At 43.8% G+C, this 144179-nt stretch overlaps 3 protein-coding genes and 1 pseudogene across 8 annotated transcripts; 3 read left to right on the top strand and 1 right to left on the bottom strand.

Annotated features, from left to right (window-relative positions):
* The first annotated feature begins 17892 nt into the window (after positions 1–17892).
* Positions 17893–41582, top strand: PCF11 (PCF11 cleavage and polyadenylation factor subunit). Its single transcript, XM_061628946.1, has 16 exons — positions 17893–18634; positions 23374–23499; positions 25348–25536; positions 25854–26063; positions 27586–28649; positions 28821–29010; positions 29094–29544; positions 29766–31537; positions 32675–32783; positions 35713–35832; positions 36631–36745; positions 37590–37773; positions 38838–38993; positions 39959–40051; positions 40589–40624; positions 41066–41582. Exons 1-16 carry the CDS (start codon positions 18401–18403, stop codon positions 41279–41281), a joined length of 5265 nt encoding a protein of 1754 aa, XP_061484930.1. The 5' UTR covers positions 17893–18400; the 3' UTR covers positions 41282–41582.
* Positions 41583–47037: 5455 nt separating this feature from the next.
* On the top strand, positions 47038–73083 carry ANKRD42 (ankyrin repeat domain 42). 6 transcript variants are annotated; one of them, XM_061628952.1, is made up of 12 exons: positions 47038–47132; positions 48712–48875; positions 50376–50483; positions 52858–52977; positions 54354–54489; positions 56462–56662; positions 59776–59901; positions 61957–62062; positions 64009–64178; positions 67139–67265; positions 69351–69498; positions 72447–73083. In XM_061628952.1, exons 1-12 carry the CDS (start codon positions 47108–47110, stop codon positions 72573–72575), a joined length of 1560 nt encoding a protein of 519 aa, XP_061484936.1. In that variant the 5' UTR covers positions 47038–47107; the 3' UTR covers positions 72576–73083. The 6 variants fall into 6 exon arrangements, with proteins under 6 accessions (XP_061484936.1, XP_061484935.1, XP_061484937.1 ...); XM_061628951.1 differs by having other exon boundaries at positions 48709–48875; XM_061628953.1 differs by having other exon boundaries at positions 48709–48875; positions 67125–67265.
* CCDC90B (coiled-coil domain containing 90B) lies at positions 70307–109336 on the bottom strand. The gene is made up of 9 exons (XM_061628960.1): positions 109156–109336; positions 105406–105525; positions 102550–102653; positions 89386–89487; positions 87760–87801; positions 82882–82953; positions 82732–82785; positions 78596–78710; positions 70307–77836 (listed from the first exon to the last, which is right to left on the bottom strand). Exons 1-9 carry the CDS (start codon positions 109226–109228, stop codon positions 77781–77783), a joined length of 738 nt encoding a protein of 245 aa, XP_061484944.1. The 5' UTR covers positions 109229–109336; the 3' UTR covers positions 70307–77780.
* Positions 106134–106252, top strand: LOC133386313 (5S ribosomal RNA; annotated as a pseudogene).
* Positions 109337–144179: the final 34843 nt, after the last annotated feature.

Genomic DNA, 144179 nt, shown 5'->3' with positions numbered 1-144179 from the left:
GAGATTTCCTGGCAGACAGAGCAGGTGATCTATAGGATGGCTACTTGAGGATACAATGATGGCGGCAAAATGTTGTCAGTCATTGCCACATAGTAGGCATGATGATGTGCTTTTTCTTACATGTGTCCATCACACCTGCCCAGTTACTCCTCCCTGCTTTAGCTCATCCTTTTTCCAAGGAGCACAGGGCAGAATTCATATTTAACCTCTCATCCTTCCCACTTTCTCCTAACAACACCTCTGGAAGGCAGTTTAGGCTGCCCTGAAAGATCCATAGTCCTGGTTATACTGGAATTTTTCTGAGGATGATCCTTTTTATATGTCCATTTAGATCTTGCTTCAGGTCTGGCAAATGAATGTGGATAGGAACAGAGGAAGTTGCCTTCTACTGAGTCAGACCATTGGTCCATCTAGCTCAGTGTTGTTTACTCTGACTGGCAGAGGCTATCCAGGGTTTCAGACAGGGTTCTCTCCCTGCCCAAGATGGAGATACCAGGGATTGAACATGGGCCCTACTGACTGCAGCGCAGATGCTCTACCACTGGGCTATGGCCCTTCCTCAATAAAAACACCCTGCTTCAATATTCTACATAATCCTTCTCACCAGATCAGTTCAAAAGGCCAAATTGTCCATTGTGACTGTCCTCCATTATCCTTACTCTCTGCAGCTTGACTCAGGAACACATGCACCAGGGTTATTAGCCAATCTGACTCATCCTTCCTCTCAGTAAACAATCATTTTGAAAAGCCAGACGCTGACTCCCAAGAGAGCTTGCGTCTATGACAAATGAGACCTGGGCCTCTGGTTCACCACTTAGATTGCTTACTTCGCAAAGTTTACAATCCCTGAGAGAACAGGGACCAGATTAATTAATCACCTAGACCAAATAAGGATGATACTGAGAAGTTTACTTGTCGTCTGAAAGTGAATTGTGTCACATGGAAGCTGACAAAATAAAATCTGCACTACTCTGGAGAATTTTACAGAGATAAATTGGGATTGCACACTGAAAACCTTTGCACCAGTTAGATACTTTAAAAAATGTAAACACTTAAAAAGATAAACAGAGGTTTGGAGAAAGGGTCAGGTTTACCAGAGCCAGCCCTACCATTACGCTGAGTGAGACGGTTGCCTCAGGTGGCAGATGCCACCTTCTCTCCATTCTTCCAGAGTCCCCTAAGCTGGCCTGTAGAGCAGAGGATGTTGTCCCAACACTACTGTTGAAGTTAGGCCACATTCACACTATATAAGAACATAAGAAGAGCCTGCTGGATCAGGCCAGTGGCCCATCTAGTCCAGCATCCTGTTCTCACAGTGGCCAACCAGGTGCCTGGGGGAAGCCCGCAAGTAGGACCTGAGTGCAAGAACACTCTCCCCTCCTGAGGCTTCCGGCATCTGTTTTTCAGAAGCATGCTGCCTCTGACTAGGGTAGGAGAGCACAGCCATCATGGCTAGTAGCTATTAATAGCCTTGTCCTCCATCAATTTGTCTAATCTTCTTTTAAAGCCATCCAAGCTGGTGGCCATTACTGCATCTTGTGGGAGCAAATTCCATAGTTTAACTATGCACTGAGTAAAGAAGTACTTCCTTTTGTCTGTCCTGAATCTTCCAACATTCAGCTTCTTTGAATGTCCACGAGTTCTAGTATCATGAGAGAGGGAGAAAAACTTTTATCTATCCACCTTCTCAATGCCATGCATAATTTTATACCTTCTATCATGTCTCCTCTGACCCGCCTTTTCTCTAAACTAAAAAGCCCCAAATGCTGCAACCTTTCCTCATAAGGGAGTCACTCCATCCTCTTGATCATTCTGGTTGCCCTCTTCTGAACCTTTTCCAACTCTATAATATCCTTTTTGAGATGAGGCGACCAGAACTGTACACAGTATTCCAAATGCGGCCGCACCATAGATTTATACAACGGCATTATGATATCGGCTGTTTTATTTTCAATACCTTTCCTAATTATCGCTAGCATGGAATTTGCCTTTTTCACAGCTGCCGCACACTGGGTCGACATTTTCATCGTGCTGTCCACTACAACCCCGAAGTCTCTCTCCTGGTCGGTCACCGCCAGTTCAGACCCCATGAGCGTATATGTGAAATTCAGATTTTTTGCTCCAATATGCATAATTTTACACTTGTTTATATTGAATTGCATTTGCCATTTTTCTGCCCATTCACTCAGTTTGGAGAGGTCTTTTTGGAGCTCTTCGCAATCCCTTTTTGTTTTAACAACCCTGAACAATTTAGTGTCGTCAGCAAACTTGGCCACTTGACTGCTCACTCCTAATTCTAGGTCATTTAAAGCACTATTATTCCACTTTAAATAGTCATGGCTTCCCCCAAAGAATCCTGGGAACTGTAGTTTGTGAAGGGTGCTGTGATAGGTGTCCTTAATCTCGCAGAGCTGCGATTCCCACAGTTCCCCAGGAAGAGCGATTGATTGTTAAACCAGTCTGGGAATTATAGCTCTGTAAGGGGAATGGGAGTCTCCTCACAACTCTTCAACACCCTTAACCAACCACGGTTCCTAGGATTCATTGGAGAAAGCCATGACTGTTAAAGTGGAATGACAGTGATACAAATGTGTAGTGTGGATGGATGTGGCCTCTGAGTCAGTTTTTTGGGGTTTGGAACTTTGTAGGTGGAATGCAGGGAGCATTGTGGAGGCATCTTGCCTTTCATCTTGGGCAGCAAATGTCTTAAGCCAGCCATGTAAATGTCTCTAATTTAAGAAGCATAGATGTATTGGCCACAGCAGGATGACACAAGAGCAGAAGAAGAACCTTCAGGGTTTGGCCAGTGGCCCATCTAGTCCAGCCTCCTGTTCTCACTGGCCAACCAGATGCCTACGGAAAGCACTCAAGCAGGACATGAGTGCAAGAGCACTCTCTCCTCTCGTGGCTTCCAGCAACTGATTTTCAGAAGCATACTTCCTCCAACCATGGAGGGATTTTGGTTGGTCCTAATCAAGATACATTGTCCTACTGTGGATTTTCTAATTTAGGAAATGCATCTGCCACATTTTGGCAAACTAAACAAAAAAACACCAACAAAACCACGGTGACTAGCATTCCTGGATTAAAACAGAAATCCAGGACTGTATGCCAGGTTTAGAAAAAGAAATGCAGAAATGGAACAATTGTTCCAGTGTCTTGAAGCTTCAGAGCATCCGCAATAAACACATCAAGGATCTGTTGGGCAATTCAAAATCACATAGAATCTCGCCCTCTTGGTTCTCTAAAAGACAATGCTCCTTGCACAGTGTTCCTATGGCTTCTTTTTTCTGTGTTGGGCCCTGAGAATTTTATACTTCAGAGCTGGTTTCATGCTTGGCTGTCAGTGACAGCTCTTGAAGATGCAGGGTGCTCTCTTTGTGTCACTGTAGTGGGGTAGCCTGTGATGAGTTGCCGCTTGGGTGGGTTTTCCCTGAGCACATTATGCAGATGTAAGTATTTCTGAGAGTCTGTCTTGGGATGGCAAGATTTCAGACAAAGATCTGAGGATGAACAGTCGTGGGACAACTGTTCTAGGGATCAAATAATGGCTCAGGAGTAATGAAGGGTGTGTGGCTTTAGACATTTATTGTGGCATATAAGCTTGTCAGATGCATGAAATGTGGTCCACAGTGGACAACTCTCACGCACTTACTCACACACCTCTGTAAATAACAGTGTGTCCCAAATGACCTTGTGTCAGACACTTTAAACCTAACTTACCTCACAGGATTGTTGTGAGGATAAAATCGATATTTAGGTTCATGTTCCGGCTGTTCTACATTAACAAGCACGCGTGCACACATGTGGTGTAGGGCAGGAGTGGGGGGGAGTTCAGCCCAAGGACCACATTTACTTCTGGGAAATCATCTGGGGGTCACAGTGGTGGGCAGGCTCAAATGGCAACAGTAGGCAGAGGACTGTGAAAAAGACAAATAATTGGGTGTTGGAACAAATTAAACCAGAACTGTCACTAGAAGCCAAAATGATGAAACTGGGGTTATCATAGTTTGGACACATCATGAGAAGACAGGATTCACTAGAAAAGACAATAATGCTGGGGAAAACAGAAGAGAGTAGGAAAAGAGGAAGGCCAAACAAGAGATGGATTGACTCCATAAAGGAAGCCACAGGCCTGAACTTACAAGATCTGAACAGGGTGGTTTATAACAGATGCTCTTGGGGGTCACTGATTCATAGGGTCACCATAAGTTGTAATTGACTTGAATGCACATAACAACAACAAACATAGTAGGTTAGTTTCCATACACACTTGCACCTCCATCTAGGCAAGCAAGAGGCATTTTCAGACTTCAATGACCCATCCCAGCCAGGCAAAAAACACTCAAGGAGGGTGTGGCCTGGAGAGAGGGGTGTGGCTTAGAGAGAGGGGTGTGGCTTAGAGAGAGGGGTGTGGCCTGGGAAGAGACCATGGGGCTAGAGAGAGAACCCTAGACAGCTGCATTTGGCCCCTAGACCTGAGGTTCTCCATCCTGGTGTGGTGGTTATTTATCTATTGAATTTCTATCCTGTTCTTCCTCCAGAAGAAGCACAACAGTCAGCATGTTGGACTAGGACTGGGGAAACCCAGATTGAAATTGCCGCTCAGCAATGAAGCCCACGGGGGTCACCATCTCAGTCCAACCCGCCTCACAGAGTTGTTGTGAAGACAGAGTGGGGTGGGTGGGGAGCCATGTAGGAAGCAGGCGCTGGTGATTATGGAAATGGTCTGCAGACACATGCACCTGCTGAAGCTAAGAGGGCCTGATCCTGAGCAGGGCTTGGATGGAATACAGCCTGGGGACCTGATATTTCATTAGTGGCAGCTAATAAGAGAAAGTGGTCTCTTGATAGCTAGGGATCTCTCTCTAGCTTTTGGAATGTGATGCCCATCAGAGTTTGGAGAAAGTGACTCTCCTCCGGCTGAAGGAAGGAAAGAGGCTCTTCATTCACTGGAGGAAGAGCAGGGTGTAAATAGAACAAAATTAATAGATTAATGATAACACTTAGGATCATATAACACATTGTGGTTTACTTATTTATTTATGTATATACTGCACTTTCATAATAATATATCAAGGTGGAATACAACCTGAAGTGTTCAAATAGCTTCATGTTGAAGACCCTGATAAAAGTTCGTGTACTATCTTGGCCCCCTGTATACGGCAGGATGCATGTCTAAACAACTTTTTAAGTGAAGGCACATGAGAGAGGGAATGGACTTGTACTGAGAAATCATTTGTAAAAATGATTTCTTGCTAATAGTCTAAGATGGGAGCTAGACAGATGGTGGACTCCTGATAGCTGGGAATCTCTCTTCTGCGTTTGGATTATGATGCCCATTCGAGCTTGAAGAAGATGCCATTCCTCCAGCTGAGGGGAGGGAGTAGGAAACAGCTAAAAGCTACTCACAGTTTGTAATTAGGGAAAGAAGGGAAGAGCTGAGAGTTGAGTTCATACAGAGAACAATAAAGCACTGCACTTAAGAGCACAAAACAAAACCCACTTGGTATCCTTGGTGCTGAGTGGCTGACTGGTCTTCCACTGACTAGCCCTCCTTATGGAGGCTTGTGAAATACTCAAGCCCTCCTTCTACACACATTGGGGTTTATTCAACTAAGTCCTACGCAGAGTAGACCCATGGAAATGAATGAACCTCAGCTAGGCATGGCTATTCAATAGGTCTGCTCTGAGTAGGACCAGCAGTGAATGCCACCCTTTGCTTGTCGAAATAACAAGCGTGTAGCCAATTCAGAAAAATGTTCGGCTGCATGATGGTATTGCAGTAATATCCTCAGACTGAGTTGCTGAGATTCGAAATGTGTTGGGGTTGCCATGAAGTCCTCCTGAGCATGAGACCTGCATGTAGAATTGTTGCTTGATGCTTCATCTAATCTGTTAATGAAGGAATGTCACATATTTTTAGCAAGAGAGAGAGCGACAGAGTGTACTGACAAGGTAACAGGCCAGTTACACTCCCAGAAGAATTCAACTTGAGAAGGGAAAGCCAGGGGACCATCATTCAAAATAAAACACACCCAACCTGGTCTTTTGACTCCTGCTAATGTACTAAATGAAACCTTATGAAACCTAAGCCAAATCAAAAGACTTAAAGCAAGTAACTTTTTTTTTTTAAGTTCAGCAGGTATATATTGTATGTTCTTGTGTATATGTATGTGTGCATGTGCAATATCCAGCGTTTGAATAGTTTTGTTAGACAGAGGCAGTGGGCGTGTGCTAAATACGACATGTTCCTAATGCACACAAAACAAACATGCTCCCACTGTCTCTTTTTTGAGGGAGACAGATAACGCGGATGGCAACAGAAAGGTTCCTAGACAAGGCCTGCAGGTATGTTACAGAGAGGTCCCTTTCTTGTGAGGGGAGCCTTTGTATTGTTCTTGCTGCATAGGATGGGATTCTCAGAGCGCTTGATCCTGTGGATGCACTCTCTACTGATTTTTTTCTGAAACCCGACACTCTCCAGTGGGTATTAGCCATTTCACAATCCAGACAGCATGCGTACATTGGAACAACACAGAACGCAAGAACAATTCTGTTGCAGGTCACTCTGCTCCCAGGAACCTCACAATAGGTCTCGCATCTGGGCGCCAATTAAGAAATGCAAGCCAACCAAATTCACTTTTTAAAACCCACTTTTTCACAAGATAGGGCAGTATTCTCAACACAACTGTTACATCTACAGCAGTGGTTCTTAACATTTGGGGGGGGGTGACCCCTGTTAGAATGTGATTAAAGCTATGGACCCGCTAAATAAATAAATAAATAAATAAATATTATTTCATTGGGAATTTATTTTGGGAGGGGGCATGGTTCACAGACCCCCTGAAGCCTATCCATGGAGCCCTTAGGGGTCCATGGGTCCCAGGTTAAGAACCCCTGATCTAGATGGAGGAAATTGTAGTGTTAGGCCAGAGAAGCAGAATTTGCAGCTGCCCGTATATGTTGGACTTCAACTTTCATCAGCCTCTCATGGCCAACAGTCAGGGATGATGGGAGTGAAGAAGAGCCCTACTGGATCTGGCCAGTGGCTCATCTGTTCCAGCATTCTGTTCTCATAGTGGTCAACCAGGTATCTATGGGAAGCCAGCACACAAGACCTGAGTGCAACAGCAGTCTCCCCATTTGTGACTCTCAGCAACTGGCATCCTGAGGCATACTGCTCTGACATCTGAAGGACCACGGGTTCCCCATCCCTGCTTTAGACTATGGTTAGCACCAGAACTCAGCAAGGACTGGTGTTTCCTGTGTGTGATGTTCAAAGTCTCCCCCCAACCAACTACCATGCCAAAATGTTAAGTTCCCAAGGGGTCCCCAAATATACAAGAGACTTGCTGGACTAGGGGCATGATTTTTACTCTTAATGTGAGAGGTACTGAATTCTTAGTCCCTGCAAAAGGGGAAAAGAGGATGGTACGTTTTTTAAAAATAGGAAAAGGTTCATAGTTCAGTGGAAAAGCATTATCTTAGTGTATATATAGAGTCCTTAGTTAAATCCACAATTTTAAGAAGGATGATTCCAGATAGCAGAGCTGAGAATGACTGCTCCCTGTGATCTTGCAGAGCTACTGCCAGTCAGAGCAGGCATGTAAATTTTAGGTATATACTGAACCAGACCATTAGTCCATCCAGCTCAGTATTGTCTACAGTGATTTGCATCAACTCTTCTGTGTTTCAGGCAGGGAATCTTTCTCCAATACTGGATTAGATGAAACAACGGTCTGAACTCCACGTAATACGCAGCCCAGTCGGATCAGCTTGCAACTCCTACTTTTTAACTGGCGTACGCAGATTTAAATCAGTTCATTTCCCTTGAACTAATTTGGACCATAGCCATGTGCTGTACTTTCTTCTGGTTCAAAACAAAGGTTACATTTCCAAGGTGCTTGTTCTATGACATACTGTTTTATGGCACCACTTGTGCAATCAGTTCCTTAAACTTTCATGCAGTTCTTGTTCAGCCTGAAATCCTGGGTTTGTGGGGTGAAGGGGGGCAAGGCTCTCATATCATCATGATTGGATTAATGAGTACATCAGGGACTCTGAGACAAAGGCAACCTTCCACCAATGTGATCATGGCATCAAGAGATAATGTAATTACATGCAATGTTTTGCCACTTGCTTTGGTTACTACAGAATATTTGTAACAGTGAGCAAGGGTTTTGCATCATTTTTGAAATGTGTCATCCTGTGATCCAACCCTTCAAAATACTTTTAAACAAACATATGGAAGGAGAAAATGTTATACAAACAATTCACATTTCTTTCTTCCTTTTGATAATCACATTTTTTATTTATTTTAAAACAAACACTGCCTTTACCCACCAAGTGAACTCAAAAGAGGCTTACAAAATCCTGCCACATAACAACATAAAAATAATAGCATTAACAATTATTATTACTGTATCAGGTTGTGCCTGAGAAAGTCATGCACGGAATAGACCCATTGAAATCAATAGGTGAAAGCCAACATTAGTAACATTCAGAGTAGACCCATTGGCCTATTCTGAGTCTGACTATAACACCCAACAGACTTAAGTTAAAATATGACAGCAGGTTCCCTGTCAAAGATTGTGCCCCCCCCCCGCACCATATGGGGCAGGATCATCCATCACAGCTCTGCCCCACATGTTAGAATGTAAGAAATTAAGATACATTTTTCCTCTAGTTTTTTTTTATATTAGGCTATTATATTGTATGTTTTATTGTATGTTGTTATGTGCCTTAATATCCCATGCAAGTAAAGTAATGCTCAAGATTCTACAACAAAGGCTCTTACCATATACGGAGTGAGAAACGCCAGATGTCCTAGCTGGATTCAGAAAGGGAAGAGGCACCAGAGATCATATCGCAAACATATGTTGGAAAATGGAACAGAGGAAGGAATTTCAGAAAAAAATCATCCTGTGCTTTATAGATTACAGCAAAGCCCTTGATTGTGTAGATCATGGGAAACTATGGAATGCTTTAAAGGAAATGGGTGTACCACAGCATCTGATTGTCCTGATGTGCAACCTATACTCTTCACAAGAGGCTGCTGTGAGGACACACACAATATGGAGAAACCAATTGGTTCCCCATCGGAAAGGGTGTGAGATAAGGGTGTATTTTATCACCCTACTTGTTTAATCTATACGCAGAGTATATCATATGGAAAGCAGGATTGGAGCAAGATGAAGGAGGTGTGAAAATTGGAGGGATAACTATAAATAATTTAAGATATGCAGATGATACCATACTACTAGCAGAAACCAGTAATGATTTCAAACGAATGCTGATGAAAGTTAAAGAGGAAAGCACAAAAACAGGACTATAGCTGAACGTCAAGAAGACTAAAGTAATGACAACAGAAGACTTATACAACCTTAAAGTGGACAATGAGGACATTGAACTTGTCAAGGATTATCAATACCTTGGCACAGTCATTAAGCAAAATGGAGTCAATAGTCAAGAAATCAGAAGAAGGCTAGGACTGGGGAGGGCAGCTATGAGAGAACTAGAAAAGGTCCCCAAATACAAAGATGCATCACTGAACACGGGATCATTCAGACCATGGTATTCCCGATCTCTATATGTGGATGTGAAAGTTGGACAGTGAAAAGAGAGGATAAGAAAAAAACCAACTCATTTGAAATGTGGTGTTGGAAAAGACAAATAATTGGGTGTTAGAACAAGTTAAACCAGAACTATCACTAGAAGCTAAAATGAGGAAACTGAGGTTATCATACTTTGGACACATCATGAGAAGACATGATTCATTAGAAAAGATAATAATGCTGGGAAAAACAGAAGGGAATAGAAAAAGAGGAAGGCCAAACAAGACTTGCACTTACAAGATCTGAACAGGGTGGTTCATGACAGATGCTCTTGGATGTCACTGATTCATAGGGTCGCCATAAGTCGTCGACTTGAAGGCATATAACAACAACAACAAATTGTATGTTTTATATAAATAAATCTTCTGGGGGTGGTATTCAGTGCTAACACTACTCAGAAAATAAGTTAATAGAGATGATACATGACTTAATTTAGGTTCATTAATGGGCCTCCTCTGAGTAGGACTTAGTCAAGGTCATCCCTTAGGACTGTATGGAACTAAGTATTACTCAGAGTAGTTCCATTGAAACGAATGGGCCAAGTTAGTCATATCCAGTATTTTCAATGGGTCTCCTCTGAGTCAGACTAACATTGGATACAACAACCCTCAGCAAGTCCGGAAGAAAAAAAAAAGAATTGTTATGTCAGCAGCAGAGCATATTATATAGCTGAGCGGGTGCCTGTAAATTAGGCAATGTGGGAGGGTCGGACTTCCTTTGAACTTCTCAGTCCTGGTTGACAGGCAGAACCTGTTTTTGAAGTCTATCTTCAGAGGAGTGCCACCCAGCAATTGCCTAGCTCTGTCAGCGTTAGGGTGTGGGTGGCCGGGAGCACAGGAAGCTGGAGGTACAAGTCAGTGTCGGTTCTAGGTTTGTAGGGGGAAGGCTTGGGCGGGGGGAGGACGCCCTCCCTGAGTGTGGGTCCAGCTACTTGCCATAGCCATTGGCCTCTCTGCTTGCCATAGCCATTGCCCATGTGCTTGGCCTCCCCAACATGCCCCAGTTTGCACCACTGCACAGGAGAGGGCATGGCTAGGGGAGGATGCTTCTCCTCACCCTTCTTACTGCTCCTATGCTTGAAGCATTGGGCCAGGATGGGAAACCATTTTTTTTCAGCCCAAGGGCCGCATTCCCTTCTGGGCAACTTTCCAGGGGCCGTGTGTCAGTGCGGGGCGGGGCCAGATGCAAAAGTTGGCAGAGCAACAAACATTAATTTTATCTCTGTACTAACAAGTAGGCTAGTTTCTACACACACTTGCATACCCCTGTCTGTCCTTCATCCGGGGGAGCAAAAAGTATTGTCAGAGTTCAAGGATACTAGTGATGTGGCCTGGGGAGAGGGGGTGTGGCTAGGGAGGGGGTGTGGCTAGGGAGAATCCTGAGGGCCAGAGAAAAAAGCTGGAAGGGCAGCAGGCAGAAAGAGGAAGCCACCTCAGGCAGCAGATGCTGAGGGATAGGGAGCAGAGAGACCGGCCCTGCATGCCCTAAGCTAGTCAACTGCCCACTGGTGCAGTGCAGGATGCTGTCCCCTCACCAGAGATGAAGCAACTGCCAGTCAGGGCGGCTTTATTCATGCAATGGGGGAGACGCCATCTTACCTCAGGAGGCAAAATATCTCGAGCCAGCCCAGTGTAGAGGGCAGATGAACAGGTTGCAACAGAAAGGAGGAGAAGGAACAGGGCCAGGGATGTCTTGGGGGTCAGCAGTGGGGGTTCCTGCTCAGTTGTGGGCCTTGGCAGCTGCCCAGCAATAGATGCCTGACAAAGCCCCGCAGAGTCGTTATACAATGGAATGGGACCAGAATTTGTAAAACCAACCAACCAACCAAATGCTGTAGATGAATTGGCAGGATGCCTCAGCTGGATACAGCAGGCAAATGGACAGATTTTATTTATTTATCTATTAACACGAGAACACAAGAAGATCCGTGCTGGATCAGGCCAGTGGCCCATCTAGTCCAGCATCCTGTTCTCACAGTGGCCAACCAGGTGCCCCAACAGGAAGCCCACAAGCAGGACCCGAGCGCAACAGCACTCTCCCCTCCTGCAATTTCCAGCAACTGGTACTCAGAAGCGTCCTGCTCCCGACCGTGGAAAGAGAGCATAACCATCACGGCTAGTAGCCGTTGATAGCCTTATCCTCCATGAATTTGTCTAAACCTCTTTTAAAGCCACTGAGATTGGCAGCCAACACTGCTTCTTGTAGGAGTGAATCCCATAGTTTAACTAATAAAAGTTTATAATAAATAAATTACTTACTGCATTTATATCCCATATTTCCTTGAATGAGTGCAACGTGGTATCAATGTGGTTTCCCACTCCCTGGCAGGATCCACCACTCATACTTTCTCTGTCCCCCTGCCCCTACTTAAAAAAAACAAAAAGATAGCTGAGGACCGTCATTTTAACTTCCACAGTGTTCTGCATAGTATTGCTCCTGGGGCATTGTGGGAAATTTAAATGGTAGCCCACAGCCACCTGGTAGTCAGAGTGTTGCTGCTGTCCATAGCTGCCAAGAGCCATCAAGATAGGAGGGAATCCACGGGAAGGGGAGGCACTTTGCTAAGGACCCCTTCTAAACCTGGAGTCGGCTCTGATCTGGCTATTCTGGAAAGTAAAGGGCTCTGTGATCATCTTGACAGATGGAATATACCAGTTGTGCCCTGCAAGAAGTGTGTGCCTGTTTAGAGGCAACACGCAAGGAGCCCGAGGGTTGAAAGTGAGAATGTAAACCACTCTTCTTTCAAGGCCTACACTGAATTAAAACTCTGGATTCCTGCACTTCAAGACCGCATCACAGCAACACAAGCATGCACCCATTCATTCATTCATTGGCGATCACTTGTGGCCGAGTAAGATTGTCTTCCAGGGTAAGGTCCATTATACTACCGACCTTACTGTACGCCTGTGAAACATGGACCATCTATAAACGCCACTCCCATCTTCTTGAAAGATTCCACCAACGCTGCCTCCGGAAAATTCTGCAAATTACTTGGGAAGACAGGCGGACTGATGTTACCATATTGGAAGAAGCAAAGACCACCAGTGTTGCAACAATGATCGGCCATGTGAGGCTGGTGTTGGGTAAACATGTATATACATCAAGATTACAAAAAAGCATTTCAGTTCAGATTCAGAAACATTCTCATGTACAATTGGATATAAAGAAACACCTCTCTTAAGAGATCTGCAATGGCTGACATTTGTTACTAGGAGAAGTTCAAGATGTTACTATTAGTATATTAATATATTAACAGCTTTGAGACCAATTTATTTGTCTTATCCCATATATTGATTGCTTTGATCTGCAGAGCTGGCTCTGCTACGGGTGCAACATAATACTTCTCTTGCACTTGTAAGACATTGATCTTTTAATGTGTCAGCACCTACACTTTGGAACTCGCTGCCTATTGACATCAGGCAGGCACATTTCGCTGTATTCCTTTCGGCACCTACTTAAAACATTTTTGTTCAGGCAAAACTATCCAAACATTTAGAAAGTTCACACAGGCTTTAATCTCTTTTTAGCTTATTGTTGATTTTAAATGTCTTTTGAATGTTTTTAAAAACCTGTTTTTACCTGTCTTTTATTGATAATGTTAATGTTTTATTCTTTTAGTAAACCACTTACTGTACTGGTTTTATTTCAGTCAAGCAGTATATCAGTATTGTTAAAGAGTTCCAGATCCTCAGATTCAAAAACAGCTCTCCCCAACCTGATGCCATCCAGATGTTTTGGACTGCAGCTCCCATCATCCCCAAACATTGGCCATGTTGCCTAGTCTTATAGGAGCTGGAACCCGAAACATCTGGATGGCACCAGGTTGAGAAAGGCAACCTGTGCATTTTTGTACATTTTTTAAATAAACACCTGCACATTAACAGAAAATGTGGCTAATTATAATGAAACAGGGCCCAAGATGTAGGATGCTTTGCAATCTCTCAAAAGTATCCTGAGCTGAAAAAAACAAATTCAATAGCACTAAATTTATAAACAGACATTACAACACGGTGTGTCACTTTTTGTTCAATATTGTGGGTATGGCATCTAATCTAATCACACTGCTTTCCTTCAAGCTTTTAACCTCAGAGCAAATATCACAGGCCTGCAGAAAAAGTGAATTATTTATGGCCAGGCCTGTGCTCAAAGCATGAGGGATGCCAGAGAGGCCCAAGAGACTGGATGTATAGAGACAGTTTCCGTAACAACCTAGAATATCGCCTAGGAAAAAAGGTCGTGACAGGATTCAGCCTAGGGGTCACATTCCCTTCTGGACAATCTTTCACGGGCCACATGCCAGTGGTGGGTGGGGCCAGAGGTAACCGTAGGCGGAGCAACAGATGTAAAGTTTGCCTTTGTACAGTAGGCTAGTTTCTAAAAAAAATCTCTCTATCCTCCATCCAGGTGTTATCCAAGTTCAAGTATACATTCCAGACAGGCAAATTATTATTATTATTATTATTATCCCGCTCTTTTTTCCAAGGACTGGAACTCAAGGCAGCTTCCAAATATAAAAGTACATATAACTTACAAGCATACAAAGAAACTGCATTAGAATACAATTAAACTATGCACAATCATAAAACCATTTAAATATACAATTGGAGTAATTCAAACTCAGTTTAAAATAGTATAGATATAACAGTAAAACAGTACAACACCCTCTTCAAACCCCATCCTTAGGAACCAACAGTTCCAAAAGCCTTTCAGAATAAAAAAGTTTTCGCCTGCTGACAGAAGGACTGCAGGGAGGGAGCCATTCTTGCCTCCCTAGGAAGGGAATTCCAGAGCCTAGGGGCAGCCACTGAAAATGCCCTATCTCATGTCCCCACCAATCGTGCTTGTGAGGGTGTTGGGATTGAGAGAAGGGCCTCTCCTGCAGATCTCAAAGCCCGGGCAGGTTCATATAGGGAGATACGGTCGATAGCCTGGACCCAAGCCGTAACTCAAGGAGGGTGTAACTGGTCAGGGGTGTGGCCTGGGGAGAGTCCTGAGAGCCAGGTAGAGAGGCTTGGAAGCCCTGACCCCTGCATTGATTTTCAAATTGTGTTCCAGGGGGCTCCTCAAGCATCTCATCCCGAGTGGGCTTCCTATCAAAGGATGAGTCAGTGCTTGGGGACAAGAGGCAAAATGGAAGCTGCTTCCCTTTTTTGTTCCTGTTTCTGCTAAAAGGGACTGAGTGCAGGGGGTAGCAGCAACAGGGCGAGGGGCTCCCTTTTGACAGTGGGCCCCTTGCTGAGGCATGGGGCTTTACTGATGCCCAGTGATGCCAACCCGTAACATAGGGCCTGCCTATATCCTTGAAGAGCTGGGGTGTGCAACTAAGAGGCCGTGTTGTGGCGATGGGCCCTCTGACACTCGGTTCTCCAGCAAATGTCCAAGTACACTGACCTATAGTGTCTCGACTATGGATCTGTCAGTTTCAGTTCTCCCAGCGTCTCATTTTTCCAGTCTTAAATTCAGTTCTCCATATTTCTGCAACAATTTGCGATTTTTTTTTTATTCTAAAAAAATCCTCATGAAAATTCTTCCACTTTTTAGTGCAAATTTCTCTTAACAAACCACATTTTTGTCTGCAGTTTTGGTTAATTTACACATTTTTGCAAGCAATTTCTCTTAATAAAATACAATTTGTATATTATTTTCACTCATATATTCATTTTTATGCACATTTTCTGCTAATAAATGCAGGTCTTACAAGCATATAAACCCTTTAATAGCTTGAGACCAATTTACCTGAGGGACTGCCTTGCCCCCTGTATGCCTCCTTGACTGTTTTGATGTGCGGAATTTGCACTCTTGCAAGAGCCATATGTTTGCTCCACATCTGTGAGAAGTCATGTTTTCAGTGTGGCAGCACCTGTACTGTGAAATTCTCTGCCTATTAACGTTAAAGATGCTCTCATTGTGCTGTTCCAGGTGTCTGCTTAAATGTTTCTGTTTTGTCAAGCCTACTTGGACATGTTAACAAGTTATGTATACCTGTTTTTATATTTTGCACATTTTATTATTATATGTAATTATATAGATAATTGTTATACATTGTGTTATGTGCACCCCGTAGAATTATTTGAGTGGTTGAGAAATCATTCCAAATAATAACATTTTGGTAATGTGTGTGTCTCTCTCTTCTGCTCCTTTGAAAATGGAGATCAAGTTAGGGTTCCAGGTTATTTCCAAAGGTAGAGAAGGAACTGCAGATGGAATACATTATGTTACATACACACATTACAAAATGAGTATTATTTTAATCATCTTGAGGCAAGGTTTACATGGAACTAATTCTTTTGAAAAGACTGTCCTATCATAGGAGGCAAGATGGGTGGTGAACCAAGATAGGGCCTTATCTGTGGTGGCACTCTGTCTTTGTAATGCTTCCTGATAGAGGCTTGCGTGGTGCTAACTTTCTTATCTTTTCACTTCTTGATGAAGGCCTTTTTGATTGCTCAGGCTTTTTAGCTGCAGTTTTAATAAACAATCTGTACTCGGCAGTAGTTTACATATTTGAGTGTACTGTTATGCATTTTCATAACTATTTGTTGCATTGGGGATTTCCTGCATGTTTTTAATTTTCTGGATTTTTGAGCCACTCTGGTAAGCTCTCAGGGTTGAAGAATAGAAGAGAAATGCCTAAAATAAATACAATTTATTTTTACCTCTCCAGTCATCATCTTGGTGAGAAGGTTCACTCAATCCCCCTCATGCTTTGAAAGAACACCCTCCTATCCATGTTTGCTGGCCATGTGAATGTGCATACCAACATACACTTTGGCCTCTTTGAGACCTAGATGGTGAGAAGCAGGATATGCATCTTTAAAATAAATAATATATACTCTTCTACACTTTAGGGGAGATTCTGGATGTGATTCCCCACATCCTCACGTGTTCTTTGAATGCATGAGAGAGTTCAAGTAAAATCCCCCCCCCTTTAAAAACTCAGTCTTGTCAACTACGAGGTGACCAAGTTGCTAGAGCGGGGTGGGGGAGAATTGTAAAGATGAATTATAAATATGGATTGTCAAACTCTTTGCCCAGTAAAAAGCTCTATACAAATTAGAAAATAAAAAGATAGTAATAAATGGTTAATGATTATAAATACATGGCATTGAAAAAGTGAAGCACATTGACCTTTAACCCACACACTCAAAAGACCCCGGCTGTGTGTACACATTCAGAATAGTTCCCCTGTGAGTCTTCACCATGTCTCAGAAAAGTCATTAGTTTCTTTAGGTTTAATGTTAAAAAAGAGTGGTATGTCTAGCTGGATGTATTCCTGGAGGGTTCATCACATGACATGCCACAGGGACAAAATTATTATCCTTAGGGGAAAATAAGTGTGTGTAATTTCAAGGGATTTATAACATTACTAGGATGCATCAATGTAACGGAAAGGTGAGAGCATGAATCTAATTTGGAAATCAGTGTTAACTGAGATGATTTCCTGTTCTTCAAACTAAGCTCCCAGGATGCGTTATCAAAACTAATTTGAGTTTATGGGAAGTCTTTTTAGGCCTGTTTAAAATTGTTTTAATCCAAATGTCTGTTTTGGGTGTGTAATAGATTTATGTTAATTACCATTGACTAATGTAAATTACTGCCTTCAAGTCGATTCCGATTTATGGCGACCCTTGGAATGGGGTTTTCATGGTAAGCGGTAGAGGGGGTTTACCATTGCCTCCCTTGGAGGCTGAGAGGCAGTGACTAGCCCAAGGTAAGTAACCCAGTGAGCTTCGTGGCTGTGTGGGGATTCGAACCCTGGTCTCCCAGGTCGTTTTATTTTAAGTGTGCGTGTGTTGGATTAAATAGCAAAACCTCAACAGATGTCAACAACTGTTACTAGGGTTGTGTGTGGTTGCCATTGTGGTGGAAGTGGTTTCAGTTAGCTACACTATTAGAGTGGGATCTGTAATCGCGTGGAACTCCTTGTGACTTTCAGCTAGGCCTCAAAAGGCCCACATTCCCATAGCAACAGTTGAGCAACCGAACAGACCAATCGAAAACGTCGTATTCGTCATAGCGCTTGACGAGACAAGTTGAAGAGGCGCGGGAGGGGGGAGAGAGAGGGGAATAAATTTATATGGGAAGAACACACCATCCCCAAAGTCACACTACTACGAGGAGGCGGGATTATATTCGGAAAGCCCATCCAAGCATCAAAGAGATAAAAAGAGGGGGGACTGGAGGGCCGCAGCGAATAAAAAAACAGCGTTCCGAGTTAGCCAATCGCGGCGAGGAGCCACGCCGCTCAATCAAGCCACGAACGGAAGGAGGCAAGTCCAATCAAAAAACGAGAGACGGGGAACGAGGGGGAGGCGAGGCCGGTAGCCCAATCAGAATGGGCTTCAGGAGGCAGGCTAGCCAATGGCGGCGCGGCCAGCGAACAAAAGGCGCTTCCTAAGCGACCACCCCTTTCTCCCCCTCAGAACAGTTTTCGGATGACGCAACGGTTGGAGCTGGAGGAGGAAAGTGTTCGCGAGCCGCCGGAGCCGCCGCCATTTTGTGCGTGTGTTTCTGAGGCAAAAAAAGGAAAGAAAAAAGCGGCTCGGCGACTAAGCGGCGTCGGCGGCCAGCGAAGCTCCTGCTTAACGAGACATCGGCGGTGGCGGCGCGGAGAATGAGCTAGGAGAAGAGGCCGGCAAAGGAAGAGTAGCGGCGGCGGCGGCACCGACGACGGCGACAGCCAAGGGGCGGGAGGAGGAAAGGGTTGTCCTGTCTCTCCTTCTTTCTCTCCTCGGCGGGGGTCGGTCGTTCCCGCGGCCTTTCCCGCCCTGCGGAGGGGGAGAATGTCGGGCGGCTGTAGTAGTAGTAGCCCCAGCAGCGGCGGCACGTCGTCGTCGGAGGGGGCCGCTGCTGGCGGCGGCGGCAGCAGCGAGGACGCCTGCCGCGACTACCAGTCGTCGCTCGAGGACCTGACGTTCAACAGCAAGCCGCACATCAACATGCTGACCATCCTGGCCGAGGAGAACGTGCCCTTCGCCAAGGACATCGTCTCGCTGATCGAGGCGCAAATCGCCAAGGTTTTTATACACTCTACGCCGAATACGCTCTCTCTAACCCGCCCTCCCTTCCCAGACCCTTTCTTGAACTCTAAGGCCAGATCTCAGCCCCCCCCCCACTGTTTTTAGTGTAGGCAGGGAGAGGAGAGAGAGAGGGGGGGAAGGGACCATCGCGTGTATGTGTGCTGTGTATGAGAGGGACTCGATTTGGGGCTTTGTAGGTGGGGATAGAAGCAGAAAAAGACAGACAAAGGCACTCTGTGGGACAGATCTAAGATGAAAGTCAGGCGTGGGGGGTTATGGGGGGGCGAGTCAGGCAGGCAAAGGCCTGTGATGAGGTTAGACTCACTATACCCTTTAGAGGGAAAGGGCACTGGTCAGACGAGTGTTGGGGGAAACTGAAACAGACTGTTGACTCAACATACGCCCAGAGCATACGAAATAATCGCATGCTATGACTTTGGCGCAAATACTTCTAAAAAAAAAAGCTGCACTAAACAGCAACAAAAACACACCACCCCCAGAGTTAAAATAGGAAGTTATAATAATAATAAAACGCAAATGATTTCCTCCTCGATGTACTAGAAAGTCAAAGCATGTGGGGGGGGGAAGGCCCACGTCAGTATATAGCAGCACTGCTGATAGCCTGGATTAGAAGAGGCATAGGTTTGGGAACAGGGATTCGGTTTGATGAATAGGTTATGGTGGGGAGAGGTCTGGATCTAGTTGAGACTGGGGAAGAGGTGGATGGGGCTGCAAGGAAACGGTGGGTGCCAAAGGGGGTTGGAATTGAGCCCCACTGGAAGAGCGGGACCTTTATAATGAAGTTTAGGGATTAGGAACAGATAGGTAATGAGAGGTTTGGGTATTTTAAGATGGGAGGGGATACAGATGGACTTCGGTGAAGGCAGCCTAGAAGTCCTAGATAAAAATATAGGTGAAGTTGGATTAAAGAGAAAGGAATGCAGGTTGTATGATAAAGAGGGAGATTGGTAATTTTTTGGGAGGGGGGAGGCTTGGGATGCAAAAATATTTTTTTAAAAGCAAGATAGTGGAGCATAGAGGACACGTTGGCAGAATGTCAGGCAACAGTCTGGGAGGGCAGGATTAAGACAGATGTATGTTGGAGGATCAGCTGTTTCAAGGCAGTAACAGTTCCAGAATATAGGGAAAACAAGAACAACAGAACATTTGAAACTAGGGCCTGATTTCTCTCTTTCCTACCCACCCTCTCAAGCAATTTGATGGGCTTTTCAAGCCTGCATAAATGAGACATACAACATGGCGGCCTGGCAGTGACTGTGCAGCAAAAGCCGTGCTTTGCCCTGCAGTCTCGGGCTCCCCCAAGTAACATGCTTTGGCCTCAGATCAGTTAGATATACCATGACGCTTAGTCATTTTGATCTATAATTTTAAATAGGGGAAAGTTCTCGGAACAGTGATCAAACTAAAGGAGAAAAAGGGCTTTATAATTTATTATTCCTTTATATCACATAATCCAAGATACTAGTCTAGTCTTGCAAGACCTGGAAAGGTTTTTGTTTGCGAAGGGTTGAATGTCCTCCCTTATTCCTTTTTTTTTATTATTATTATTTGGAAATGAAGATTGGGGGGGGAGGATCTGTATACTCCTGGAATGCTAAAAGCAATAGAGATATGCCAAATTAAAAGGATGTGTGTGCCTGTGTGTATGATCGACTCCTTGTTAGAGCAGCCCATTCATTAAGGTAGGGAAATAAGTGTTCCACCCTGTCTGTAGGAACTGCAGCAGCCTGTACAATCCCAACATGGCGCCGGAGAGGCATATGATGAAAAAAGAAAGGGTAGACTCCCAATCTAGTTATTTTCTGACACAAGTCAGGTGACTGTATGCAGTTTAAGTTTTGTTACACCTTTTTGCCTCAGAGACTTAAAATCCATTTATTACTAAAATGGCAAAAGGGTAGCAACATCTCTATTCCAGTTAAGCATCTTAGCTCTTGCACTATTCCCTCCCCTTCTCCCACCTCCCTCTGCTTCTTCTAGGTTGTTGGGCTTTTTATGTGCTTTTTAATCAGGGCTAAAATGATGATAGTAAAATTTAAAGGTAGAATAGGGGGGGCTGCTAAAATGCAGGTTGATTAGCATAAGCATATTCTCCAGACACTTTCCCCTACTTATTCTTAATGTTTTACGTTTCTCTGTTCATGACTGGAAATACATAACATTATAAATTCCAGTAATGTTATTTGGGGGTGGGCGAGGGTGGTTACATACCCCTTAAGTGTATTTAAGGCTATCTACAACCTGTACTTCTAATTAGATTTGCCTAGTTGTCATTAACGACCACAATGAAACAAGATTTTGAGTTCTCTGAAAAGCACTTTTGAAGGAAAGTGTTGCCTGGGGATGGTTTTTATTTAGTGTAAAACAGAGTGGTTTTGATTACATTTTTAAATAAATGACTTTGAAATGTGTGACTGGTATTCAAAAAATGTAAATAAAATGTATGAAATATGTATTTGTCTTTTTATTTACCGGGTGTAGTGCAGATTCTGTTTCCAAAGTGTTAAATCATTCTATGGCTTGGGTTTACAGTAAAAGAGGTATGAGGAAGGCTCAACCTTTGCGGAATTCTGTCAGAAATACATAGACCCACACATTTTCGACACTCATTCACAACGTTTGACAGAGTGCAGCAAGCATTCTGTTGCAAACTCTGAACATGGTTTCACTGCAGATAAGCTTGAGGTTAATTTAACTTCAGTTTCTTGGTAGTTTGTGTTGCCTCCCTGCCTTCCACAGCTGCTGGGCAATCTAACTTTGGTTTGTCTCAACTTGAGGGGTGGACCTCCAATATATCCCAGTGTGTTTTCTTTTAGAGACTAATGGGGAAGTTTGGTAACTTAATCATGGTTCTCAAAAATGGCGCTCCAATCATTTAAAACTGGGGGTTGCTTCCTAATTCCTAGAAAAAGATATTCTATTATAGGCTTGCTTCCTTATTTCACAGTAACTTCTCATATAGTTTTTACAGCTCTGTGAGTGTATTAGGGGAACATAATTTATCAATGTAGCAGTTTTGCTGCTTAAAATTAAAAGAGGAAAACTAGAACTTCCTTAATGTTGGGGAATAAGATATTGAAAGTCAGCTGTATTTCCCTCCCAGCTGTCCTTGGCAAGCTGAGAATACCACATACGGGGTTTAAAAGCAGGGTAGAAGTGTCCATGTTTCTCCCCAAGCCCTATTGTAACAACTAAAATTGGATCTTGGCAGTTTGCCCACTTGTCAGTTTGTATCTAGTTCAGTTACTTTAATTTCCAAGATACAGGGAATTAATAGTATTATTTACATGTTATATATGCCTTGTCTGTGGTCTTTTTTTCATATGAAGGCATACTTTCCTCCACTTTAATTTCTCACTGTGTGCAATTTGATAAAAGCCCCACCTGGATGAAGACTTGTTGATATAATTCTCCCTTGAAGCAAATTTCAGATGATAGATAAAGAAATGGTTTGAGTATCTCATGCAGAACCCCCCCCACCACACATTTTAAGGGTGAAGATAAATCAAAGATTGTTCAGGTTTACTCACATTTAAAAAAATCTATTGCCAGACTACCTTCTGCAAATTTCTTCACAATTTACTTGAGCTGCGTAGTGGGGAAAACACTAGCTATAAGAAAAATCAAGAGCAATATTTCATCTGGACAGTGGAATTTTGACAATGATGTGGACCCTGTGAGCTGCCAGATGTTAAACCACATGGAAATACTAAGTTTTTTTAGAATTACTGGGTGGTAAATGGAAATTAAGTTACTCCTGTGCAAAAAGAGGACAGTTAATAAGTAATTGTCCTTCCCAACAAGTTTTTATACATGAGGATGATTTTTGGAAGCTTGCTGCCTTTTCCTGATATGGATGAGACGTTAACATTCATTTTGAACGGAATCAAGAAGGCTTCCATTTTCTTTGGAAGTGCAGTCACAACAACACAGTTTGCACTGCATGAACCTGGGGCCCATCTTATGTATGGAGAAAAAAATCGACTTGGCTCCTTGGTTGGGCATTGAAGAGTGTCCAGACTTGAAGGTTGTCTTCCGTGCCGTTCTTTGGTTCCAGTTATAAGCCTGTCTATTCAACACCATAACTCCATTGTGGATTTATGCTCTTTTTTTTGTTCCATTTATATGGCTTGTATATAGCTTTGAGAGAGTCTGAGTGGAATTACTTCAACTGGCCAGAGTTGGTGACACTTGCCTAGCATATGTTTGGATTGCAGCAAAATAACTTTATTCCAAGCGTGGCTCACTCAAAGACACTGGTATTCACCATTGGTCCATCCACTTAGAATTTTCCCCTTTATCTTACGGGATTTGCAAATTTTTAAGTTTGTCCACGTCCCATCTTCTAGAGTTCCCAGCAGAAGCTATTGTGTGTTTCATCTAAATATATTCTAATAACAGTATGAAGTGGTTGGTTTGGACACCCCTAACTAATCTTTTGTCATGGGCCAGTTCATTCTGCCATTGTAGAGGTTGAGTAGTCCGTTCTCTTAAAGAAAAACCACAATCTACCTGATGTAGCTAAACTTTTTTTTGTTGGTGGCATTGAGCCAATGAGCTTCTGAAAATAAATTATGTGCAGCATCCTTTTACATCATAATTGTTACAAAATAGAGGTATGGTCATCTTGGGAATGGTAACTCCTTAATTAAAAAAGAGAAATCAAAATGTTTTTGTTATCACTAAAAGTCTCAGTTTTCTTCTTATTACTCCAGGCACCTTCTAATGAGAAACTTCCTGTTATGTACCTTATGGACTCCATTGTCAAGAATGTTGGAAGAGAATATCTTGCTGCATTCAGTAAAAACCTAGTTGCAACATTTGTTAATGTGTTTGAAAAGGTATATATATATACACATATAGATGTGTTTCATAAATGTTTTCAAATTTGTTGTATAAATAAACACTTGGCACTCAGTCTTGGGTTTTCTTGGGCACTAAGTGCAAAGAATGCAGTAGAACCTTTTATATCTGGACTTCCATTTATCATGCTCCACTGATACTCAGAAAAAAAGGATTTAAAAAAGTGTATAGGTACATGGTATGAAATGTATAGCGCATACCTTATTTCAGAAGACCTGCATTAGAAAACTATGAATGAAATGCTGTTCAGTCTTAACTTTGCCATTCATTATATTATTGAACTTTAGCCTTGCAGAGAAATCAGAGTTTGTGTGTTTACATACTCTTATCCCTGTTCATTTTGATTATACAATAATTTGATATTTGTCATTGATAGTAGAACAATATGCAAACATTGGATATTTAATGGAGCCTGTTTGCCAAGTTCTCCAAAAGTTTATGTTTTGATCCCATGATCCTTTTTTGCCCTCTCATTTGTCTCCCAACCTTTTCAGTTTGCACTTCACGTTAAACTTTACAGCAATTGAGCATGGCTGGCATTTGTAGCATTAGGAAGCTGGCCGGAGGTTTTTTAAAAAAGATAAAAGATGAAATACATTTTAAAGATTCCTTTATAATTCGCTTTGATTTGGTTTGCTTAATTATGAAAGGAAATGGAAGGATGTCATTTGAATTCATTAGCATACCCCAGTGCTGTTGAGGCTGGAATTACTCAAATATCAAAACAATCGGATCAGTGCATGCCCCTTTTTATTAAGTTTTATGTAATCTTAAGCAACCTATTAATGATATTAATAAAATCGTTTAAGACAACCTTGGTGACACATATCTCAGTACAGTGATCTAAAATCCAAATAGTTATGCCTGTATAAAACCATAATTGCCTTTTCACTGGCAGTGTGAAACTAGTTGGAGGAAAAGACCTGACACATTTGAGAGAAGATTTTGAGACACCTTAAAATTGAGTTACTTTACACCCTAATCTTAGGCATATTTGCTTGGTAAGTCTCTAAGGTGTGCATAGGATTGCAGCAATAGCCAGTGGATTGGCTGTATTGGTTTTATACTTCTGCCAGGAATGCTACATGCAATATTAAAAACAACCAGGAGATGAAAATTATTACCAGTGAATATTATGATGCTGTTCTTATTTTGTGAACTGCTGTGATGGTCTAATTGGGACAATATGGTGTAATAAGATTTTTTTTAACAAAAGGATATCATGGCTGTACCTCTATAATCAAAATGTAGAAGATTAAAATTAAGAGGTTTTATTGTTTTCAAATATATGTGGTACTCCCTGCAAATCAATAGGTTGGATCCAGAGGTAAATACATCATGGTGTTGGCATAACCTGATTTCTCTGCCTCCTCGGCCCTCCTGGAAATGCTCCAATCAGAACCATCCTGAACGGGATAGGTAGCGCACAGGGTGACGAGAGGAAAGTGGAGGGGATACCTGGGAATAGGGTGGGGGGGTCAAAACAGCCTTCATTTGATATTTGGGGATTCCCCCAGTGCCCTAGCCTTCCCTATTCAGCATGATCCACCAACCATTGTAGCATTTGATGGGTGGGGGAGGGAAGTCTGCTTCTGCCATCTCTGTTACATGTGCTGATCTTGGGATCCAACCCATTATATGCAGGCCCCAGTCCTTCATTCAGCTTAGTGCATTTGAGTTCTGTTGACTTCAGTGGCACTTTTGTACAGACAAATGATCTGGAGTACAATTATAGAATACAATGTTTTATCTTGAGTTCTAGGAAGAAGCATAACAAATGTTTTATATTAACTTAACAAGCCATAGAATTGTTCTGTTGTTCTTAGGTGGATGAAAATACTAGGAAAAGTTTATTTAAATTACGTTCTACGTGGGATGAAATTTTCCCTTTGAAGAAACTCTATGCCCTTGATGTCCGGGTGAATTCAGTAGACCCTGCGTGGCCAATTAAACCGCTACCCCCTAATGTGAATACTTCTAGCATCCATGTGAATCCTAAGTTTTTAAATAAATCGGTAAGTTTCAACAACTAATACATGCTGCTTTAAACTGGTTGTTCTGAGTTTGTAGTCAGACCCTTGGACTTAGCATGCTTTGAGGTGACATGGAAGGACTTAAAGTTCTGGTGGATATTATACTTGGTACTTGACTGTCAAAACAAATGAGGTGAAAGCACCAAATTACATGAAATGTCTGGCATAGTGCTTGTACATTCTAGTTTATATGTAAGGTAACAATTTTAAATAAAACGGAAACGTTTTTAGGTTTGATTTAGCCAATGGTTGCTTCTCTCCATAAATAAGAATCATGTTCTTTACCATTTTCTTGGTAGCCTGAGGAACCACCTGCACCTAGCTCTACAATCTGTTCTCCTCCTGTGTCCTGTTCTGCTGTGTCCTCTACTCCAATTGTTCCTGAAATACAAAAGAATTTGACTCAAGAGCAGCTAATAAGACAACAGCTACTGGCAAAACAAAAACAGTTGTTAGAACTTCAACAGAAAAAATTAGAACTGGAACTAGAGCAGACTAAAGCACAACTGGTGAGTAGGATAGAAAGCTGCTGTAGCCTATCGGAAAGGATGGATGTTTTTTCGTCCTTGCAAAACCAAGTCCGCTTTTAGCCCTGCAGTGCTATTAGTCCATTTATTTCAGTAACTTCAGGTAGTGGACTAGTGGAGATTTTGTAGGTTGTATATAATATTTCTCCATTGGATTATTCAGCAAGTTAAAGACAGGCATAGGTTTTTCTACCATGTATTCAGCTTGTCTTTATTTGGTGTTTAGTGCAGGGATAGCCAATGTGGTGTCTTCCAGATGTTGAACACCGAACTCCCATCAGCCCCAGCCAACATAGCCAATTGCTAGTGATACTGGAAGTTGTAGTCCAACAATATATGGATGGCGCAATGCTGACTACCTCGGGTTTCTTGGTAGAGCCAACTCTTCTGCCTACATATTACACTTGCTCTGTGAATTACACTTGCCACTATGGCAGGTTCCACACCTGTGTTATTATATATTGAGTTTGTCCTGCCCTTCCTCCAGAAGGAGCCCAGGGTGGTAAACACAAACAAAGCAATTTAACAAAAAAAAATGCTAAAATAGTTTAAAACATTCCAAAACATAATTACAATTAAAAACATTGTAAAACAGTAAAAAATACTGTAACACAGTATTGTAAAATTGACTAGAACACAGTGCTTGAAATTGGAGGCATCGTGAGTTTTCTGACTTGCCAATGAAAACCACTGACATAGATTACACATTGTAAATCATGATCAAAAGGAAGAGAAGACTTTGCAAAGGGTTTTAATCACCATAGTAAGTGTAACACAGATTAGGTTATAAAAAAAGTTTTATTTTTTCCAGAACCGCTGTGCATGTGGGTGTTACGTCATATTTTGTGATGTGGTGGTATTAGCTCTTAAAAGTTGAAACATTTAGTTAATTTTTACTCAGTTTACTTATGGTGTGCACAGCCTTTGTTCTAAAGCCATGGATAAGGCCCTCCAGTTGTTGGACACAAACTTCCCTCAGCCCCAACCAGCATGGCCAATTGACAGGGATGATGGGAGTTGTAGTCCAACAACTTCTGGAGAGCCACGTTACTCACCAGTAGAGCATATTCTAATGTTTTCAGGAAGCTTCCATACCATGTTTATGTTGGCTACAGAAACTTGATTTGTCACTTAAATATAGTTTATTGAAATTATATTTTAGAAATAATATATAGCTTCCTGTCATCTGATGTAGGATATGATGAATGAATTCTTTGACATGTTCACAGATGTTGTGAATATTGTTAAAAAAATATGCTAAAATAGAGAGGGGCTTATCCAAAATAAGCTGATAGATTATATGCCTTTCATTATAACATATCTGCTAATAGGCAGGTGCATTGTTACATATTATTAGAACTCAGCAGTTACTTCATACAGAAAGCCATTTCCTTGTTTATTTTATATTTTTATAAAATTATATGTTGTAGACAAGGGAAACATGTTATTTTGGGAGTGCTTGTGTTATAAATATTTACTCTTTTTTTCTTGCCCCACATTTTAGGCAGTTTCTCTTAGTGTTCAGCAAAGTGGATCCAGTTTGGGTCAAGCATCTGTGAAACAACATGTTCCACAGCCTTCTCACATGCCAATTAAAGCTCCCCATCAGGTTTGTCTGCCACCTGAGAAAAACCGTCTATCTCCACTTCATGATGTCAAAATAGCCAACAGGGATCCTCGTCTTAATAGAACAAGTCAACATTCTTCTCATTCTAAAGATCAAAGTCATAGGAAAGATTTTATAATTAATCCAGTAAACCAGACTGATCCAAAGACTAGCAAAACTCTACAGGCTGAAAAACAAAGTTCATCAAAGCAAGAAAGACTAAAACAGAGTGAGAAATCACAAAAGAAAGACTTTGATCAATTAGATTCAAAATCAAAATCACCATCTCCCTTGCAGAACAAGCTGCTTCATTCTAAAGATAACAGAAACCAAGAAAGTGAAAACACCAGAGTGTCTGAAATAAGCAAGCGAGATCCAAGATTAAAAAAGCATCTTCTAGAGAAGCCAGATGGTAAAGACGATGATACAAAAGAAAAGAGAAGAAGCATGGAGAGAAAAGACAAAGAAGAACATAGATCACTGAGTGGTAGAAATAAAATAATTAATGGCATTGTCCAAAAACAAGACCCCAATACTGAAGAGTCAGAGAAACAGGTTGGAAAACCAGGAAGGTCAAGTACTAGAAAAAGGTCGCGTTCTCCTAGATCTCGGTCACCATCTTCCCATTCTCCAAAACGAAGAGAGAGGAGGTCACCCAAAAGACGGCTCAGAAGTCTGTCTCCTGGACCTAAAATTGGGAAGCCTCGGCAATTGGGACCAAAGCAATCCCACATAGAGGACTTTGGGCAGGGAATACGGGATGAAAGGAGCTGTAATAAAAGGAGCCTTAAGCAGGAAGGGAGAGATTCAAGAAGACTGAAGAAAACTCATGAAGACCGACCACAGGAAGCAATGAATCAGCATTCTTCAAAAGCAAATTCAGAACCTAAAGAAAATGTGGAGAACTGGCCAAATTCGAAGTCAAATAAAAGGTGGAAATCTGGTTGGGAAGAAAATAAAAAGTAAGTTGGTATTTATGAGGTACACCAATTAGCTATAGTGAGTGCAGATCTCAGGTTACTGCTAAAGAAATATGGTGTGCTGATAATGATGCTGAAGCAAAAGTGAAATAGTTTTTATCACACTATGTAGAGTAATTGTATAAAGTAACATTTTTTACCTCTGGATTTCAGCCCCCAACCAAATGAAGAACATCAAGGACTTTGTAAATCACCTCATCAGAGGCACAGGGACACCTGGGCAAGCAGTAAAGGAGTTCCATCATCTCGCACACCAAAGCAGCAACATAGATTAAGTGTGGATGCTAATTTGCAGATTCCCAAAGAACTGACCTTGGCAAACAAGAGAGAGATACTTAAGAAGGTAATACATTCACTTTTTCTTGATTTATAGATTCTTTCCTAAAGGCCTTCCAAATTAACTCTTAAAAATTTCTCTTGTCACAGGCAAATGAAAGCCTATCATCTGGTGAAATAACACAAGATGAGTTCCTTGTTCTGTGTCATAAGATTCGCCAGCTCTTCCAGTATCAGGAAGGAAAGCACAGATGTAATGTCTGGGATAGTCCCACAGGTGAAAAGGGAATTTCAAAGAAGAAGCCCCTGTTGTCTGATGCGGATTTAATATATCACGAACATAAAGCTAAGCTCAAAAGAACACAAGTTCAGCATTCGTTTCCAAGGCTCAACATGATGGATGCTGAAGAAATTTTACTTGAACGACACTTGAGCGATACATTTCTTTCTGGAATGGACTGTGAACAAACAAAAAACAAATCTGGGGGTCAGTTTGGTGAAAGATCAAGGCGTCATTCTCCTGTTGGTGGTAACAGACCATACTTGGATAATTCACCACATGATGGCCGGAGAAGACATGATGAGCCAAACTCTTCCAAAGGTACGAGGAGTTTGGGGGAAAATACCTCCGTTACCTATTATAGTTAGAGAGGATGAATAGGTTTTAAATATTTTCTTGGGGAACAAAATAGAAGTGCACAAAAAAAAATAAGTTTCCAGATTTGATAAACTTGAGGAAAGTTGTGTGGACTTCCTTTCAAATAGTAGGCTTTGTAATGAGTAAACTTCTTGTGATTATAACAATGCTGTTTGTTTTTTAAGGCATTCGAGAGGAGCAGAGGTCTTCATTCAGTGAACATTACAAGAGATCGAGATATGAAGATGCAGAAAAACAGTTTCCTGAGAATCCAGGCTCACGATTTGGAGTTGCAGATGGAAAGCAAAGATTTAGTTCATTGATGGAAGAAAGATCTCATTTTGAGGGTTCTCCCAGACATCCTGGCACAAGGGCAGGTGGAGATGGACAAGGAACTCATTTTGAAGGGCTGGCTAATGCAACTTCTAGAATTGAAGGACCACAAGCACAGACTAATTTAAGGTTTGAGGGGTCTCTAAGCAAGCCAGCATCTCAGTTTGATGGGCCTCTGGGACAATCTGGGGGAAAGAGTTCTCTGTTTGACGGACCACCAGCACAGATGGGTGGTGGTCCCTTGAGGTTTGAAGGGCCCTCAGGGCAAGTTGGTGTAGGGACTGCTATACGTTTTGAGGGTCCTGTGGCACAGCCAGGAGGAACTTTGAGGTTTGAGGGTCCCACAGGCCAATCTGTGAGTGGTATGAGATTTGAAGGGACCCATGGTCAGCCCTCAGGTGGGATAAGATTTGAGGGACCTCATGGCCAGCCATCTACTGGAATTAGGTTTGAGGGACCGCATGGTCAACCATCTGCTGGGATGAGGTTTGAGGGACCACATGATCAGCCTTCAGGTAGTATGAGGTTCGATGGCCAACCTTCTGGTGGTATGAGGTTTGAAGGCCCACACGGCCAACCTTCAAGTGGTATAAGGTTTGAAGGGCCCCTTGATCGTCCTGTGGGGCCTCACGGTCCCCCAGGAGGTGGAATGAGGTTTGAGGGTCCCCATGGTCAGCCCATAGGGCCTCATGGTCAACCAGGGAGTGGTATACGGTTTGAAGGGCCACATATGCAGCCAATGGGACTGCTTGGCCAGCCAGGAGGGAACTTGCGGTTTGAAGCTTCACATGGCCAGCCGATGGGTCCTCTTGGGCAGCCAGCAAGTGGTCTGAGATTTGAAGGGCCTCGCGGGCAACCTATAGGTCCACATGGGCAGCCTGTGGGGCCTCATGGCCAAGCTATTGGGTCACATGGTCAACCAGGTATTGGTCCTAGGTTTGAGGGGCTTCATGGGCAGCCTGTGGGGCCACATAGTCAGCCAGGGATTGGTCCCAGGTTTGAGGGACCTTCAGGCCAGTCTGGAGGTGGACTTAGGTTTGAAGGACCTATTAACCAAACGGGCCCAAGGTTTGATAGTTGTCAAACAAGATTTGATGGTCAACCTGGTCAGCCATCGCTTTTGCAAAGACTGGATGGATTGCATGTACAACAAGGTCCGAGGTTTGAAATAGGCCCTGCTCAGACACAACCGAGGTTTGAAGGTCCACCGGGTCAGCAAGTACCGCCACGATTCGATACACCAATACCTCAACGGTTTGAAGATAAACACCAGCAGGCAACGCGATTTGATATTCCTCTTGGTCCGAGAATTGAAAGTGTAGCTAATCATCCTGCCTCAAGACTGGAAACACCACCTTATGGACAAACTGGCCCTTACAATGAACCTCCCAATCAGCCCCCCTATAATACACCATCACAAGGAATGCAATTCCAGAGAACTGAGCAAATATTTGATACCCCTCAAGGACCAAATTTCAATGGGCCACCTGTTTCTGGTGCACAAGGCTTCCCTAATACAATTAACAGGGGATCTGGACCTTACTTTGATGATAAGAATCTTCAGGGCCCTCAATATGGAAGCTTTAGTAGTATGACGGTGGGAAATGTTCAGCAGCCACAGCAGGTAAGGGATTTACAGGGTTTCAAATTATTTAAAGATGAATCAGATACTTGTTCTGCTTTTCTGCATCCTCCATATCAGCAATATTTCTTTATAAAAAACTAGAAGCTTCTGGCAAGTAAGACTAAGTGGGTCTAAGAGTTTTAAGTGAAGCAGGCTGATGCTGCAAAAATACAAGTTTTGCATATGTGGTCTATATCTGTTGCACTCTAACCACAGTAATATGAAATATTCTGGCAATTTTCAGATAAAGGCTTTGCCATCTTGATTATGAAAAGCGCAATAAAAATCTGGCACTGAAAATGTGTGAGGAAATACATTTTGCTAGCAGAACCTTTTTAATGCAAATCTTGATCTTTACATTATCTAACCTGCATTGTTTAGTTTCTGTGTACTACGATAAATGAAACTGGTACAGTTCTGTCATAAGCTAAGTGAAGTTGAAATATAACTGCCTCAATGTCATTCAGCCTGTGAGAGGAAAAAACAATTAATGGGTAGTTGGCTTATTACATTTATATCCCACCTTTCCTCTAAGGAACTCAGTGTGGTGTACATGATTCTCCCCTCTGTTTTTCCTCACAACATTCCTCTGAGGTAGGTTAGGCTGAGAGAGAGTGACTGGACCAAGGACTCCTAGTGAGCTTCTAAGAGGAATTTTAAATTCTTCTTGGAAGCACAGCAGAAGTTAATATTTGGCTAATAACATTTTATATTAAGATTTATATACTGCTTAACAGAGCTTTAAGCAGTTTAAATAAAAAACATAAATTGTTCATAAGAAAATAATGATAAAATCAAACTTTAAAACAAGTAGATATACTAAAATTTATCAAATATCTATCAGCAGTTTTGAAAGTAATATATATAAATATAGATGGTGTACATTGTCCCAGAAAGTGGATTGATTTAATCTGGTTTTAATATTGGTGCTTAAAGTTTAATTTTATACTGTGCAATTTTATATTGGTGCTTAAAGTTTAATTTTATACTGTGCAATTTTATTGATGTTTTATTTCTGTAAGTGGAGCTCTACTGCGTTTTGTAGCTGAATGCAAAATCAAACTCCATTCATTGATTTGGAATTTACCAGTGAAATAACTGAATATTCAGATTAAAACAGCATTTGTTTTTTGGCAGGTTCCTGTTATGCCAGTAGCATCTACTCAACCTGTACCTTATAATCAAGGGCAGCCACTCTTACCAGTTCATGCACAAAATCCTGGAAGCTTTGTCCAAAGTCAACCAGGTAAATATATAAAGGGTTTTTTTTTGCCCTTTTACCAAAATGTTTGTTTACGAGAAGCCAATGAGTGCCCTGTATGTATTTTAAGGCTTTGTTATCTAAAGGTGCATTCAGCAGCATGGTCAGTGCAACATTGGAATTTCTAAAGTGCTTCATTTTAGTTGCTCAGCTCCTGGTATATGTTGGGGCATGAGGCTTAAGCCAATTTGTATATCCTATTTACAGGTAGTTCAACTAGTAAAAGAAAGGAGATAGGCATGAAATTCAGAGCTCAACTTCAGAAAACTATGCACCAGCTCTATTGTATCCATTCTGACCTCGAACTTACTGTTCTCAAACAGATCTTCACACCACACAGCAAACGGGGAGATTTTGTTTGGGATAAGATTGTTATTATTTATCAGATTTGTTAGTCACTGGTTCGTCAAAGGTCTCCAAGATGCAGCAGCTTTCATGCACCAGGGGGAAAAATTCCACATTACTGCTTTTGACATACAACTCTTTGAGGATGTCTTAAATTATTCTCTGGATTGTGACTCCTGCTTGCAGCAGCAGCTGTGGTTTTCTGCTTGGGGAGCTGCTGCTTTTGAAAGGCGGTAGGGAATAAGAACATAATACTGGATCAGGCCAATGGCCCATTTAGTCCAGCATCCTGTTCTCTCAGTGGCCATCTAGATGCCTGTGGGAAGCCCACAAGCCCAAGAGCATTCTCCCCTCCTCTGGTTTCCAGCAACTGGTATTCAGAAGCATGCCGCCTCCAGTTGTTGAGGCAGAGCATATCCATCATGGCCAGTAGCTATTGTACCCTATTCTTCATATATTTGATCCTCTTTCAACACCATCCAAGTTGGTGGCCATAACTGCTTCTTGTTGGAGTGAATTTCATAGTTTAACTATGTGCTGCATGAAGTACTTGCTTTTGTCCTGAATCTTCCAACGTTCAGCTTCATTGGATGTCCGCAAGTATTAGTGTTGTGAGAGAAGGAGAAAAACTTTTCTCTATCCACTTCATGCCATGCATAATTTTATACACTTCTATCATGTTACCTCTTACTTGCCTTTAATAAGTAGTGATTGAAGGCAGATGTGTGGAATGGGAGGTTGAAGGAATGAATGGACAGGTCTCCCAATGGAGGGCTGTAGAAAGTGGAGTCCCTCCAGGATCGGTATTGGGACCTGTCCTTTTCAACTTGTTCATTAACGACCTAGAATTAGGAGTGAGCAGTGAAGTGGCCAAGTTTGCTGACGACACTAAATTGTTCAGGGTTGTTAAAACAAAAAGGGATTGCGAAGAGCTCCAAAAAGACCTCTCCAAACTGAATGAATGGGCGGAAAAATGGCAAATGCAATTCAATATAAGCAAGTGTAAAATTATGCATAAAAATCTTAATTTCACATATACGCTCATGGGGTCTGAATTGGCAGTGACCGATCAGGAGAGAGACCTCGGAGTTGTGTAGTGGACAGCACGATGAAAATGTCGACCCAGTGTGCGGCAGCTGTGAAAAAGGCAAATTCCATGCTAGCGATAATTAGGAAAGGTATTGAAAATAAAACAGCCGATATCATAATGCCATTGTATAAATCTATGGTGCGGCCGCATTTGGAATACTGTGTACAGTTCTGGTCGCCTCATCTCAAAAAGGATATTATAGAGTTGGAAAAGGTTCAGAAGAGGGCAACCAGAACGATCAAGGGGATGGAGCGACTCCCTTACGAGGAAAGGTTGCAGCATTTGGGGCTTTTTAGTTTAGAGAAAAGGCGGGTCAGAGGAGACATGACAGAAGTGTATAAAATTAGGCATGGCATTGAGAAAGTGGATAGAGAAAAGTTTTTCTCCCTCTGTCATCATACTAGAACTCGTGGACATTCAAAGAAGCTGAATGTTGGAAGATTCAGGACAGACAAAAGCAAGTACTACTTTACTCAGCGCATAGTTAAACTATGGAATTTGCTCCCACAAGATGCAGTAATGGCCACCAGCTTGGATGGCTTTAAAAGAAGATTAGACAAATTCATGGAGGACAGGGCTATCAATGGCTACTAGCCATGATGGCTGTGCTGTGCCACCCTAGTCAGAGGCAGCATGCTTCTGAAGACCAGTTGCCGGAAGCCTCAGGAGGGAAGAGTGTTCTTGCACTTGGTCCTGCTTGCGGGCTTCCCCCAGGCACTTGGTTGGCCACTGTGAGAACAGGATGCTGGACTAGATGGGCCACTGGCCTGATCCAGCAGGCCCTTCTTATGTTCTTATGAAGGAGAAAACCTGTGGAGGGAGAAAAGAGGAAATGAGTTTGATGGGTAGGATACTAGTAGTTCAAAGGTTAGTTGGGATACTAGCTTGGAGACATTACAAGAGTGATAATAGTGGGATGTACATGGTGGCAGACCAAGATGGGATCAGAGCAGGGTTGAGGAGGAGCCAGATGCAGAATAGTTGCCATGTGGGCAGGGCCTGTTATCTGTTGTATGCCATGAGGTATACATTGAAATAATGATACACAAGTACAAATCTACATCTGAGTAACTACAGATCAGCATAGTTTCAAAAGAAAAAAACCCTTTTAGTTGCTGCTGTTAGACAGAAGTTAAAGAAACAAAGACATCTTGATCAACAAATTTATTGTGTTCTAAGCTTTTGTGGACAGGAGTTCATTTGGTCCCCAATGAAGCAGATTCTAGCCCATGTAAATGTATGTCACAGCATCTCCTCTGGTAATTGAGAATCCAAAACCCTTGCTGATGTCCTGCAAATCATCTCAGTGATGTACATTCCAGTAATTTGAGCTACCCAGATAGCGGCTGACATTGAAAAGGATGTTTAGAAGTGGAAGGTTGGGGAAAGGGAACGTAAAATATATCTGACCATAAACCACATGATCTTGTTTTAGTCTTAGAACTATTTGACGGTAATGACATTTTTGTCCATTTTTAGGGAACACTCCACTTTCCTATCCTGATAATCATCTTGGACAACTTGATGTAAATGAATTATACTCAAAACTACTTTCCACAGGAATTCTCAAAGTTTTACAGCCTGATTCAACTTCCACACGTAAGTATGACTTCTACTCTTTTATTCTCTAGGATGAATAGTTAAAAACATTAAGGTTTGTATGACACAAAGTTGGATAAATGATGTTACATATGTTTGTCTTAGAACCTTTTAGCAGTTAATGTGTTTAATAGTAGTCACCGTTCAAAATTAGCAGTATTGAATAATTTGACTTCCCTTTTTGCTAGGCAGAAATGAACATATTGAGAAATAGACCCTTAACTTCTGTATTTGATTTGTTATAATATAATCCGAGGAATACTTTTTGTACTTTGCTTTTTAAAGCCAGGAGATAAAGTTGGAGGAATTGAAAGAAGTTTGTCACAAGTATGTTAAAAAAAAAATAAGTTATTTTTAATCCAGGGATGGGGAGCCTCTGATCCATGGGTCAAATTAGGCCCGCCAGGCCTCCCCATTTGGCCTGCTAGGCCATTTCAGTCAAGTCACGCCCACCTGGCCTACACGTGACATCAGCAGATTGTTGGCTCATGTGAAGCAATTTGCCCAGGCACTTTGCAGGTTGTGCATTTGCAGGCAATAAAAGGGCCACTGGATGTCATTGTGATGTTAGGTGGTTGACATATGGGTGGCCCTGCCCGTGTGTCAAATGGGGCCTGAGGGGAGATAATGATCTGGCCCACTGGCCAAATCCAGTTCCCCACTTGTATATTAATACAGTGGCCACTGGGTCAGAGCTGGACTGTTGTATTCTAGATGTGCCTGCTTTAATTTGACAGTGATATAATTTTAAAAGCACACATTTTGGCCCAATGCTGACAACATACCTCATTTGTTTAGAAGTCAATGAAGTTTCTACCCAACCAGCACCAGAGGAGGAAGAGGAGGATCAAGACCAAAATGAGGATCAAGATGTCCCAGACCTAACGAACTTTGTGATAGAAGAATTAAAACAGTATGTATATTTATTGCGATGGGTGGGTAACACAGAATGCACCTAGACATCACATGTTAATTTAAGTAAGCAGTTGAATTGTTTGTGATCAAAGGTAACTTGATTTTAATTGTGAAAGTCGGGGAACTCCCTGCTTTAGGGGCAGGTGAGTGTTGTATTCCTGTGTGTAATAACTTAAATATTGCTTTGGGATTCCAAGTATAATCATTATAGAATTAGATGTGACCTACTGATCATCTTGAGAGGTCCTGAGATTTTTAGGCCTTTGATCTAGATGAAAAGGTCTCAAGGTTTATAGTGGGCCTCTTTAAAGAGGTGTGGCTGTGTATTGATCTCCTGTGCCAGGCTGGCCTGGTGTCATACAGCTTTGTTCCCTGGGCATGCTGACCTGTCTCTCCCTATCAGGTATTTGCTTTTTATTCATGGATACACGTAAGCCTTCCTTATTTTCTTGGCTGCCCTGCCATAGGTCTAGGTCAGCCTTTTCCACTTTGGGTCCCTAGATGTTGTTGGACTACAACTCCCATCAGTCCCAGCCAGCATGACCCAATGGTTGGGAATGATGTCGGTTGTAGTCTAGCAACATCTGGGAACCCAAAGGTTGGATTAGGTTAAGCCCCATGGACTGAACAAGTCCTGCAATCCTTCAAACTCCTAGAACAAGTTTATTAGGCTGTGAATTCTTGATTGGTGCTTACTATTAAATTAAATTAGAACTGATTGTAGCAACCTCCCAACATGAAACATATTTCATCTTTTATTTACTTAGCAGAATTCTTTGATGCTTATGTAGCTTTTTTCTCCCTAAACTGCCATAATCAGCTCGTTTCTGATTTATTTTCAGGCGTCACGATAGCGTTATAAACCGGCTCTATACTGGCATTCAGTGTTACTCTTGTGGAATGAGGTTCACGACTTCACAGACAGATGTATATGCAGACCATTTGGACTGGCACTATCGTCAGAATCGCACCGAGAAGGATGTTAGCAGGAAAGTCACTCACAGGAGATGGTACTACAGCTTAACGGTAAGTTGCCACTCAGTTTTTGTTGCCTGGGCATCAAGGATTAATATTAAACTTTATTAACTACCCTATTCCAAAGGTGGGCAACAGTAAAACAAGATACGAAGATAATACGCACTTAAAACAGCACAAGACTTCAAAAGCCATCTTAAATTACCTCCCTGCTTCTAAAAGCTTCTTACTTTTCTGGAGACATAGGGTTGCTAATCCCTGGCAAATTGTTGTCTCTGCCCTTTTTATAGACTCCTTGCATCCTTGAGGGCATTTGCTTACTATTTTTTAATGGCTCTCTGGCTGCTTGTCTGCCTCTGTAACTTCTGGGCTTGATACATTTTTCTGCCTTATATTAGCTAGTTTGAGACCGGTGTGCTCTACCCGGGAGCCTTTGTCACAACAGTGCCCCCTGGTGGTCAGCTCTAGTCAGTGTCTGTGTCATGTTGCTTACAGATGTGTTTTCAGGAATTTCTTTGCAGTTGCAAGAGTTAAATATTAAAGCAATCTGAAATCTGATATTCTTGCGACTAACAAACTAGACAGAGAAGAGGTAAATATATTTTCCCCTGCATGCCTAAATCAATTGTGCACAGGTGCTGTGCCACCAGCAGACTTTGCTTAAAATTTCTTTTAACAAACATAGATAGATTCTGACATCTGTGTTGCATATGAGATTTATGATGTTGTATCCTGGTATTAAGAAGTGCCTCTTGCTTTTCTGCTTTCTCTTTTCAGCTTGTGCAGGCAATGGCTGCCTGTCACTTAGTGTTATGGTGTCCCACTTGACAATTTGAATCACATCTATGTTTAATATACTGCTGGATAAGCTCTGATGGATTAAATATTTAAAAATGATGTAGGATCAGTGGGGTTTTTTTACCTCAGAAGAGTAACAGTTTGGAAGTCTGTGCCCAACTTTGTTTGATCCTGTTCCTAACTAACCGGACCATAGAGGATAATTAAAGATTCAGGCAGAGCTGTGTTATGAAATGCTGTGACAGCAGGTCAAAAGCAAACAACAACAAAACAGCGAAGAGGTTTTGAAATTTGCTTTGTGAAATGTTTTTCTTTAGGACTGGATAGAGTTTGAAGAAATAGCTGATTTAGAGGAGCGTGCAAAGAGTCAGTTCTTTGAAAAAGTGCATGAAGAAGTTGTGTTAAAAACACAAGAAGCTGCTAAAGAAAAGGAATTTCAGAGTGTTCCTGCAGGCCCAGCTGGAGCAGATGAGGTAACGGGAGCTCTCTAAGCTTACTTTAGGAGAATGCATTAACTCTGCAGAAATCCTTATGTTTGTTCCTATTCATATTTGCGAGTATCTGTATTAGGATAAAGATAGAGGTATATTTTACATCTGTTTAATATAAAAGCCTACTGCATGAATCTGGGTTTTGTAGGTGTGGATTTATGGTAGAAAGGATGACTGATAGCAAAACTCTATAAGTTTCACCAAACCAAATAAGACTTCACCATACTTTCTGTTTTTTTCAGAATCCTTTTTAAAGGAGTTGTATCCAAAGCAGCACCAGCAGAACTTCTGTTTTGTCTCCTCCCCCTGCGTGCCCCCACAATCTTTACCAGGGTTCGCTCTACCCTCCAGACCTTATTTTGAGGGGTGGGGACTGCAGGGAGAGGAGGAGAAAATTCTGTCCTGCTAGCACAAGTGTCTTGTGCTAGCAGAATGGGAACTTTTGAAACTCAAAGTTCCTAATCGTTCCTATTAATCCTCTTTTGGAAACTTCAGGAATTTTGTGGTTTTATAACACCATCCCTCCAAGGAGCTCATAGCTGTGTATATGGGTTTTCCCTCTACATGTTATCCTCACAATAAGCATGTGAGGTAAGTTAGGTTGAGAGATAGTGACTGGCCCAAGATCACTCATTGAGCTTCATGACTGAGTGGGGATTTGAACCCTGGTCTCCCAGGTCATAGCCCAACATTCTAACCACTACACTACACTGGCTGTCCTGATTGTAGCAGCAGTTTCAAACCATGACCACCATTTGTTGATATTAATACATTTAACAAGCAGAATTTCACAATCTTCATATATTTATAATAGAGTTCAGAATTGTTGTAATTTATTCTGTACCTGCCTTTTACTTAGCATGACTAAAAAGATTGCTTTAGTGATCTAAAAGTAAAAGCTGTATGCTGTTAATGTTAATGTTCTCTAACTGCTTTCTATATTTCAGAGCTGTGAAATCTGCCAGGAGCAATTTGAGCAATATTGGGATGAGGAAGAGGAGGAGTGGCACCTTAAAAATGCAATTCGAGTAGATGAAAAGGTAATGTTGAACATACCTTTGGTGGTACAATGGCTTTAGTGATCAGTTTTTGGCTAACAGTGATTGGTTATTTTTGTAATGGATTTTAGGAATGGTGTTCCTGAACAGATGCTTAAATTGCAAAAAATAAAGAAAGAAATTCTCATGCCACCGTAAAGACTTAATGAATTTTTTAAAGAATGAACATTCATGCATCTGATGAAGTAGACCAGTCCACACAAACCTAAGTGATAAATAAATTTGTTTGTCTTTAAGGTGTCCAAGACTCTTGTTTTTGTTGCAACAGGCTAGCCTGGCTACCCCTCTGGAAATAGTTAAATTACTGCGCTTTCAAAATAAGTTGTGCCAGACATAGTGAAATATTAGCAGAAGGTGTCTGAAGACCTTCATTTGCAAAAGAAACCTACAGCAGTCTATACAAAAAACTTCAATGAAAGTTGTGATTGCATGAAAATGGAAATTGCATTTCATTTGTATTGTACTCTTGTATGCCATTTAAGTATGTGGATACTAAGATTGGTTCTCTTCTCTCTCCAGATCTACCATCCATCATGCTATGATGATTATCAAAATGTAAGTGCACTCTTGGCTTAATTTTCTGTAGGTTTACATATTAAAACTGCAAAATGAATTGTCTGCGTTCATCCACAGATTGAAAGCGTAGCTCCTTGTATTTTAAAGAATCATTCATGTAAAGAGGGGATTTACAGATAGTCTCTTTTTCTCAAATTTACTACCAAATGTGGCAAATATAAACCAGCTTTTTAAGATATTACTGTGTTTATTTTTAAAAAATCACAAGAGTTCAATAACTGAATTTGGGTTTGCTGGGTTTCAGGTTGTTTTTTTAAAAGTCTTGCCTTCTTTGTTCAGTTAGATGTATCATCACGAAAAGCATGCAGATTGTGAAAGTGATATTTTTTGTTTCCCATCTTCAAATCCCATTTAAAATGCTAATGATGAAGTGTTTGAGTCGTCAAAACTCCAATGTGTGGTGTTAATCTTTACTTACAGACCTCATCGTTTGATTCAACACCATCTCCTAGCAAGACACCTGTAGAAAACCCGCTAAATATTATGTTGAACATTGTTAAGAAAGAAGTACAGGACTCCTGTAATAGTCCCAAGGTGGAAGAAGAATCTGAGGAAAAACCTGATGAACATATGGATGGGAGCACACCTGCACTGGCTGAAATTAAAGCAGAACCTGAAGAGGTTGAGTCAATTTAAACAAACTATTTTTTTTATTACAGAGAAGAGCTACTGTGTGTTCTAGCTGACTCTAAGAGGCAAATAATTTTTCTATGAATAAAGTGTTCACTTGGGGCAGGGCCCCAGCTGCTTATTTGGTTAATAAATACATTTTTGTATTTGAATTTCTTATTGCCTGCACAGTGTCAGGTGTCTATTGTGTGGAAGTTCTGTAGATGGCGTACAAATTTAACAGGAATAGACTGTATATGTAAGAAAAATTGTATGGATTTTTTCATTTGTGGAAATGTAAATTATAAATAAAAATATTTTTGCTATCTATGGAGTGTAATGTTTATGCACACCATCCAATAATAAAAGGAGTATTTCTGTTTTGGGAGTGTTTTAAATGGAACCAAACTCAGGCTTCAACGTAGGCCTTGTGGTTAAATTGGATTTTCTGCAGAAATTCCAGATGGACTTTTTTTTGGTGTTGGAAGATTGCTAAGGAGAAAATTGCTGTTCCAGAGGAAGTTCCAGCAAACACTGGATTGCTTTTCTTAACCTGCATTCACATCCAGATATTTTAAAAAAAGCTAGGAGGGTTATGTAACAAAATAATGTGCTTGGCTTTGAACACGTGCCAACAGTTTACAGCAAAACCCCAGGATCAACTTGGGAGAAAAAACAGATTCAGATTTTCAAAATTACTTTTACTTTTTTCAAGTAGTCAACTATACAAGAACTTAGTATAAACCAAACCAATTTTCTTTAAATTTTACAGAGGAAAAAAAATTAATGTAAGATTGCTCAGTTGCAATATGGTTAACATTTTTGTTAGTTTATAACTTGGGTCTAGATAGTAAAGAATTACCATGAGCTGTTAATATTTATTTCGTGTAATAAACTAGAATGAAGCATATACCAGTCTGAATCTCTTTATTTCGTGGGTTGCTTTGGGGAAGATTGTGAATATACTGTATACATGTAACTAGACACTGAATATGAACAGGGGTGTTCAAAATCCAGTGGATATAGTTTTATCCAGTGGATACATTTTAAAAGTATAAATGCTTCCACGTTTCAAAGGCTTAAGGCCAAAGACATGATGCAAAAGGTCCTGTGACAGAACACAAGTCCTGAGTTTACAAAAACAAAAAAACCCTGAAAGTAGCCTAGGGGAGAGGGGGCAGAATGTTGCTGGTGGGAGAAGGTGTTTAACCATTTCCTATAGTTTCAGCCAAATAACTTGGCCTTTATTTTGCAAGATCTAGTTAACTGATGTATCCAAGTGAGAGAAATTAAATTCCCATAGCTGTATGCACATAGTTTGGTTCGACTGTGTTACCAGTTACTTGGGTTTCTTTGAAACCTCTGTGCATGGGCAAAGCTAGTTAGTGCCTTGTGAAAACAGCCTTGATTGTAGGAGGTAGATACCCACCACATCTAGCAGCACAAGCCTTGTTTTGTCCAAACCACATATTAATACCCATTTCATGAAGGTTTGTAATGTAATGTTAAAATGTCAGAATAAATGCACAAGGTGTCTGTTTCCTGTGTAGACTGAGAAAAGGGCTGTAACGTTTAATCAATTGGTTAAATTTAATGTACTAAAGAGATGTACAGTATTACCTCAATTAATGAAATAGATGTATTCCTGGACATTATTTCTTTAACAGAAACGTTGGTGCCAGAGGTAGGGATAACATGGAAAGTTCCTAAACCACAAAAAAGAGTTCAACATTCTTCAGCAAACTTTTTATTCAAAACTAACAATATGCATGTCTGAAATGAAATAACCAGATCCGCTAAGCCTTGCATACAGACCATTTAAAGCCTTCTTACACTTGAGTAGACAGGCAAGGGACAGCCACCACCATCCCTGTGCTTAGTCTCTTTGCCATCCTCCCCTACATTCGAACAGACACATCTGCAGTAAACAGTGCTTCTAGGGCACCCAAAGCACTGTTTACTGTGGAGATGCCTGCGTTATGTGTCAAGGAGCGCCATTCCAGCTACACATGAGAACTGCCTGCAGCAGCTGCAATTCAGTAGACAAGGAGCCTCATTCTGACCCCACGCACCGACACCCAAAAAAGACTGTTTAAAGGAGCTTTTTTTCTGGACGATTTAACTGAGGTATTACTGTCAGAATAATATGGCAGTAGATCCTTAAGTATGTATTTTGGACATCACTACATATAAAAATGGCAAAGGGCAAACACTGTTAAAAGGGGCAATGCTTTTCTCGCATTGGAGAATGCTTCCAAGACAGGTGTTCCAACCTTATGGGGTGCATTGCAAACAGGAGAAACTGACAACATCACACACACCTTGCACACTGTAACCAAGCACACACTGCAGTCTATTGACTACAATGCAATGCTGCTCTGAAGCCTAATTTTATTGTGGGAGGCACCCTATGCATACCAGGGAAGGCACTCACGGGCACCAGGTTGTCAGCCTCTAAAAAATGGTGCTGGCTAGACCCCTAAAGACATGATTCACTAGAAAAGACAATAATGCTTGGAAAAACAAGGGAGTAGAAAAAGAGGTAGGCCAAGCAAGAGCTGGATTGATTCCACAAAGGAAGCCACAGACCTGAACAGGGTGGTTTATAACATGCTATTGGAGGTCGTTGATTCATAGGGTTGCCATAAGTCATAATCAACTTGAAGGAATATAAAAACAACATAATTCCCATATAATCTTGGATTGTTAAATAGATTTGCCCTAAAACAGATACATTTTGTTGATGCATCCCATTCTTTAGACTTCTAGTGCAAAGTTGCCTTCTTTTTCAGAAGGGCATGGGCTCTGTGTGTGAGACTCTATTCCCTGCTCTGCCTACAGCAGTAGTTGCACACACACACCACCTTATAAATGGAGTGTATTGTCCACAAATTCAGTGGGGATCCAACGGAAGACCCCAGTGAGGATCCATTGGTGCCACTTCTGAAATCAAAGGATGAACCACTGCAGTCTTCTGTTGAAAACATCAGTTAACAAGGGTGCTTGTGTAAGTTCCCCACAAGACCTTGGTGGCCCATGTGCAGATCATGACAGATCAGAGATTCCGCTTTTTTGTTCTTAAGTAACAATTCTGCATTGTGAATGGCCAAATTCTGTGACCTTGCTCAAAAGCATCAGTAAGCGAAAACAGGTTCTTGGTTTATTTTGTTGAGAATACATATATGTTACTTGATCCATTTCCCATGGGGAAGAAGCAAGCACTGAATTAGGTTCTGCCAGTGGCCTTTCGGAAACTGGAAATCCTCAGTTGCCCATTCAGCTTTGAGATTTCACCAGGTCTTTGCTGTGTGTGTTCAAAGTGATCTTCACAGCATTAACTATTTTAAAAAGCTGACATTGTTCAGGGTTACAGTTACGCAGCTCAGCACTTGAGAAGGCATTTGAATAGATGGCTCACTCAAGAGAAGGATCCTTGTGCCAAGAGACTAGATAACAATATTGGGGTACACTGCAGGGTTGTCATACACCCTCCCCGCACAATATTAGCGTACTATATTAGTCTTTTAAATCTCCACAACTGATACAATCTTGTGCTGTGAAAAATGGTTAAGAGTATTAAAGTAGGACTGGGGAAATCTGGTTCAGATCCCCACTCAGTCATGAAACTTGCTGGGTGACCTTGGGCCAATCACTGTCTCTCAGCCTAGCCTTCCTCACAGGTTTGTTGTGAAAATCAAATGCGGTTAGGAAAGGTGGGATACAAATAAAATAAATAAATACAATGGAGTGTTATATAACTCCCCAGGCTTTTATCATGGCTGTGAGATGCATTTTGTCACAAGGACTGGTTTTTTTTTGTTTTTTGTTTAAAAGTTCAAGCTAGATATATCAAGACCACTATGGAAAACTTTTATTTTTCAGCCCAGCTTAGCTGCTAGCCTAAATTTGAAAGCCAAGGATGTTTTACTGTTGTTAATTTATACATTTTCTACTTGTTGAATGGGATTTATTTTATTTATTACATTTTTATTCCACCTTGTTGTTATGTGCCTTCAAGTCGATCACAACTTATGGCGACCATATGAATCAGCAACCTCCAATAGCGTCTGTCGTGAACCACCCTGTTCAGATCTTGTAAGTTCAGGTCTGTGGCTTCCTTGTGGACAAGACTGGTTCATTCCCCACCTCACTGTATCCTCACAACAACCCTGTGAGGTAGGTTAGACTGTGAGTGAATGACTGGCCTAAGGTCACCCACTGACCCCTGGAGATTTTATGCAAATGATGGTGATGATGGCGGGACCCAAACTCAGTAGCAGAGCATGTGCTTTGCATGCAGAAGGTCTACAGTTTCAACCCACAGCATCACCAGTTGAAAATGATTAGGACAATTGTGGCTGGTGCCCATTAGGACTGGTAGGGCGGACGGCAGGGAGCCCAGCAGTAGGGGGAGCCAGAGCCAGTGACAGGCAGTGCCACCTAATTCTGCTTTTGTCCCGTATCCTTCTTCCTGCTGAATCCTACAAGGGGCAACACTGAGATTAAGGAGGGGGAAGCTGACAGCCAGGGCCAACCCCTGGACTGGTTGTTAAGAAAGGCAGGCAGGTGGGGCCTAGCTGAGGGCAGACTGAGGTTGGTGGGGCAGTGCCACATTTGCCCTACTGACCAGCCTCCACTGCTACCAGGCGATAGGAAAGACTCCGTGGAGCCGCTGCCAGACTAGTCAATAGTCTGAACGTGGACCTAGTATTGGGGAGATCCAAGATCAAATTTCTACTTAGCCAGGTTGGGCTAGTCACTTCCCCTCCAGACGAATGTGCCCCACAGGGATTGTTACAAGCTTAAAATGTTGGGACGGGACAGGCAAATATACGTCCTGGAGTTTCACAGAGGAAAAATAGGATGTACATGTAAAAAATACTTTCTGGTGTTGTTGTTATGCACCTTCAAGTTTTGATGAACACATAGTCTATCCTGATATAAGGTGCTACACGGTGGCTATGTGCGGGCGCTATCTTGTCTCCCTGTGTCAGCGGTGGGGAGCCAAATATGGCCCTCAAGGTCTCTTTATTGGGCCGTCAAGACTCCCCCCCCCAGGCAAAACCCCTCCCTCGCCACACACCCTTTCTCTAGGTCACACCTCAATCTGGCCCTACTCCATGCCTTTCTTAACTGCTTTTGCCTGGCTGGGATGTGGACTTGAACTCTGCTAATGCTTCATGATTGCCTGTCTGGAGGCCAGAGAAAGGTGTGTGTGTGTGTGTGAACAAGCCTACTGTACAAAGGTGAAATTCAGATTCACTGCTTTGTTTCTTTTGCCCCTGGCCCTGTCCATCACCCGCATGTGGCCCCTGAAAGATTGCCCAGAAGGGAATGTGGCCCGGAGGCTGAAAAAGTTCCCCCACTCCTGCCTTGTGCGGACTGGTGGTTTTTATAAAAACTAAGCATTAGCTAAATAAAATAAGACAACATAAAGCGACTCCAGAGCACAGTCCCTACAGGTGCAAACCCCATCTGTGGGAGGCACTGAGGGCCACTGGAGGAAGAACCCAGACGCAGGCGAGCCACCCCTTGTAACTGATGTCTTCCCCTGCAGGGTTTGAGGAGAGGAAATCTGTCTCCATTCCTCACCCGGCAAGAAAAAGCTGCAGGCAGTTTTGCTTCTGCCTGTGGCTGGCTGGCTGGCCCCATCAGATTCTCCTCCTCGCTCCCCACCTCTCTCCTCCCCACACACACACCCCACTCCACTGCCAGTTCCTCCCAGCTGAGGCAGAGGGCCAAGTGAGCATCACAGGAAGTGTACGCTGTCTCCATGGCAACCCTTCTGCCGCAGCCACAAAGGAGTCCGACGGTGGTGAGAATCGAAGGGGAGGCTGGCCCTGAAGAAGCACCATGCCTGCTGAGGTCACCCCAGCTGGTGAGACCAGGCTAAGCTTCCTAGATTTTGGGGGTGGGGTTGAGGTATGACCTCCACATTCTTCTTCTTCTTCTGTTTCCAAAAAAATTCTGGCACCTCCAGTCAAGCACCTCTGAGCATATTCGGAGTGCATTTCCCTCTCTGTGGAACAAATGCTTTATTATCTCCCCCCCCCCATACACTTAAAAACAACAACACTGCTTGTAATTACTGTCTCGTCATCTTTGTCTGGTTTTATTTGTTAACATTGGGCTGTATCCAACGTTTTTCCTACTCAAAGCAGACCCACTGAAACTGATGGGCCTAGGTTTGTTGCCTCCACTAATTTCAATGGATGTACCCTGGCTAGGACTAACCCTGGATACGACCCCTTGCGTTTAGTATTTTCTCTGTTCAGTGGCCCTAGGAATCCTAGATGCTGAGGGCCGGTAGAGAAATGAATTAATAAAATAAAAATAAATATGTTAGTAAACAATAATAAAAAAAATGGACCTATGGATAAAGTGCATCTAGGGATGTCTAGAACTTGTCTTCTAGCAACAAGCTGCAAGTGCCTTGAGCGTGTACAGAGTGCATGCAAAAGAGGGATAATGTTTTCTTTAAACCCTCTAGTGTTAAAAAGAATGAAAGAACAATTAGGGAAATAACCCAAACTGTTCTCCATGGAAACTAGTGTTAAATATCACCTCCCTTCCTTCCCTCAAAACTGCCTTTTTGCCTTTTTAACCCATAATTCACCTCTACCCTGTGCTGGCATTAGTATAGACTCTAACTTAAATCTTATTATTTCAATGTTGTTGTTGCTGTTATGTGCCTTCAAGTCGATTTCGACTTATGGCAATCCTATGAATCAGCTATCTCCAATAGCATCTGTTATGAACCACCCTGTTCAGATCTTATAAGTTCAGGTCTGTGGCTTCCTTTATGGAATCAATCCATCTCTTGTTTGGTCTTCCTCTTTTTCTACTTCCTTCTGTTTTTCCCAGCATTATTGTCTTTTCTAGTTAATCATGTCTTCTGATTATGTGTCCAAAGTACAATAACCTCAATTTCATTATTTTAGCTTCTAGTGATAGTTCTGGTTCAATTTGTTCTAACACCCAATTATTGGTCTTTTTTGCAGTCCATGGCATGCGCAAAGCTCTCATCCAACACCACATTTCAAATGAGTTTATTTTTCTCTTATCCACTTTTTTCACTCTCCAACTTTCACATCCATACATAGAGATTGGGAATACCATGGTCTGAATGATCCTGACTTTAATGTTCAGTGATACATCTTTGCATTTAAGGACCTTTTCTAGTTTTCTCATAGCTGTCCTCCCCAGTCCTAGCCTTCTTCTAATTTCTTGACTATTGTCTCCATTTTGGTTAATGACTGTGCCAAGGTACTGATAATGTTTTTAAAGTCTATTTTCTGGGAGGAAGGGCAGGATATAAATGCAGTCAATAAATCAATAGATGGAGCTTGTAACAGGTTGATGATGGCCACCATTCCACTTTGCCCTAGTATGCAGGCCATTTCCCATGTTCATCATGCTATGAGACAAATCGATGGCCCATTGTTCTTCTTCAGCAGCTCTGAAGAAGAAGCCAAAGTTCAAGAGCATTCACGCGGCAGTCAAAGCTGGGAATGTAGAAGAACTTCAGAAGATGGTGTCATTTGGAACCAGCATTAATGAGGTGGATCCAGTGTACAAGTTTACGCCCCTGCAGTGGGCAGCCCATTCTGGAAGCCTGGAGGTAAGAGGTTATCCAAGATGGAGGCAGGTTATTGTTAACTGAAGAAGGGAGTCCATTGTGCAGTCTCTACTCATCCTACTAAAGGCTTGTTTCTATAAGAAAGCAAGAAAGAGATTTATGGGTATGCTAGATTGAAGACTGGCACACTTAATGTGCGGCATGAACATTTTAAAGCAAGAGCACATTTAACTGCCTTCGTGAACTAGATCTACCTTCCCCAACCTGGTGCCCACCAGATGTTTTGACTTGCTGGCTTGGGTGGATGGGGGATGGGGTGCAAAACATCTGGAGGGCATCAGGTTGGGAAAAGCTGCAATAGGTTCTGGAGCTTGAGTGGTTGTGCGAAAGGCTTCGTGGAAAAGGTAGGCTCCAAGGAGGGATTTGAAGGGAGTACGAGAGGTGTTATCACATGGCTCAGGGACAAGGGCCGAATGCAGCCCTCCAAACCTCTCTCTTTTGCCCTCAAGACTCTTCTCAGCCACACCCCTACTCCTCAGGCCACAGACCTTCCCCGCCTTGCTCTGCAACCTGCTTGAGTGCTTGTGCCTCGTTGGAATGTTCCTTGCGCTGTGATAAAATCATGAAGCTCTCTCGGTGATCTTGGACCAGCCACTGTCTCTCAGCCTAACCTACCTCGCTGGGTTGTTGTGAGGATAAAAAGGAGAGGGCAGAACCATGCGCTCTTTGAGCTCCTTGGAGGGTAAAGGTGGTATATAAATGTAACAAATAAATAACCCCCCTTGCTTGCCTGTATAGAGGATGGAGAGGTATTTGTGGGGGTGTGGGGATGTGGAAATCTCTGACTTTTGCGTGGTCGGAATTTAGCCTGCAGTACAGAGGTAACAACTGTATCCACTGCTATACCCATTTATCCTTCTGGCCACCCACAGGCATGTGGCCCCCAGAAGCCTGCCCCTGAGGGAATGTGGCCCTTGGGTTGAAAAGTGGCTTCCCACTCCTGATGTAGGTGTCGCTGGAGGCAGTTCCAGAAAGCGTGTTGTTTCCCAACAGGCATGGACCTTCTTGTCAGGTGTATGAGAGGGATCCAAGGTTGAATCTTACTCGGGCTTATTATGTTTTATTGTTTTAATATTTTATAGCGCTGGTCTTCGACCATAATAAATGATTGATTGATACTCGTGCTTGTTGCTGGAAATGAGTATAGGGATATGAATATAGGAATATGAGATGAAAGTAGTGATGCTGTAGCAGGGTGTGTGTCCCCCACCTCTGCGGGCCAAGCTTGATGAGCAAGTGCCACTCACCAGTCAGTCGCCTGACATCACAATGACATCAGCTGGCCTGACAATCAGCTGGTCATTAGGGCTTACAAAGTGCTGGGCACTGTGCTTTGCAAGCCCCAACAGTCAGCTGATTATTGGGGCTTCTATGCACAGCACTGGAGATCAATGGTTACGCCCTGTTGCCAAGCAATGTATGAGGGAGCAGCCTATGAGACCCTGTGGATTGGGACTACAAATACATTGCTTGTGCTTGCAGTGCCTTCAGTGGCTGCTCTGGCACGGAGCTGATAAGACGGCAGTGACAGTCAGAGGCTGGACAGCAGCTCATCTTGCCGCCATCAAAGGCCAGGATGCCTGTATGCAGGTAAGAATTTGTAAGGGTTTTGTCAATCCCCTCTTATTTCATATTTATCACAGTTCTAAACTCTTGGATTTTGGTGTTGGGTGAGTGGATAAAGAGAAACGCGTCTCCCCTTCTCAAAAGGATGTGGATTCATCCAATCAAAGTGATTGGCTGTAGAGTCGGGACAGATTACAGAGAGAGGTCTTCACACAATTCACTTGTGGAATTCTCTGCTGCAGGATTTGCTGATGGCCCCTCGCTTTGACAACTTCAAAGGGGATTAGATGAGGGGTGGGGAATCTTGGAGTCAGGCCCGAGGGCTGAATGCCCCCAAGCCTCTCTATTTGGCCCTTGGGACTCTCTGTACCTGTTGCTACAGGGCCACAGCAGGGGATGACTACTGGTCCTCCATGTGGGGCCTCTGGTCAGACGTGGTGGGAGGCAAGATGCTAGGTTGGATGGACATTTGGAATAATTCAACATGTTATTGCATGGAAGGAAGTTCCAGGGATGTTCTTGCACACAAATGCCTTGACCAAGAGCCCCATCGGTGCTGCAATGTGTGTATGGAGCTCTTCCACCAACAAGTGTAGGGATAGATCTAGTGGGCTTAAGTTACAGGAGGATAGATTGTGGCTGAAGATTAGGACATCCTTTTCTAACTTTTGGGTCCCCAGATGCTGTTGGAATACAATTCCCATCATTCCTGAGCATTGGCCATGCTGGTTGGGGCTGATGGGAGTTGTAGTCCAACAACATCCTGGGACCCAAGGGTTGGGAAACGCTGCATTAGGAGAAATGTCTTGAAGGTAAGAACAGCTGAGCAATGGAACCAGTTACGTAGAGGGGTGTCAGGCTCTCATTGTAGGACCTAATAATATCATGTGATTGACAGGTGAGTTGTCCCACCCACCTGTCAAAGATGACCTGTGGGGCGGGGCCAGATAAAGATCCGCTCGCAAAACTGAAATGTTCCCGACCCTGCTGTAGGTCATCAAGCAGAGGCTGGCCTAGACCTGGACCTCTCTCTATCTTTGTACTTGCTAGATCAAGTAAGGGATTGGACTGGGTGGTCTAATCCACCTAGTCCCTCCAACTCAAGAAATCTCCATTTGCATCAGTAGAGAGGACAGCTTCTCATGTGCAAATAAATGATCTTACGGAACTTCCCTCTCTCATATAATGAAAGAAATGAAGGACCTCCATGTGTGTGTGAGAAGCCCAACACCCTCAAGGGATGACTGGTGAATGCATTTAGGATCGGAGTGTTTGGAAACAGAATCTGGGATGTGCCAACCCCTGACAAAGTAATTGCAATCTATTTTATAAAATATGCTACTCATGCAACTCCCAAACGAACACACACAGACTTTCCCAAGGATTAGCCAGTACCCTTTTTTGGACCAATTCAGCTGAACATGCTGGATCCAAACTGTGAATTACACAGGAATTTTTAAATCTAAATGTACATATTCATATTAAAAATAAATAAATCACCAGGTTATATTCCTATAGGCTGATGTCTACTAGTATGTCTATGGCATTTTAGAAGAAGATCAGGGGAACTTAATGTAGATGGTGGGTATAAATCTTCATTACATGTAATTTAAACTAGCTTCAAACCCATTTAGGTATCACAGCTTCTGTCCAAGAAACCTTGGAAAATTATTGCTTTCTGAGCAAGAGGCTAAAATCCTGCATGTTTGTGTCAGATCTGGCAACTGTGGCCTGACACATTCACTAATTGATCAAGTGTTTGGCCTTAAAAATACCCCTTATAAATGTTATCCCCAACCTGAGCAGATGTCATTGTGCACTAATTCATAATTTCTTTTCAATGCTAGATTGCATTGCAATTTTAACAGTTGTTGTCAAATTTAGAGAGTGCAGACAAGGAGACAACAGTATAATTGGGAAATGGTCAATTTTTTGATAATGTATAGGAATGTAGCTTACGAGGAGTGTTGTACAAATGCATAAAATATTAGAACATAAGCAGAGTTCTGCTGGATCAGGCCAAGGGCCCATCTAGCACAGCATTTTGTTCTCACAGTGGCCAACCAGATACCTCTGGCAGATGTGGGGAACCTTTGGCCTTCCAAATGTTGCTGAGCTACAACTCCCATCATCCCTGGCTATTGGCCATGCTTGCTAGGGCTGATGGGAGTTGTAGTTCAGCAACATCTGGTGGGCAAAAGTTTCCCACACTTGTCTATGGGAAGCCTACAAGAAGAGAATTTTTTGGGTATTGTACAATATCCAAATGTCTCTGCTAAATGCTATTTACCTATTTTAAGGGCTTTTGTATTTCCGCATCAGTAAAAAACAACACACACACATAAGAGTGGATAAATACCAAGTCTGAGACTAGGAATTTTGCTTTGTATACTCACAGGCCCTTCTTCTTAATGGTGTGCACCTCGGAGCTCAGGATGACCGAGGCTGTACTCCAGCGCATCTGTCAGCTACCCACGGACAGTCATACACTTTGCAAACCATTCTGCGGAGTGGGGTGGTAAGGAAATGTTCTTCTTTCTGTTTTCTTCCCCTGTTTTGAAAATGGTTACCTTTCAATTTGCTTTTAGTTATTTACTGAATGTTTAACCTGCCCTTTCTCTAACGGACCTCAACTTGGCACACCCTGCAAGGTGCATCTTCTCCCCCATGTTATCTTTACAACAACCCTGTGAGGTAGGTTAGGCTGAGAGATAAATGACTGGGCTAAGATCACCCCGTGAATTTCATGGCAGAGGACCCGACTTGATGGGATGCTAAATGTGTCACATGAAATTGCCATGGTTGTTTCAAAATTGTTAACAGCCACTGAAGGAGGACCTGGTTTTCATTTGAGGGGAGGAAAGAGTTAACTTTGTGGTCCCAATCAAAATTCCCCCTCTGGAATCAATACCTGCTATGGGGGATGTTCATTGGGACTGGGGGGAGGAGGAAAGAGTTAAGGCTGCTGCACATAAATTGCAGTCCTGACAAAAATTGGCCTCTCCTCAGTAATAAACCATCTTAAAATAATAATAATCCAGAAGATTTAGCACCATTTCTGGTTATTCTTTCTGAGCATCCTTCCAGAGGCCACATGCCAGTGGTGGGCAGGATCAATATATATATATATATAGGTTGAGAAAGGTTCTCTACCTCTAAGAACACAAGAAAAGCCTGCAGGATCAGGCAAGTGGCCCATTTAGTCCAGCATCCTGTTCTCACAGGGGCCAGCCAGATGCCCGTGGGTAGCTTGCAAACAGGACCTGAATGCAAGAACACTCTCCCTTCATGCGGGCACTGGCAATTGGTTTTCAGAAGCATATTGCATTTGATTATGGCGGCAGAGCACAGCCGTCATGGCTAGTAGCCATTGATAGCCCTGTCCTCCATGAATTTGTCTAATCCTCTTTTAAAGCCATCCAGGTTGGTGGCCATTACTGCCTCTTGTGGGAGTGAATTCCATAGTTTAACTACGCGCCGCATGAAGAAGTACTTTCTTTGGTCTGTCCTGAACCTTCCAACATTCAGCTTCGTTGGATGCCCACAACATTCAATGAATGTCCACGCCTGACTTAACAAATGCAGATTAATATGGAAACAGAATGGATGAAGTTTATGAATGAAGACATGCAAAGCTGACATGTACTAGAAACAGATTGATCTATCTGAGCCCTGCTTAGGGGCTTCTGGAGGCATTTGGCTGGCCACCATGGGAAGAATAGTGGCCTAGATGATAGCTTTAGACTGCTCTATCGAGGCTTTTAGGGACTTGTCATCTGGCCCAGGAAGGCTCTTTTATGGTCTCTTGTTCATTTCTTGATGATCTTCATATGGCTTCCACTGCAACTTAAAGTTTGGAGGAGTCACTCTGCCTCTTTTCTTCCTTTAATTGAGGATGCCAACGTTTCTGATAAGAACGATTGGAAACCTATTCACAACGCTGCCTTCCATGGCCGGCTGGGCTGCCTACAGCTTCTTGTTAGATGGGGAGCTACTTTAGACGATGTGGACAACAATGGCAATCTTCCAGGTACAACAGGGTGGGGGATCCATTTGTAAAATGACCTGGGGAATATTGGAAGAGGAAGATCTTTTTGTTAGAGAGAGAGAGTGAGAGAATGAGAGAGAGCGCCTTGGTTAAGTGAAGGTAGAGAGTGCAATGTGTTTCTGTGTGTTCTGGGTACAGATGCAATTATTATTATTACTATTATTATTGTTAATTACAACTTAATTAATTAATTAATTAAAACTATGGTTGTATCCAACACTGCCTTTCTACTCACACAACAGACTTCCACTTGCACAACTGCTGTTCCCCCTCTTTCCTTCTCCCCTGCAGCCCCCCCGTACCCTCAGAAACTGCTCCAGAGGGTTGGGGGATGCTCTGAAGCAGTTTTTTTTTAAGGGAGGGAGGGAGAGGAGGAGAGGAAAAAGTCCTATTGCGCAGCAGAACTCCATTTAGGAAGAGTGTACTGCTTTTCAGCTTGGTGAGATGGGTATTGGAGGAACTGTTTTACAGTGGTTCCAATCCTATCTCCAAGGTCCTTTTCAGAGAATAGCATTGGGTGATTGTCTTTCAGCCTCCTGGTGGTTGTGCTGTGGGGTGCCACAGGGTACCATCTTGTCCCCCATGCTGTGTAACATCTATATGAAGCTCTTGGGAGCGGTCATCAGGAGCTTTGGGGCGAGGTGTGAGCAGTATGCTGATGATACCCAGCTCTATTTCTCCATAACATCTGAATCGGGAGAGGCCATGCAAGCCCTGGACTGCTGCCTTGGCTTGGTGGTGGGCTGGATGAGGGCCAGTAATCTGACTCTGAATCCTAGCAAGACGGAGGTGCTGTGGGTTGGTGGTTCCCGAGTTCGGATAATTGGTCAGTTGCCTGCTTTGGATGGGGTCGTACTCCCTCTGAAAGAGCAGGTCCGTAGCCTGGGGGTGCTCCTAGATCCATCTATGTTGCTAGAGGCCCAGGTGACCTCAGTGGCTAGGAGTGCCTTTTACCAGCTTCAGCTGGTAAGACAGCTGCGGCCGTTTCTGGACCGGGATAGCCTGACCACTGTTGTTCATTTAATGGAAACCTCCAGGCTGGATTACTGTAATGCGTTTTATGTGGGGCTGCCCTTGAGGTTGGTCCGGAAGCTGCAGCTGGTGCAAAATGCAGCAGCGAGACTCCTCACTGGGGCAGGGTATTGCCAACATGTTGCCCTGCTGCAGAAAGAATTGCACTGGCTACCTGTTAGCTACTGGGCTAAGTTCAAGGTTCTAGTTTTGGTGTACAAAGCCCTATACAGCTTGGGTCTAGGATACCTGAAATATCATCTTACTCCTTATGTACCCAGTCGATCACTGTGCTCAGGATATACCATCTTATTTATTTATTTATTACATTTGTATACCTCCCCATAGCCAAAGCTCTCTGGGCGGTTTACAACAGGAGGTCTGTTCTGCGCAACATAGGAAAAGGACCTTTAATGTAGTGGCACCTACCTTTTGGAATTCCCTCCCCTTAAATATGACACAGGCGCCATCTCTGTTATATTTTTGGTGCCTACTGAAGACCTTCCTCTGTCAACAAGCCTTTTAAGTAGAGACTTTATCCCAGTCTGCATCTCTGTTGGAATTGCTTTTCAATATACTCTTAAAACTTTTTTAAAAGATAATTTTTAAAGCTTTTTTTTAAACAGATGTTTTGTTTTAATATGTTTTTAAGGATGTTTTGTTGTAATCTATTTTAAAGTCTGTTTTTATGATGTTTTGGAGTGTTTTTAGTACTTTTGTTCGCCACCTTAGGCCCTACTGGGAGGAAAGGAGGGATATAAATCGAATGAATGAACGAATAAATAAATATGATGGTTCTCCATGTCATTCACAACAATTAGGCCACTTCCAGACAGCCTGTTTATTGAGCATTCATCCTGATTTACTAGGACAAGATTTGGACAAAGTTGGACAAAAAATCTTTCGTATAAAATAAATAAAATAATTCTCCTTTTGATAACAGTTCACCTGGCGGCAATGGAGGGTCACTTGCACTGCTTTAAGTACTTGGTGAGCAAGATGCCCACACTGGTCCATTCCTTGAAAGCCAGAAATGACCATGGGGAGACCCCGAGGGACCTGGCAGAGAGGTTTTACAAGGACAGCATTACCAACTACATTGATGAACTGCAGAAGGAGAAAGGTCAACTGAAAAGGGAGGAAAGTAAGTCACTGGTGACAAGGGACGGGCCATAGCTCAGCGACAAAGCAACTGCTTTGAATGCAGAAGGTCCCAGGTTCAATCCCTGGCATCTCCAGGTAGGACTGAAAGAGTTCCTGGCCTGGAACCCTGGAGAGCTGCTGATAGTCAGGGTAGACTATACTGAGCTTGATGGACCAACGGTCTGACTCAGTATAAGTGAGCTTCCTCTGTCCCTAAGGTGATATTTATCTTCTTGGAGATGAATCTGTACAGTGGTCTAGACCAGCAGTCCTCTACCTTTTCAGGTGTGCTGCCCTTAAAAAAAATAAAAAATAAAATAAACCATACTTGTTGATTTATGTGGGAGATCTGCTGGTCTATGGCTTACTAGGCACATTGGCCAAAGCATCTCAAGTTCTGTTTTGAACCCCAAATTCCATCTGGAATAGGGTTGCAGGTTCTTGGCCTGAGACTGATCCTGTATCTTTAGGAGAAGAGAAAGTCAGCCAAGTGCAGGTGTTTGTGGAACCCTGTAATGAGAAAAGCCACAAGGTGGAATTCTCCCTTCCCCCTGCACAACTTTTAAAGATCCTCTTGGAGGCTGTGCCTGGCAACCAAGAGGTCTTCTGTATCTTTAAAAGTTGTGCAGAGGGAAGGGAGAATTCCACCTTGTGGTTTTTCTCATTACAGTGTTGCAAGAACACCTGCACTTGGCTGACTTTCTCTTCTAAAGATACAGGATCAGTCTCAGGCCAAGAACCTGCAACCCTAATCTGGAAGCGCCTGAAAAACTGGTTGCTAAAAAGGGTTGTTGTTGTTATTTATATTTATTGCCCGCTGTTCACCGATAGGTCCCAGGGTGGGTGGGTGGTTGTTATTATGTGCCTCCAAGTCGACTACGACTTATGGCAACCCTATGAATCAGCAACCTCCAAGAGCATCTGTCATGAACCACCCTGTTCAGATCTTGTAAGTTCAGGTCTGCGGCTTCCTTTATGGAATCAATCCATCTCTTGTTTGGCCTTCCTCCTTTTCTACTCCCGTCTGTTTTTCCCAGCATTATTATCTTTTCTAATGAATCATGTCTTCTCATTATGTGTCCAAAGTATAATAACCCCAGTTTCATCATTTTAGCTTCTAGTGACAGTTCTGGTTTAATTTATTCTAACACCCAATTATTCGTCTTTTTCACAGTCCATGGTATCCGCAAAGCTCTCCTCCAACACCACATTTCAAATGAGTTGATTTTTCTCTTATCTGCTTTTTTCACTGTCCAACTTTCACATCCATACATAGAGATCGGAAATACCCTGGTCTGAATGATTCTTACTTTAGTGTTAGAAAGAATTAAAATACATTTCAAGGATAAGAATAGGGTGGGTTCTGAAAACATACATCTCAGGAGCTGAAGGCCAGGCTAAAGAGGTGTGTCTTTAGCATTCGCCGAAAACTGGACAGTGAAGTTGCCAGACACATCTCTGTAGGGAGGGAATTCCACAGCTTAGGGGCTGCCACAAACAAAGCTCTCTCCTGGGCCACCATCCCCTGAGCCTCTGAGGGTGGCAGAATTACTAAGAAGGCCTCCTTTCTGATCTTAACACCCGAGAGGGTCTGTAGGGGTTGCAAGATCTCCAGCATCCATAAACTGGAAGCATTCAGTGCGGGGGCAGGGGGAATTGTTATTTATTTGTGTGGGGTTTTTTCCCCCATTGCAATATTTTCTCTTTCAAAATGAACAATTTATTTTTTAAAAGAAAGTAATTATTTGTATATTTAAAACATTCTTATTTTGCCTTTCCAAAAACATCAAGGTAGCTAATACCTACATACACACTACAATACCATGATAGTCAATATCGATAAAATCATAATGGCAGCAGTAAAAACTTGTCAGTCAAAGTTAACTGAAATCACAAGCAACAGAAGGCCTTCCTAAAAAGGAAGGTCTTTACACTGTGGCAGAAGACCATCAGGGGAGAGGCAAGGCAGACCTCTCTGGGCAGGGAATTCCAGAATCTGGTGCAGACACGGAAAAGTCTCTCTCTCTGGTTCTAGTCAACCATGATTTTGGAATCTAAAAGGGGATTAGCTGACAAGCCTTGAGGATGGACCCTCAGAGCATTAGCTCTTGTTATGATTCATGACTATGGTCTCCATTTTGGTTAATGACTGTGCCAAGGTATTGATAATCCTTGACAAGTTCAATGTCCTCATTGTCAACTTTAAAGTTACATAAATCTTCTTTTATTACTTTAGTCTTCTTGATGTTCAGCTGTAGTCCTGCTTTCCTCTTTAACTTTCATCAGCATTTGTTTCAAATCATTACTGGTTTCTGCTAGTAGTATGGTATCGTCTGCATATCTTAAATTATTGATATTTCTCCATCCAGTCTTCACCCCTCCTTCATCTTGGTCCAATCCCACTTTCTGTATGATATGTTCTGAGTATAGATTAAATAAATAGGGTGATAAAATACACCCCTGTCTCACACCCTTTCCAATGGGGAACCAATCGGTTTCTCCATATTCTGTCCTTATAGTAGCCTCTTGTCCAGAGTATAGGTTGCACATCAGGACAATCAGATGTTGTGGCACCCCCATTTCTTTTAAAGCATTCCATAGTTTTTCATGATCTACACAGTCAAAGGTTTTGGTGCAATCTATAAAGCACAGACTGATTTTCTTCTGAAATTCCTTGGTCCGTTCCATTATCCAACGTACGTTTGCGATATGATCTCTGGTGCCTCTTCCCTTTCTAAATCCAGCTTGGACATCTGGCATTTCTCGTTCCATATATGGTAAGAGCCTTTGTTGTAGAATCTTGAGCATTACTTTACTTGCATGGGATATTAAGGCAGTAGTTCGATAATTACTGCATTTCCTGGGATTCCTTCTTTGGAATTGGGATGTATATCGAACGCTTCCAGTCTGTGGCTATTGTTTAGTTTTCCATATTTCTTGACAAATTTTTGTCAAAATTTGGACAGATATAAGGCAACCTTTCATGCTTTACATAGGCTCCATCATCATCAGATGAAACATTTGGCTTCCTAAAATTCCTATTTCCAGCTCTTAAGCGACTAGTTGTGGGGTTATGGCAGTTAATGTATCTCCTTCTGTTTTCTCTCTGCATAGATTTTACATTTCCAGGCCACGATGCTGCTTTCAGAGGGGATGTGGACACAATAAGAACATTACTGGAAAATAGAATCATCAATATTAATGAGAGGGACGATAAGGGATCCACTCTCTTGCACAAAGGTGAGGGGGTGCGTGTGTTGTTGTCATATTGGTGTTTCTTTCCTACTGAAATCGTTTACACCTGTTTTCAGAGTGGCTGCAAGATTCATTTTGTTTCTTTATTACATACTCTGCCTCCAAGAAGCTCACAGCAGCATACACAACCCTCCAATTTTATCCCCAGAACCACCCTGCGAGGTAGGTTAGGGTGAGAAATGGTGACTGACCCAGGTTCACCCAGTGAGCTTCATGGCTAACAATGTGATCATGTACACGTCTACTCCAATTTAAGTCAATGGGCCCTACTCCCAGGAAAGCACAAATAGGGTTTGCAGGCTGACCCTGAGACCCAGGTTCAAATCTCCACTCAGGCACGAAGCTCAGTGGGCAGCCATAGGCCAGTCACTTCTTCTCAGGCTAACATATCTAACCAGGTGCTATGCAAATCTGTAAAAAGGGCATAATAAATTATGCAAATCTAAGAGAAACCATTTGGATAATTTGTGCAGAATATGCATATTTTGTTGTTTCTTGTCACAGAATTTGAACTACCAGGGTAAAGATTTTCTTCTTTTACTGGTGTATGTTTTAGCAAGCAGTGCATACAACTATGCTCTTAGGGCATAAAAAGCAAGACAGATTTAGGTTTCCTTGTCTGGTGCAGTTTGCCTAAATATCCTGCGAATCTGGACTATAACATTGCACTATTAACTTCAGTGGGTTAAGCACACCTAATTCTATGCGGTGCTGTGGCTTGTAATCTCTGATCATAATCAACTCTAACCAACCTAACTTTCAGTACCGTTCACATAGTTTACCTAGGACATTTGAACCATATTACTGTAACGAAATGTATTTTACAATTGTTATTTTTTGTTCTGATTTTGATGAAATGTATATTGTTTGAGATTTATTGTTCGGTTGATGTTTTATGTCATGTATGGTTTTCTTTTATTTTTGTTTAGATGTTTTTATAATTGTTATATTTTGGTTTTGAAGATATGCATATTGCTGTGATTTATTGTTCAGTTATGTTTATTTAAAATGTGATATATTCATTTTCTTTTACTATCAATTGTACCAAATGTGATGGTATATTCCTTTTATGTTGTAAACTGCCCAGAGAGCTTCGGCTGTGGGGTGGTATAAAAGTGTAATTAATAAGTAAATAAATTATAAATAATGTGAAGGGTCATGAGCTAATTTCCTTGGGGACGGGCTGTAGCCCAGTAGCAGAGCATCTGTTCTCCATGCAGGAGTCTCGGGTTCAATCCCCTGCTTCTCTAGGTAGGACTGGGAATATCCCTTTTTCTAAAACCCTGCAAAGCAGCTGCCAATCAGTGTAGACAGTACTGAGCTAGATGGACCAATGGCCCGACTCGCTATTAAGGCAGCTTCCTATGTTCCTAATTTTGAAGAAGAAAAACTTGCATGAGGCAATTTATTACAGCATAGGTTTTTGTGGAAAGCATGGTGGAGGGAGGGGGGAGGATGCAGGGGTATGAGGTTGTAGGGGAACTAACTGCAGAAGAAAAGAGAGCAACAATTGCTTACAAGCAAAATAATGACCGTGGCCAATTAACAAGGCAGCTTTAGTGAGAACGCAAACATCCTGGCATTGGTAAGCACATGTAGAGTGATACAAATCTGTAATCTCCATTCAAGTCACAGAAAACAAAATAATGTTCTGCTCAGTCACCTGTGGCTCCAATGGAGATTACAAGTTTTTCTCACACTGCATGTGCTAACTAGCTTACCAATGCCAAGATGTTTGCATTATCACCAGCACTGCCCTGTAAACTGGCCACTGTCATTATCCTGCTTTTAGGTAATTCTCGCTGTCTCTTCTTCTTGCGTATCATTTCCCTCTGATCTTGTTCCTCTACACACACACACAGCCGCCAATGTGTATGTATGCTTGCCAATGTACACTGCATGCCACTGGTGACTTGTGGTTCACGAAAGCTTATGCTGTAATAGATGTGTAGATTCTTAGTTGTCTTTACTGCAACACAGGCTAAAAGGGCTACCCCAATGGTAATGGCTACCTTTAATATTTTCTCTCTCTCCCTTTAGCTGCTGGACAAGGTCATTTACATGTCCTAGAGTGGCTGATCAACAGGGAAGCGAACTGCAACATTGCCAATGAAGCTGGAGAGACAGCAAAAGATGTTGCCAAGAGGTGTCAACTTATAATACTTGCCTGTGTTCTCTTGGGATGAGCTAACTCACGGGGATTCAGTTCTGACAAAAAACACCAGTGTGGATTTAATCCTGCCTACCACACATTGAAGATCCATTCAGAAAGCTTAAGATCACATTCACACCATGCATTTATTCCACGATTATTCCACTTTAAACAGACATGGCTTGCCCCAAAGAATTCTGGGAACTGTCATTTGTTAAAGGTGCTGACAGTTGTTAAGAGACCCCTATTCCCTTCACAGAGCTACAATTCCCAGAGTTCTCTGGGAAGAGGGGCTGACTGTTAAACCACTCTGGCCATTGGAGCTCTGTTAGGGGTATAGGAGTCTCCTAACAACTCTCAGCACCCTTCACAAACTACCCTTCCCAGGATTCTTTGGGGGAAGCCATGGCTGTTTAAAGTGGAATAATAGTGGAATAAATGCATGGTTGAATGTAGCCTGAGGCTGGTTCATGTGACTATAGAAATTGGCCTCTTTTTTTTAAATATGCAGAGACTTCATGTATAGAATGCACATGGGACAACGGTGATGTGAGCCAGCCACCAAACACATAATGCACGTGATGTGCACTGTGTGTCTATCCTCATATGACAATTGATGTGTGTTCGCCTTCAGTCTCAACAGTGTACGTGTGCATTCACTCCGCGCTGAAATTTGCCCCCAGTTCGCCAGGACTGAAACCATTTCCACATTGAATTGTCTGAGGCTGTGGAATTATTGAATTTTGCAGAGGATTCTGGGATGGATTCTGAAGGCACTCTGGCTTCATGAGGCACTGGTGAAATCTGCTGGGTCCAGCTGTTACAAACTGAGAATTACAAACCAGAATGTCCCCAATATTCCCTTATACCAGGGGTGGCAAACATTTGTCAGCCCAAGGGCCACATTCTTTTCTGAGCAACCTTCCGGGGGCCACATGCCAGTGGTGGGCGGGACCAGAGGCAAAAGTGGGTGGAGCAACAAATGGACATTTTACCTCCTACAGTTTCTATACACCTTCACACACCCCTCTCCACCCACCATCCAGGCAAGCAAGAATCATGATCAATGACATATTCCCGCCAGGCAAGGAGGGTACGAAGTAGGGCCAGTAAGGATATGGCCTGGGAAGAGTCCAAAGAGTCAGATAGAAAGGCCTGGACGGCTGCATTTGGCCCCTGTGCCGGAGGTTCCCGACCCCCCCCCCCAAAAAAAGCTTGCCTATTATTACAGACCTCATCAGGGAGAGGGTTGCTGCTCTCATGTCCTGCTTGTGGTCTTTTCATAGGCATTTGCTTGGCCATTGTGGAAACAGAATGCTGGATTACATGAGCTTTTGATCTGGTCTGGCACGGCTCTTCTTAACCCCCAATAAACCTATGAAGAAGCCCACATTCCCCAAGAACACAGTTCCTGAAATACACCAGTTTTGACAGAATTGACTGGAGCTTAGTGGTAGACCAAATGCTTTGCATCCAGAAAGTCCCAGATCCGGTCTCTGGTATTTCTGCGTAAAAGGATCAGGTCACAGGTTATGGGAAAGGACTTGCCGGAGACCCTGGATTGCTGCTGCCGGTCAGAATAGACTATACTGGGCTGGATGGACAGTCTGACCTGGTGTAAGATTGCTTCCTGTGTCTGGGGAATTGCTCAGTGGTACAGATTTTGCAGGCGGAAGTTTTCAGGCTAAATCCACAGCATCTCCAGGTAGGGCTGGGAAAGACCTGTGCCTTAAACCCTGGACAGCTGCTGCCAGCCGGTGTAGACAACAGTGAGGCAGAAGGACTAATGGTCCGACTCGGTATAAGGCAGCTTTTTCCAAATGCTGAATTGAGCCGTTCTGCCACTAAAATGGAGAGCACGTATTGCAATCAGCAGGGGAAACCCTGGTTGTCTTCTCACACTCTCCGGCGACCTCCTAACGGCTGTCTGAACTGTCCAGGTTTGCCCAGCTGGCTGCTGTGCAGTATTTAAGCAAAAGAATGGGGAACGACTCTGATGAGGAAATTGATGTCAACGACCCGCGATTCTTCGAAAGTCACAGAGTGGAAGGGAGCACAGACTGCAGGAGCGATGTGAGCGCCGGGAAAGAGGACAGAACGGACAGTCGTGGTGAGTTGCGGTCTTTTCTCTATATGTGGAGGTGGAAGAAAAGGGCTAGTGTCAAATGGATGTTGGGTCCAGCAGGTGGGAATTGTCCTGGCAAAGGCTGGCAAGTGGGCAGCTGTATTTGATGGGCTGATAGGTAGGTTTGTGACCTGTTTTGTAAACCGGTAAGTGTAATCAGTTTGAGGTCTATCGATGCAGTTCTAGCAAGTGGACTGAGGACTTGGGGTGGGGAGGTTAGGAGGTGTAGATCAGCAGAGAACCTTCGGCTTGGGGCTGAATATGCCCCTCCAGATCTCTATATCTGGCTCTCAAAACTCCTCAAGCCACTTTCTCCCCAGGCCACACCCCTCACCAGCACTGCTTCATGCCCAGAGCGTTATTGCCCAGCTGAAAGATGTCCGTGAACTCTGAACATGCCTCTGGCTGGCATAGATGAGGATAGAGAGGTGTGTGTGTGAGTGTGTGTAGAAACAAGCCTACTGTACAAAGGCAAAATTTACATTTGCTCCTCTGGCCGCTTTTGCCTCTGGCCCTGCTCACCACTGGCATGTGGCACTTGAACAGTTGCCCACAATGGAATGTAGCCCTCGGGCTGTGGAATTCCCTCCCTTTGAATATTAGGCAGGCGCCATCTCTGCTATCTTTTCGGCGCCTTTTGAAGACTTTCCTCTTTCAACAAGCCTTTTAAGTTGAGACCTAACCCAGTCTGCATCTGTGTTAGAATTGCAATATGTTTTTTTAATAATGTTTTTAACCCTTTTTTAAGGTTGTTTTAAAAAATGTTTTTAACGCTGTTTTGTCTTAATGTATTTTAAGATTTGTTTTTATGATGTTTTAAAGTTTTTTTGGTGCTTTGTTTGCCGCCCTGGGCTCCTGCTGGGAGGAAGGGCGGGATACAAATAAAATAAATAAATAAATGGTTCCCTGGTGTACTGTAGACATTTCCTCCAATGTGCTGCCTGTGTTATGTTTCAGAGACCTAGATGTCAATCAGGGGGTAGATCTCTGTTTGTGTCTTGGGCTGTAAGACTTCAGACTAAAGATACGCTCTCCTATGACTAAATGCTTTTCCATGCTAAGAAAAATAACAATCCTGGATGTAGAAACCTAGTATGTGAAGAAGAATGGTTCTAGTGTGGCCTTTAGAAACTCGAGAAGCTAGTTTTCTGCACATCAGAATGTCATATTTTTTTGGGGGGGAGGAAGAGAGCTTTCAGTCATGTGAGCCCCTGTGGTTTGAAATGGTGCAATCCAAACATGGGCATACCTCCTTAGCAAGAAGTGAACTAGGTCAAGGAGATAGGAGGAGTGGGTTGGCCCTGGTGATGGAAAACATGGTCCTGGTCTGTATCTGTAGGAAGGATGAGTTCCATTAAGCTGGGCTCTAGAAGTGGATGCACGGTAATGATTTAAGACCAGGATGGCAGCCTATGGCTTTCAAAACATTGCTGGACTATGACAGCTCTTCACTGAGACAGCAGTGTCGGTGGGGGTGCAGGCAGGGCTGGAGATTCCTTGGTAATTGCCAGGCTGTAAGTCCTCAGCCAGCAGCTTGGCTATAAATCTGCCAGGCTAGCAAGGAGGAAGCAAGATAAGGGCAGAGGCCATTCAAAGCTTACGTGCCAAGCCAGAAATCCAGAAGAGACGTCAGTGAAGGTCCGGGTCTAGTTTGCCGAGAGATCAGTCCAAGTCAAGGTTCAGGGGATAGGAAGACACACAGTGGTCACGCCTGACGTTGTAGTCAGCAACAAGCTGAAGCCAAGGTTTGACTTTTAAGGAGCAGGTTTGTCAGCAGGTGTGAGCCCTCAGCGTTTTGGCCTTAAGTGGACAGGCCTGCCCCTCTTCTGCCTGACCTTCTGTTGTCTACGTTCTGCAGGTGAGGGGGGAGTCTCCTGTTCACTGGCTGCGTCTGGCTGAAGGGCTTCAGCTGTGTCTGGGGTGCTCTGCAGCTGAGGGGGAGAAGGAGCTGGGTTCTCAGGAGTTTCCTCCGTTTCTCCTTCTGGGTCTGCTGCCCCTGGGTCTGCTGCTGTTACTCCCGAGTCATCCTCGTCTGATGAGTCCTCTGACAGGGCCATGACAGACTACAACTTTCATCATCCGCGGCTGTTGGCCATTTTGGCTTGTGGTGATGGGAGATGGCGCCTAACAACATCTGGATTTAAGATAATGCTTCAAGTGGTTGGTTGCATGAAGACTGAAGTTCTGGAGTCTCCCACCATAAGAATGTAGGAAGAAACCTGCTGGATCCTTCTGACATTGGCCACCCCATTGCTTCTAGGAAGCCCACAAGCAAGGCATGAATGCATTGGCCCTCATGCTGTTGCAGCTGAGCAACTGGCCTTTGATGGCATTGTGCTTTTGATCACGGAGATTCCCACATAGCCATCCTAACTCAGGATGCCTAATAGCCATTGATAGACCTCCCCTTGATGAAGTTGTCTAGCTCCCCATTGTTTAATAATCAGTCCCTTTGGGAGGTTGTTTTCCTAGTGATTGGGGGTGGGTGGATGGCTGAGTTGGGATCAGGAGTCTAGAAAGACTCCAAGGACTCACTAGAACTCATGGACATCCGGTGAAGTTGAATGTTGGAAGATTCAGGACAGACAAAAGAAAGTACTTCTTCACACCTCTCATAGTTAAACTATGGAATTCGCTCCCACAGGACGCAGTGATGGCCACCAACTTGGAGGGCTTTAAAAGAGGATTAGACACATTCATGGAGGAGAAGGCTATCAATGGCTACTAGCCCTGATGGCTATATTCTGCTTCCATAGGCGGAGGCAGTATACTTCTGAATACCAGTTTCTGGAAACCTCAGGAGGGGAGAGTGCTCTTGTGCTCAGGTCCTGTTTGCGGGCTTCCCCAGGGCATCTGGTTGGCCACTGTGAGAACAGGATACTGGACTTGATGGGTCACAGGCCTGATCCAGCAAGGCTCTTCTTATGCTAGGTTTTCCCTTGCAGAAAGAGCTTATCAGAAGATCAAAGAGCTGCAGGATCTCCTGGAAATCGCCACCAGCAATTACCAGCAGCTGGGAGGAATCCTGCCTGAGGAAAGGCAGAAGAAAATTGAAGAAAGGCAGCTTGTCAAGTAAGAGCACCAGAACACAGGAAGCTGCCTTATGCTGAGTCAGGCTATGGGCCCATCTAGCTCAGGACTGTCTATGCTGACTGGCAGTGGCTCTCCAGAGAGTCACACAGGGCGTCTCTTCCAGCCTCACCCAGGGATGCTGGGGATTGAACTCGGGACCTTCTGCTTGCAAGGCAGATGTTCTGCTGCTGAGCGATGGGCCTTCCCCCTTGTAAAATGGCCGCCATGTTTTGGGAAGTGCTCTGAATTCATGGCACCGTTGTATAGGCAGAGTTGCATCAGTGACTCAAGTGTGGTTTGGGGTCGTCAGCTGCCGTTTCGCGTTCCCACCATCGTCCCACTCAAAGAGTGGTGTGTGTGTGAGTGACTGGCCAGCGGAGTGGAAAGTGAAGCACCCCAGATGGGAGGTTGTAAAGAATTTCACTTAAATCTCTGGGGCTGCCCTCGGGACCCAAAGTTTCAAATGGTGCTGTCTGCAGCTGTTACAGGTGCTGGTGGGCAGGTACTGAGGCAATGAAAGATGTGCCTTCTTGGCCAGCACCTTGTCTCAGGGGAACCTCAGGCCTGTAGGCTGAATGCAGCCCCCAGGCCTCTCTATCTGGCCCTTGGTGAGCTCTTCAGGCCACACCCCTCACCGGCTCTGTTTCACACCCTCCATGGGTTTGCCTAGCTGGAAAGCCTTTTGCGTGCCTGGATGGAGGATAGAACGGGGTGTGTGAGGAGATGCTAGCCAACTGATCAAATGTTAAGAATTGCATTAGTCGCTCCACACACTTTTGCCTCTGACCCACCCATCTGCCGCTGGCATCTGGACGCCAGAAGGTCACCCACAAGGTAATGCAGCCCTTGGACAGAAAAAGGTTCCTTAGTCATAGAAGAGCCAGTGTGGCGTAGTGGTTAGAGTGTTGGACTACGGCCTGGGAGACCAGGGTTCGAATCCCCACACAGCCATGAAGCTCACTGGGTGACCTTGGGCCAGTCACTGCCTCTCAGCCTCATGAAAACCCTCTTCATAGGGTCGCCGTAAGTCGGAATCAACTTGAAGGCAGTACATTTACATTTTTTATCTCTGCACTACAGGGTGGGAAGTCTTATCTCTGCACTACAGGGTGGGAAATCTGAGTGCCACATTCCTGATCCCCCCCCCAAGTCTGGCATTCTCCTTTTGGGCAGCTATATTTTGCACAGGCAGGCAATTACAACACAAGGCTGTGAATGTGAGCTGTGGGTGGGGATGGCAGGACTTTGGAGGACCAATGCATAGAGAGTCCCAGGTTGTCAGATTACAGATATTTCTCCCTCGCCATCTTTCACAGCTTGTTGCAGACACAAATTTAACACATCCTGGTTAAAACCTTGCTGCTTTGCTGCCCTCTGCTGGCTGTTGTGAATGGCGAGGAGACTAACTTTACGCACACCTAATTCCTAAATTGCTTAGGCTTCATTAGACGACCAAAACTGGATTTAATTTGGTTCCAAGGTTTCTGGTGCATAGATTGCAAATCCAGTAAGATGCCTAGATGTCTTTGCAACCAGGGCAGTGGGTTGTAGTTGTCATTTGAGAGCTTGGTACTATGCCAGGGGTTGCCAACCTTTTTAGGCCCAGGGCATATTTGGTTTTTTAAGTGGGTCCCATTGGTGCCACCATCTCTGATCATTTCTTGCTGGCCTCCCTTGGATTAGTACCCCCCTGCAGACACCAGAGACAGAAAAAGAGAGTGTGTGCGCGTGCATACTCACTTTGCTTTTCCAGGGGATTTGGGTAAAAGTTGGATGAGATGAGAATTAAACTGAGCTGTGAAAAGCCCATCGAGCTCAAAGAGGAAGTAAGAAAGAGTGTCAGTCTTCCAACTTCCTACTTCACCTCTACATACTTTTCAACATTAAGAAAAGGCAACCACCCACAATACCCTGTGCCCAAGGAAGCAGTAAGGTGTGCATGCGTGAGAGAGCTCAGAGCCTTCGGGGAACTAGGGGAAAGCCTCAAGAGTGCTGCTGTGCCCACTAGCACCACCTTGGCAACCCCTGTACTATGCAATGGGTGGAGAGGCAGCAGCTTTTCAACTGCGGCTTGGCTTTCAACAGGTCCATTGATGAGCTGCAGGCCCAACTGGAATATGAGCGGATGCGACGGGAGAAGTTGGAGGCGCAGCTGGATGAACATCGGGAAGAGATCGGGAGACTCAGAGAGCAGCAAGAGAAACCTCAGATCAATGCAACCACCATCCCCGTGGTGGGTTTCCTGTGGCACTCACTGTTTCTTTGGGAAATGTGAAGCAATGCCAGCATCAGCAGTTAGCTGATACCTGCCCTAGGATTCCCTTTGGCAAAAAAGTTGCTCTGGCCTAGTGCTCCAAGGGGCTAGGTCTAGTTCCCATTTTAATTTCCCACAATGGCTTCCAATTGCTCTGGGAGACAGCAGGAAATAAAAATGGCAATTCCCCAGCCACCCAAAGCTGTCTGGAATGCTGTTGCTGCTCGCTACCGCAGGACCTTCAACAGAGGAGGGGGTGCACCAACAGGCACTTTGCCCAGGCCCCCTCACCTCAAACCTGGAGTCAGACCTGACATGAGGGGCGCTGTTGGAATCCACCTCTGCTGGATCCCACCCCACATTTTGAGGTTCTCTTTTCCCAGGACGTATACCGGAGCTGAACTCAAACTCTCCGGAATCCATTTTCTTCAGGTGTACATCAAGAATTTTGTGGGTCAGAAGAGAAGGGAAAGGGTTGTCCAACTCTCTGCCTTCTTGAAGCTTGAAGACTTGAAGCTCTGAGCATGCCAGAAGGAGAAGGGGGAGTAGAATAGCTCTCTTACCCCAAGGATCCTCACTGGGGGAGGGGCAAGTGCTTCCACCCATTAGGAATGTAAGAAGGCACAGTTTTTCTGTTCCACCCTGTATTTGCCACATGCAGCAGTGTTTCCATTCCCCTGCAGTTTATTTTCCACCAAAAACTGTGTTATTAGTCTCGCTGTTCGCGGGGGCAAAATTTCATAATTTATGTAATTAATTACATGAATTACAGTGTCATTACGTTCTACCACCCCATTTAATTTCAGTGCAAAGGAAATGCAATGCAAATAGGGGGGGAGTAATCAATTACATATCATGGAAGTAATAATAAGAACACTGCTTATATTCATTGGATTGATTTCCATTCTGGACATGGGATGAATAACTGAGCACCGACAATTTCAGCCCCTATTCCCATTTTCGTTGGAATTCTCCGACATGCCTACCTCCCATAAAGAGCTTTCCTGCCCACCCTTCAATTCAATATACAGACCAATCTAAAATCTAGGAACGACACATACACAGAATCCAGCCACCGACATTGGATTTCAAGCAGAGACAAGACAAAACTATGTCAGAATTGCCACAGTGAACTATGAGGGGGTGTCTGCTCATCTCTAGGAAGAGTCCAGTCCACAGAGTGCTCACTTAATAATGTATTTAAAGTGCACACAATCACTCACGTTTAAAACAGTTGCATCTCTCCTTTCCAAAGGCCAGCTTCTTCAAAAAAGTATAGAAAATGCCTTCTGCTCCAGAACTTGGTAGCTCTGACTGAAAGAATCCCTCAGGCCAGGGCTGGGGAACCTGTAGCCCTCCCGATGTGCCGGACCATTGGCCATGCTGTTGGGGGCCAAGGAAATTGGAGCACCTGGATGACCACAGGTTCCCCTTTGAAAGCACCAGGTCAATACATGGAAAGATTAAGGCTGCTGTTCCAAACGTCTAGGGAAGTAATTGATTTCCTATGTAAACTACTCTATATTTATGGGGAACTGGTAACCCTCCAGATGTTGTTCGTCTTCAAGCCTATCAGCCTGAGCCAGCATGGCCAAGGATGGTAGGAGCTATAGTTCAGCAACATATGGAGGGGAAAAATTCCCCCCTTCCGCTTCACAGTGTAAGTGTAGGGCAGCTTACATGGAAAAACGTAGCAATTACTGCCCTTGACATGAGTACTTTCACAGTAGCTGATGGCAGAGCTCGGAAAAGTTACTTTTTTAAACTACAGCTCCCATCAGCCCCAGCCAGCATGGCCACTGGATTGGGCTGATGGGAGTTGTAGTTCAAAAAAAGTAACTTTCTAAGCTCTGGCTGATGGTATATGTTAGTGAGGCCTCTTCCCTTAGACATGCTATCTTTCTGTGTGCAAGGCGCTTTTGATCTCTTTTGGCATGTCTGGCCCCTTGCAGATTACCTCCCAGTCCCAGCCTGAAGCTGTAGAGGTCAAGAAATGCTTTCTGACTTTACAATCCTGTTAAACTGGTGTGCAAAACTAAAATTAGAAGAGCAAGCAGTTATTTCTTCTCTGGAAACTATACCAAGGAGGCTTTAATCGCTGCAGCCTTAAGCCTTTACAATCCTAGTTCAACACCTAGCATTGCCCTGGATCACACACAGAACTAAGCCATGGTTAATATTCACTGTAGTTAAAAATGAGGCATCTGGCAGATCATGACATGGTTTATGACATCCCAGAATAGTTAAAAGCACCAGCAAGCAGCTGAGCCTTGAAAGCAATTTTTTTAACCATAGCCGAGGAGGTTTGAGTTTGCATGTAACACTAAGCTATGGTTTACATTAACTGAGGTTTATAAACTATCTACAAATCTTTGTTAAGGAGTGAGCGTTAACCATAGTTAACAAACTCAAGTTAAGTTGCCGGGCCGGGCTCTAAACCATGGTTTAGCGCACGGGTGAGGAAACCATTTGACATGGTGGGTCAGATTGTTATCTTCCTCCTCCAGTCTGGGCCAACTTTGACAGGTGGGTGGGACAACTCGCCTGTCAAAAGTTCCTTGTGCAGCACTTCCCAAGCACTCAACAGCCAGCTGGTTGTGAGGTGCTTGGGAACTGCAGTGGATGGGGCTTTGCCAGCACTGGGATTGGCTACACAATCAAGTTCCCAACTGAGCCAATCCAGCCGTGACTCTACCTGCCCCATACGTGATGCGACATACAGTATGATGTCAGATGTAGGGCAGGCGCCCTTGGTTTGGGGAAAACAGCCTTGTGGGCCAAACTTTGCCTGTGGGCTGGAGGCTCCCCTTCCTTGGTTTAGCATTATGTGCAAACCAGGCCAACGTTCGTGTTTTTACTGATATTTAATACCACCCCCTATCGATTAGCACATCAGTGGGCTAACATTTTCAATGTTGCTTCTGCAGGAGGATTCCGAATCTGGCAAAGGGGGCTCTGATTCCAGCAAAGCCGTCTCAGAAATTGGGAAAGAGAAAAAGAAACTGAAGAAAAAGCCTTTCTTCAGCCCCAGCGGAGTGTTTGTGAGAAGATACTAAAGGGGAAACAAAGGATCATCCAGGCATGTTGTGGATACGAGAGGGTGATGGATTCTGTTGGGGGGAAAAAGCAGTTGCTTCCCAGCAGATTCACAACATGAACGAGCCTCAATTAACAGTGCTGTAACCAGGCCCTCAGCTACTCAAAACTAATGAACGTGCTGCACTACAGTGGAAATTATATTCTCCATCAATTCATCCTGCGTGAATACCACTGTTTCATATTACCTTAGAGCAGGGATAGGAAGCCTGTGGCTCTCCAGAAGTTGCTAGATTCCAATTCCCACCAGTCCCAGTCAGGAATCTTTTAATCTTTTTCTCAGTCAACATTCCTGAACTGGCTTACAAACATAGAAACAAGTTCAGCATTAAACACAGTAATAAAGCGTACAAAACAACAACAGCAGCTAAACAGACTGAAATCAATAAAATAATCCATCATATCAACAAGCACTAGAACGCCAGCAGACTGTTATAAATTCTATAACTGGAATTAAACTAGAGATCCACCAGAGGTGTAGTGGTGAATTTTTGACAGGAAATAATCACAACAGTTCCCAAAGCCCCCCCGCCCCCCCAGGGAGCCCCAAAACACAGGCAGCTCTTTGGGTCCATCAGGGAAGAGTAACCCAGGGATGTTGCTGGACTAGAACTCCCATCATCCCTTAGCACTGGGACCAATGGAGGGAGGCTTTGCTTTAAAGACAGCAGATTGCAGAGAGGTGTTTTTTGTTGAGACCATCGAGTTAACACCTCCTCTCCAGCCTCTGAAGTCCAGAGGCTGCTGTTTACGTAACTCAACATCAAGTCAATTTGGCCCTTGTCATGCACCACTATGTGCCAAGCCTAGTTACCTTGCTTACGGCAGCTGGACACACCCCTGCACCACTCCACACAAATACCAGCAGAAAAGGAGCATTTTTATTTATTTATTCTTTTTAAAAAATGCAAGCATCCAACACTGGTCAAATTATAGCCAGGAAGTGATCCCGCCTGTGGCCTCTTGGGGACACCAGAACCCAAACACTGAAAACTTTTGAAAAATGGGAATGGACTGCTTTCAAGTCGATCCTGACTTATGATGACCCTATGAATAGGATTTTCATGGTAAGTGGTATTCAGAGGGGGTTTACCATTGCCTTCCTCTGAGAGGCAGTGACTGGCCCAAGGTCACCCAGTGAGCTTCATGGCTGTGTGGGGATTCGAACCCTGGTCTCCCAGGTCGTAGTCCAACACCTTAACCACTACACCACAATGGCACTCTGAAAACTTTTAAGGCGTTTCAAATCAAAACTACAATAGTTTGAAGCATTCAGGAGCTGAGGCCCAATAAAGAGCTGTTTCTCTAGAATTCCATGCTCCTGGTGCCATTGTATTTGATAATAAATTCAATAGCCTCCGTTTCACTGAAACACCCTTCTGTGAATATGCATTTATTTGTATTATTTAAAACTGCTGCTATATACAGGCCCTTCGTCCCCCAGCACCCAAAATGCATTTAAGGAATCTGCCATCTTGTCTGGAGAGGCTGTGATCACAGCAATATTTCACTTATGGACAGGTAAGATCTGTGAGTTACTGCAAGCTGGATGCCGCACACAGATGGGGAAAGCTGAGCTGAGGGGAAAAGGCACTGCCAAAAGAATGCCTTCTAGAAATATTTGGCTCCCCCACACCCACCCAAGAAAAATGGCAACAACCCCCTTCTTAAAATATGTATTACATCAGGGAGGGGGGGACCTTGTACCCCTCCAGATGTTCTTGGCCTAGAATTCCCATAAACCTTAGTTATTGATGATTATGGGTGAAGGCAGCCGAAAGGCATCTGGAGGGCCAAAGGATCCCCACTTTTGGTTAACAGTATAAATATACAGGGGAAGCTCAGCAAGACATTTCCCATTTATTGACCTGGTTCTTCTGAAGACATTTTCAAAGATAAATATGGCAAAAGCAGTCCCTCTACACCAGGGATTGCCTATCATTTTGAGCCCATGGACACATTTGCCAACCTGAACAACGGTTGTGGGCAACCACCTGCTGGCCCCTGCAACCAAGTACACCCTTACTATGAAATGCTTCTTTCAAGCCTCAGCAGCAGGCACCAGGGGAGATCTCTGTGGGTGCTTGTGTGCCCTTGGGCACCATGTTAGACACTCCTGCCCTCAGCACTACGATCCCATTCCAAGAGAAAGTTTCCCTTAAATGCTACAGGTTGGATAGGTTTTTCACAGCCTTGTAAATCATCCCAGAACTCACTAGCCTGGGGAAAAAAAGTTTGCTAGCTTGCTGGGGGCTGGCACAGGCAGCTGCATCCTACCTGCCGTTCACCCACTGCATCGCTACACTCGGCATGGAGGAAGGAGCTTCTCTCCTTGGAAGCTTCCCTGGTTATTGTGCTGGGCCCAGGAGAGCCTGATCACTCACCTGTATGAAACCCTGTCTCGCCTTTCATCTGGTTACGGGAGACTGCCTTAAATCTGACTATGAGCGAACAGTCCCTACACAAGAGAGCTTAATAAGCTTGTTTAGGACTGAAGCTGCACAGCCGTCCTTTCGGCACATTTGCTCAGAAGTAAGCCCCATGGTATTAAATGCAGCCTACTTCCAGAGAAGTTGAGCAGGCGTTGGAGCTCAATGGTAGAGTACATCCAGTTTGCATGCCAAAGGTTCCAGGTTCAATCCCTGCCATGTACAGTTAGAAAGGGAGGCCAGGTGATGAGAAATACCCCTGCCTGAGACCTTCAAGAGTAGACAGCTATAGGCGAGACAGACAAATAGTCCAACCAGGTATAAGGCAACTTCTTACATCCACAAATGGTGCACAGGATGACAGCCTTAGTGGGAAAGGCGAGGAGCCAACTGTGCAAAGCCCTTGTAGCACTTTTGCAACAATAAGAAGCTGACTGATAATGAGTCAGACCACTGGCTCAGTATTACCTACACTGACTGGCAGCAGCTGTCCAAAGCTTCAGGCAGGAGTCCTTTCCGAACCCTATCTGGAGATGCCAGGGACTGAACCTGGGACCTTCTGCTTGCAAGGCAGATGGCCTGCCACAGAGCTGGGGCCCTTCACTTGCGCAGCGGGGCAGAGGAAGAAACAGAGCTATTAAAGAGGCGCACTTGGTAGGTGGGCCTGGGACAGATGGCAGAACAAAAAGCCTGCTTCATGCAGAGGAAGCCACGTGGGGAAACACATCAAGGAGACTCAACACAGATCCTTCAACGCACTTTCACAGGGGTGTCTATGTGTGTCTTTTAAATACTTTATGAACAGAACACACAGGTAATATTACTGGAGGGGAGGATCATAACCTGAGCTGCGGTTTTTTCTTTACAATAAAAAAACCCCTAAACCAAGAACAGAAAAGGAGCCTTCATGGGTATATTTCGCCAGGACAAAAGACGGTAGCCGTCTTGAAACAGATGAAGGACCCTAGTTCAGTGGCAGAGCATCTGCCTTGCATGCAGAAGGTCCCAAGTTCAGCTCCTGGTTGGGAACGTCCACTGCCAGAAATCCCAAAGAGCTGCTGCCAAGCAGTGCAGACACTACTGAGCTAGATGGACCAATGGGATTAGGCAGCTTCCTATGAAGACGACCATTTTTCTCCGTTAGGGGTTTGTAAGGAGAGGATGGATATTGTAGTAGGGGACTCTCTGCACTGGCTGGGGATTGCGCTACATGACCTTTGTGGTACCTATTCACTCTATGATTAAGGCACTCCAGGTCTCAGAGAATCATTGCTCCAAAGACCAAGCGCCTCAGTTTAGTTACCATGCTCTGAAATTCTTTTCACTAGGCCTCGAGGAAACAGAGGGCAGCGGGGCACTGTGAAACCAATATGGTCCCCTTACTCTTGGTAACATGGCTATCGATCTGAAATTCCTTATGTGCAGATGCTTCCTTAGTCTGAAGCTAAGGCACATTTTTCTTTTTTACTTGAAAAAGAACGGAAGGCCCATAGCTCAGAGCAAACCCTTTGCAGGTAGGAAGGTCCCAGGTACAATCTCTGGCGTCTCAGAGTAAAAGGATCGCCTAGCCTGAGATCCTAGAGAGCTGCTGCCAGTCAGAGGAGGCAATACTAAACTAGATGGATGAATGGTATAAGGCAGCTTTCTATCCTTGTACCTGGAACCTGGGCCGCTCCAGCTATTGTTGAACTCTCATCTCCCATTAGCCCCAGCCAGCATGGCCAATGGTGAGAGATGACGGATGTTGTAGGCCAGCAACATCTGGCGGGGGTTTTCCAACTGGGCTCTACTGTATAGTAAAATTTATTTTATTTTATTTATTTATTACATTTATATACCGCCCCATAGCCGAAGCTCTCTGGGCGGTTTACAGCAATTAAAAGATACAATAATTCTGTTATGTTACACCAGGTGTGGGGCACCTGTGGCCCTTCATGTGTTGCTGGCCTAGAATTCCCATCAGCCCTGGCCATTGGCCATGCTGACAGGGGCTGATGGGAGTTGGCAGCCCAACAGCGTTTGGAGGGCCACCGGCTCCCTGTCCTTGTGTTTACACTTTGAGGGGAACACCTTGCGCTTGCACATCATCCATGTTTCTACCTCAGAGCTGAACGAGTGGTGGTGTTACACGCGTGCACAAATGACAACGCACACGTATTGGAGAGGGAGTGTCTAAGCAGGGATGGGGGAACCTGCGGCCTTTCAGTTGTTGTGGGACTCTCATCGGCGCCCCCCAGTCAGCATGGCCAATGGCCAGGGCTGATGGGAGTTGTCGTTCTCAGCAACATCTGGAGGGCAGCAGAGTTCTCCATCCATGGGCTATAAGGTCATTTCTCCATCAACGGTTCTCTCCACTGAATTGCAGATCACTCAGGCAGACACAAAGGAACTGGGGGGCTCCAGCTGGGAGTGTGTGTGTGTGTGTGTGCACGCTGTTGGAGGAAGAAAAGACACATACATCATGTTGATTCTAGCCATCAAGTAAGTTCTTTTCGGATTTTTTTTAAATGTCCCCTTGATCTTTTGGCTGTGAGTACAAGGGAACCCCACACTAGTTCTGAGCAACATGAATGAAGCCACCCTTGCTCAGTCTATTGTGCCTGGTTATTCGTTAAAAATCAATACCGAACACAAAAGGCTCTGAAAGCGTCTGCTGGAGGCGTGTTATCCAAGGGACGGTGTCAGTTGAATCAAAAAGTGTTTGTTCTGTTCTTGCTCCTGGAGGGTGGCCTTTTTTTATTTCCAGAACCGATAAAACCCCAGGGCGATTGCAAGGCAAGTGAAAACAGAGGCTGAAAATAAAATAAAAAACACACAAAAAGAATACATTTATGCCGCTCATCTCAAAAGGGTTTCAAGCTACTCGCAATGCTATTTTTTTTGCAACTCACCAAAATATTAAATGTTTGCTGCGTCCCCTATTTATTTATTTAGCCGATATATAAAATACTTACTGCAATAAAAAAAAATATCAAAGCCCCCAAAAGTGGTTAAGCAAAAGTTCCAGGTGGCCACAGATTTCTGACTGACTGCACGTGTGCGAGAAAGAGAACGGAAAACCACGGGGGAACGGCATGGCTGGAATCTGGAGCACTCCATACTGCAAGATTTGGTTGCAGCTCCCAGTTATTTGGTTGCATTTATGAATCGTTTCTCGAAGCAATTTCATGTAAAAACATCACCAATAAAAACAATTGTATATGTACAAACCATTACAAACAATTCCATATATCAAAAACAAAGTTCATATATGAAATCCATTTCAAATCCAATATAGATACCAACTGGGATAAAGATCTCCACTTAAAAGGCTTGTTGAAAAATGAAGGTCTTCGGTAGGTGCCACAAAGGTGCCAGTCTGATTTGTAATTGGAGGGGGTTCTAAAGGGTTATGGGCCACTACACTAAAGGACTGATTGCTCTATTGTAGGGAACAGATCTCCTAATAAGATGGTATTTATAGGAGGCCCTCTCCTGCAGAGAACAGTGCGGAGTGAGACAATTCTGGTTTTATGCTTCTGGAACATGATTTCAACATTCCAAATGCATACCTGCCAAATAACGTATAGTGTCCAGTTTATTCGATTCCATGAGTGTTTTCAGGGCAGCAATTTCGGCATCCATTTTATTGCTGACTCCAGTGACGGAACTGTTGGTGCTCGAATCCTAGAAGGAAGCAAGCCAAGCAACATTTTCCATTAGAGGTAAGGCAAAGGGTGACCAGAAAGTGAGACAATACTTTTTCAGTGTTGGCTCCATTTGTAGAAATTCCCTCCCCAAGGAAACCCACCTGGTGCCAACATTTGTTTTCCTTTGCCGGCCAGGCAAAATACATTCTTATTCTCCAAGGCTTTTAAATGTTGTTTTAAAACCATGATGCTATTTATTATATTTCATTTATGCATTTTATCTAGTTTTTTGTAACTGTTCTGGATGGTGTTTTGAAGGACTAAGCACATTTGCTGATTGGGAGCAGCAGATAAATCTGGCTGCCAAATTGAATCTCAGTGGGCTGTTCAATTATGGCCAGGTGTTTTTGCAAATGTGTGTTTTGCTTGCAGAATGCATTTCAATCCCAGACCAAATTTAAGAAAGGTTTTCTTACGAATAAGCCTCAGAGACCAGAGGGAAAAGGCAGAATGCTACTTTAAGAAAACATTCTTCAAATGTTCTTTAAAACGCACTTTAAGATAGATGCACACAAACTGGAACAGGTTCAGAGGAGGGCAACAAGGATGATCAGGGGACTGGAAACAAAGCCCTATGAGGAGAGACTGAAAGAACTGGACATGTTTAGCCTTGAGAAGAGAAGACTGAGGGGAGATAGGATAGCACTCTTGAAGTCTTCGAAAGGTTGCCACACAGAGGAGGGCCAGGATCTCTTCTCAATCATCCCAGAGTGCAGGACACGGAATAATGGGCTCAAGTTGCAGGAAGCCAAATTTCATCTGATCAGGAAAAACTTCCTAACCATTAGAGTGGTACGACAATGGAACCAATGATCTAGGGAGGTGATGGGCTCTCCAACACTGGAGGCATTCAAGAGGCAGTTGGACAGCCACCTGTCGGGTATGCTTTAAGTTGGATTTCTGCATCAAGTAGGGGGTTGGACTTGATCACCTTATAGGCTCCTTCCAGCTGCTGTTGTTGTTATGTGCCTTCAAGTCAACTATGACTTATGGCGACCCTATGAATCAGCGACCTCCGACTTCCGGGAAGGGTGACTTCGCTTGTGCCTGCTTTTCGAGATGAGCTCTCGTCTCAGAAGAAGTTTTTTCAGCGTAAATCAGTCAGAACATTCTTTTTGACTGATGAAGATTTTCTCTCGGGAAGGGAGAAACATAGAGATTAACCATAAAAGCCTGTTTTAGTTTGGGAGGACTGGATCTCATTCATTTATGAGAGAAGGTTCAGCCAGCAATGCCGGAGGACGTCCATCACGCTCTAGCTGAATAAACGACACGTTTATCTTTTCTTTAAAGAAGAACGGACTTAAACAAGCAAGCACCCTTCTTTCTACATTTTTTTTTTCATTTGGTTAATCGTTGCTGCAAAAAGAGATTTGTCAGTGAATCAGCTATAAAGATCTTCTGGGTGAGTTAAAAATTTTCTCCTTTATTCACGAAACTAAGGAGGAGAAAAATTGAAAAAAGCCTATCTTAGTGTCCAAAGTATGATAACTTCAGTTCCATCATTTTAGCTTCTAGTGATAGTTCTGGTTTAATTTGTTCTAACACCCAATTATTTGTCTTTTTCGCGGACCATGGTATCTGCAAAGCTCTCCTCCAGCACCACATTTCAAATGAGTTGATTTTTCTCCTATCCACTTTTTTCACTGCCCAACTTTCACATCCATAGATAGAGATCAGGAATACCATGGTCTGAATGATCCTGACTTTAGCGTTCAGTAATACATCTTTGCATTTGAGGACCTTTTCTAGTTCTCTCATAGCTGTCCTCCCCAGTCCTAGCCTTCTTCTGATTTCTTGACTATTGTCTCCATTTTGGTTAATGACTGTGCCAAGGTATTGATAATCCTTGACAAGTTCAGTGTCCTCATTGTCAACTTTAAAGTTACATAAATCTTGTTGTCATTACTTTAGTCTTTTTGACGTTCAGCTGTAGTCCAGCTTTTGTGCTTTCCTCTTTAACTTTCATCAGTTTTCGTTTTAAATCATTACTGTTTTCTGCTAGTAGTATGGTATCGTCTGCATATCTTAAATTATTGATATTTCTCCCTCCAATTTTGACACCTTCATCTTGATCCAATCCCGCTTTCCGTATGATATGTTCTGCGTACAGATTAAATAAATAGGGTGATAAAATACATCCCTGCCTCACACCCTTTCCAATTGGGAACCAATCGGTTTCTCCATATTCTGTCCTTACAGTAGCCTCTTGTCCAGAGTATAGGTTGTGCATCAGGACAATCAGATGCTGTGGCCCCATCCTAGAGGGGGCCTTCCAACGGTACTATTCCATAATCTATGATTTATGGATACCCATACTCACACAGGTCACCTGTCCCACATCTGATGTCATATGATGACAGATAACATGAGCCTGGCTAGGAAAAAATGGTTTTGTGGGCCAAATGAGGAACCCTCATGGGCCGGAGATCTCCCCCACCCCCAATGGTGTAGCATCTGTTGATGGTTCCAGGTGAGGGGCAAAGGAAAATAAAGGCAAGACATTCAATATTCTTGCTGTTTTGCCTCACAGTGGCTTTGAGTAACAGCTTGCCTGGAGCAGCCAAAAGCAAACACCTTAACATATTCTGAGGACCTGGGAGATGGGCAACAGGGGCACTAATTAACAGAGAAGCCGCTTGACTTCCGTGCTAGACAGCATTTCACAAAGCATTGCTCATTTGTGGATTGAAAAGTGGAGTGGAAGACAATCCCTCCCTGAGCCAGAGGAATAGGGATAGAGAAAAGTTGCATGTCTTAAAAGGAACATGCTGAGACAGAACATATCTTCATTACAACAAGCGATGGTGCTGCGACATTCAACCTGAATCCCAGTTTTTGCAAAGTTTAAGAATGAAGTTGAAAATGCAAGCTGGGAATCTCAAAAAAATAAAACGAACAAAAAATCAGTGGATGTATTAGGTATCTGTACCAACAATCACTTTTGGGAGGTGCAGGATATTTGCATTTGCGTATTTCAAGGCATCTTGCAGGAACTGCAGCCACGATATCTCCCTTGCTTCCGCCAAATCCAAATGCTGGGGCAAGAGTTATGCCAACATAAGGAACACATGATCGGTCAAATCCTTATGCTCCTACTCTCAGCTTTAAGGTCCAAACTACACATTACATTGGGGCAGATGTGGGGAACCTTGGGACCTCTAGATGTTGCTGAACTACAACTCCCATCAGTCCCAGCAAACACAGCCAACAGCCAGGGATGATGGGACTTGTAGTACAACAACATCTGGATGGCCAAAGCTTCCCCACACTTGCTTTGGGGCTCCAAATATGGAGCTCTAATGTGATTTTCCTTTACGGTGAAACCTTGATTTGGATCAGGGATACGGTGTGTATGTGTGTGTGGGGGTAGGGGGGACAGAAGAAAAGGAAAGAGCTCCTTCCTCTCCCTGTAATGTGGCCTTGATCCAAATTGCCCCTTGCAACTGCTCTTCCAAAAGAAAAAATTGTGCCAGGAGCTGCAAAAATGGAGCTCCAATCAGTGGTGCCTGATGCCGGCTGGGACTGGTAGGGCGGAAAGCAGGGAGGCCAACAGTAGGTGGAGCCAAAGCCTGATGACAGATGGAATCAACTGATTCTAGCTTTGTCCTCCATCCTCATCCTTGCTGAGTTCCACAGCAGCAACACTGAGACTAGGAAGGAGGAAGGTGATAGCCAGTGGTACACCCTGGACTGGATGTGTGTAAGAAGATAGGCAGGTGGGGACTAGCTGGCTGGCAGCAGACGATGGTGGGTGGGGCAGTGCCCCCTTTGCCCCAGTGGAGCAGCCTCCACTGGCTGCAATGTAATGTATGGCTGGGTTTTTAGATTGCTGCATGAATGGTCTGAAAGCGCTTGATGCTGACATTAAGTAGGGGTGGCTCAGTTCAGTGTCTGGGTTGGAGACCTCTGAAAACCTGAGAGGTATTAACGGAGGATACAGTTTAAGCGTGCGTGCGCATGTGTGCATGCACCCCTGTCCCAGCTCAAACACTTACTTTTTTATGAAACTCTGTTGTGGCTTCCATGAGCTTTTTCTCTTGATCCGTGAACTGAAAAGTTGAAACGGGATGTAAGAAATGGCAAAGTCTCAGAAAAGCTGGAATAAGGAGAGGAAGGAGGGGAGGGACAGATAAATAATTGCTCACCATGTCAGTTACCCTGCTTCTCTCCAAGTTTATGTCTAGCTTGTTTTCAGCTCGGATCTGATTGGTTTCATTCTTAAACAAAACAAAACAAAAACACCTTTAAAAAAAAAAAAAAAGGAAAAAAAGCCCCATATAGTTGTGCAACCAGGTTCTCAGAAATTGCATGCATCCCCCCCACAAAGCCTGCCCTGTTCCACATCTGTCTGCAGAGAAGGTGAGTGGCTGACTCAGGACAGGGCCTTTTCCGCAGTGGCACCCAGGATGCGGAATGGCCTCCTGAGATAGCTCTGCCTGGCCTCCTCACTGCCTTGGGGAAGGGATGTAGCTCAGCGGCAGAGCACCTGCTTTGCATGCAGAAGGTCCCAGTTTCATCCCCTGGCATCTCCAGGCAGGGCTGGGAAAGGCTGTCAAGTGTTCACAGCCCTCAACTAGATGGATCAACAGGCCTGTTTCAGTGCAAGGCAGCTTCCCCTGCTCTTACATTCCTAAGAATTAAGGCAGGCAGTGAAGGTGGCTTTTTATTTAACCAACCATTGTTATTTTTTTTTAGAGCTGTAATTTTTCTCATCTCTTCGGGTGCTGTTTAAACTGCTAATAGATCTGGTGTTTAGTTTTTGTTGATTGCCAACATGTGAATCAGAGCAGCCAAACTATCCCTGTCCAGGAAAGGATAGAGCTGTACCTTGTTGGACTCCAACTCCCATCAGCCCAAGCCAGCTTGGCCAATGATCAAGGATGATGGGAGTTGTAGCACAGCCAAAATAAACAGAATCATAGAATAGTAGAGTTGGAAGGGGCCTATAAGGCCATCAAGTCCAACCCCCTGCTCAATGCAGGAATCCAAATCAAAGCATTCCCGACAGAGAATCATAGAATAGTTTGTTGTTGTTGTTATATGCCTCCAAGTCGACTACGACTTATGGCAACCCTATGAATCAGCAACCTCCAAGAGCATCTGTCATGAACCACCCTGCTCAGATCTTGTAAGTTCAGGTCTGTGGCTTCCTTTATGGAATCAATCCATCCCTTGTTTGGCCTTCCTCTTTTTCTACTTCCTTCTGTTTTTCCAAGCATTATTATCTTTTCTAATGAATCATGTCTTCTCATTACGTGTCCAAAGTATGATAACCTCCGTTTCATCATTTTAGCTTCTAGTGATAGTTCTTTTTTAATTTGTTCTAACACCCAATTATTTGTCTTTTTTGCAGTCCATGGTATACGCAAAGCTCTTCTCCAACCCCATTTCAAATGCGTTGATTTTTCTCTTATCAGCTTTTTTCACTGTCCAACTTTCACATCCATACATAGAGATCGGAAATACCATGGTCTGAATGATCCTGACTTTATTCAGTGATAAATCTTTGCATCTGAGGACCTTTTCTAGTTCTCTCACAGCGGCCTTCCCCAGTCCTAGCCTTCTTCTGATTTCTTGACTATTGTCTCCATTTTGGTTAATGACTGTGCCAAGGTATTGATAATCCTTGACAAGTTCAGTGTCCTCATTCTCAACTCTTCAGGCAGGCTTTTGGGGTGGGTTAGGTTTTATTATTATTGTTGAATTTTTTAATGTTTTAATGTATTTGTATGTTTTTATTTTGTACGTCGCCCAGGGTGGCTGGACAGCCAGCCAGATGGGTGACTAATAAATTTAATAAATAAATAAACTGTAAAGTTGCATAAATCTTCTGTTGTCATTACTTTAGTCTTTTTGACATTCAGCTGTAGTCCTGCTTTTGTGATTTCCTCTTTAACTTTCATCAGCATTCATTTCAAATCATTACTGGTTTCTGCTAGTAGTATGGTATCGTCTGCATATCTTAAATTATTGATATTTCTCCCTCCAGTTTTCACACCTCCTTCATCTTGGTCCAATCCTGCTTTCCGTATGATATGTTCTGCGTACAGATTAAATAAATAGGGTGATAAAATACACCCCTGTCTCACACCCTTTCCGATGGGGAACCAATTGGTTTCTCCATATTCTGGCCTTACAGTAGCCTCTTGTGCAGAGTATAGGTTGCGCATCAGGACAATCAGATGCTGTGGCACCCCCATTTCTTTTAACGCATTCCATAGTTTTTCATGATCTATACAGTCAAAGGCTTTGCTGTACTGTAATCTATAAAGCAAAGGGTGATTTTCTTCTGAAATTCCTTGGTCCATTCCATTATCCAACGTATGTTTGCGGTATGATCTCTGGTACCTCTTCCCTTTCTAAATCCACCTTGGACGTCTGGCATTTCTCGCTCCATATGTGGCAAGAGCCTTTGTTGTAGAATCTTGAGCATTACTTTACTTGCATGGGATATTAAGGCAATAGTTTGATAATTACTGCATTCCCTGGGATCCCCTTTCTTTGGAATTGGGATGTATATGGAACGCTTCAAGTCTGTGGGCCATTGTTTAGTTTTCCATATTTCTTGACAGATTTTAGTCACATTTTGGACTGATTCAGTCCCAGTAGCTTGTAGCAACTCTATTGGTATGCCATCTGTTCCTGGTGATTTGTTTCTTCCAAGTATTTTAAGAGCAGCTTTCACCTCGCATTCTAAAATTTCTGGTTCTTCATCATATGGTTCCTCCGTGAATGAGTCTGCTATTCTGGCATCTCTTTTATAGAGTTCTTCAGTGTATTGCTTCCATCTTCCTTTTATTTCATCTTGGTCAGTCAGTGTGTTCCCCTGTGGATTATTCAACATCCCTACTCTTGGTTTAAATTTCCCTTTCATTTCTCTAATCTTCTGGAACAGGGCTCTTGTTCTACCCTTTTTGTTGTCCTCTTCTATTTCTATACAGTAACTATTGTAATAATTCTCTTTGTCCCTACTTACCAGTTGCTGTATTGTTGCATTTAGGGTTCTGAGTGTGTTTCTTTCTCCTTTTGTTTTTGCTTTCCTTCTCTCTTTAACCATTTGAAGAGTTTCTTCAGTCATCCGTTGGGGTCTTTCTCTCTTTTTAACTAGAGGTATTGTATTTTTGCATTCTTCTCTGATAACGTCTCTGACTTCATTCCATAGCTCTTCTGGTTCTCTGTCACCTAAGTTTAAAGCCTCAAACCTGTTCCTTATTTGATCTTTATATGCTTCTGGGATGTTATTTAAATTGTATTTTGGCGTTATGATTGCTTTGTTAGTCTTCTTTAGCTTTACTCTCATTTTCGATACGATCAGTTCATGATCTGTACCGCAGTCTGCTCCTGGTCTTGTTTTTGCAGAAAGTATGGAACTTCTCCACCTTCTGCTACCAATTATATAATCAATTTGATTCCTATATTGACCATTTGGTGATGTCCATGTGTACAGTCGTCTTTTCGGTTGTTCAAAAAATGTGTTCGCAAGAAACAAATTATTGGCTTCACAGAATTCAATAAGTCTTTCTCCTGCTTCGTTTCTGTCTCCTAGGCCCCATTTCCCCACAATTCCTAATTCTTCTCTGTTCCCTACTTTTGCATTCCAATCCTCCATGATTATCAGCACATCCTGTTTTGGTGTGTGATCAATTTCTTCCTGTACTTCTGCATAAAATCTCTCCAATTCCTCTTCTTCTGTGTTTGCCGTTGGAGCATAGACTTGGATGATGGTTATGTTGATAGGTTTCCTATTTAATCTCATTGATATCACTTGCTCAGTCCTTGCGTTGTAGCTCCTAATTGTTCTTGCTACATCACTTCTCACTATTAAAGCAACCCCATTTCTTCTTAATTTCTCATTTCCTGCATAAAATATTTTGTAGTTGCCTGATTGGAAATGTCCCATTCCCGTCCATTTTAGTTCGCTCACACCAAGTATTGTAATGTTGATGCGTTCCACTTCTTGCTTGACAATTTCTAACTTTCCCTGGTTCATGCTTCTCACATTCCATGTTCCTATTGCGTGTGTCGTACAACTCCGGACTCTCCTTTCGCATCTGTGCACATCAGCCTCTGGGCTTCCTTTTGGCTTTGACCCAGTTGCGTCATTATTTATTTATTTATTTATTAAATTTATTAGTCGCCCATCCGGCTGGTTGTCCAGCCACTCTGGGCGACGTACAAAGTAAAAACATACAAATACATTAAAACATTAAAATCTCACATTAGTCACAGCGCTACTCGTACTTGTCCTTTGTTCTTCCCCAGTAGCTCGTTGGGTGCCTTCTGACCTGGGGGTTTCATCTTCCAGCACTATCTCAGGTTGCATTCTGAATACTCTTTTCATGGGGTTTTCATAGTAAGAGGTATTCAGAGGTGGTTTACCATTGGCTTCCTCTGAGTTTGGATGCATCTTAGTCTGGTGTCTCAGCTTTGACCATTCCGCCTTGGGTGCCCCTGCTAGGAGTCTAGCCTCTTGGTCTACACTCCTGACGGCATTGCTCTCCGCTTCTTCAACACTCTCAAACTCCATCACCACGTTAAGGTGTGCATCTGAAGAGGAGGCATAGAATAGTATAAATAAATAACTGGAGGGCACCAGGCTCGAGAAGGCTGGTGTAGCTATCCTCGTAGACTACATACCCTGGGAGACTCCCCCCAAATCCCTGTCTTTGCCTTACCTTCCTGGCCTCTGTGAACCAAGAACAGCATCACCAGCACTCACTCTCTCGTCTCTGGAAGGACGACTGCAACCAATTTTTGAGCAGCTTTGGCTCTGCCCTAAAATGGTACAGATCAGCAGACTTTGGGGAACGTAGGAAGCTGACTTAAACTGAACCAGATCATTGGTCCATCTAGCTCAGTCCAATATTGTCCACCCTGACCAGCAGCAGCTTCTCCAAGGTTCCAGGCAGGGAACCCTTCTAGTCCTAGCTGGAGATGACGGGGATTGAACTTGGGACCTTCTGTATGCAAAGCGCGTGTTCTAAGAAAGAGCTATGGCCCTTCCCAAATTCTCAAACACTTACCATTAGCTGCTGTTTAACTTGATCCAATTCAATCTTCATTTTCTAGATACCGAGGGAGAGAACGGGGGAGGGGGGGCACAGAGATAAAGATCTTGAGTCAGCTGATGCTTAATTAAGAAAAACAAAAGTAAAATGCTTGTAGCAATGGGGGATCAACCTTCCATGCTGGGCGGAACGAAAGCATAACAGCAAACCTATGCATGTCAACCCAGAAGTCAGTCTCGCTGAATTCGATGGGACTTATTCCTAGGTACATGTGTATAGGATGGCAGGCTTCTTATGACAGGTGTGGGGAACCTTTCGTCCTCCATTGCTAAGCTACAACTCCCATCATCCCTGGCCATTGGCCATGCTTGCTGGGGCTGATGGGAGTTGCAGTTCAGCAACATCTGGAGGGCCAAAGGTTCCCCACAGCAGTCTTATGATCTTTAAGAGTATGGGGTAGCATCCAAATGATGGAAATGGTCTGCCTTCAAGTCGATTCTGATTTATGTTGACCCTATGAATAGTTTTCATGGCAGACAGTATTCAGAGGTGGTTTCCCATTGTCTTCCTCTGAGGCTGAGAGGCAGTGACTGGCCCAAGGTCACACAGTGAGGTTCATGGCTGTGTGGGGATTTGAACCCTGGTGCCCTAGGTCATAATTCAACACCTTAACCACTACACCACACTGGCTCTCTATCCAAATGATAAAACTAACTAATATAGTGAGGATAGTAGAAGGGACACAAATTGATGATCAATTTACAGAGGAATTCATGTGAAGCTGGCGGGAGGGGGGTCGGCGGAGGAGGAGCCGGTGGGAAACTCCGCGCATCCAGTTGCCGTTCAGGAGCCACCGGGCCGGCTGAGCATTGGCTTAGTTGGGAGCCATACATGGAGGGCTGAAGGTAAAGCCAGCTCCCGTGAATACCCCTACCGGGGAGTAAGGACCCCCCCATTGACAGGCACCGAAATAATTTTATTCCACTGGCCTATTGCCTGGTGGAAATATTGTCCAGATTAAGACACATGGGGGTGCTCCAAAGGGAAGATGGAAGCCGCAGAAGTCCACCCCCGCACCTCCTCCGCCAAGCCTCTGGAACGCCCTGTTTTCTGGCCTTCCACTGGCGTCTGCCGGCACTCCATCTGCTGGGCCGGCCGTCCTCGGCAGTCCTCTGGCTGAGTTGGCAGGGTCCCGGCGACACCATGGCTCAGCCGCGATGAGGGTCTTCTGCCAGCAGAGCTGGGAGCCCAACACATGCAACTCTCTCCAGCCCAGCGCAAATACAAGTTGGATTGCGCCCTTAGTAAGAAACGGATCCCATTTATTATGTACCGGTGTAATAAACCACAGGAAAATGCAGAACCACACATTTTATTGGGAATGTGGAAAAGCACAAGATCAGTCACTTCCTCAAAAAGAGCATAACTTGCAAAATAAATAAACAAGTCTGTCAACTGTTTCAGTATAAAAGGAATTTCTCTGCTTTCAATTACCTGTTTTGCTTTTTTTTTGTCTTAAAGACTAAATATAACAAGGCCAATTGCTACATTCTGTTTGCAAATGAGCAGCATTAGCTAAGTGAAAAGAAAAAAAACGGCTGCAGAGAAAATTATGCTTTGGGAATTTGTTTGGGGAAATACCTCATTCTCTGCTCTCAGGTTGGCAAATTCGCTCTTCTCAAGAATGACCATGTCCTTCCGAATGGAGTCCAAATGAGTCATTATCTGCTGCAATGTTATTTCCTAAATAGGAAAAAAGAAAAGGCACACAAATCAAATCAAATCCTTTATTTGCATTAGCTACAAGCCATTGCAATTAAAATGTATACAATAAAAGCAATGGAAAGCAAATATACAACTTAATCAGATTTCCTGCTCGGATTCTAACATTTCTATAAGATACCAATCAGTAAAACTGATAAATCCACAATCCAACATAAGAGAGATTGATAAGTAGAACTAACAACTAATAAAAAAGGAGTTGTAGGATTAAAACTCAAGGAAAAGGCACACATGTCCCAAGACTTTTTCTTTTGGTAGAAAATTAAAATGTTATTTGGGGACAGGGTTCTTTGGCCAGAGTTTTCTGGGTAAGTTAAGATATAAGCCTCTTCTGTTTTGTTTAACCTATACTGTGCAGCTTTTGTCTGGGATTATTTTACTTATTTTCGTAAACGGTATGATTCATATTGTTGCAACCTGCTCTGGCACCATATGGTGAAGGGCAGGTGAGAAATCTTACAAATAGTAACAGATAAAATGGAAAGGGGTCAGAAGGCGATTAACATTAAGCCAAGGCAGTCCTTCGCATTCTAGTACCTCTTCACACATAGATGGAGACTTGACCGTTGGTGCGAGATATACATCGAGAGCCTGCCCAGGTGGGGTGTTCAAATGCCCAGTGGACGGACCATAGCTTAAGGACTGAGACCGTCTTTTCCTGCAGAAGGCCTGAGGTTCAATCCCTTGCATCTCCAGGTAGAGCTAGGAGAGACCCCTGCCTGACACCCCAGAGAGGCATTGCTAGTGAGGGTAGACCAGGCCTAGCCAACTTGGTGCCCTCCAGATATTGTTGGGCTACAATTCCCATCAGCCCCAGCTGGCATGGCCTATACTTGGGGATGATGGGAGTTGTAGTCCAAAAAACATCTGGAGAGCACCACAATGGCTACTCTTGATGGAGATAATACTGAGCTTGATAGACCTGTGGTCTGACCGAGTATAGCGAAGCTTCCTATGTTTCTTCCTAGAAAGTGCTCTCAGAAACTGGGAGAACTGAACCAAGCAGCTGCCAATGGAGCTATTCTTACAGGGCGCTGGGCAGAGCAGCATGCATACAATTCTACACCTATGAGTAGTGGCTGGTGGTTTCATGGCAGTGGGGCAGTGGATTCCGCTCCGGGTTCTAGTCGGAACTTTCAAGGAGCTGTCCAAGGTGCTCCTTGAAAGTTCAGGCTAAAACCCGGCATGGATTCCACTCCCCCACTGCCATGGAGTCACCAGCCGCCGCTGACACCTATATACACTCAAAGGGACACTTTACATTTCAGGACTATGGAGTGCCAAAGGCAGACTGCATTTCACCTCTCAACAGTGCTTGAAGGGAGCAGGAAACTAGATGATTCAAGCAAATATCCCTACTTTTTTTTTTTTTTAAAGAAAGCACAGCAAGATCTCACAGGTGGGTTTCCGTCTTCACTCCTCAAGATTTCAAATAACAGAAACCAACCAAAACGAACAGGGTGTTCCTTTTTCTGCCATGAATTTTTTTAAAAATCCACTGAAAGTTTCTACATTTTTGGAATCATAACCTCGTAGACAACTGGGCTTCCTGGCTTTGCTCAAGAAATTATTTATGGTTAACTGCATAAGCTTGTGGAACAAGAAGTTACAATTCACACCTGTTGAATTTTGGTGAATGTTTTCTCCAAAACTGTTGCTCTGTGTCAGAACTCAGGAAGGCACATTCACTTATGTGTAGCTTACAAACAAAAAAAGAATTTGCAAACAAGAAGACAATTCTCAGATCTTTCTTTCAAGTATGTATTTAGACAAATCCTAGGAAAGATTTAAGTATGGCCAGAATATCTGTAAAAGTGGAATAAATGGGGACAAAAGTGATCTGCTTTCTTGTTAAAAGAAATCATATTATTTCGGGGAGAAGGCAAGGTTTGCAGAAACTATATTATATTGCGTAGGGGGGCACAGTTGACAGTTATCATTCTCCATATTATTTATGATATTATAATAATAATCATTTTATTACCCACCCTTCACCCAAAGGTTCCAGGGCGGGTTACAACAATTTTAAAATACAACATTAAAAAACATTTTAAAACAACGTAATATGAACCTACCTGGACCCTTACATCCTCATCCGAGATCTTTCTCCAGGTCCCCCCAGGGAGGGGGCCTTTTCAGTTGTGGCTCCCTGTTTGTTGTGTGCTTTTATGTGTACATATATGTATAAATGTGTTCATGTTATCATAATGTATTTTGACTTATGCTTATGTTTTAAAGAAGTTGCTTGGAGACCTTTTGTGTAACAAGCGACTAACAAGTTCAATAAACAATATTTTCTCTTCCTACAAATTCTGCTGCCCATCCAGCTCTCCTTTGAAACACTGAGCTCTCCTTCTCATAATGTTATCTGGCCATTCAGTCTGGTCCTACAGAAGACTTTGCCAGCTTGGTGCCCTCCAGATGTTTGCCAGCTGGGTTGATGGGAGTTATAATCCAAAACATCTGGAGGACACCAGACATTCTGCGCCTTTCTAATCAAACATGATAGTTAAAAACACATTTGTGGAAGGGCAGTAGTAGAACAAATGCTTTGAATTCAGAGGTACCAGGTTCAATTCTTGCGCATGTGGAGCTGGGAAAACCCCTGTCTCAAACCCTCGAGAACCGCTGTTAAGTCTGGAGGACTTCCCGGAAGGAGTGCTGGCTGGTGGTTGTCTCTGAGGGAGCTCTGCCTCAGAGGAAGCTTTTTTCAGGTTAAAAGCCAGCCAAGAGGAATCTTGGACTGGCTTAAATGTTCTCCAAGGTATAGGAGAACCGATCAGATTTTCCACAAGACTTCGTTGAGCTGTCGGCGGCTGGAATTGATCAGGAAATCCCTGAGATAAGAAGGCATGCCGATCGGCTGAAGACGGAGTCAGGATTTCCACGCAAGCTGTACTGGAAAAAAGCGAAGCGTTCTTTTTTTCTTCTTAAAAAAAAAAGTTCTTAACCAGCGAGCCTACTTCTGCCTAAATCTTATCATTTGGCTTAAATTACTACAATAAAAGGGATTTGTTTACGAATCAGCAACTGAGAAACCTGGGTGAGTCATACTTTTTCTCTTTTAAATATAATTAAGGAAGAAAGAAAATGTAAACAACTTATATACTTTTTTTACGACAAAAAGCTGGCCTGAATTTGGAGTTTTAAAGTTTAAAAACGGATGAGAGGTAATTATTATATTTTGGACTATTTTTCTCTTTGGACTATTTCTTTTTGGACGAATCTGCTGCTCGTATATGTTACTAATTGTTTGGTGTTGGCAACCAGAATTGTTTTGCATTCTTGGATGTAGATAAGAACTGTGCTGGCTGGACTTCAATAACAGGCCTGGAATATTAACTCTTTTGTTGGTGGAGGAAAAAAAAAAAGGAATAGACTGCCTCTAGGTTTTGGAACAGTGATTAATATCAGAAATTAAAGGCTTTTCTTGAAAATGACAACTAAAAAAGCAACTAAGACCCAGGAGTGAAGAAGAAGTTCTACTGATCCACAGGAAGGGGTTATACCCCCAGATATGTTTCAAAAAATAATGCAAGGGATTAATGATATAAAACAGGAAATGAAAACTGAATTGACAGATATAAAAGACTATATTAAAACACAAGTGGATGAGATTAAAGGGACAATTGGGCAAATAAAGGAGGATGCAAAAAACACTAAAGAAAAGGTACAAATCTTGGAGAATAGAACAGATATATTAAATCTGGAATTAGAAAAAAACTTGGACTATATGGCTGTGACTGAAATGAGAAATAAAGAACATTGTTTGAGATTCCGTGCAATTCCTGAGGAAACAGGTGAAGACATCAGAGATAAAATTGTTAATGCTTTAGTAAAATTTCTGGATTTGAATGAAGATTGGATGGAATTTGAAATAGACAAAGTGTATAGAATTAATTCCAGATATGCAACAATGAATAAAATTCCAAGAGATGTGCTTGTTCATTTTATAAAGAAGACGACCAGAGATATGGTATTACAGCAACACTTTAAAAATACCTTTAAAATTGATGGTAAGGAAATACTGGTGATGAAAGAAATTCCTATTAGACTTTTACGTAAGAGAAAAGAATATGCTTTCCTTACAGAGAAACCTAAGCAATGCAAAATTCAATTTAGATGGGATGTTCCAGAAGGAGTGATCTTTACATTCAGACAACAGAAATATAGATTGAATACTGTTCAAAAAGCAAGGGACTTCTTGAGAAAAGCTTCAAAAGATATGGATGAAGATAAACTCAAAGATATGGATATAATTCCTGGGGAACAAAGTCAACAAAGATATGCAGAGGAAGGAAAGAAAGATGATGGATTAAAAGGAGCATCAGGCACATTTTAAAATACACGCTTAAAGATGGATTACAAATATCTGACTTGGAATATAAATGGAGCTAATACGGCGCAGAAGAGAAAGAAAGTGTTTCACTATTTGAAAAAATTAAAATTGGATATAATTTGTTTACAAGAAACCCATATTAAGAAGAAAGACTCCAAATATTTGATTTGTAAAAATTTGGGTGAAGAATTTATTTCGGCTGGACCAAAAAAAAAAATGGAGTTGTTCTCTATATTAACCCACAATTGCTTCCTAAATTGGTATTACTGGATGATAGTGGTAGATTTGTGGGGGTTGAAATTACTTTACAGGGTACAAACATTTTGATAGTGGGTATCTATGCCCCCAATGAAGATAAAACAAGGTTTTACACAGGACTTATGGAAAAATTGTCAGAGTTTTCATATGACCATTGGTGCGTAATGGGTGATTGGAATGGGGTAATCTCACCAAAAATTGATAGGCTTTCTGAAAAAAATATCAGAGAGACACAGGGTAAATTACCGAAGATTTGCTTTGAACTGATGGAACATTTAGAATTGGTGGATACCTGGAGATATATAAATGATAATGCAAAGGAATTTACTTATTTTTCAGAAAGACACAAAACATTCTCGAGGATTGATATGATCTGGATGTCTAAAATTTTAGCGAAGGACACTTTTAAAATGGATATATTACCAAAAACTTTTTCGGATCATAACCCTGTGATATTAACTTTAAAAAAGAAAAATCTTGGATTTAGATGGAGACTAAATGAATCTTTATTACAGAATGACAAAGTAGTACAAGAATGTAAGAAGAAATTAAAAGAGTTTTTTGAACATAATTTACATAAAGGAACAAGTGAAAATATCGTTTGGGATACAAGTAAGGCATTTATGAGGGGATATCTTATTAAATGTAACTCTGAATTAAAAAAAAAGAAACAACAGAAAATGCAATTAATTTTGGAAGAAATAAAACAAAAAGAGGAAGAATTGAAAAAGAATCCAACTAAAGTTTCTATTGTAAATCAAATCAAAATGTTACAGAAGCAAGTATCAATGCTGACAGTTAGAGAAATTGAAAGAAAACTAAATTTTGCTAAACAAAGGACTTTTGAATTTGCAAATAAACCTGGGAAATGGTTAGCATATAAATTAAGAAAAGAACGTCAAAAAATATCATTTTAAAGATACAAGAAGGAGATGAGATGTTGACAGATAATGTAAAAATTAAAAAGATTTTTCATCAATATTATTCAACATTGTACAAATGTCAGGAAATTCCATCTGAAAAAATAGAAGAGTATATATCTAAACAGAATTTGCCTAAAATTACAGACTTTCAGAGACAAGCTATTAATGGCCCTATTACGTTAAGAGAGATATCTGAAGCTATAAACAAAATTAAATTAGGAAAGGCACCAGGACCAGATGGGTTATCTGCAATGTATTATAAATGTTTGGAGGAAGAACTCTTACTACCTTTACAGTCTACAATGAATCTTATTCTGCAAGAGGGAAAGATACCGGATAGTTGGAAAAATGCTAATATAACATTAATACCTAAAGAGGAGCAAGATTTAACTAAAACAAAAAAATATCGACCAATATCTCTATTGAATAATGACTATAAAATGTTTACAATGATCTTGGCAGAAAGATTGAAAATAATATTGCAACAATTTATTCAGGAAGATCAATCAGGGTTTTTACCTAAAAGACAATTACGTGACAACGTCAGGAATGTCTTGAATGTCTTGGAATATTTAGAACAACGAAATGATAAACAAGCAGCTTTGATTTTTTTAGATGCTGAAAAAGCATTTGATAATTTGAATTGGAAATTTATGTTTCAGGTTTTGGAGCAAATGGATTTTGGAGACAATTTTATAAAATGGATTAGATCGATTTATACATCTCAGAAGGCTCAGATAATTGTTAACGGAGATTTAACGTATTAATGTGAAATACAAAAGGGTACAAGACAGGGATGTCCTTTATCTCCTCTTTTATTTATTCTGGTCTTAGAAGTGCTGCTTAGAGATATAAGGCAAGATAAAAGAATTTCGGGATTAAAGATAAAAAAAGAAGAATATAAACTGAGAGCATTTGCTGATGATTTGATAATTGTACTAGAAAATCCTTTGGAAGGAATTAATGTATTGATGGACAAATTAAAAGAATTTGGACCGTTAGCAGGATTTAAGATCAACAATCAAAAAACAAAGATGTTGGTGAAAAATTTAACTTTAAGGGAACAGAAAGAGTTAATGGGCAAGACAGATTTTACAATAGAGAAAAAGTTGAAATATTTAGGTATCATTATGACAAATAAAAATTCAAAGTTGTTTCATAATAATTATGAAAAATTATGGACAGAGATTAAGAAAGACTTGCTAAGATGGGATAAACTACAACTGTCATTAATGGGTAGAATATCTGTGATAAAAATGAATGTATTACCGAGAATGATGTTTTTGTTTCAAACAATACCTGTAATATCCTCTGATTTACCTTTTAAACAATGGCAAAAAGATATCTCTAAATTTGTATGGCAAGGAAAAAAACCAAGAGTCAAATTTAAATTACTACAAGATGCCAAAGAAAGAGGAGGACTGGGATTACCAAATCTGAGACTTTATTTTGCTGCCTGCTGTCTAGTCTGGATAAAGGAATGGATTTTATTGAGGAATAAAAGACTATTGGATTTGGAGGGCCATAATTTGAAGTGGGGATGGCATGGATATCTATGGTATGACAAAGTAAAAGTAAATGTAGACTTTAACAATCATTTTATAAGACGTCCTCTGTTGAAAATATGGAATAAATATAAACCAAGGTTTTATTCGAAAATACCATTATGTGTCTCAAGTCAAGAAGCGTTTTATAGAAGAGAAATGGCTGGAAAAGAGAAATGGTTAACTTATCAAGAACTATTAGAAAATGTACATGGAGAATATACAATGAAAGAGAGAGAACAACTGACAAAGGAAGGATATAGTTTTCAATGGTTTGCCTATTTACAATTGTTAGAAAGATATAAAATGGACAAGAAAATGTATGGGTTTGAAATAAGTAAATCTGATTTTGAAATAGGACTGTGTACAAATGATGAAAATATAATTGCGAAAATGTATAAACTCTTATTGAAAATGGATATGGAGGAAGAACAAGTAAAAGAGTGTATGGTAAAGTGGGCAAAAAAAATTGGTTATAACATACAAATGGATCAATGGGAAAATATGTGGAAAAAAGGTTTGAAATTTACACTATGCTATAATCTTAAAGAAAATTTTTATAAAATGATGTACCGTTGGTACATGACTCCAGAAAAGTTGTCAAAAATGTATAGTAATGTTTCTAATGTTTGTTGGAAATGTAAACAACAAGAAGGATCATTTTATTATATGTGGTGGCTGTGTAAAAAGGCAAAATCATTTTGGGCACAGATAGGTAGGAAGATGCAAAAAATTCTAAAGATAAATATTCAGTCAAAACCAGAATTTTTTTTATTGGGTTTTATGGATAAACAAATAGAAAAGAAATATGGAAGAATAATATTATATATGATTACGGCAGCAAGATTATTATATGCACAAAAGTGGAAAATGGAATCAACACCAACAATGGAAGAATGGCTATTGAAATTAATGGACTTAGTAGAAATGGATAAATTGACATGTTTACTTAGAGAAAAATCGACAGATACATTTCTTAAGGAATGGAAGCCTCTCTTAGACTTTTTGTTGAAAGATCAAAATAAAATGATGATACTGGGATTTGACGATTAATTAAGATAGCCTATGGAGAAAAGGGATTCTGTATGTATATATTAAGGGACAGGTTTGATGTATATTATATACTTATAGCTGATCTGTGACAAATCGGAAGTCAACTATTTTATTTTCATTTTTTGTTGTTGTATTGTTATGTTTTTTTGACTTTGTTTTGTTTGTTTTTGGAAAAATCTGAATAAAAATTATAAAAAAAAAAAAGAGAACCGCTGTTAAGTCTGTATAGGAAATCATGGGTGTAGTAATCTGGGGGGTTTAGACCTTTTATTTTGGGGGGTAGCAGGGTTGCAGAAAGCCCCTATGTCTTCAGTGTCCTTTCCTGCTGATTGGAGGTAATCAGAGGGAAAGGAGGCAAGTCAGCCACTGAGAAGACTCTTCTCAGTTGCTAACACACTCCCCTTTCATGCTGATTAGCTCCTAGAGATATCTGCTGTGGGCGAAGGTGCGTGCAGGAAGGACTGAGGAGCATGGAGAGCAAGTGAGCAAGGAAAGTGGAAAAGGAGGTTGGGGAGGAGAGATCTTGGCACGAAGGGGGTCTCTCTCTCTCTGCTGCATGGTCTCCATTTTGTTTGTTTAACAAGGATCTTGTTCTCAACCCAGCAGCAAAAAAAGCAGAGGGATGGGGAAGGTATGTGGATTTGTTTATTTATTTATTTTATTTATTTATTAAATTTATATACCGCCCGACTAGCAATAGCTCTCTGGGCGGTGAACATAAAACAGCATAAAAATACAATAAATAACAAAACAATACTAAAATACAAGCAACAATCCAACACAATAAACATTTTTAAAATTAAATCAGTGTAATTTAAAATGCTTCAGAGAATAGGAAGGTTTTGACCTGGCGCCGGAAGGAGAGCAGAGTCGGCGCCAGGCGTACTTCCTCAGGGAGACTGTTCCATAGTTCGGGGGCCACCACTGAGAAGGCCCTAGATCTTGTCATCACCCTCCGGGCCTCCCTGTGAGTTGGAACCCGGAGGAGGGCCTTCGTAGCAGAACGTAGTGCACGGGCCGGTTCATATCGGAAGAGGCGTTCCGCAAGGTATCGTGGTCCCGCACCGTATAAGGCTTTATAGGTTAATACCAACACTTTGAATCTAGCCCGGAAACATATTGGCAACCAGTGCAAGCTGGCCAGAACAGGTGTTATATGCTCGGACCGCTTGGTCCTTGTCAGCAATCTGGCCGCCGCATTTTGCACTAGTTGTAGCTTCCGAACTGTCTTCAAAGGTAGCCCTACGTAAAGCGCATTACAGTAATCCAAACGTGAGGTTACCAGGGCATGTACCACTGATGTAAGGTCCTCTTTACTCAAATAGGGACGTAGCTGGGCTACCAACCGAAGTTGGTAAAACGCATTCCTAACCACCGAGGCTACTTGAGCCTCAAGTGAGAGGGAAGAGTCTAAAAAGACTCCCAGACTACGAACCCGGTCCTTTAGGGGGAGTGTAACCCCGTCCAGGACAGGGTATATATCCACCATCCGATCAGAGAACCCGTCCACCAACAGCATCTCAGTCTTGTCTGGATTGAGCTTCAGTTTGTTAACTCTCATCCAGTCCATTGTCGAGGCCAGGCAACGGTTCAGCAAATCGACAGCCTCACCTGAAGAAGATGAAAAGGAGAAGTAGAGCTGCGTGTCATCAGCATACTGATGACAACGCACTCCAAAACTCCTGATGACCTCTCCCAACGGCTTCATGTAGATATTAAAAAGCAGGGGGGACAAAACTGACCCCTGCGGGACCCCATATTGGAGAGCCCGCGGTGTCGAGCAATGTTCCCCAAGCACTACCTTCTGGAGACGACCCGCCAAGTAGGAGCGGAACCACTGCCAAGCAGTACCTCCAACTCCCAACTCCGCGAGCCTCTCCAGAAGGATACCATGGTCGATGGTATCAAAAGCCGCTGAGAGATCAAGGAGAATCAACAGAGTTACACTCCCTCTGTCTCTTTCCCGACATAGGTCATCGTACAGGGCGACCAAGGCTGTCTCAGTGCCAAAACCGGGCCTAAAACCCGATTGAAATGGATCTAGATAATCAGTTTCATCCAATAGCGCCTGGAGCTGGCCAGCAACCACCCGTTCCAAGACCTTGCCCAGGAATGGAACATTCGCTACTGGCCTGTAGCTGTTAAAATTGTCTGGGTCCAAGGAAGGCTTTTTCAGGAGTGGTCTCACCACTGCCTCTTTCAGACAGCCCGGGACCACTCCCTCTCGTAAAGAGGCATTTATCACTTCCTTGGCCCAGCTACCTGTTCCATTCCTACTAGTTTTTATCAGCCAGGAGGGGCAAGGATCCAGTACCGAAGTGGTTGCACGTACCTGTCCAAGCACCTTGTCCACGTCCTCGAGTTGAACCAACTGAAGCTCATCCAACAAAACAGGACAAGACTGTGCTCCGGACATCTCACTAGGATCTACTGCTATAACTTGAGAGTCTAGGTCCCGGCGGATACATGAGATCTTATTCTGGAAGTGATCGGCAAACTGATTACAGCGGGCCTCTGATGATTCCACCGTGTCCGGAGGGTTTGAATGGAGAAGCCCCCGGACAACTCGAAAGAGCTCCGCTGGGCGGCAAAGAGATGATTTAATAGTGGCAGCAAAATGATGTTTTTTAGCTGCCTTCACTGCTCCTGCATAGAGCTTAGTCGAAGCACTAACCAGCGCATAATTGTATCCGTCGGGAGTTCGTCTCCATTTCCGCTCAAGCCTCCTCCTATCTTGCTTCATCGCTCTCAGCTCCGGAGTATACCATGGAGCTGTATGAGCTCTACACAGGAGAGGGCGTGCAGGAGCGATCGTGTTTACAGCCTGGGTCATCTCCGTATTCCACAGAGCGACCAGGGCTTCAGCAGGAGCGCCAGTCCTATCAGCCGGAAAATCCCCCAGAGCCCTTTGAAAACCTTCAGGATCCATTAGTCTCCGGGGGCGGACCATTTTAATAAGTCCCCCACCCTTGCAGAGGGAAGAGGTTACTGAAAGTCTAAACTTCAGCAAGCAGTGGTCTGTCCATGACAAAGGGAGTGTTGTAAAACTCCCCACATCCAGATCACTTTCCCCATGCTCAGTAGCAAAAACAAGGTCTAGAGTGTGCCCCGATACATGTGTTGGACCACTAACATATTGAGACAGCCCCATGGCTGTCATGGAAGCCATGAAGTCCTGAGCCGCGCCAGACAAAGTGGTCTCGGCATGAATGTTGAAATCCCCCAGTACTATTAGTCTGGGGGACCTCAACAATATATCCGAGACCACTTCCGCCAGCTCAGTTAGGGAAGCCATTGGGCAGCAAGGTGGGCGGTACACCAAAAGGATTCCCAGCCTGTCCCTCTGGCCCAACACAAGGTGCAAACACTCCAGGCCAGTAACTGAATGAACATGGTGCTTGGTGAGTGAGATGGAACTCTTATAGACGACAGCAACCCCACCTCCCCGAACCTCAGATCTACCATGATGCTGAACCAAGTACCCCGGTGGGCAGAGCTGAGAGAGACCAACTCCTCCCTGCTCACCCACCCAGGTCTCAGTTATACATGCCAGATCGGCTGCCTCATCCACAATCAAATCGTGGACGAGGGAGGTTTTATTATATACCGATCTGGCATTTAATAACAGCAACTGGAGATCTGAGAGTTGGCTGATAGGACTACCAACGACCTTGCGGGTGTGGGAAGGACCGGAACAAGGCACAGCCACAACATGTCTGGACCGCGTTCCCCTTACCTGGCACGTCCTTCTCACAGTCCAAAGTTCTAGTCCAAAGCCAGGAGTTGTAGGAGACGAGGAGGAAAAGAGAGAAAAAAATACATTTTGGGAGGGGGAGTGTTTGTGTGTGATGTGTTTCCGCTTTCAATGATGTTCTATATATATGTGTGTCATGCACAGTAAGGTAAAAATGCAAATTTTTATTTATTTATTTATTAAATGTCTTAGCCGCCCATCTGGCTGGTTCTCCAGCCACTCTGGGCGACGTACAAATTAGCATATCAGTGCAATGGATATGATGAAGTGCATGTGTGTGGTGCAGCCAACACCAGAGGTTAGAATCAGGAATTTCCATGCTTAAGTTTCTTCCTGAAACTCATAAGCTATTCCCAAATGCAGTTACTCTGAGTCTTAGTATGACAACGAAGAAGGGAAACTCAGCAAAGGAAGTTCCTTACAGCATCTTAGCATATTTGCTCAAGTACTTGCACAGAAAATAGATCTAGCTGAAACACAACACATGGAGATCTGAATTGATCGTTGCAAGTCCTCCAAACAAAGTAAGAGACCGAAAGCTCATTTTATTGTATAATCTTAAAAGATTGTATAATCTTAGAAGAGGGCAGGCTGTGCAGGGGCATGGCTGTGAGGGGCTGTGGCGTGACTATCATGAAGGGACCCTGCTCTTCTGAATTTGCCTCTACGCTACTGTGGGATGGACTAAGGGTATGACTTGGTATTATTACTATTTATTAAATTTATATTCCACGCTTTTTCCCAGTATGAGCAAGCTTTCTGTGTTTCCCATGTTGGGCACTGTATTTTTGGGAAACGGATATAAAGATGTCCAGGAAGCCACTTGTTCAGAAGACACCAGATTACACATTTGCAGATTGAACCCAACATTTATGTGTCAAGCTCTGAAACTCTGAAAGTAAACACAGGGCAGGGAGATGGTGACCTTGTGATCTTGCCATGTCTTATGATTATCTTAGGAGCTTAAAAGGCCATTTCACTTTCGAGCAGACAAGTCCCCACGTGGTGATTCTCCCACATAAAAAAAAGGAGTGTGAACCAGCCAATGCATCAACAATACTTCGTGTGACGAATTACAAAAACAACAGGCCCTGTCTCCGAATTTTCTTTATGGTCATGCAAGGCAGGAAATGGGGCAAAGAGGTCTCTTACCTGCTGAGCCTGAGTCACCATATCTTTGTAGACAGTATCCAGGCTAACGCCAGACAAAGATGCCAATGTTGTCACAATGGTTTCAGCCTGTTCTTTCCCAAATCCTGCAGGGAAGACAAAAGGGTAACATTATCTAAAGGAGGGACGGGGAATCTGTGGCCTTCCACGCTGTTGGACTACAACTCCCATCTGACCATTGACCATACTGGCTGGGGCTGATGGGAGTTGGGAGTCTAACAAGACCTGGAGGGCCACAGATCCCTGATCTAAAGAGAGGAGAATGAACTACACCAGAAGCCTTCCACCTTCAGATCCAGGGCCTACTTAATGATCCATTTTTATTTATTTATTTTTACTTTTTACATCCGTCTCTCTCTCTCTTTTCTCTTGCCTTCTCCTGCCCGCCTCCGTCCCTCAGTGTGCAAATTCTCTTTTTCCTTCTCTCTCTTCCACTCTTCTGCTAAAAAAAATAAATAAAGCAGAAGAGAAGACAGAAGAGGAAAAAAGTTGCTGCTGCTAATGATCCATCTCAGCTAAGGGTGTGATCCATTTGCAGGTTGTGATCCATCGGTTGAGAAGTCACTGAGGTTCACAAGCCGTTAGGGTTTGCAGCTCAGGACGGAGGTCTCAAAAGGTGGTTCTTAACAACTCCTCCAAAATCTGCTCATGGAGACATTAACAGGAACGTGCCATATTTTCAAAGAGTGTTCCAAAAGTGAATGGAAACCAGGTTTTCATCCCAAATAGCTTAAATATCAGGCAGGTGCCATCTCTGCTATCTTTTCGGTGCCTTTTGAAGACTTTCCTCTTTCAACAAGCCTTTTGAGACCTATCCCAGTCTGCGTCTGTTAGAATTGCTTTTAATATGTTTTCTTTAATAATATGTTTTTAACCCTTTTTTTTTTTAAAGATGTTTTTAAAGCTTTTTAAAAAAATGTTTTTAACATTGTTTTGTTTTAATGTATTTTAAGGTCATTTTATGATGTTTTAAAGTGTTTTTAGCGTTTCTGTTTGCCGCCCTGGGCTCCTGCTGGGAGGAAGGGCAGGATATAAATCAAATAATTAATAAATAAATGATAAATAGCTTGCAATGCAAATCCTGGCAAGTGCTGGTAACTTATCACAACAGGGCAAACTGTAGTTTTCAACACTTTATCAGACATAATAAAAAAAAATCCCTCCCTCTAATCAGGGTAGGGTACCTTAGGCCCAGAGGCTAAATGTGGACCTCTGAGCTTTTTTATTTGGTCTTTGGGAATCTCTCCAGGCCATACCCCCTCCCCAGCCATGTGCCCTGGCCCTGCCATGAACCTTCCCTGAGTGTTTTTGCCTGGCTGGCGTGTGTCCCTTGAACTCCGATAAAGGCTTTTGCTGGCCTGGATGGAGAGAGGTGTGTGTGTTGTAGAAACTAGCCTATTGTAGAAAGGCAACACAGATGTTTGTTGCTCCGCCCACTTTTGCCTCTGGCCCTGCCCACCACTGGCACGGTGCTTCGAAAGGCTGCCCAGAAGTCAGGTGCTGCGACAAAAAGCCACTTCGTGACAGCTTAGATGCACACCGACATGCTCAACCACCATTAGTGGTGCAGTGGGTGGCAAAGAGGGCAACCTTGGAAGCCCCCCCACCCCAACGGTGTCCTCAGCTGCTCTCTCTCCAATCAAGGGACAGTTTCTTTCCCATTCACTCCTATGGGGAGAAGTCGAGAATGTGGCAGTTTCCACTGGCAGGGCTGCTGGAAGTCTTGGGGTGCAACTCAGCCCACTGGTGGGTTTGCATGTGGAAGGGTAGACAGAGAGGGGAACCTCCATGCTGCCTAGACTGTCTTTCTGACCTAATCTGCACTGACCTTCCTTCCGGTGTGTAAGCGGATACTCTTAGGGTTGCTGACCTAATTTCCTGCTCCTTCTTCCCTTCTTCTTCGTCCCACTTTGGGACAGGAGATACCTCCCTCATAAGAACATAAGAAGAGCCTGCTGGATCAGGCCAGTGGCCCATCTAGTCCAGCATCCTGTTCTCACAGTGGCCAACCAGGTGCCTGGGGGAAGCCCGCAAGCAGGACCCGAGTGCAAGAACACTCTCCCCTCCTGAGGCTTCCGGCAACTGGTTTTCAGAAGCATGCTGCCTCTGACTAGGGTGGCACAGCACAGCCATCATGGCTAGTAGCCATTGATAGCCCTGTCCTCCATGAATTTGTCTAATCTTCTTTTAAAGCCGTTCAAGCTGGTGGCCATTACTGCATCTTGTGGGAGCTAATTCCATAGTTTAACTATGCGCTGAGTAAAGAAGTACTTCCTTTTGTCTGTCCTGAATCTTCCAACATTCAGCTTCTTTGAATGTCCACGAGTTCTAGTATTATGAGAGAGGGAGAAGAACTTTTCTCTATCCACTTTCTCAATGCCATGCATAATTTTATACACTTCTATCATGTCTCCTCTGACCCGCCTTTTCTCTAAACTAAAAAGCCCCAAATGCTGCAAATGCCTCTCTCTCTGTCTCTCTTGCAGAGATCAAAGAGCCGTGCTTGCATGGCTCTTTGCATCTCCAACTTTAGTTAGGATCTACCCAGTATGTATTTCCTACAATAAATGTAAGCTTTATTGTTTTCTCAGTGTGGTTATACCCAAGGTAAAATGTGCTCCTTCAACAGGGATCCTGTTACGTTTCTGCCAGCATTCAGCTCCAATGCTAACAAGGGCTGTAGCACTTCAGACTACAGAAACAGAGAGGGGCTTACAAAACAGATTGCTCCTTCATATACAACAGATCCCCGCACACAGAAAAGTAGACGTTCAAGGAAAAGGGTTCTTCTAGCAGGAATCCTTGTTGCACAGTTGCTCAATCATATCTTTTGCTTACCATGTGCCTCTAGATCTCGCACTAGGTTATGGGTGTCAAAGGTGAATTTTCTTTGCTCCAGTGGCGTTATTTCAACTCTTCTCACATCATATGACTTCACTGGGGCAGTGACAGCAAAACCTGAGAAGGACAATGAGTTTTAAATGTTTGCTGATATTCCCAAAGAGTTTAAGGGCATTGTATGGTTACACAGAAAAGATTCTGGTGATACTATCCCGCACATTTCCTCAAAAGCAAGTCCTATCGTATTCAGTGGGACTCACTTCCTGAAAAGCATGTATAAGATGACAGCCTGAATCTTTTTGTACGCAGGAACTCTCCTGGACCAGTTCTGACATCCCTTTTAAAAAAAAAAAGCCAATATACATTATTCCAAAGTCTCCCAGACTTCTAAGCACTGAATACAGATTGGAGCCATGTTTGCCCCCAGCACCTAAAACAGCTGAACTTTTAATAGCAGGAAGTAGTATGAATTTGCATTCAGAGGAGCCCCCAATATGATAGATGCAAACTCATAGCAGCAATCTACAGACCAGCATCAACCTCGTCTTAGGGTGATATATTCCATTGCACTGGGAACAACAGAAGGTTATTCCATCTGGTTGCTTACCAGTGGTGGTTGGTGTCCATTGGAACTGGAAGAGCAGAAGGCAGGGAGCCCCACAGTAAGTAGAGCTGGAGCCAAGAGCAGGAAAGGCCAACTAATTCTAGTTTTGTCCCTTTCCTCCATCTACGGCCATAGTACCCTGAACACGCCCGACCTCGTCTGATCTTGGAAGCTAAGCAGGGTCAGGCCTGGTTAGTACTTGGATAGGAGACCGCCTGGGAATACCGGCTGCCATAGGCTTAGAGGAAGGCAATGGTAAACCACCGCTGAGTAACTCTTACCATGAAAACCCTATGAATATATCTAAAACAGATTCATAGGGTTGCCATAAGTCGTAATCGACTTGTAGGCATATAACAACAACAAATCCAAGACAGTGCAAAGCTATTGCCAGTCAGAGTACGCCGATGTTCCCTCAATCTGGTGCACTCCAGACGTTTTGGACTACAACTCCCATCATTCCTGATCATTGGCCATGCTGGCTGGAGCCGGCCTGTTTCAATGTAAAGCAGTTCCTTCAGTCCTTCCACAGAGGAAATGACTGGTTGTCTGATTATTTTTAGGCTGCAATGGGTATAGCTCACCTGATTGTTATGGCCTTAGAGAAGGAAGGGATTTCAAGGGAAGAAGTTATCAAAAAAATCTGGATGCTGGACTCTAAAGGACTCCTGGATATCGGGCTCAGGGTTTGTCTCATCTTGGAAGCTGAGCAGGGTCAGGCCTGGTTAGTACTTGGATGGGAGACCGCCTGAGAATACTGGGGCCGTAGGCTTAGGGGAAGAAATTAAAACCCTATGAATATATCCAAAAAAGATTCATAGGGTCGCCATAACTCGTGGTTGACTTGAAGGCATATAACAACAACCCTTTCCTCCTCCCTGCTGAGTTCTTCCAGGGCAACACTGAGACGCAGCAGGAAGCTGGCAGCCAGGGCTGCCCTGCTGACAGGTTGTAAGTAAGTAGGCAGGCTGAAGGGACAGTGCTCCATTAGCCCTAATGCGCCAGCCTCCACTGTTGGCCACCCTGGGAAACAAGATGCCGGACTAGGCAAGTCTGATCCAGCAGGCCTCTTCTTATAGTTCTACAAGTTAAATCTCCCAGTAGGCGAGATAGCAACTCAGGAAGCTGCTTTATACGGCATCAGACCGTCGGTCCACTTAGCTCAGTATTGCTGATACTGACCGGCAGGAGCTGTCCAGGGTGGAGACAGGGGACTCTCCCAGCCCAACCTAGAGCTGCCGAGGATCGAACGTGGGACCTTCTGCATGCAAAGCAAGTCACTGTGCCGCCAGTCTATGGCCTCTCCCCACTGGAATGGTACTCAGTATGTTAGTTAGGAACATAAGAACATGCCCTATATTGGATCAGGCTATTTGTACACCAAGCTCAGTATTGTATATTCTGCAATGGTGGCTCGGAGGGGGGGGCACAAAGGCAGAGGTGTCCTCTCCTGGAGTGGCTGCACTTGTCTGGACAGGGATGGGGCAAGGCCGCACCGAGGTGGTGGTGGTGGAGCTCTGGATTGGTGGCAGCGGCAGCTCTGCAGGTGCATGGCACTTTACAGGTGCAAGAGGTCAAGTCTGAGTCTGCGTGCCGTAGAATGTCAAACTAGGCCCTTGAGAGCCCAAGGTTCAAATCCTCACTCGGCCATGAAGCTCATAGGAAGCTGCTTTGTACTGAGTCAGACAATTGGTCCATCACTGAACGCTAAAGTCAGGATCATTCAGACCTTGGTATTCCCGATCTCTATGTATGGATGTGAAAGTTGGACAGCGAAAAAAGCGGATAAGGGAAAAATCAACTCATTTGAAATGTGATGTTGGAGGAGAGCTTTGCGCATACCATGGACTGCGACAAAGACAAATAATTGGATGTAGAACAAATTAAACCAGAACTCTCACTAGAAGCTGAAATGATGAAACTGAGGTTATCATACTTTGGACACATCATGAGAAGACACGATTCACTAGAAAAGACAATAATGCTTGGAAAAACAGAAGGAAGTAGAAAAAGAGGAAGGCCAAACAAGAGATGGATTGATTCCATCAAGGAAGCCCCAGACCTGAACTTACAAGATCTGAACAGGGTGCTTTACAACACATGCTCTTGGAGGTTGCTGATTCATAGGGTCGCCATAAGTCAAAATTGGCTTGAAGGCACATAACACATACAGCTCATTAGTGTCTATGCTAACAGGTAGCAGCTTTAGAACATAAGAAGATAAGAAGAGCTTGCTGGATCAGGCCAGTGGCCCATCTAGTCCAGCATCCTGTTCTCACAGTGGCCAACTAGATGCCTCTAAGAAGCCCGCAAGCAGGACCCGAGGGCAAGAGCACTCTTCCCTCCTGCGGTTTCCTGCAACTGGTTTTCAAAAGCATATTGCCTCTGACTATGGCAGCAGAGCACAGCCATCACGGCTAGTAGCCACTGACAGCCTTATCCTCCATGAATTTTGCTAATCTTCTTTAAAGCCATCCAAGCTGGTGGCCATCACTGCCTCTTGTGGTAGCAAATTCCAGAGTTTAACTCTGCGCTGCATGAAAAAGGGTTTCAGCCAGGAGTCTCTCCCAGACCTGCCTGGAGATGCTGCGGATTGAAGCTGGGACCTTCTGCATGCAAAGCAGATGTTCTGCAGCTGAGCTACAGCCCTTCCCCAACCCACCTGGCAAGTCACCATCTCTCAGCTTTAACCTACCTCACAGGGTTGTTGGGGGGATAAAATGGAGAAAGGGAAGAACTATGCACATCACCTTGAGCTGCCACGAGGAAAGGTGGGATATAAGTGTAATAATAAAAAAAATATATAAAATTAGGCACAGCAGCAGCAGAACAGAGGGAAGAGGCAGTGGGGGTGGCGGAAGAATAGGGGAGATTTGTTACCGTTTTCCGACGAGCGTGTCTGTACGACACACGTGTTTTCAAAGCCCCTGCAAATCAAAGCCTCGCTTCCCGCCCCCCACCCCGCACCCCCCACCCCCAAGGAGTTTCCTTAAAAATAAAATGAAGGTCTACACTTGAAAAAAGTAGCGTGTGAATAAGGCGCTTCACGGTGCAATCCTATGCTTATCTACTCAAAAAACGAGCCCGACTGAGTACAGTAGACCTTACTCCCAAGCAGCGGACCTAGTAATGGGGGGAAATACCTTTCTGCAGTGTCGAGGATCCGTTGCTCCCCCGGACCAGAAGCCTCACTCCTACTCTGCTAAATCTGTACATCTTCCTAATTTCTTCTTACTCCAGCCATAGAGTTAAGAATAGAGAATCAGAACCAGGAACCCCCAATTCCTGCCTGCAACCCAATGGGTTGCTGGGAAATGTAGTCCTTACCAGGCAGGCGGGACTTCCTCACTTCCCCCTTCTGCCGCCTCAAAGTATTCTGGGAAATGTAGGCAACGCAGTTAGAATTCTGGGAGATGTAAAAAGCAAGGTGCGGAGATGAGTGAACGTCGATGAACGCCTGAACTGCTGTGTTCTTTTTTTAAAAAAATCGTATTTTTTTCTATGAAGATTTTGATTCGTACACTGTTGTTGTTACGTGCCTTCAAGTGGGCTACGACTTATGGCGACCCTCTGAATCAGCGATCTGACTTAAGAAACTGAATTTTAAAAAAGACAGAAATAATTCAAGAAATGCAATGGACAAATTTTGAGCACCTTGTTTCAGCTTTATTGCATATGTGGCAAAAATATTGAAATATTTAAAAAATCTTATTTTTGTTGTATATGTTCTTATACAGCACCTATCAATTATGTTATGATAATATAACAAATCAAGTCAAGTTTACAATAAGGTCACATTTGTTGTTGTGATGTGCCTTCAAGTCGATTACGACTTATGGCGACTCTATGAATCAGTGATCTCCAATAGCTTCTGTCATGAGCCACCCTGTTCAGATCTTGTAAGTTCAGGTCTGTCACATTTAGGGGTTGCAATTTTTAGAATTAACATAAGAAGAGCCTTCTGGATCAGGCCAGCCACCCTGACCTCGTTTTGGGAAGAAGGGTGGGATATAATTTTAATAAATAAAAAATCTAGTCCAGCATCCTGTTCTCACAGTGACCAGCCAGATGCCTCTGGGAAGCCTGCAAGCAGGACCTGAGCACAACAGCACTCACCCCTCCTGCAGTTTCCAGCAACTGGCGTTCAGAAGCATGCTGCCTCCATCTATGGTAGCAGAGCAGAGCCATCAGGGCTAGTAGCCACCGATAGCCTTTTCCTCCATTAATTTGTCTAACCTTTTAAAGCCATCCAAGTTGGTGGCCATCACTGCCTCCCATGGGAGCGAATTCCACAATGTAACTAAGCGCTGCTTGAAGAAGAACTTTCTTTTGTCTGTCGTGCATCTTCCCACATTCAGCTTCCTTGGATGTCCAGGAGCTCTGGTGTTATCAGAAAGGAAAAACACTTTTCTCTGTCCATTTTCTCCATGCCACGCATACTTTTATACACTTCTATAATGTCAATTTCTAGAGTGATTTAGCAATCAGCCCTTTCCCACGGAACACAGAGAACCGTAGCTCTGTGAGGGGAATAGGGGAACAACAGAAGCTGTGACTGCTTAAGGTAATATGATACTGCTTTTTAAAAAAAGTAATATGATAATGCATAGTGCAATGGGGCCACAGTCATGCCATTAACGTCTGTAGATTTACTCTGAATAAGACTAACACCGAATACCACCTGAAGCATCGGTTTTTCCGTTTAATGTATAGCCCAGGCTTTGTCACACCACTTACAGATGCTTAAGCTTCCTCCTAGCATTGGGCTGTTGTTAGCCTTGCTGACACTATCACAAACTAGCTACATCAGGGGTTTGTTGTTGTTATGTGCCTTCAAGTCGATCACGACTTATGGCGACCCTATGAATCAGAGACCTCCAACAGAATCTGTCATGAACCACCCTGTTCAGATCTTGTAAGTTCAGGTCTGTCACATTTAGGGGTTGCAATTTTTAGAATTAACATACGAAGAGCCTTCTGGATCAGGCCAGCCACCCTGACCTCGTTTTGGGAAGAAGGGTGGGATATAATTTTAATAAATAAAAAATCTAGTCCAGCATCCTGTTCTCACAGTGACCAGCCAGATGCCTCTGGGAAGCCTGCAAGCAGGACCTGAGCACAACAGCACTCACCCCTCCTGCAGTTTCCAGCAACTGGCGTTCAGAAGCATGCTGCCTCCATCTATGGTAGCAGAGCAGAGCCATCAGGGCTAGTAGCCACCGATAGCCTTTTCCTCCATTAATTTGTCTAACCTTTTAAAGCCATCCAAGTTGGTGGCCATCACTGCCTCCCATGGGAGCGAATTCCACAATGTAACTAAGCGCTGCTTGAAGAAGAACTTTCTTTTGTCTGTCGTGCATCTTCCCACATTCAGCTTCCTTGGATGTCCAGGAGCTCTGGTGTTATCAGAAAGGAAAAACACTTTTCTCTGTCCATTTTCTCCATGCCACGCATACTTTTATACACTTCTATAATGTCAATTTCTAGAGTGATTTAGCAATCAGCCCTTTCCCACGGAACACAGAGAACCGTAGCTCTGTGAGGGGAATAGGGGAACAACAGAAGCTGTGACTGCTTAAGGTAATATGATACTGCTTTTTAAAAAAAGTAATATGATAATGCATAGTGCAATGGGGCCACAGTCATGCCATTAACGTCTGTAGATTTACTCTGAATAAGACTAACACCGAATACCACCTGAAGCATCGGTTTTTCCGTTTAATGTATAGCCCAGGCTTTGTCACACCACTTACAGATGCTTAAGCTTCCTCCTAGCATTGGGCTGTTGTTAGCCTTGCTGACACTATCACAAACTAGCTACATCAGGGGTTTGTTGTTGTTATGTGCCTTCAAGTCGATCACGACTTATGGCGACCCTATGAATCAGAGACCTCCAACAGAATCTGTCATGAACCACCCTGTTCATATCTTGTAAGTTCAGGTCTGTGGCTTCCTTTATGGAATCAATCCATCCCTTGTTTGGCCTTCCTCTTTTTCTACTCCCTTCTGTTTTTCCTAGCATTATTGTCTTTTCTAGTGAATCAGGTCTTCTCATGATGTGTCCAAAGTATGATAACCTCAGTTTCATCATTTTAGCTTCTAGTGATAGTTCTGGTTTGATTTGTTCTAACACCCAATTATTTGTCTTTTTTGCAGTCCATGGTATGCGCAAAGCTCTCCTCCAACATCACATTTCAAATGAGTTAATCTTTCTCTTATCTGCTTTTTTCACTGTCCAACTTTCACATCCATACATAGAGATCGGGAATACCATGGTCTGAATGATCCTGACTTTGGGTATTCAGCAATACATCTTTGCATCTGAGGACCTTTTCTAGTTCTCTCCTGGCTGCCCTCCCCAGTCCTAGCCTTCTTCTGATTTCTTGACTATTGTCTCCATTTTGGTTAATGACTGTGCTGAGGTATTGATAGTCCTTGACTAACATTAAAGTTACATAAATCTTCTGTTGTCATTACTTTAGTCTTCTTGAGGTTCAGCTGTAGTCCTGCTTTTGTGCTTTCCTCTTTAACTTTCATCAGCATTCATTTCAAATTATTACTGGTTTCTGCTAGTAGTATGGTATCATCTGCATATCTTAAATTCTTGATATTTCTCCCTCCAGTTTTCACACCTCCTTCTTCTTGGTCCAATCCCGCTTGGAACATGATATGTTCTGCGTATAGATTAAACAAGTAGGGTGATAATATACGCCCCTGTCTCACACCCTTTCCGATGGGGTAGGGATGCTTTTTCAGGCTGCTTTCCTGAACGAGGCAATATTGCAGGAACAAGGCTGTAATTTATGCCTGTAACCATCAGAGGACAGCAGTCTACAATGCAACCCGATGGATGGATGCAGTACATATTGGGTAGGTTCCAGTGCTTTTCTATCTCTCTCTTCTGAAAACTAAGGCACACAGTCAAACCCTGCTCCCTTTTTACTGTAAAACCTGTTGGGAGCAGCTCAAATGCATGTTTTTTTAAAAAAAATTCAACTTCAAAGAGATTTTGCAACTGATTGGCAGATCAACCCGTTCCCTTCCCCAGGTGTGGCTAATGGAAACACTTTGCTGTAGGCGACTAGTTTGTTCATAGCCCTGGCTTCCTTATATCATTGGTTCCCAAATCTCTCCCCCCCCCCGGAGAGTAGTGTATTGGCAAATTCAGAAGTGCAGGGTCCCTTCATGATGGTCACAGCCACAACCCCTCCCATCCTTTTATTTATTTATTTATTTATTGCTGCTGGGTTGAGAATGAGATCCTTGTTAATGCCTTCTCCGACAACAACAAATGTCCCTAACAGCCAATAAGCATGAAAGGGGAGTGTGTTAGCTACTGAGAAGAGTCTTCTCAGTTGCTGCAGTGGCTGACTCACCTCCTTTCACTCTGATTGGCTGCAATCAGCAGGAAAGGACAAGGAACCATGTTAGAAAAGTTCTCATTGGCTAACACACTTCCCTTTCATGCTGATTGGTGCATAGGATGCTGGAGGCATAGAGACCCTGCTGGGACCCTGTTCCTCATAAAGTCGGGGGTCTTAGAGGTCCTGAGACACCAGACAGCTACACCCCTGCCCACGAACCACTTGAAATTTGCAGAGGGTCTTGGTGGACTACTTAATGACTTTTGTGCCTGCTGCAGCAATTGTAAATGCGCTCTGCATTTGTTCTGTTCTGTTTTGTTGTATTACTGTTTCCATCCCATAGAATTCAGATTGGCATACAATATACGAAATAAAAGAATCAATAAGGAAAGAAGCAATTTAATAAATACAGTTGAAAAATCAGTATACATATCTTGTGGACATGCTGTGGACAGCTGAATGAAGCTTTGGACTACTGGTGGTCTGCGCACCACAGTTTGGGAACCCCTGCTTTAGATTTATCAGGACACGGCATAGCAGGGGACGCAGCCTAGCATCTGATGGTAAGGGTTTGCCTCCCTAAATCATCCGTTCTGCAATTATTTATGTATTACATTTATATCCCCACCTTTCCTCCAAGGAGATCAAGGGGACATACAAGTATGGTTCTCTCCCTACTGATTTTATCCTCACAACAACCTTGTGAGGTAGGTTAGGCTGAGAGATTGTGACTCGCCCAAGGCCACCCACTGAGCTTCATGGCTGAGTGGGGATTTGAACCTAGGTCTCCCAATTATAGGGATAATGCTCAGTTTCTCTCTCTGCCCTGCGCCCACTCACCCTCAGGATCTGGTAGGGTCATTCTTGAATATTGGGACAGCTTGAGTCTTTTTAGTAACAGAAAAGGGCCTCAGTGAAATTGCCCCACGTGACACATTGCAACAGTAGGAATGTTTCCAGTCACTGTCCCTTGAGTGTCTATGACGGCGGTGGGGATCTCGTGGCCCTCCACATGCTGTTGGACTACAACTCCCATCATCCCATGCTGCTGGAGCTGATGGGAGTTGGAGTCCAACAACACCTGAAGGGCACCCAGTTGTAGAAGGCTGATATATAGCAAATGCATGGGACTCCTTATGTAGCCTAAATGGCACTATCCACACACAACAGGAAGATGTCATCAGGTTCGGGGCAACTCTTAGCTTCGCTGAAGAAGAAAGAAAAACGAAACAAAAACCCTGTATGGGGGGGATTTCTAAGTGTTTGTGTGTGTGGGAGGGGGATGCACCAAAAACAGCTCAGTGAGGACTGAGCATGCTCAGCAACCATAGGATGCGTGCTGACTTTTGGAGGGCAAAAAATGGGAAAGCAGATCGGGAGTAGGGGAATGGAGTATCCTGGGAAAAGCGATGGCTGGCTGGCACACTATGCTGCAACTTTTTGTTGCAGGCCCCACTTGTTTTTGCCAAAATGGCCAACAGCAATTTGGTTCGATTTCGAGCAGAGAGCCGGGTAGGGCTGCCTTCGATTCCCTCGGCTTACTGCTTTAATGCCACTGCTGCAACTGCCTTGGAAGGGCATGAACACAATGACTTCTAATGCACGCTGTGACCATCTCTGCATGCCCCCTCCCCAGGCTATATGCTGCAGAAGCAGCTTGCTGGCTGTCATTTTCACAGATTTCTCTTGGCCTGAATAGATTATAAAAGGATTAAGAGCTGTTTTTCACAGACCGGTCAACTATTTATGAGCTTGGAAATGCAGAGAAGAGATTTCCTTACAAGTTCACACAGATGCCTTTCAAAATTTAATTCGACACATCTCAGAGGAGGGGGGCTGGGAGGGAGAAAGACGCAATTGCCATCCGGATTGACAGTAATGGAAGCTCCAGAATGCAGACCTGACCATATTGAGAGGAATGTCAACAGAGGCGTATTCTTGTTTCTTATTTCTGGGCAGGTGCCATTCTCTTCCTATGGGGAAGGGTCACAGCTCAGCAGTAGAGCATCTGCTTTGCATGCAGAAGGTCTCAGGTTCAATCCTTGGCATCTCCCAGTAGGGCAGAGAGAGACTCCTGCTTAAAATCCTGGAGAGCTGCTGGCAGTCAGAGTGGACCATATTGAGCTAGATGGACCAAAGCTTGGAATGTTAGAGCTGTACGACAATGGAACCAATGACCTCGGGAGGTGGTGGGCTCTCCAACACTGGGAGGCCTTCAAGAGGCAGCTGGACAGGAGCCTGTCGGGTATATTTTAATTTGGATTCCTGCATCGAGTAGGGGGTTGGACTTGATGACCTTATAGGACCCTTCCAACTCTATTGTTCTATGATTCTATGGCTCGGTACAAGGCAGCTTCTTATGTTCCTTCTTAATGCCCTGCTGTTATCCACCTGCTATAGCACAGTGGCTTTCAAATTTTCGATGCAAACCTCATGTCTGACCCATCCTACTTATTTGCTCCCCAGTCATGGGGAGAAGAAGACTTAAAGCAGTCAGTGGAGAACCTGTGGCCCTCTGCTGACGTTCATGTGGCCCTTGGCCTATTTTCATGCTGACTAGGGAAAGAGGGGGAAAACTGGAGGGGGGAATAGCCTAAACTCACAGGCTCTGGAAGAGGAGGAAGCCCTCTGCATAGGATCAATTCTGACCTCTATCAGGGAGGGGCAAAATGGGGGTGGGGAGGAGCTGAAACAGAGAGAGCGGTCGAGGGGGGCAGAACCTCTGCCCCTCCTCCAGCAGCCTGCTGTGTGGTGAGGTGGCAGGGAGAAAAAGAGGTGGCATGGGGGGCAGAAGAGGGGGGAGAGAATGGCCCAGTTTGCCATGTGGATCCCTCCCACACACAGACTGCTCCTGAGTAGGGATGGAAAGATCTGACAGTTTTGGTCCTCTCACTTTCCCAATCTTAAATTTGGTCCTCCACATTTCTGCAGCAATTTGCAAATTTCTTTTCTCTTTAATCCTCATGAAAATTCTCCAGCATTTCAGTGCCAATTTCCCCTAATAAACACATTTTTGTAGGCGGTTTTGACTAATGTGCACGTTTCTGCAAACCACTCCTCACCATGTAATGGATTTTTGCACGTGTTTTCACTCATTTATTGATTGTCATGCACGTTTCCCCCTAGTGTGTGCATTTTTGTAAATGTTGGTTGGTTGGCGAATGGCATTAAAAAAAAAAATCTGACTAGGTGCAAATTTTGAAGGATGGCTGCGAACACCTTGGACAGCTCCTTGAAAGTTTGGATTAAAGCCCGGGGTGAATTCCATTGTTCCCACTGACATCAGTTCCGCCAACCGCCACTGAGATAGATAGGTAGACAGATTGATTGGTGAGGCTGGTGACATGCTATACGTTGAAATTGCATCCCTTCCGCCCCCCAAGAATCAACAGGGGAATCAAAGCAGAGGGTTGAAGACAGCAAGCTGGTTGTCTCCGACATTTGGTGCGACCATTGAACACAGAGGCTTCATTTAGTTCTCATCACGGTGACCACTTCTTAGCTGCAGGGATTTGTGTAAAGGGTTAGAGTACAGGAGGTTTGAAGGCTAGGAGCTTGTTTTGTCAGGAAGACAAGGGTAAGAGGAGTGCAAAGCAATTAGGGAACAGCCAAGTTGGTGGAGGTGGCGGCGAGATGGTGCTAGTGCTGAATTTGACATAGAGAACATAGGAAGCTGCCTTTAAATTGAGACAATTGGTTCAACTAGTGCAGTATCATCTTCACCAGCCTTTTCCCAACCTTTGGGTCCCCAGATGCTGTTGGACAGCAGCTCCCATCAGCCCCAGCCAGCATGGCCAATGGTCAAGAATGATGGGAATGATAGTCCAGCACCATCTGGGGACCCAAAGGTTGGGAACGGCTGATCTACACCAGGGACAGAGAACCTCAAGCCTGGGGTTCGAATGCAGCTCTCCAGGCCTCTCTATGTGGCCCTCAGAACTCTCTGCAGGACACACCCCACACCAGCCCTCCATGAGAGGGTTTGCTTGGCTGGAATGTGTGCCCGTCAACTTTGATGATGTCTCCTGGTTGCCTGGATGTCAGATAGAAAGGGGCGTGTGTAGAGAGTAGTCCACTGGACAAATGGAAAAGTTACATTTTTTGCTTCACTCCCTTTGGCACCTGGCCCCCGCCCACCACTGGGATGTGGTCCCTGGAAGGTTGCCGCAAAGAAAATGTGGCCCTCGAGCTCAAAATGGTCCCCCATCTCTGGCCTACACTGACCGGCAGTGGCTCTCCAGGGTTGCAGATAGGACCCCTCCGAGCTCTACCTGGTGATACAAGAGATCAAGCCTGGGACCTTCTACATGCAAAACCATGTGCTCTGCTACTGAGCTACAAACCTTTCCTGCTGTAGGAACACTGGCGGTTGCCTTACATCAAGTCAGCCTCTCGGTCCATCTAGCTCAACATTTTTTACACTAGCTGGCCACAGCTCTTCCAGGGTTTCCGGCAAGGAATCTCTCCCAGCCCTACCTGGAGATGCCGGAGATTGAACCTGGGACCTTCTGCATGCAAAGCAGATGCTCTGCCACTGAACTATCCCCAGATACACCCAGAGGAGGCTTGTCCATTAGGGCAAATGGGGCATTACTTCACCAACCTCAGTCTGCCCTTCAGGGCCGGAGCCAGAGGGCGGCCAGGTTGGGCCCTGGCCGAGGGCCCAACCTTAGGGTGGGTGGGTAGTGCTCCCTTCTGCGATCTGCTGCAGTGTTGGCTTCTGACCCTGCTGTGGATCGCAGAGAGGAACCTCCTTGGCATCCCCTCTACTACCACGCCGGCCCGCAATGCCCACCTGCATGCCCCACTTACCTTTCTCTTGAAAAATGCTGGCCATGCTGCGGGCACATGTGTGCCATCAACCAAGATGGTGGCAGAGGCATCAGCTCCTTAGGGAAGCCGCAGCCCCCATCTTGGTTGATGACAGGCACAGAGCTTGGAAAAGTTACTTTTTTGAACGACAACTCCCATCAGCCCCAGCCAGCATGGCCATTGGATTGGGCTGATGGGAGTTGTAGTTCAAAGTAAGTTACTTTTCCAAGCTCTGGACAGGCATGCACGCACAGTGTGGGCAGCATTCACTTCAGGGGAAAGGAAGGTGGGGCTTGCATGCAGGTGCTGTGGCCTGGGGCAGGCTGGTGCCCAAGGGCCCTGGCATGCCTGGCACAGGCTGTGCTGCCCAGAGCCAGGCCCACCTTCTCTGCCTTCTTACAACCAGCGCAAGTGGTAGCACTGGCTGTGCCAGCTTCCTCCTCCTTCATCTCAGTCTTGCCAGTTTGGAACTCAGCAGAGGGGAGGATAGAAGAAAGCAGAGATTAGTTGGCTCTACCTCCTGTTGGCCTCTCTGCCTTCCGCCCCACCTGTCTCAAGGAGCAACCACTGGATACACCTCAATTCTTCTCATTTCCCTATTAAAGCTCTCTGGCACAAAGAGTTTTTCACACTGCTCCTGAGCATCTATGCCTTAGAGGGGAAACTTGTCCCTGACAGCAAAAGTCTTTTAAAAGTCATTTAAACAACGTACTTGCTCACTCTTCCCTGGCAAAAAGCATCCCAAAGGAGTATCCGACAAATTAAAACCCAGCTCAATATAGCAGGGCCAGGCTGCGTGTTTACGTAGTGTATCTCTTGCATTTTGCACAGTGCAGCTCATATGTGTGCCAGGGACAGGCTCACAGAATATGTGCCTGAAATTCTACAGGGATCTTGGCCCAATTCCACTCATCCTTGTCAAAATAGATGAGCTTCCATCCTGCAGTCTGCCCTGATGTGCCTCGGTAACATTACACTGGTCTTTGTTCTGCAGGCTGAGCCAATTCTAACCATTTGGGACACTTTCTAAGGCAGGAATCACCAGCGTGGTGCCCATGGTTGCAATGGTGCCCTTGAGGTCTTCCCTTGGTGCTCATGAAGCCTCTTAGCCCCCACCTCCCCTACCTGCCACTCAGTGTTCCTTGGTCAGGAGGTGGTGTGGGTGGTTACCCTTTCCTCCCTTGAAAAATACAGAGCTGAAGGGGAAGTTGGAGGAGTGACTCTCCCATGTCCTCTTTCAGCTCTGCGTGCTTTTCAAGGCACAGGTTAATTCTCTCAGATCCAACTTTTACCCAGATCCCTTGGAAAAATGAAGAAAGCTGAAATTTGGAACACACATAGCCCAGAGGACCCTAGTGTGTGTTTGTGTGTGGCATTAGGACATCTGTCTTATTCATAAGTGGTGAAGTGACTTCAAACTGACTTGGAGCTGAAATGTGGCATGAATATAGCCAAAGACACCCTTGGCGCTTCCAAACTGTTGTTATTTTGGGGATAGGATTCAATTATATACCAGCAAATTCAGATTGCACAATTATATAGAGCTCATCTACATGGGAGCATTTCTTAATAGCAAATAAACTGCTTTTACCTTCATAATAGATTTCCACTGTCTGCAGTAAGTGCTCAATGCTAGCTGCAAACACGGAGGTTTCCATTCATACCCTCTATGAAGGATCAATTACACAGTTTCCTAATGACCATGCCCTCTAATTTACATTTGCACTCCCTCTGGTTGCCCTGTGGTTTCTAGGTAACCAAGCACGCTCAGTTTGTTCTACCAGCTGCATTAGATTCCTTTTTTTAAAAAAAACCAGAAGTGCAGTTATTTCTATTTTCACAGCTCCAATGCAGCTGAAATAAAAATCTTTGTTTGAGCAGTGTTATGTTTTTGCACAGATCTTAGGGGGAAAAGAAAGGCAATGCACCATTTGCAGCAACATAAAACAGGCCAGCAGAATGGAGGAGAGCAGCCAGAAGTTGCTTGACAGCCAACAGGAAACAAAATGAATGAAGGAAGGAGATAGTGGGCGTGGAGAGGGGAATGATTGACACACCTACCTGAAAACAGTGAAGCAAAGTGCCTACAAGGAGGAGTGCAGCGTAGTGGAGACGTATTTTTCTCCACTTTTCGTATTATCAGAGGATTGGGTTAGTACAGATTTACAGGGGGAAAACTGTGTGATAGCTTCTATTTGCCGGTAACATCATTTGAATCATGCAAATTAAAAGAAGATGTGAGTAGCACCAAACACACAGTAAACCACCGTGTAGATGAGCCCATAGCTATCTTGCGCAACAAATCTCCTTCCCCCAAAGAAATTTGAAGCATCTTCCACAGAATCCAGGTAAAAGGGAACCTGGCATATGTCAACTGGAAACAGATGTAACATTTTTTGAGTGGTAGAGATGGTTTGATAGTGTCATTGCTGTCCATAATGTCCATAGTTTTTTCTCTCTCCTCTTGTGAACTCTGGTTGAGAAGATTTAATAGGTTTGGGGCATGCTTGCTGTATGGAGGAAAGTCTGGTTTCTTCTTCCAGTAGGCAACAATGACACACATTAACATACATGTACATGGCCATTGCAAGAGTCTGGGGCACAGTAAAAAAGGAATAACAGTTGTCGAATCACCTCTAACTGGGCAAATAGAACAAGACTGAAGTACTACCTTGCTGAAATGACTGTGGGGATGTATTTCCACGGTTTGAAAGGAGCTGAACACATCACAATCAACTGCAGCTCCACATCAGTTGATCAGTGTCATAACTGTTTATTTATTTATTTATAGTATTTATAGGTCATCCTATAAAAGAGTTTTTGCAGACAACAGAAGGGTTTTTTTTAAAAAAAAAAATTCAATGGCTTGGATCCAGACTAAAAATTTCTGTTTGGTTGATCACACTATATACATTTGGATGGCATATACTGATGTGTAAATTAAATGGATGTACAGATGTTTAAATGTTCTGTTAACATGAGCTGTCAGGTTCTTCCCTTCTTTCTCCTCCCCTTTCTTCTTTTTCCCCCTTTTAAAATAAAATTGCAATTAAAATCATTTTATTTTATTCTATTTTATTTATTAAATTTATATCCCACCCTTCCTCCCAGAAGGAGCCCAGGGCACCAAACAAAAACACTTAAAATACTCTAAATCATCTTAAAACAAAGACTTTAAAACATCTTAAAACAAAACATCTTTCAAAACATCTTTAAAAAAAGGTTTAAAAACATCTGAAAAAGCAATTCTAGCAGAGACGCAGACTAGGATAAGGTTTCTATTTAAAAGGCTTGTTGAAAGAGGAAGGTCTTCAGTAAGTGGGTGCCAAAAAGGTAATAGGAATGACCTTGCCTCTGCCTCCCTCTTCCCTCACTACCTCCCAGTTAGGGTTGCCAGGTGTCTGGTTTTTGCCCGGACACTCTGGATTTTTGGGGTCCTCTCTGGGTCTCCGGGTGAGTCAGCTTAATCTCTCTCAGCTTTCATTTTTAAAAAACTTAACTTTCTAGGTGATCTGTTTCATGAGATATACACCAAAATGTCAGCCCCCCAACTTCTGTGAAATGATCTCTTAGCTTGCTACTCTAACCCCACCCTTTCAGGTTTGTAGCCAATAAGTGAAGTCAGGGTTGTGATTGACAAGGGATTTCTGGGCCTCTTGGCAGTACCTAGACCCTACTGCAAAGGTAGAAGACTGTTGTTTTTTCCCTGTTTATCTGAAAATCTCATAAATTGAGTAAGTATATAGCTTTCAGCAATACTAAGTCTTTTTTTCTCTTGTATGCAGGAGTCAAACAAGTTTAAATTTTCCTGGGCTGTTGAAGAGGGCAATGTTTTGAAAACCTTCCCAATATGAAGCTTTAATTCAATACTTGCCTTTCTGGGAGTAAAACTGCAATGCTAATCCCACATACCCGGTCCCGGAGTAAACCTCACTGAATTCAATAGGACTTACTTTTGAGTAGACATGGTTAGGATTGTGCTGTAAATTAATGGGACTTTTGAGTGAACATAGCAAAGGATTGTGCTTGTGTTGGAAATCTTTCTCTTCCCCTCCAATCCTATTTTTAAAGCAATTAGGCAGGGCTTACATAGGTGTCACTGCTTTTATTATGTAGGAAACTAATACTGATTTTTAAAAAAAATGTTCTGCAATGACCAACTGGTTGGACAACAAATTGTTTTATGGGGTGTATGTGTTTTTACATCTGCAGTGTGTTTGTGTATGTCTGTGAGGTAGGATTGCCAATTGGAAACCACGGCAGCTTACAACAAGAAATAAATCCCTTTAAAATCCAGTAACAATAAAAAGTATAAACAGTTGCGAAACAGCTTAAAGTGGCATGATTCTGAATTTTGAGTTGGGTGAGTGTTCCTTATCACTTGAGGCTGCAGTTCTGTGCATGCTTCCCTGTTTGAGTAAGTCCCACTGAATACATTGCTTCTGTGTAAACAAACATAGGATTGCACTACAAATATCTTTACAGGTTGTGTAAATAATAAACATCTTTGACAGTCATGCTTATATAAATATTTCTTCATACTATGTCCCAATAAGTATTTGATTTTACTATGGTTGTACTTGTACATGATTACTTCCTCTACATTTCAAGTGTGCCCTTCTTCCTTGGGGTGGTCATGGTTCCCCTCTGTTGTTTTCATCCTGAGGGCAGATTAGGCTGAGAGATGGTGAGTAGCCCATGGTCACCCAGCTCATTTCCATTTTTAAAAAATTAATTAAAACAATGTACATGCAGGCAAAGGTTATGAAGTAGATCCACACAATACATTTAAAGCACATCCAACTTGCATTTAAAGTGCATGACGTCCACTAAAGAATCCTGGGAAGTGTAGTTTCCCCCTCACAGTTATTGTTCCCAATACTCTTAACAAACTACAGTTCCCATGATTCTGTGGTGGGATTCATGTGCTTCAAATGTGTGTTCCATGTAGGGATGGAAAGGTCTGTCAATTTCGGTTTTCTCAGTTTCTCACTTTTCTAATGTTCAGTTCTCTACATTTCTGTAGCAATCTGCAATTTTTTAAAAAAAACATTCTTATGACTTCACCATTTTAGTGCAAATTTCTCCAAATAAACACAAAGGCACACATTTTTGCAAGCCATTTCTCATCACATCATGCTTCTTTGCAAGTTATGTTCACTCATATGTTCATTTTTATGCACACTTTCCCCTAATATATGCATTTTGTAAATGTTGTTTAGTTGGCAAACTGCATCCCAAAATTCTAATAAATGTGAATTTCAAAGGATGGCTGTGTTTCGGTTCTCATATTGTTTCAGAAAGTGCGAATTTGATAAATTCTGCTTGAAATGTGAACTGATTCGAAATTCCCACCCATCCCTAGTTTAATGTGCTTTAAATGAATGATGTGGATCTGCCTTAGGTATGCTGTACATTCATTAATGCCGCCCTGGGCTCCTGTGGGAGGATGGGCGGGCTATAAATCAAATAATAAATAAATAAATAAAATAATGAAAAAGAACAATTTTAAAGGATACTTTTTAAAACAGGGAAAGGGCTGTAGCTTTGCATGCAACAGTCCAAAATTCAATTTCTACAAAAGACTGTTGCCTGGAATCCTGGAGAGCCAATGCTAGTTCATGTGATCAGTACTGAGCTAGATGGTATCAAATGGCCTGGGTCAGTATAAGGCAGATTCCTTTGTTCCTAAATGTGGAAAGAGACCCAAGGGCCACAGTGACTCCAAAATTTATTTATGTATTTTATTTCCAACATTTATATATGAAATTATTGGCAAAAACAGTTAAAGACAGGTATTTCAAAACATTCAAAATAATAAAACCAACAAAGTTAAAAACAGATTTAAAAACACAATAGCTTCTACCTGCCTGGATAGGCTTGCCTAAACAAAAATGTTTTTTGCAGGTGTTGAAAAGAGTACAATGAAGGTGTCTGCCTAATGTCAGTAGGCAGGGAGTTCCAAAGCGTAGGTACTGCCATACTAAAGGACTGATTTCTTACAACAGCAGTACTAGATGGCACCCGTAACATGGAAAGTGCACCTTGAACTTCACTGAAGGCACATGAGGCCAGCTGCCTTCTGAAGCTAAGCAAGGTCAGGTCTGGTCAGTGCCTGGATGGGAGATTGCCTTGGGTTTCTATCATGAAAAGAAAGGCAAGGTATAAATGTAAGTAAGTAAATAAATAAATAAATAGCAAATCAGCAACCAGTGCAGATTTCAGAGCAGAGGTATTATGTGCTGATGGAGTCTCGCTCTTGTCAGCAATCTTGCCACAGCATTCTGTACTAACTGCAGCCCCAGGTTGTGCTGTGTGGGAATTTCTGTGACCTTGGCTGACTGGTTGCCAGGATTTTTTTAGTTTGGGTTTTTGGTTAGGAATCCTGACTGGTTGTGAGATGCTGAGTTTTCTGCCTTACTCATAGGGATTTTGTTGTGGTTGGTATGATATTGCATTTAGGAAATCATCACCGTCTTTTGTTTTTGTTTTTCTGTTTGCATTTCATTTACCTTTATCCTCACTCCCTTACATCCATAGAAGCAACAACAGTGAGCTGAGTGGTTCCATGCACTCAGGTCAACCCCCTTAAACCCACTGATGATGCACCTTGTTGGCTGAATGATGGTTTGTTTCTTGCCCAATAGTGATAAAAGAGAATACCGGGCAGTGTGGCTGCAATTGTTGTTGTTCCCAAGCTACTGCCTGTGACCAAACCATGTTTTCTCTCTGTCAATTATAATTCACTGGAATTGGGTTGACTGTCAAAGTGAGTTTATAGCAGCCCACAGGGCAGACAGAAAAGAGTAGAGAATTTTCTTATTCTTACTCATTTCTCAAACCTCTTTCTCAAGTGAAGGGTCAAATCTGTAAAGAAGTTTGGAACAGCTATGTTAAAAGGTACGGCAGGGCATTCCAGGCAGGGGGTTGCCAACCCTGCTTGGATATGGACATCTTTGCATATGATCACTAGTCAAGCTTTACCAACAGCACAATCCAAACCATATCTACTCAGAAGTAAGTCCTATTGAGTTCTATGGGACTTAGTAAATGTGTTTAGAATTGCAGACTTCAGGGGCATCCATCTTTATTCCTGAGTGCTTCTATCTAACATTTCCACAACACTAGGCCACTTCCTTCCTGCAGTGGCCTTCTGGTGACTGGGCTGGCCTGAGGGCACTTAAACCCTTCTTGCCAGAAGCAGGCTTGGTTAAATGTTCCCTACCCAGGCTGTATCTTTTAGCAAGATTTCTATCTTAATTTCCAATCAGAGAAATGTTTTTGTTTGAATTGTATGCTCCAAGCAACTGTGATTGATGCTTAATATATCATGCTTAATGACATCACTAGTGCCCACCCCTGTGATATCACTTGAGCCTGCCCCTATGACATCACTAAGGCCCGACCCCATGATATCACTACAACCTGCCCCCGTGACATCACTAGGGCCCGCCCCTGAAATCTCAGGGTTTGGGATGCTTCTGACCTGGCAACCCTACTCCCAGTAATCATCAGTGATGTGAGTGACTAAAGGTCAGGTAAGCTCTGCTGCCACAGCACCCATGTGCTACCGTACATAATAATAATAATAATAATAATAATAATAATAATAATAATAATAATATTTAATTTGTGTGTCGCCTATCTGGCAGATAGCCACTCTAGGCGACGTACATTAAAATGAGATAAAATACAATAATATCAAATGCAGTCACATTAGTCTCAATAAATAAAATACTGGACAGTCATCAATACATTTATAAAATATTTACATTTGCAGCATATAATAGATGACAAAATCATGGAGATTAACCCATCCCAAGGATCTCAAAGGCCTGTTGAAATAGCCACGTCTTCAGGGCCTTGCAGAATACATCCAGGGAAGGGGCGTGTCGAAGATCAAACGGGAGGGAGTTCCAGAGAGTGGGGGCCACCACAGAAAAAGCCCTCTCCCTAGTACCCACCAACCTAGCTGTTTTGGTTGGTGGGATTGAGAGAAGGCCTTGCGTGGCTGATCTGGTCGGGCGGCATAATTGGTGGCGGTGGAGGCGCTCTTTCAGGTAAGCTGGGCCGAAACCGTACAGGGTTTTAAAGGTTAAAACCAACACCTTGAATTGGGCCCGGAAAACAACCGGCAGCCAGTGTAGATCAAATAACACCGGCGTAATGTGATCACGGCAGCGGCTGTTGGTAAGTAAGCGCGCCGCTGCATTCTGTATAAGTTGCAATTTCCGGGTCGTTTTCAAGGGTAACCCCACGTAGAGCGCATTACAGTAGTCCAATCGAGAGGTGACCAGGGCATGTACCACGAGTGGGAGCTGTTGAACAGGGAGGTAGGGTTGCAGCCTACGTATAAGATGTAATTGATACCAAGCTGCCCGGCTCACAGCCGAAATCTGAGCCTCCATGGACAGCTTGGAATCAAGAATGACCCCGAGGCTGCGGACCTGGTCCTGTAGGGGCAACCTCACCCTGCCAAACACCAGGTCAACATCTCCCAACCCTCCCTTGTCTCCCACAAGTAGTACCTTGGTCTTATCAGGGTTCAGTTTCAGCCTGTTCCTACCCATCCATCCACTCACGGATTCCAGGCACTTGGATACGGTCTCCACAGCCCTCTCCAGTGAAGATTTAAATGAGAGATAGAGCTGAGTGTCATCCACGTATTGGTGGCACTGCAGCCCAAATCTCCCGATGATCGCTCCCAGCGGCTTTACATAGATGTTAAATAGCATGGGAGAGAGGATAGAACCCTGTGGCACACCACAATTGAGAGGCCAAGGGTCTGAAACCTCATCACCCAATGCTACCTGTTGACGCCTATCGGAGAGAAAGGAATGGAACCACCGTAAAACCGTGCCTCCCAATCCCAAACTCTCCAGGCGATCTAAAAAGATACCGTGGTCAACGGTATCAAAAGCCGCTGAGAGATCCAGGAGGACAAGGAAGGTGAATTCTCCCCTATCCAATGTCCTCCTCATATCATCTACCAGAGCGACCAAGGCTGTTTCAGTTCCATGTCCAGTCCTGAAACCCGATTGGTATGGATCTAGATAATCTGTTTCATCCAAGTGTGTCTGCAACTGATTTGCTACCACTCGCTCAATGACCTTGCCCAAGAATGGTAAATTCGAAATTGGGCGAAAGTTGTTTAAAATTTGGGGATCCAAGGAGGACTTCTTTAAGATGGGTTTTATAATAGCCTCCTTGAGGGCTAGTGGCATAACACCCTCTTGCAAGGATGTATTAACCATTGCCTTGATCCCCTCGCCCAATCTCTCTTTGCAGCTCATAAGGAGCCACGACGGGCAAGAATCAAGTAGACAAGTGGTAGGCCTTACAGATGAGAGCACCTTGTCCACATCCTCAGATGGAAGACGCCGAAATCGCTCCCAATTGACTGGTTTGCAACTGGCCAACTCTAGCTCACTCACTGTATCCACGGCGCACGGAATCGAGCTCCTTAGGTGCTCGATTTTATCAGCAAAGTGCTTTGCCAATTTGTCACAGGAGGCCTTGGACTGTTCCAAGGGTTCCTGAGCAACTGGACCGACCAGGCTTCGGACCACCTGGAACAACCTCCTGGGACAGCACTCTGCTGATGCAATAGAGGCAGCAAAGAATTCCCTCTTTGCTGCCCTTACTGCCACCTGGTAGGCAGCTATTGCTGCTCTAACCTGTGTCCGAGCATCTTCGGAGCGCGACTTCCGCCACCGGCGCTCTAGTCATCTCACCTCCTGTCTCAAAGTACGCAACCGTGGTGTGTACCATGGTGCTACCTGAGTTCTGTTCAGGGGGAGAGGACGTTTCGGAGCCACTCGGTCTAACGCCCCGGCGATCCTCTCATTCCACTCCGTCACCAGGGCTTCGACCGGGCGACCTTCAGCAGGTTCCAATTCCCCAAGTGCCGTCAGGAAACCATCTGGATCCATCAGGCGCCTGGGGCGGACCATTCTAATAGGACCTTTACCCCTGCGGAGGGCGTGTGGCATCGAGAGATCCATCTTTACCAGATAGTGGTCTGACCATGACACGGGGGTAGAAGAAATAACCCCTAATTTCAGCACACTACCCTCCCCCCCCGGGACAAATACAAGGTCAAGAGTATGACCGGCTACATGGGTGGGCTCACTATTACTTAGGCGCAGTTCCCAGGAAGCCATGGTTTCCAGGAAATCCCGAGGAGCTCCAGTGAGAGTGGTCTCGGCGTGTATGTTAAAGTCACCCAGAACTAACAGCTCCGGGGACAACATTCGCACATCCGAGATCACCTCCAGCACCTCGGCCAGGGAGTCTGCCGTGCAGCGGGGTGGGCGGTACACGAGCAGGATCCCTAAACTGCCCTTCGAGCCCAACCTCCAGTACATACAGTCAACAAAGTTAGTCCCACGAAGGGGAGGTCTGGCAAAGATCAACGACTCTCGATAAATAACTGCCACTCCCCCTCCCCGCCTTCCCACCCTCGGCTGCTGTGCATAGCGGAAACCTGGTGGACACATGGCCTCAAGAATAGGAGCTGAGGCTTCATCCAACCAGGTCTCCGTAATACATGCCAGGTCTGCACATTCATCCAGGATCACATCACGGATGGTAGATGTTTTTTGTACTACAGACCTGGCATTACGCATCAGCAGCCGAAGGTCGGTAGGAATCCTGCGTCCCCCAGCTTCCTTCTGGTGGACAGACCTGGAACAAGGGATGGATATTATGTATCTATTCCTTGTTCCTCTAGATTGACGTGGTCTGCCCCCAGCACCACTCCAGCGCCTGCCGCCCAATCTCATTATGTTTTGGCCCCCAACCTTCCCCCCTTCCTCCCCCCCTGGTTTACACATGCCCCTATCCCGTCCGCCAATCAACAAGCCTAGATATTAAAAGTCAAAAGATGTTATTAGAGATATTAAGGGATGGGTCAATCAGGTCCAATACAAAGTGTCACTGGGGCTAACCAGTCTTTCCAGTCCTGGGACTGCATAGACATACACAATCACTCAACACATTCATACCATACGCTCCATACACAACCAAAAGCAGCCAGCACTAAATCTCTCCTCTTCGGCACGTCTTGACCTCAGATGGAATCCTCCAAGCACATTCACTCGAGCTCATTCACACGAACACAATGCACGCTCAAACAATAGCAGCCTGTAGATGGTATCTCTCCTCATAGATGTTCTTGTAGGCTTCCAAAACTGCCAGATGGTCTTCTACGTCTTCCAGCTTCTGCCAGATTTAGTTTAAGATGTAACAGCCACCTGTAGATGGTATCTCTCCTCATAGATGTTCTTGTAGTCTATAGATGTCCATCACTCCCAGGGCCTAGATCTGCAACAGTCAATGAGCATCCGCCGATGCAGGAGAATGCAGATACCCCACAAAATATCACAGATGTAACTCAGCTAAACACTAGCCGCCACAACACCACAACGTTATTCAATATCAGCTCTCCTGTTGGGCTATATTCAGCCAGCGTCCTTCTCCACTCAAGACTGCTGAATCATGGATAACAAAACATGGCCTACAGAGGCCTCTCACAAGCCTCACAAGCCTCTCACAAACATTCATCAGCAGTATTCATCCAACAGGGTGGAACCAGCTCAACAGTCAAGGTAGATGATAAAATTAAAATATCTTTTTGTCTTTTCTTCTTAGTTCCACAATGATATAGTTATAGTTATATGTCTGTTTTGCACATGGGCTTCCCATTCTGTACATGTGTGCACTAGAAAGCTGTGCCTGGCTGTGGCTGCCCATTAGGCCTGCACTGGGTTCGTCTGCAGCAGATGCCGAGTACTACACTCCGCACCTTCCCTGTCCTCGGCCAGGATTGCAGGAGACAGACAGCCCTGTTTATTAGTTTTCTAAGGAAGCAACTGTGTTTCACCCCTCTTTTTGTTTCATTGCTTATTGATTTTGCAGGCCATACAGAATCTCTCAAGGAAGTTTGACCGGAATAATAATACAGCAGCTTGTTCCCACCTCTGTGCCCCAATTCCCTTCGCTTGTTAGGACATAAGGCTTTGGGAGTTAATGGATTTTCAGTCTCCCACTGGTAAAGCACATCTAATTGCCATCTTCAATTTGCTCTGGCATCCCAGGCTAATGCGATTCATAGAGGTCCCTTCTGATCTTGATGAGGGCCGTTTGCCATTGATCCGCTTGTGAATATCAAAAGGGAGGTGGAGCGGCTAATTTATAATAATGCTGCACCCAACGGGGATGAAAACTCTCTTGGGCAAATGGCAGGTGGCAGATGTGGAGGGCATAGGATGCGACATGCTAAGCGGCAAGCTGGAGGCCTTTGTTTCATGACGTTACAACTGTGGGAGGACTGTAGCTCAGTGGCAGAGCATCAGTTTTGCATGCAGAAGGTCCCAGGTTCAATCCCCAGCATCTCCAGTTAGAACTGGGAATGTCCCCTGTCTGAAACCATGGAGGGCTGCTGCCAGTCAGTGTAGACAATACTGCACTGGATGGACCACTGGTCTGACTCAGTAGAAGGCAGCCTCCTGTGTTCCTGTGTGTAACAGAAGGTTTAAGAACATAAGAATATAAAAAGAGCCTGTTGGATCAGGCCAAAGGCCCATCTAGTCCGTCCAGATGCCCATCGGAAGCCCACAAGCAGGATCTGAGTGCAATTGCACTCTTCCCTGCTGTGGTTTCCAGCAACTCATCTTCAGAGGGATGCTGCCTCCAGTCGTGGAGGCAAAGCATAGCCATCATGTTTAGTAGCCACTGATCGCCTTATCCTCCATGAATTTGTCTAATTCTCTTTTAAAGCCATCTATGTTGGCAGCTGTGGGAGCAAATTCCATCGTTCAACTATGCGCTGCGTGAAGAAGTACTTTCTTCTGTCTGTCCTAAATCTTCCAACATAAGATTGTGATCAATGATTATTGGGTTCTACCAGCAACTAGAATTCCCTAATGCGGGAGATCCACTCTGCACCCTCCTTAATGGCATTTATTTGCCATACAAAAAACATATTATTTCCGTGAGACTTTGGGCAAGTGCAATAAATAAATAAATATCCTTCAGATACAGTCACACACATGCACGTTTTCCTGGTGCGATCCACGTGCCAGGAAGCCGGCAGAGGAAGAGCTGTCAGAAAGTTCTGCAGGATCCCATCGGCCTGGCTGAACGCTGGCTCCATTAGACGTCATGCACCCAAGCCAGCCAGGAAGCACCAGCTCTAACAAACAGGCTTCCCGGGGAGTAAGCATTCCTTGTATGCCACAATGGTAATGATTTTTTCCTTTACTGTGCTGGCCTTTTGGCTGGTGGAAATTGAAGGGGGATCAGGATCTGGGGGAGGGTTCTGAATGAGAGGAGGATCTCACATAAGCCCTCCCCCCCAGCTCTCTACCTGCCATGCCTTTGGAATGCCCCATTTTCGGGGCTTCTGCCAGCCCTCCATCCACCGGGTTTGCCATCCTCAGTGGACCTCCGGCGGTGCCGGTAGGCTCCTAATGGAGCCACATCTCCACTGTGGCAGAAGGATGCTACCAGTGGAGGGCAGCGGAGGCCAATGCAGCTGGGAGCCTCCCGGCCCAGCCAGCACTCTGTAGCATCCAACTCACCCCAGCCCAGAGGAAGGATGAGTTGGGTTGCTCCCTAAGTTAACTTACTTTTGCATGCATAATATGGTTTTATTTGTGTGCTGTAAGCTGCCTTGGGCATTGCCATGCAATAGGCAGGAGGACAGAAGTGCTTTGAATAATTACGCATGAGTGTGCGCGTGTGCGTCCTATAATGAAATAAACAGTTGCTTTCTGCAGTGTAAATAGAGAGTAAATAAGCAACATGACGGGTGAAATGCATTTTGAGTCCTTGCCAGACAGCGAGTGTTGACACCAATTCCAAAATAGGACAGCTTCTCTTCATCTTGTCATTCTGACAAGTTAGCCGTAGGGATTAGGGATGCACTGGGATGTCAGGTTGTAGCCTCCCTGGCGTGGTTGATAGCTTTCTCAAAAAACATGTTTAATTTAGCAACGTCAGTTTCTGTGTGACAAAGTGCAAACTCCACGTTCGGAGGTAGAATGCGACTGAACAACACTTTCTGGGGAGAGCAGGAGAGGGCTATTTTCATTATGCCCTGCTTGTGGGCTTTTCAGAGGCACCTGACTGGCTGCTCTGGGCTAGATGGACCACTTGTCTGATACAGCGGGACTCTTCTTATGGTGACCTGTCCGTAGAGCAGCCCTGAAAATGTGAGAGTACGGGCCATCCCTGGTTGTAAAGCCTTTTTATCTAATTATACTAACATATAGTTAAAATAAAATGCCAAATAATAGATTTAAACATTATTCACTAATAGGCAAAAAAACCTTGCAGTTTAAGAACGTACCTATAGCCAACAGATATTTCTATCAAACTTTAAAAAGCAGAGAAATTGGGCAGCTATAGTGAATGCACCAGGGGAGCAGGAGACCTGACCTCCTGTCTGAGATATTAGACTGCCCTACAAATTTGTCAAAATGCAAACACAATTTGGGTTGGTCTTTCACAGTCCAATCCACTTCCTTGTGTGGCTTGGAAGAATTTGGTAACATGTGCCTCTGAGGGTTTTCATGGTAAGTGGTATTCAGAGGTGGTTTACCATTGCCTTCCTCTGAGGCGGAGAGGCAGTGACTGGCCCAAGGTCACCCAGTGAGCTTCATGGCTGTGTGGGGATTCGAACCCTGGTCTCCCAGGTTGTAGTCCTAGTATAGGTGAAACTGACCATGGGGGAGGAGGAGGAGAGGGGGGAGGAGAGGGGAAGGAGAAGGTGGGGAAAGGAGGGGATTGGAAGGGGATGAAGGAAGGGAGAGGGAAGGGGCACGAGGGAGGAGGAGGGGAGGACAGATTTGATCATTTGCATGCTTTTTTAGTTCAGTGGGATTTACTCCTGTGCAGTCATGCTTAGAATAGGTGAAACTGACCTGGGGGAGGAGTGGGGGGGAGGGCAGGAAGGGGAGGGGAGGAGGAGGGGAGGAGATTGGGTGGCTGGGCACTGGGCAGAGGGGAAGCTGCTTTCCTTTCCAAAAGGAAAACATTGTGAGCAGTATCATTGTTTTTCATCACTTCCCCCACCTTTTTATTCTACAACAGGCACATGTTGCCTCCTACCCAAATTTAAACCAAAGCTGTCCCTGGCCGCATCCACACCAGACTGTTATTCCACTTTACACAGTCATGGCTTCCCCCAAAGAATCGTGAGAAGTGTAGTTAGTGAAGGGTGCTGAGTTGCTAGCAGACACCCTGTTCCCCTCACAGAGCTTCAGTCAGAGCGGCTGACTGTTAAACCACTCTGGCCGCTGGAGCTCTGTGAGGGGAATAGGAGACTCCTCTTAGCACTCTTCACAAACTACACTTCCTAGGATTCTTTGGGGGAAGCCATGACTGTCTCAAGTAAAATAAAGTTCTGGTGTGGGTGTGGCCCTCTGATTAGGCAAGCCCCCCAGCTTTTAGAACACCGACAGTTGATTCTTACTGAGCATGCCCGACATTATCATTGAGTTCAATGCTAAATTTCTTAAATTAATTAAAGATCAACCAGGCATTTTTTAAAACTTTAAAACTTCAGAAGATGAAGGTGAGAGAATGGGACAAGGTCAGTAATACTCTGTGATGTACTCTGTGAACATGACTGATTTTTAATTAATTTCAACAGATTATGAGAACTCTGAAAGGGCTCTGTTTTTCTCTCTCTCTTTTTATACTTTGAACTCTCGACTCTCTCTGACTGTTTTGTGTATGGCCATGAAAATTTAGAGGGTTGTTAAGCAAGTGTTTCTGAGTTCAGGACTATACATTTTGTAAGGTTTTGTTTTGAAATGAGCTTATGGCGTGGAGGTATTTTCAATTTAACATTGCGGAATGCAAAAAATCCATGCTGACTGTAGTATACAGCCACTCTTGTGGCAGTATAATAAATGCAGAACAATATTTCATTGCTGAGATAATACATGAGAATCTATATAACTGAGTATAAGGCTAATAAAAAAATTCATTTTCTTTGCTGGAAAAAAGACCCTTCCTGCCCAATCAATAAAGGATTATCCCTTTGTTCCCTTAAGCCATTAAAAAGAAACTAGTTAAGAGGAAAGTCTTTTGCCTCATGAGATTACTATGGGGAATAGGGGCTTTATTACAGTATATGTGTTGCATCTATCTAGGAGTAGTCCCAATTGTGATATTTCATGAAAGACTGTTGTATGGAGATGCATTTTAGTTGATATTCCTGAATAAAATCCAGAAGAGTGAGATAGCTTCAGAACAAGAGAATGTGGACAACCAGATGGTCAATGTTATTATTATTATTTATTGCATTTATATACTGCCCCATAGCCAAAGATCTCTGGGTGGTTTACATCAATTAAAAACTTTAAAAACATTCACAATTAAAAACACATTTTAAAAAGCAATTTAAAAACACATGCTAAAATGCCTGGGAGAAGAGGAAAGTCTTGACCTGGCGCCAAAAAGATAACAGTGTTGGCGCCAGGAGCACCTCGTGTTGACGTGTGTGCGTTGTTGCGTGAAACAGCATACATTACGTTGGAGTTAAGTTGAGCAAGAAACTTCTTCAGAGCATTAGAGCATGTTAAGAGTCTTTATTACAAGACATTATGGCCAGAGGCTTAAGAGTAAATACATGTAGAGTTTCTTCAGTCACCCCCCCTTCTGGTACATCTCTCTCCAACACAGAAGAGAACCTCTCAGTTCAGAGGCACTACAGAGAAGACACAACTTACAGACTCTGTTAGAACTTTCCCAGTCTATCAGATGGTTACCATAGCAACGGCCTTGGCAGTCCGTTCCCAGACTGGGCTAAGACATAACTCCCCCTAGTTACAGTTTTGCAGACTTGATGGAAAACAGACTCAGTGACAGTGCGGTTCAATGGTCAACACCTCATCAGCGAGATCATTCCATAATTTGGGGGCCACCACTGAGAAGGCCCTCTCCTTTGTTGCCAACCTCCAAGCTTCACAGTAGCCATCCCAGTCTGTGTCTGTTAGAATTGCTTTTAATATGTTTTCTTTAATAATGTTTTTAACCCTTTTTTTAAAAAGATGTTTTTAAAGCTTTTAAAAATGTTTTTACAGTTTTGTTTTAATGTATTTTAAGGTCTTTTTAAAGTGTTTTTAGCGTTTCTGTTTGCCACCCTGGGCTCCTGTTGGGTGGAAGGGCTGGATATAAATCAAATAATAAATCAAATAAATAAATAAGCATGACCTGAGAGCAAGAGCACTCTCCCTGCTTGCGATTCCCGGCAACTAGCATTCAGAGGCATACTGTAACTGACAGTGGAGGTAGAACATAGCTATCACGGCTAGATGCTTTTGAAGCCATACAAGTTGGTGGCCATTGCTATCCAAGAGAATGGATTCCATAGTTTAGCTATGTACAGTGGCAGCTGATGGCTCCATGTCAGTGGGGCATTGGAATCCACTCTGGAGTTTAGCCCAAACTTTCAGCACCTGGGATAGCTCCTTGAAAGTTTGGACTAAAGCTCAGAACAGATTCCACTGTCCCACTCACATGGAAACGCTAGCTGCCACTAAGTATGCCCTGTGTGAAATAGTGTTTTCTTTTGCCTGTCCTGAATCTTCCAACATTCAGCTCCATTGGACATCTATGAGTTCTAGGGCTTATCCAAACGGAGCGGGATAATCCACGGTTTCCATATTCGGTTTGTCATCTGATAGTCCTCACTTTGCCTTTTAGTTCGCTCTTCCCAATTAAAAAAAACACTTTTTTGCACCCACACATGCAGCAGTAAGACCCCTATATTCTTTTCACTTTTTCCAAGCTCCGCCTCTAAAACCTCCCCCTATCAACCAATTGGTCAGCAAAAAAATTACTTATGCTCCTCTCCCCCTTTGCAACGAAGCACAATATGGCTGTAAAGGAGTTCTCGCCTCTGAAGGAAAGGCTGCTGGTTGGTTTCACACCTGCCTTGTTTGTATTTGCTATATTATGCTTAAATGAATGTATGCTTTTCTGCCTTTATTGATATTTAAGGAGATACACACGCTGGCAATTGCACTTATTTCTCCAAAAAAGCAAGAAACGTGTCACCCCCTCCCTCCTTCTCCCTTTCCTTCCTGGAGAATGAAATTGACAAAGCTTTCTGGAGCAGGCTTGAAACCGACCAGAAGCCCTTTTCTTGTTTGTATTTGCGATATTACACTTAAACCAATGTATGCTTTTCTGATTTGAAGCAAAACCCCCAGCAAGTATAATGAAATTGACAAAGCTTTCAGAGGCAGGCTGAAACTGACCACCACCCCTTTCTCACTTGCTGTGCATTGCAGATCTCACCCAGAGCGGCCGCCCAGTTTGCAGGCTGGCAAAAAATAAAATGCATCTGTGCAGTAGTTGCAGACCCCCCCCCAACACCCCACCATTGCGATGATTGGTTCAATTTTCCCAGGCTTATTCTCACACATGCGCAAAAGTGCAGATACATGATTGGCTGGAATGAGGAGAAGGGGCAAGGGGAAATGCTCAAGAACCGCCCATCAGCTGTAAAGTCCACGGTATTGCATCCTAACTCCTGAAGGCACAGCAGATGATTCCTGATTTTAAACAGCAAATCGCATTTTTGCCAATATTGCAAGGAGCGGATTTAACCAGCGAAAATGCGTAACAGCACGAGACGTCATTTGGACGACCGAAAAATAATGAACACACATAGCCGGCGTGTCACACATTTTGCAGTCGTCTGGATGAGCCCCTAGTGTTATATGAGAGAGAAAGAGAGAGAGAGAGAGAGAGAGAGGGAGGGAGGAACTTTTGTCCAGGCTACATCTTCTATTCTCCAGAATAAACATACCCAGCACTTTCAAGAATTCCTTGCAGGACTGGAAATGTGTGCCTTGTTAATTCCTTTGTTTTAAAAATGACTTCAAAGGCTGCATATCTTTAGATTACAGGAAGCCTTTGTGGCTGTGTTGTTTTAACACTGAACAAGATGGATTTGAAATGAAAGCTGGAAACCAGAGTCCAAAATTTCCAGTTTTCAAAATATTCAAATTTCGTCTAGTTTGGGACACCGAGAAAGGGATGAGCTTCCAGAGGAAGCCCATCCAGTTTTGTCTCTTTTAAGCGTATAGCAACTCCAACCTTTGGTTTTGTATCAGTTTAACTATCATGACTTTCCCCCCTCCCGTGGGAATTGTAGTTTGGTGAGGGTTCTAAGAATTCTCAATTAAAGATCCCTAGCCCCACCAGGGCTAGCCCAAGACATTTTGCTGCCTATAGTGGACAAGATGGCAACCTTCCAGACTCCATGTCCAGAAACTGACTGGACTGACAGTTAAATCTTACTTCAATACAGGCAACGGGATCATGCCCTCCATTGTGTCTGGGGGCCAGTAGGCTAGTTATGGGGGCACAGGACAGGCATCTCAGCACCCTCAGCTTTGTCCTCCAACAGAAAGAAATGACCAGGAGCCTCAAGAGAAAAACTGGAAAGGCTGGCCCACACTGCCTTCCAGCATTTGCTGCCCGAGGTGGCTGCCTCACTCTGCCTAATGATAGGGCCGGCAACCCTTGTTAGGCTATTTCCTGCAGTACCCTAGGCAGAGGGTAAGACCGAAGCATGGGGTGTAAATACACCTTGAGTTTAAAATGTATAGAGTCCTTCCTATTTTGCCAGCTTTCCCAGTGAGTTACTGGTGAGCTTTCTTGTTGGTTTGTGCTCATCTCTCCCCCATCGACCTCCATTTCGATGGCTTTAATTTTGATGGTGATGATTTACACCTTTGTGGCTCTTTAGTTGAAAAATAATACAAGCATTTTATAAGTAAACGAATGGCTGGATGAACAAACAAATGCACTGCTCTGCCGTTTTCCAACTCTGTTGTGTTCTTATAACAAGAGCTTCTCCTCCTCTTCTTCTTTTAAATCTCAGCACTGTGCATATTTGTTCCCGCTAGATGTCTTGTATTTTCTGTCCTGGTGAGTGACAATACAAAATGCCCTTTCTCTGCTTTGGATGACAGTTCTTGGCCTGTGACAGCTCACAACCGATCCATTAGGCGAGGGGAAGACACCATTCCAAAGAATGTCTTCTTGTCATCTGGGTGACCTTAACCTTAATGGCCTCCTTGATTAAGGAAGAAGGTAAACACCAGAACCGACAGCAAGCCCTAGGCAAGCTCTTCTTTTGCAACAAACTTTCATGCGATGCATCTTTTAAACATCATACTTCTTAGCGTTTGCTGAAGGGGTAGCCAACGTGATACCCTCCAGATGTTGTTGGGCTCCAGCTTCCCTCAGCTTCAACCAGCATGTCCAATGTTCAGGGAGAGCCACAAGTTCCCCAGTCCTAACCCAGGCCACTTTCACACAGACATTTATTCCACTACAATTCTCAGAGTGGTTTTAATAGCCAGCCCCTCTTCCCAGAGAACTCTGGGAATAGTAGCTCTGTGAAGCGAATAGGGGTCCCCTCACAACTCGCAGCACCCTTCACAACCTACACTTCCCAGGATCCTTTGGGGGAAGCCATAACTGTTGAAAGTGGAATAATGGTGAGATAAATGCGTGGTGTGAATGTAGTCTTAGTCCCACATCTTATTTCTCACAGAGGTCAATCAGATGCTTCAGGGAAGCCCATAAGCAGGGCATGAAGACCACAGCCGTCTCTAGTTGCTTCTCCCCAGTAACTCTTTTTCAGCAACATATTTTTGCCTCTGAACCTGGACGTTTCATATTGCCACTGACTGGGCCCAGTAGCCATTGCTTGTCCTCTACCAGTAGCTCAGCGGTGAGCATCTGCTTTGCATGCAGAAGGTCCGAGGTCCAACCCCAGCATCTCCAGGAAGGGCTGGGAATGTCCCCTGCCTGGAATCCTGGGCAGCTGCTGCCAGTCAATGTAGGCAATCCTGAACTAGATGGACCAAAGGTCTGACTCAGTATAAGGCAGCTTTCTGTGTTCCTATATATCAGGAAAGCAGGGAAGGAACTACTTGGAGGAGCCCACTAACCAATATTTATTTGGGGCTGAGACATGGTGGAGCGTTTAATTATTTGTTCATTGTTATAATAATTGTTCACTTATTGGTTGAGTTCAGTTGTGAAGATGCTCTTCGACACTTCAGTGTTTGCAGTCGGCCCGTACTCATTCCTGATAGGAAAAGCCTTTAACCGTCCCAACAGCGATGGGGAACCGTATGCTTGGGGAGTCAATTGTGGCCGGGACTTTCGCCAGGCCACACGCCCTCCTCAGCCACACCTCTCTCTCCAGGCCACACCCCTCACCAGCTGTCTGGCTGGGATGTGTCATTGAACTCTTTCCTGGATGGAGAGAGAGAGAGAGAGAGAGAGGTGTGAGCATGTGCAGAAACTAGCCAAATTTACATTCATTGCTCTACCCACTTTTGCTTATTGCCCTGCCCACCAATGGCATGTGGCCCCTGAAGTTTGCTCAGAAGGGAATGCTGTCCCTCCTACCCCTGCATTATAATAATTCCTTCCTCTCCCTCTTTGAGGTGATGGAAATGAGGGAAGAGGCACGCCACGACTCCTTTGGGCAATCCCAGTGCACAGCATGAATTTGCTTTTGTGACCATAGCCTGCAAAAACACTCTCTATGCACATGGTTAGGGAGGCGGGTGGCGTAAGGGCCAAATCAGTCATGTTGAATTTACCAAAGTATGCAGAGAGCTGCAGCTTTAGTTAAGAGAACAAAAACCCTACTTTCATAAATATTTTGTCCTTAATTATGTCATTTCTTGAACAGTGTTTTGTGAAACTAGAAATTAGGACCGTGAAATCATTTTGGTTTGTTTTCATCCAACTTGAACAAAAGAGCTCTGGCCTTTGGGAAGTGTCGCTGTTGCCACAGAACAGCACATGTGCTCATTCATTGTGCAATTTGAGCGAATTGCTGGTGGCCTCTTTGGAAATATGTTGCATTTCAATTAATCCAAGTCCCTCGTGCTGTGAATGCTTTAGATCCTTGATAAGGGTTTAATAGGGTTGGATGTTGGTTTTGGGTTGTGGATGTTTTTTCCTAGAAGGTGGGGGAGAGGCAGAACACACGCCATTGTGCCTTCTACCGTGTGGATGGTGGAGGAGGCCACACCTCCACCAGCCAGATATGGCTCCATGATGGTCATGGAGGAAGAAGACTCTCTCCCTCCATGGAATGATCTGTCCCCTTTCCTCCAGCATGCTCACTTGCCTGCACGGAATTCCTGGCCAGCTCCTAGGCGAGTTGTTAAATACAAGGCTAGTTTAGTCACTATATGTGGTATTCAATGCTAGTCCTACTCAGAGTAGACCTATTAAAATTGACAGACATGGCCAACTTAGGTTCATTAATTTTAATGGGTCTACTCTGAGTAGGACTCAGCTGAATACAACTCAATCCTACACAGCTTCTTAGATTCAGCTGGGTAATTAGGTATAGTTTGAAATGGAAATGGACTGCCTTCAAGTCGATTCCGACTTATGGCGACCCTATAAATAGGGTTTTCATGGTAAGCGGTATTCAGAGGGGGTTTACCATTGCCTTCCTCTGAGGCTGAGAGGCAGTGACTGGCCCAAGGTCGCCCAGTGAGCTTTATGGCTGTGTGGGGATTTGAACCCTGGTCTCCCAAGTTGTAGTCCAACACCTTAACCACTACACCACACTGGTGACTTGCAAAAAGTACCCCACAGGCCCCTGTTTGATGAATCACATAAGCTCATCGGAAGAGCCCTGCTAGATCAGGCCAAAGGCCCATCTAGTCCAGCCTCCTGTTCTCACAGTGACCAACCAGATGCCTATGGGAAGCCTACAACAAGGATCTGAGGGCAATAGCTCTCTCCCTACTAGTGATTAGAGGGCATGGCAGCTATCCATATTCATAGCAAACTGTCTCCATCCCCTGAGCTCAGTTATTTGCCTAGCTACTCTTCCCGTATGACGCGCCGTGGCTCAGAGTGGTAAGCGGCGGTAACGCAGCCGAAGCTCTGCTCACGGCCTGAGTTCAATTCCAACGGAAGGAGGAAGTCGAATCTCCGGTAAAAGGGGTTGAGGTCCACTCCGCCTTCCATCCGTCCGTGGTTGGTAAAATGAGTACCCAGCATATGCTGGGGGGTAAAGAAAGGCCGGGGAAGGAACTGGCAATCCCACCCCATATATACAGTCTGCCTAGTAAACATCGCAAGACGTCACCCTAAGAGTCGGAAAGGACTCGCACTATAAGTGCGGGGACACCTTTACCTTTTTTACTCTTCCCTTGTCTGCCCTTATATAAATTCTGCATTCTGGCCCAACTATTGCATTTCTGACCTGCACAACGAAGAGAGAGCGAGCAAAAGAGAGAGAGAGCAGAACAACAAAAGAGAGCAGCCACTTTGAAAACCAGTTTTCTTTGGTGGTGTCCTTTGGCAGCCTCTCTCTTGAGATCCAGAGTGGGGAACCTGTGGCCTTCCAGATGTTACTGGACTACAACTGTCATCTTCCTTATCCCTTGGCAATGCTGGCTGGGCTAGTGGGAGTTGGAGTCCAGCGACATTTGAAGGACCATCCTTGTTTTAGGCTGCAGGTTCTCCATCCTTTCTTTAGGCTGCAGTCCTAACCATGTCTACTCAGAAGTAAGTCCCATTGAATTCAGTGGCGCTTTCCAGGAAGTTAGGTGATAGCATAAGACCATAAGAATATAAGAAGAGCTTGCAGGATCAGGCGAATGGCCCATTTAGTCCAGCATCCCATTCTCACCATGGCTGGACAGATGCCTTTCAGATGTCTGCATGCAGAACCTGAGTGCAATAACACTCTCCTCTCCTGCCGTTGCTAGCAATCGGTATTTTGAAGTATATCTCCTCCAACTATGGAGACAGAATATAGCCATCACAGCTAGTAGCTGTGATTCATAGATGCTGGTTTGATGTTGCAAGTGTGGGGCATCGTTCATGTGTTGCTGTTTTAATGATACAGTGTTAGCCATTTTGAGTGATTTTATGAGAATGGTAGGTTATATATTTGAACAAATGAATATAGAATATTTGGTCTGGATGCCCTAGCCCTTCCTGGCCCTAAAATGGAACAAAATTTAGTTTGTGGTCCCTCCTCCCAAGGCATTTTACCTTCTGGTCTGGACGGCAGCTGAGATTATTTGCCATCTTTGTTCCCAGAGTTCTGAGGCCAGTGGTGGCAACTGTGAAAGACCTGGAGCTGGGGAATGGGACCAGTCAAGGTATGTCAGGTTTTCCACCCACCTCACAACCCTGCAGGCTTCTTCAGCAAGGCATCTTCTAGAGTATAGTCTCAGAGTGCTTGTCAGAGTCGTCTGCCTTCTGCAGCTGTTATTTACATTGGGAGAGAAGCTGCCATTGATGCCAAGAGCAAGAGGCCATGGTTTTTTTTTTTTTTTTTTAAACAGAAATCCAGGGCTGAAGGTCCTGCTCTCCTTCCACAGCCTCTTTGATACATCCTCCTCTTGCTGGCCACTAGCAGTTGTGCATCAACTTTTATTTATCTATTACATTTATAAACGGCCTTTCTGTTAAGGCATCCAAGGCAGTTTACAGTTTTAAAATACCATCATTATTGTTGTTGTTGCTGTTAACATTTATATCCTGCCCGTCCTCTCATAAGGAGCCGAGGGCAGCACACAAAAACACTAAAAGCACACTAAAATATCTTAAAAACAAAAGACTTTAAAACATTAAAACAAAATATCTTTAAAAACATACAGTATTTTAAAAAAAACAACAGCTGTAAAAACATCTTTCAAAGCCATTCCAGTACAGGTGCAGACTGGGGATAAGGTCTCTTCGTACTTCCTTGAAAGAGGAAGGTCTTCAGTAGGCGCCGAAAAGAAAACAGAGGTGGCGCCTGTCTAATATTTAAGGGGAGGAAATTCCAAAGGGTCTTAATGATGTAAAATGAATAAATAATATAACATTGTAAAGTTTGCCCTGTATGAGAAGAGGAAACAGTCCAACTGCAGCAGGCCCGGGTGTTGTCTCTGCCTGCCTCCATTGCTCTTGTCTTCCTTCTCACAGGGCAGATGGCATTTGGTGGCCCTGTGTGGGAGAGGGGACAGTCCAGCTGGAACTGGCCCTGCTGTCTTCTTTGCCTGGCTGACAAACGCCCACCTACCAGCCTGATGCTCTCAGTGTTTTGCCCCACAACCAATTTTTATGGAAACATGGTTGTTTCAGTCCCAGTTAATGCTTTTAAAAGCCGTCTCTTACTTAATCCATCGAGGGTTTTTTTTGTGAGCTTCAGCAAGAAAAAGAAATCCACTTTAATTTCATTAGCAAAGAGGAGCATATTAACAAGCAGATCACCGCAGGACTAAGCAGCTGGCTTTGTTAAAACCTGAAAAATAATGTGGCTGGAACAGCTTTTTGCACGGTTGATGAATATATTCCTCAGGACTTGATTAATCTATGTAAACCACACAGTACTTTTCTCTCAGCTCTGACTTTTACAATTCTGAGTTGCAGTTTTCAGAGCCTGTTAGCCTTTCCCCACCCTGACACAAGAGTAATGGCTATATATAAAAGTAATGGATAGATCTAATCTGAGGGATAATTTTTCCTCAGGGAGTGAGGATTGTGTTTGATTTCATCTAATTATGATGAATTATCACGTGCTAATCATGTTTCATGAACCCAGGCAGTGCCTCAAAGCATCCAAGTCTGTTGCCTTTCTGGCTTTCTAGAGAGTGTGTTCCAGAATTTTCACCTCCACAAGGTGGTGTGACTGATAGGGCAACATAGGAAGAAGATGCCTTGTACAATCAGACCATTGGTCCATCTAGTTTGGTATTCTCTGCACTGATTGGAGGAAGCTCTCCAGGATTTCAGATATGGGTCTTTCTCAGCCCTACCTGGAGATACCGGCATTGAACTTGGGTCCTTCTGCATGCCAAACAGATGACTGTACCACTGAGGAATGGCCCTTACCCAGGTGTGTAATCATCCAGGGTCTTGGGAGGGTCTTAGATCCCTTACTTTATTGGGAGCATCCAGGGTCTTGGGAGGGTACT

This window comes from Rhineura floridana, chromosome 5, assembly GCF_030035675.1.
Source record: "Rhineura floridana isolate rRhiFlo1 chromosome 5, rRhiFlo1.hap2, whole genome shotgun sequence".
In the NCBI taxonomy this organism is placed as follows: domain Eukaryota; kingdom Metazoa; phylum Chordata; class Lepidosauria; order Squamata; family Rhineuridae; genus Rhineura; species Rhineura floridana.
Note: the sequence above shows the minus strand (reverse complement) of the source record. Positions and strands in the feature narration are given on the sequence as shown.

Bases quoted from the DNA above. Each gene is read 5' to 3' on its own strand.
- PCF11 (XM_061628946.1), top strand. From the start codon at position 18,401: ATGTCGGGCGGCTGTAGTAGTAGTAGCCCCAGCAGCGGCGGCACGTCG. The intron at 29,011-29,093 runs GTAATACATTCA...CTCTTGTCACAG, and splicing joins AGAGAGAGATACTTAAGAAG to GCAAATGAAAGCCTATCATC. The intron at 40,625-41,065 runs GTAAGTGCACTC...CTTTACTTACAG, and splicing joins GCTATGATGATTATCAAAAT to ACCTCATCGTTTGATTCAAC.
- ANKRD42 (XM_061628951.1), top strand. From the start codon at position 47,108: ATGCCTGCTGAGGTCACCCCAGCTG. The intron at 48,876-50,375 runs GTAAGAGGTTAT...TTGTGCTTGCAG, and splicing joins CCCATTCTGGAAGCCTGGAG to TGCCTTCAGTGGCTGCTCTG. The intron at 50,484-52,857 runs GTAAGAATTTGT...GTATACTCACAG, and splicing joins GCCAGGATGCCTGTATGCAG to GCCCTTCTTCTTAATGGTGT.
- CCDC90B (XM_061628960.1), bottom strand. From the start codon at position 109,228: ATGTACAGATTTAGCAGAGTAGGAGTGAGGCTTCTGGTCCGGGGGAGC. The intron at 102,654-105,405 runs GTAAGCAAAAGA...TCTTCCCTGCAG, and splicing joins GCGAGATCTAGAGGCACATG to GATTTGGGAAAGAACAGGCT. The intron at 82,786-82,881 runs GTGAGCAATTAT...TCAACTTTTCAG, and splicing joins GAAGCAGGGTAACTGACATG to TTCACGGATCAAGAGAAAAA.